We start from the raw sequence: 112,177 nt of genomic DNA on the forward strand, positions 1-112,177 counted from the left end.
AGGAGTCATGCATACTCTCCAACATTTCTCTGATGAAAATAGGGGTGTCCTATTCCCTTCTTCTTCTTCTTCCCTGCCCATCTTAACAGCCTGAGCAGCTTCCAACATAACAAAACATTAAACATTAAAAAGAAACTTCCCTATACAGGGCTGCCTTCAGAAATCTTCTAAATGCTGTATAGTTACTTATCTCCTTGGCTTGGGGATCGCATAGCTCCATGGCTTGCAACATTTCTCCAATAAAAATAGGAACATCTTAAGGAAAAGTGGGACATGCTGGGATCAAATCAGAAACTGGGGCGAATACTGTAAATCCGGGACTGTCCCTGGAAAATAGGGGCGCTTGGAGGGCCTGGTCTTGGTGCATCAGATCAAAGGCCCATACAGTTGCAGCATTTTCTCCGCAATAGTTATGGATATCAAGAGAATGCTTTGCAAAGCACATATATGTTGAGAATCCAATACAGTGACAGCAAACTCAGAATATGGATTCTTAGGTAGCCAAAGCAGCATGCAGAAGGACCAGTGGTGTAGTAAGGTCAGGTGGTACCCGATGCAGAAAATTTATTGTCACTGCCCCCCAACATTAAAATCTAGTTGGACTCCCAAGAGATTGCAATCTACCGTATTTTTCGCTCTATAAGACGCACCAGACCACAAGACACACCTAGTTTTTGGAGGAGGAAAACAAGGGGAAAAAATATTCTGAATCTCAGAAGCCAGAACAGCAAGAGGGATCGCTGCGCAGCGAAAGCAGCGATCCCTCTTGCTATTCTGGCTTCTGGGATAGCTGCGCAGCCTGCATTCACTCCATAAGACGCACACACATTTCTCCTTACTTTTTAGGAGGGAGAAAGTGAGTCTTATAGAGCAAAAAATACGGTACTCACAGTTTAAAAAGACTGGCTGTGATCTACCCATTGTCATTGCCAGGAATTGTTCATCTTTTTAAAGGGAAGGTTTGACCAAAGTTGTTGAGCTTTTTGGGGGGTTACAGGGTTTGGATCCTGAGTTGAGGGAGCTTCGGCTTCTCTCCTTCCCTCTACCCTCTGCTTCTCTGCTTACCTGCCTCCTTCCTGTCCTCTCCCTGCCTGCCGACATGCCTCCTCCAGCATCCCGGGAGCACGGGGCTGTGAAAACAAAGTGGGGAGGGGAGGAAGGCCTCCAGTAAAGCAGCACAGCTCTGTCCCTTTCCCCTGATGGATGGGGTAGACAGGAGTCGCAGGTGGGCAGTGCGCCAAATGAGATGACCCCCCTCAGAGATGACACCCAGGGCGGTCCACACCCACCTTGCTCTGCCCCAGTTTAGGACAAACTTGTTAAGTAGTGGAAGAACAAATTAGCATACAAAAATGTCTCTATTGGGAGAAATGCTCACTAAAATACTGGGAATTCTAATGTCAACTTTTTCTTTAAAAATAACAAATTGATGTGAAGAACTACAGATTGGAAAAACGGCGTAGAAACTGAAATTGACAGGTTCCTTCATCCCTATATAGAGGCTTTTTAAAATCATATTGGTTTTGCACATGTGTTCCCCTGCCCGCTCTTGTTGCGAAGTTCCTGCATCAATCGCAGAAATCCTAATCCACCATGGCAGACCTGAAGATCATTGCCATGTTATTACCATAGGGGGGAAAGTCACAGAATCAATTTTCTTTTATCACACAACAGCCTTTGTTTCCAGAGCAACAAGGTGGCAAGTCATACAGCACAAGAGACATAAAAACTGACAGTTCAATTGGTTTCAAAATTTGTTGCACTCACAGAGACATGTTTTTTAAAAAAAGAAGTAGTAAAAAGGGGGGAAGGAACCCTCTGCGGCTGAATGCTTTCAGGAACCTTTCCAAACCGATGACGCCTTCTCTAACAAACAGCTGTAGCATGAAACAAGCTGTCTCCCTACCAGATGCCCTGCAGATGTTTTGGACGATGAATTCCACCAGCCAAGGATGTATTCCTCCACCAACACTGGAGGGCACCATGTTGGGGGAAGGCTGGTGTGGACCGCGCGACTTTGTACTGCGAGTGAGGGGCTGGGTGCCTTCCTTCTTGCAGAAACAAGAAATGAAATGTACAAATCTATGTTGCGATGGAAGTGAGAGCTGGACCATAAAGAAGGCTGATCGCCAAAGATTGGATGCTTTTGAATTATGGTGCTGGAGGAGACTCTTGAGAGTCCCATGGACTGCAAGAAGATCAAACCTCTCCATACTGAAGGAAATCAACCCTGAGTGCTCACTGGAAGGACAGATTGTGAAGCTGAGGCTCCAGTACTTTGGCCGCCTCATGAGAAGAGAAGACTCCGTGGAGAAGACCCTGATGCTGGGAAAGATGGAGGGCACAAGGAGAAGGGGGCGACAGAGGAAGAGATGGTTGGATAGTGTTTTCGAGGTTACCAGCATGAGTTTGACCAAACTGCGGGAGGCAGTGGAGGACAGAGGTGCCTGGCGTTCTCTGGTCCATGAGGTCACAAAGAGTCGGACACGACTAAACGACTAAACAACAACAACAATGTTGCGACTGCACTTGGAATACAGTGGCACCTCGCAAGACGAATGCCTCGTAAGACGAAAACGTTCAATGCATTCCTATGGGAATCCGTGCTTCGCAAGACGAAAAATTTGCAAGACGAAAAAACTCGCAGAACGAATTAATTTCATCTTGCGAGGTACCACTGTATTCAGTGCAAGTCTGGTTACGTCACCTGAAGAAAGATACTGTAGAGCTAGAAAAGGTTCAGAAAAGGACAACCAAAATGAGCAGTGGGATGGAGCAACTTCCAAATGAGCAACGGTTGCAACATTTGGGACTTTGAAATATACTCGGAGTCGAGAGTGGATTTCATGCTCTTTATTCAGCTCATAGTGGTGAGGAGGAATGGAAGTTCCCCCAAAATATCTGCTTTATATACATTATTTATACAGTGGGCCCCACGTGGATTGGCTAATTCTGGGATTCTCCTATAGGCCAATCAGGTTGTGGATTCACTTCCACCTGGAGCTGGATTGGGTGGCTCCTGCGGACCAATCATACTGCTGCATTGTTCTAGGACCAATCAGACTGCTGCATTTTGGATCCTATTCAACTCAGTACACAACAGACATCCTTAGAGAAAAGACAAGAACAAGGAGACATGATAGAGGCGAGTGGTGTGGGGAAAGAAGAGTTTTTCTCGAACTCTAGGACAACCAAGGGAATTTTTTTTGAAGGTTTAGGAGAGATGAAAGAAAGCACATCTTTGCACAGTGCCTATGGAACTCACTTCCACAAGAGGAAGCAATGGCCACCAACTTGGACGGCTTTAAAAGAGGAATCAAACAAATTCATGGAGATAAGGCTGTCAATGGCTACGAAAAGGTTGCTTTTCATCTGACCAAAGAGCTTTTGTTAAAGTCCAACGTGCTTTACAAACTGAACCTATATGGGGAACCACTCCTAGAAAAGCAACATGCAAAATTGTATGTTATGTAAAACATGTTATGGCCCTATAAGGGGGTGGGGAGTATTATTATGTACTGTTGTGCCATGTATAGATATGTGACTGGGGCAGCTGTCATGATGAGCTCCTGCACTTCCAGATTCACCAATCCACCACTGCAGAATTCCTGCACCCTTTGAAGAAATTTGCTCCCCGAACCCTTTTCTCCAGGAATAGTTTGGAACGCACTGTCTGCTAAAGGTCTGCCAATTAGGCAGGTATTTCAGGAGCCCAAATAAAAAAGCAGAAAGAATATAACAGCTATCAACCCTGTTAACAGGTGATGTACAAAGCAGGGGATGGGATCTTGCACGGAGAATGTACATAGAATGACAGAAAGGTAGAGCTGGAAGGGACCCCCATTGCTGGCCCAACCCCTGCAATGCAAGAATCAGAGCTAAATAACCCCTGAAAGATGGCCATCAAAGCTCTGCTTAAAAACCTTCAACGAAGGAGAGTCCACCTCCTTCTGAGGGAGTCTGTCTCCCTGTCAAGCAGCTCTTACTGTCAGAAAGTTCTTCCTGATGTTGAGTTGGAATTTCCTTTCTTGAATCCATAGTTTCAGGTGCTGCACTCTGGAACACGAGAAAACAAGCTTGCTCCATCTTCTATGTGATATTTGAAGATGGCTCTCATATTTCCTCTCAGTCTCCTCTTTTCCAGGCTAAGCATTTCCAGCTCCTTCAACCGTTCCTCATAAGCCTTGGTTTTCAGACCCTTAATCATCTTGGTTGCCCTCCTCTGCACAAGTTCCACCTTGTCAACATCCTTCTTAAATTGTGATGCCCAGAACAGGACACAGTTCTGGTCTAGGTGTGATCTGTCCAAGGCATAATAGAGCACGGCTATTCCTTCCCCTGACTTGGACACTACACAATCTACTGCTGTGTGATTTCATAGCTCAGTCCTTGTCCGCAGCCTCCTTCCCTGGCACAGCCTGATGCCAAGGCTGCAGCTGAATGCCTTGGCAAATGCCACCCACCCTGCTAGTCTGGAGCATGAGGAAGTCTCACATGAATGGGGAGCAAGCAAGAAATCCTGCCCACAAAGAGTTCAGCTAAAGCAGGGATCAGCAAGCCATGGGCTGGATCACTCCCGCAGAGATCCTCCGTGGGCCCGCCAGCACAGCGTGACGCTGAAAATTGCTTCTGCGCATGCCCAGACGCTGAAAATCGTGCCTGCACAGATGTGATTTCTGGCATCTGGGCATGTGCAGAAGCGATTTCCGGAGCCGTGGAAGAGAGTCCCCATGCTGCGCTGTGCCAGTTTAGCACAGTGTGTGGGGACTTGCCAAATGGGCGGCTTGGTTCAGGGGCAGCTCGGGGGCTGGTTAAAAGGCCTCCGTGGGCCGCTTCTGGCCCATGGGCCTTAGATTGCTGACCCCTGCATCTAAAGCATGAACAAAATCATTTTTCTCGCCAGCCAAGCAACCTCCCTCCTTTGTGACTCTCTTCCTTTTCGCCACTAGAGGGAGGCAAAACCCAGCACATCTCAGAGGGGAGACGCAGCCCCAGGCTGTAAAGGATTTTGGGTGTGTGTTAGAATCTTCCAGTGATTCCTCTGAATTCTGTACATTCCAAGGGTGCCACGTATGTGCAACAACATGTATCCCTGAACCTGCACCACCTTGCTCATGACCACCCTTCCCTTCCAACTTCAAAGCACCTCTAGGATGTTCCTGAGAGCATGCAATTAATCTGCACAATTTCAACCGCATAAGTTTGACATTGCATGAGTCAGCTCTGCAGCAGAGCGCCGTCGTCCTGGGGCAGCAGGTGTTTCCAATGCTGCCTGCCAGTGCCTGCTCAGGGTCCTGCTTCCCGCCCTGCTTGCACAACTGCCGACAAATCCAGGTCTGGAGATCTGGTGGAGGCCACAGCAGGAGATGGAGGTCTCCTGGGGTAGCAGCGGCTGCAGGCAGGTCCTGGTCTTGACCCCACGGCAGGCAGGCTTTATATCTCCTAACACATCTCTCTTCTTGTGAAATTTTGCCAAAAATACCTTCGCAAAAGGTGCCAGGTTCAAATTGCTTGCATTTCAAAATAGGGCTGGGAATGTCTTCCCTCTGAAACCCTGGTGATCAGCTGCCAGTCAACCGGTCAACCGAGAGCCAGAGTGACCAGCAGTTTCCTCTGCTCCTAATTGCACATGGGAGATCCGGGATCAGCTCCCTTTCATGCTTAAAAGGAGAGGAAGGAAGAAGGCGGTGGGGTTGCCGTGGCATGCATTTCTAATCTTCAACAAGAACAAAATCTTCAAAGTGAAGCCCATCTGGGTGGCTGCTGGGCTTGGCATAATAATTCTTATCGCAGTCATTAATGGGTGCTTTATATAGCAGGGTAAATTTACATTGCAATTTCCAAACACTCATCGTATCATGCTTGGCTTGAGTCAGCGGACGAGCAGAGGTTGCAGAGAGGCCTCTGGCGTGTTCTGGAGACCAGGGGTCTTGCTAAGGAGGCAGGATTTGCAGGCAAGGGTTTTTATTGCGCATTCATGGTGATTTGCCTCACGGTGGTATTGGGGCAGTTATACACCATCCCTCTGTTGGCCCGATGCTGTTTGCGCCTGCAAAATGTTTTGGAAAAGACATGCGTCTTTGTTTCCAATCAGTTCATGTGCTGTTGTTGTTGTTTAGTCATTTAGTCGTATCCGACTTTTCGTGACCCCATGGACCAGAGCACGCCAGGCTCTCCTGTCTTCCGCTGCCTCCCGCAGCTTGGTCAAACTCATGCTGGTAGCTTCGAGAACACTGTCCAACCATCTCGTCCTCTGTCATCCCCTTCTCCTTCTGCCCTCAATCTTTCCCAACATCAGGGTCTTTTCCAGGGAGTCTTCTCTTCTCATGAGGTGGCTAAAGTATTGGAGCCTCAGCTTCAGGATCTGTCCTTCCAGTGAGCACTCTGGGCTGATTTCCTTCAGAATGGAGAGGTTTGATCTTCTTGCAGTCCATGGGACTCTCAAGAGTTTCCTCCAACACCATAATTCAAAAGCATCAGTTCTTTGGCGATCAGCCTGTGCTGTAGCTTCCTGCTAAAATCCTGTAGCTTCTCACATCCCTAATATTCCAGTTTCTTTCTTTCTGTTGTCCTGCTGTGGTTGCACTGCAGCACACAAGTGGTCCTCCAGGTGGCAATAAGGCAGTTATGCCAGGAAAGCATTGCGGAAGCCAAATGATGTGTGGACGGCCCAGTATGAATCCACCACCGATGCCCTATTATTTCATCAATGGCACATGGCAGGAAACTAGTCTTGTACGCCTCCTTCCGGCAACTCCTGCAGCCCAGCTGGTGCCAAACACATTGCTCTGATTTCTTTGGACCCCATCAGCGAGGACCAGAAGGAGGTATTGTCATCTAGGAAGCCCGGGACCTCCATGCCCAAAGGCTCATGCCCCAAGGAGGTCACTGATGCAGCGGTTTGACTTCACCCTCGGAGGCGCACTCCATTGTCCCTCAAGACAGATAGCTGCCATCAGAGATGTGGAGAAATTATGCAAGCAATGCTTTTCCTTGAGACTGGGCCAAGGCAGGGAAAGCCTCCGCTGGTAGATTTCTTCATCTCAGGCTGCTCTCCAAGGCATACAAGACGAGACAGCGAAGACCTGCCGCGGAAGCTGGGAAGCTCAGCATCTTCACACTGTTGCCAGCCACTTGGTTCACTGACAGGGATAGATGCCCCAGGAAAGTCGGGGCTGTGCTTTGTTAAGGCTGCTGGGAGTTCATAGCTCTGTGATGGGGAGACGGGGGACCACAGCTCCCAGGATTCTTAAGATGTGCACTGGATGTGTTTTAAATGTATGGTGAGGATCTGCTCTGTGTTGGCTATTTAGCAAGCATTTATTCTGGTTTGTCTGCAGGGAAATTTGATTATATTGATTCGAGCAAGCGCTACATTCCCAGTGAATTGTCCCATCACCGTCCTTCTAGAAAAATGGGTTTCGTTTGGGGCAATCAACTTTAAATGCACAACCCGAATTGAGCAGTTTGTGACTGAATCCCAGCTGAAAACAGGGACAGTCAGGAAGTGCCTTAAGGCTCAGCCCTGACAGGGGCCTCTTGGGTGCTTCCAGACATGGGATGGGTACTGCATGTAAATTTTCCCATGAGTGCATTTCGGACATTGAAATGCCATTCCATACCCCTCACCCCATTTTATTCACCATTTCAATGAAAAACCGGATCATCTATTTTTTTTTTTACCTGTTGCCAATGAGAGGTTTCCATTTGCGATACCTAAATGGCCCATTAGCAGTATTAAGCCCCTGGATGCACCTATTATTCGTTGTACAACGTGTACTTTTGCCCGTGCCAATCTGATCTCCTTGGCACCAGGCTGCCACCTGCAATTCTGGCAGAGAAATGACTACACTTTCTAAGTTACAGGGAACCGGCTTTTGCATTCAAAACACATGAGGTCATCAAGCCCACCTCTTGCTTCCTTTCATCCTACGTACTTCATTAGGTGCTGATTGCTTGCATGATGGGGATTAATTATTCCAATTAGCTTGGTGGGGGGGGGGTGCAAACATCCACCCACACATCTCCTTCCCTTTCATCTCTCACGACTGCATGCATCTGAGAGTTACGTCTTAGAGCACACCCCATGCATGAGTTTCTCTTCCTCCTCTTGTGTGGTCCAAATGGTGGTGCCTTTTAGGGAGATGAGCAATTCAGAGAGACTGACAGCTGTCTTCATGACAGGCCAATTCAAATGATGCCTCTCAGCTAATCCGACCTCAGTGCAAGTTTGGAGCAAGAATGTTGTTCCTGAACTGATTCCCACCACACCTATGCAGGCCATTAAGAACACATAAACTTAACGCTGGCAGCATAAATTCAACAGTGTAAAGGAGTTTTGATGGATGCAATAATAGAATACTGAATGGTATAGTTTTTGTAAAATACGCAAGAATTTATGATATGTAAAATGAACCATGGAAAGAGAAGAAGGGAAGTCACAGATATCTTAAGGATGTAAAATGAGTATTTTAAATTGTAAAACAGAAAATTTAATAAAAATCATATTTAAAAAAGAACACATAGTATTTCCACAATGGTTAATTGGTTACTGTTTTTGACATTTTAATGCGGTTTCTACTGCATGGTTTTATGTATTTCTGCTTTAAGCCCTTTGATATTTTTAATGAATTTGCGGTCTATAAACATTTTTCTATCAATAAAATTGGTGAAGAAAACAAAATGCCTTAACTGTCACAGATGAGGGTAAGAACATAAGGAGGGATTCCTGGATCATAGAATCATAGAATCATAGAGTTGGAAGAGACCACAAGGGCCATCGAGTCCAACCCCCTGCCAAGCAGGAAACACCATCAGAGCACTCCTGACATATGGTTGTCAAGCCTCTGCTTAAAGACCTCCAAAGAAGGAGACTCCACCACACTCCTTGGCAGCAAATTCCACTGTCAAACAGCTCTTACTGTCAGGAAGTTCTTCCTAATGTTTAGGTGGAATCTTCTTTCTTGTAGTTTGGATCCATTGCTCCGTGTCCGCTTCTCTGGAGCAGCAGAAAACAACCTTTTTCCCTCCTCTATGTGACATCCTTTTATATATTTGAACATGGCTATCATATCACCCTTTAACCTCCTCTTCTCCTCTTCTTCCAGGTGAACCCCCTTGATTGGTTTTCACACTGGTGGGCAGGAAGGGAAATGACCATTTGCTGAACCTTCACTCTGATTTGTCTGCAGGTCATATGATATTGCATCCAGAACTATCCAGTGCATTTTCTGCCCCTTACTGCAAAAAAAGAAGATGTCCAGTTTGGGGAGGAAATGAGTTTCTTGCAAGAGTTTTAATTATGCAACCTGAATTTGCCAGTATGTGACTCAATCACATCAGAAAATGATGCTTATCTGGGAATGCCATCAACCTGCTTATTGAAGACTCTGGTTTATTTGCAGAGGGATTAGATGACGTGGGCTATTTAATGAGTGCTTATTGTGATTTGTTTGCGGAGATTTTAGAATCTTCTTTCTTGTAGTTTGGAACCATTGCTCCGTGTCCGCTTCTCTGGAGCAGCAGAAAACAACCTTTCTCCCTCCTCTATGTGACATCCTTTTATATATTTGAACATGGCTATCATATCACCCCTTAACCTCCTCTTCTCCAGGCTAAACATGCCCAGCTCCCTTAGCCGTTCCTCATAAGGCATCATTTCCAGGCCTTTGACCATTTTGGTTGCCCTCCTCTGGACACGTTCCAGTTTGTCAGTGTCCTTCTTGAACTGTGGTGCCCAGAACTGGACACAGTACTCCAGGTGAGGTCTGACCTGAGCAGAATACAGTGGCATTATTACTTCCCTTGATCTAGATGCTATACTCCTATTGATGCAGCCCAGATTTGCATTGGCTTTTTTAGCTGCCGTGTCACACTCTTGGCTCATGTCAAGTTTGTGGTCAACCAAGACTCCTAGATCCTTTTCACATGTACTGCTCTCAAGCCAGGTGTCACCCATCTTGTATTTGTGCCTCTCATTTTTTTTGCCCAAGTGCAATACTTTACATTTCTCCCTGTTAAAATTCACTTTGTTTGTTTGTTTTGGCCCAGTTCTCTAATCTGTCAAGGTCATTTTGAAGTGTGATCCTGTCCTCTGGGGTGTTAGCCACCCCTCCCAGTTTGGTGTCATCTGCAAATTTGATCAGGATGCCCTTGAGTCCATCATCCAAGTCTTTGATAAAGATGTTGAATAAGACCGGGCCCAAGACAGAACCCTGTGGCACCCCACTAGTCACTCTTCTCCAGGATGAAGAGGAACCATTGATGAGCACCCTTTGGGTTCGGTCAGTCAGCCAGTTACAAATCCACTGAGTGGTAGCATAGTCAAGTCCGCATTTTACCAGCTTCTTTACAAGAATATCATGGGGCACCTTGTCAAATGCCTTGCTGAAATCAAGGTAGGCTACATCCATTGTGTTCCCTTCATCTACCAGGCTTGTAATTCTGTCAAAAAACGAGATCAGGTTAGTCTGACGTGACTTATTTTTCAGAAATCCATGCTGACTATTGGTGATCACAGCATTCCTTTCTAGGTGCTCACAGACTGTTTGCTTAATGATCTGCTCCAGAATCTTCCCTGGTATTGATGTCAGACTGACTGGGCGGTAATTATTTGGGTCCTCTCTTTTCCCCTTTTTGAAAATAGGGACAACATTTGCCCTCCTCCAGTCTGCCGGGACTTCGCCTGTTCTCCAGGAATTCTCGAAGATGACTGCCAGTGGCTCTGAGATCACATCTGCCAGTTCTTTTAATACTCTTGGATGCAGTTCATCTGGCCCTGGAGACTTGAATACATCTAAACTAGCCAAGTATTCTTGTACTATCTCCTTAGTTATTCTGGGCTGTGTTTCTTCTGCTGAATCATTTGCTCCAAATTCTTCAGGTCGGGCATTGTTTTCTTTATCGGAGAAGACTGAGGCAAAGAAGGCATTGAGGAGTTCAGCCCTTTCTGTGTCCCCTGTTTGCATTTCACCATCTTCTCCTCTGAGTGACCCCATTGTTTCTTTGTTCTTCCTTTTGCTACGAACATACCCATAAAAGCCTTTTTTGTTGCTTTTAACCTCTCTAGCAAGCCTGAGTTCATTCTGTGCTTTAGCTTTTCTGACTTTGTGTCTACACGTGCTGGCTATTTGTTTGAATTCCTCTTTGGTGGTTTCCCCCCTTTTCCATTTTTTGTACACATCCTTTTTTAATCTTCTCAGTTAAAAGTTCTTTAGATAGCCACCCTGGCTTCTTTAGGCACCTTCCATGTTTCCGTCTCATTGGTATTGCCTGAAGTTGTGCTTTTACTATCTCCCTCTTAACAAACTCCCAGCCATCATGAACTCCCTTTCCTTTTAGTATTACTGTCCATGGGATCTCACCCAGCACTTCCTTAAGTTTTATGAAGTCGGCTTTCTTAAAGTCAAGAAATTGAGTCCTAGTATGCTTGGCTGCTCCTTTCCGCTGTATAGTAAACTTCAGAAGAGCATGATCACTCGCGCCTAATGATCCTTCCACTTCTACCCCACTAACCAGGTCATCAACATTGGTTAGGACCAGATCTAAAATGGCTGTTCCTCTTGTTGCTTCTCCCACTTTCTGGACAACGAAGTTGTCTGCAAGGCCAGTGAGGAATCTGTTTGACCTTATGCTCTTGGCTGAGTTTGACATCCAGCAAATATCCGGGTAATTGAAGTCCCCCATTACTACTATCTCCCTTCCTTTTGCATGCTTGGCCATCTGTTCCAGGAAGGCATCATCTATGTCCTCCGTTTGGCTTGGGGATCTATAGTAAACTCCCACAATGAGGTCCCTGTTATTCTTCTCTCCCTTAATTTTGACCCAAATGCTCTCACTTTGGCTTTGAGGTTCTAAATCTTGGATCTCTTCACAGGTATACACATCCCTGACATATAACGCCACTCCTCCTCCTTTTTTGTCTGGTCTGTTTCTCTGAAATAGATTGTATCCCTCCATTATTACATTCCATTCATGGGACTTATCCCACCAGGTTTCACTGATGCCTATTATGTCATATTTAGTTTGCTGTCCCACCCAATCCGGCATCCTGTTCTCACAGTGGCCAACCAGATGTTAGGATATACAGTGGTACCTCATGTTAAGTACTTAATTCGTTCCGGAGGTCCGTACTTAACCTGAAAGTGTTCTTACCTGAAGCACCACTTTAGCTAATGGGGCCTCCCGCTGCTGCCGTGCCGCCAGTAGCATGATTTCTGTTCTCATCCTGAAGCAAAGTTCTTAACCTGAAGCACTATTTCTGGGTTAGCGGAGTCTATAACCTGAAACGTATGTAACCTGAGGTACCACTGTAGTTCTGTTCCACAATTAGAACAGGCATGTGGAGTTGTTGTATGTCACATATCTGTTTACTTCCAGCGCAGTCTGCTGGGAACTTCCGTTGTATATAGCTTTTGCTTATGCTGTTTTGCTTGGACATGAAGGGAAGCAGACATGTTTTTCCTTTGTTCCTGATGCTGAATAAATGCTTGTAAATATGCTTACATATGCCTCTGTCCGCCACTTCTGTTGCAAAGAGGTCTTCTCTCTGCTGGCTTACGTGCTCAGTCTCTAAAGGTCTCTGAGGCTTGAGTGGCAGTTTTGATGCTGTTTCAAGAACCGGAGTTCACCCGGCTGCCAGTGGTGGGCTGGAGCCAGCAGGGGGCCTGCCAGATGCCTCCGTCTCGCCAGACTCATCCCAACACCAGTCGCCCATGGGAACCCAAGCACAACAACACTCTCCCCTCCTGTAGTTTTCAGAAACTCCTATTCAGAAGTATTGCTGCCTCCAGCTGTAGAGGTAGATTATAGTCATCATGACTAGTTGTAGCCATCACCAGCCCTCTCCTCTGCGATGGTAGAGAGATAGACCTGTACAGCTGGAAGGGACCGTAAGGATAATCTAATCCAACCCCCTGAAAAGCAGGAATCGTTTGCCCCACGTGGGAATTGAACCCACGACCCTGAGTTTAATAGTCTCATGCTTTACCGACTGAGCTATCCCAGGCTTCTAATTGAATTTCTCTAGTTCTATTTTAAAGCTACCTAGGGCCATCACTGCCTCCTGTGGGGGCGAGTCCCATAGCTCAACGAAATGCTGCATGAAGAGGGACTGTTTTGTCTGCCCCGAATCTCCCCATATTCAGCTTCCTTGGACGCCCACGACTTCTAGTGTTATGAGAGAGGGAGATAAAAGTTTTCTCCACCCGCTTTCTCCATGCTGTGCATTGTTTCATAAACTTCCCTCCTGTCCCCTCTTGGTCGCCTTTCCTCTAAACTGAAAATTCCAAAATGCTGCAACTTCCCCTCAAACGGGAGTCACTATGTGTCATCATCATACAGCGAAAGGATTCCTTTTTATTTAACCATTTTTATTTGATTGTACAAATATAAATTAATTACAATACCAGTTACATACCCATAAAGTGAGACTCCTCTGAATCTCAAGACTTCCCCCCATCCCCTCCGTGAATCCTATTGTCAACATTTCCAACTGCATATTGTTTCATAGTCTATGTTTTGCATCTATCCATATTATCCATGGTATTTGTTACATTACAAGTGAGATTAAAATCCTGCTCATGTTTTCATCTGTTTACAGTGGTCTCCTAAATAAATTATAATCTATTCCCATTCTTTCTTGAATTTCTTGTCTACTTGGTCTCTGAGTTTCCCGGTCAATTTTGCCCAGTGCTTTTTTCCCCTGGGGTACGCATACCCCTAAACATTTTGTGAATCTTTGTACTTTTGTCCATTTACTGTATTTATTTTTCCCGGTTTTAACTATAAAATGGTGATTTTCCTGAGTCAAAATGAGAGTACCCCTAAACATTTTTAGGGTAAAAGCACCAGTTTTGCCATTTCAGCATAGTCTAACAGCTTAATTTGCCATTCCTCTCTGGTAGGCACTCTTTCTTCTTTCCATCTCTGGGCTAGTAGCATACAAAACAACTTTTGTAAAAGAAAAGAAAAGAAAGACAGAAGCCTTTTTATTAGGAATTATACGTACCAACATTCCTTTTTTATTTTTTTATTAGTTTTTAACATATCATTTTCAACAATTATTAAACATACTTTTATATCTTATACAATTTTTTTTTACTTCCATCAATCACATCTTAAAATTTTCCAATCTTTTCAATTAATATACATTTCTTATTTTCACTATTACATTTAAATCTCATAACTAATATCTCTCTTCTTTCTCTTCTTTGCAATACTTCATATATTTCTCCTTACGAAACTTCTTGTAATCCTACTAGCGTAATTTGTTGATTACAGTTGCTCTTCAAATAGTTCGTATATTTCTTCCAATCTTCTGTAAATCTCTGGTCCCGCAGGTTTCGAATCCTTCCTGTCATTTTATCGAATTCTGCGTAGTCCATGGTACCGACATTCCAAAGGAACTGAAAAAACCTTTTATGTATGTGACAACAGCAGCACGGATGCTACTAGCCAAGCGAAAGGATTCTTGATAGGCAGGGTTGCCTGCCAAACAGACAGGATGGTTGGAAGTGGAAGGGTTGATGCTCAACCATCCCCCATCCATAGCTGTCAACTTTTCCCTTTTCTTGTGAGGAATCCTATTCGGAATAAGGGAATTCCCATTTTAAAAAGGGAAATGTTGGCAGCTATGCCCCCATCCCATTCCCCTGCTTACCATGGAAGTTGCCATTAGCCCCTCGGGAAAGGGTATGCTTCTGTGTCTGGGAAAACCCAAGAGTACATGTAAGAGATTGTTGTTTCTTGTTATTTCTTACTTATTAAATTTCTATACCACCCACCCCTTTGCCTCCAGCATTTGCCAGGATGCCTTGACCTTGACCGGCGTTCTCTGTGATGCAAGCATGACTGGTGATTGCCTTTGATGCCTGAATCACAAGCCCCCTCTTTGTAGGGTGCTGAGCTGTGGAGCGCTGTGGATGAGAGATGCTCCCAGAGATAAGCGCCATGAACACAGAGGCTGTTTGTGCACAGGGAGGGAGATGCAGAGGTGGCAGCAGGAACGGGCCAAGGCAGGACTGTGGAGGAGTCAGGAAAAAATTCCAGGCTCCTGTGGGAGGCCATTTGGATTCTGCTGGCCTCAACTGCTTCCAGGGGTGGAGGGGAGGGTGCAGGGAGAACAACAACAACAACAACAAAGCTCCAGTGGGGGAGGCGAAGTTGCCAGCAGGGTGGGGGCACAGCTGGGATGGCCATCTGTCATGGATGATTTAGCTGAGATTCCTGCATTGCAGGGGGTTGGACTAGATGACCCTGGGGTCCCTTCCAACTCTACAACTCTGAGAGCATTCACCCATCTAGCTCAGTATTGGCAACACTGACTAGCAGCTGCCCTCCAGCGTTTCAGACAGGAAATCTCTCCCAGCTCTGGAGGTGGCTGGGATCAAACCTGGGACTTTCCGAGTTACAATCCTTCATCTGCTCTGGGTCCAGCTCAGTGCTCTTTTTTTTCCTTAAAAAAATGTTAGGGGTACTCTCATTTTGACTCAAGAAAACCACAATTTTATAGTTCAAATTGGGGAAAATAAATACAGTAGGACAAAAGGCTGCCATCAGGGGTAGTGACGATTCACCGTGCTAGAGAAGAAACTAAAAAAATTAAAATGTTAAGTTTCTTCTCCTATTAGATTCACAAAATAGAGATAGACTTGTAACCATTCAAACAACAAACATACTAAGGTGCCATGTGCAAGACAAAGCCTGGAAATACTGTAAACATGGAGTGGATAACTGTACATCTGTTTTGTAAGACTGGCTTTTCAGACTGATGAAGCGTGTAGCGAAACCTGTAATATATCCGGAGAACAGGTCTCCTTTTGCCCACTTGTGTTATTCTCACCAAGGTGGTGGCTTTGATTTGCCTTCCCGTGATTGATCCATGCATATGGCTTTGTGTTTCCAACTCAAGACCCATTGAAGAACATCTCATCCAGTTCAATCTTTGAAAAACAGCTTTGAAAAACTTTTCCATATTCTCCATTGTGCTACCCTTGCCATTGTGGCGGCATGGGGTTGCCGTTCTGTGATTGGACTTACGCTACTTGTTGAACAATTCATTTATCCAGTCTGTATAACATTTACTGCACATGTAACTTGTTAAGATAGAGTTGTACATTTATCCACTCCATGTTTACAGTATCTCCAGGCTTTGTCTTGCACATGGCACCTTAGTACATTTATTGCTTGAATGGTTACAAGTCTATCTCTATTCTAGCGATTATTCTAGTAAATTTGGTTTTATACAGTACTTATAAGCCAGTTTGTGGCGGTGTTGTTTTGTTGTATCAATAAAACGGAAGCCTGAAGAAGCCCACTCTGATGGTGAAAACTTTGGAACTAATGCCAGTTGGGTGGATATTAAAGACATAGGAAGGCTTCCAGAAGAAAACTTGGCCATCCTTATCCTGATTCTAAAATTCCAGTATCAAACAGCAATTAGTTTATTTATCCAGTTTACGTCAGGTAGAGATACCCACATGCTTGGCCAGAATGAGTGGAGAGAAAAGAGGACTAATGGGGTGGAAAGGACTGTAGCTCAGTGGGTACAGCATCAGCTTTGCATGCCAAAGGTCCCCGGTTCAATCCCTGGCAACTCCAGAAAGAGTTGGGGATGTCCCTTCTGAAACCCTGAAATGGTTTCAGCATTGACGATTTTACACTAGGTGGACCAATGGTCTTTCTTTATCTAAGGCAACTTCCTGTGTTCCTGTGATTGAGAGGGGAGGGGACAGGTCCTGTCAAACTCCACCCACAAGTGCAGACAACAAGCAGTGGAATAGCAATGAACACCCATGGGTGGAAAAACAGGAATGTGTGGACGCTTAACATGCCAAACCCACACACAGAAAAGCTGGATCTGTGTGGCCTGTTTCAGATCTAATGTCCCTGTCCGGAAGCACCCAAGGTTAATTTTTTTATATGCTGCCCTGGGCTTTCTCTCGACTTTTGTCAAGGATGCTTCCCAGTCAATTGAATGCACATGGCAGAGAGTTAAAGCTTCATTGTCTTAGGTGACACAGTTGCTTCAACACAGTGCTTTTTTTCTGGAAAAAGAGGTGCCAGAACTCACCAGGAGTGCCTCCCTTGTTCGCTTATAATTGCAATGGCGTCCACCTGAGAGGTCCCGGAACTGAGTAGTTCTGGTGAGTTCAGACTGAAAAAAAAGCCCTGCTTCTCCAACTCTGGAGACCTATGCACACAAATTGAATGTCTAGGCCAGGGGTAGGCAAACTAAGGCCCGGGGGCTGGATGTGGCCCAATCGCCTTCTAAATCCGGCTCACAGACGGTCTGGGAATCAGCGCGTTTTTACATGAGTAGAATGTGTGCTTTTATTTAAAATGCGTCTCTGGGTTATTTGTGGGGCATAGGAATTTGTTCATTTTTCCCTTCAAAATATAGTCCAGCCCACCACATGGTCTGAGGGACGGTGGACCAGCCCATGGCTGAAAAAGGTTGCTGACCCCTGGCCTAGGCATCTATTCCTAGGTCTGAGCTATATGGAGTAGTTGCAGCAAGTGGGCACCCCCCCCCCAGGGGGTTTAGCTTCCTATGTATTCCACACCAGTGCTAGAGACTTTGCCATCCTTGTAATATTGGCTTTATGTACAAATAAACAAGCAGGACAATAGCTGAGGCCAACCAGCAGCATATTTCCTGTCCCCTGCATCAGATTGCCAGGGAGCCATTTGTGCAGCTCCTTCCTGCGAGGCTGCACCCCAGTTTACAACAAATGATGGCCACCAAGTTGAATGGTATTTAAAAGGAGTTTAGACAAATCCACCAGTGATAATGGCACAGGTAAAGGTAAAGGGACTCCTGACCATTAGGTCCAGTCGTGACCTGGGGTTGCGGCGCTCATCTCGCTTTATTGGCCGAGGGAGCTGACGTACAGCTTCCGGGTCATGTGGCCAGCATGACTAAGCCGCTTCTGGCGAACCAGAGCAGCACACAGAAACGTCGTTTACCTTCCCGTTTACCTATTTATCTACTTGCACTTTGACGTGCTTTCGAACTACTAGGTTGGCAGGAGCAGGGACTGAGCAACAGGAGTTCACCCCGTAGAGGGGATTTGAACCGCCGACCTTCTGATCGGCAAGTCCTAGGCACTGTGGTTTAACCCACATACTATGCCTCTGAATACCAGTTGCTGCAGGGTGAGAGGACTGCTGTGCTCAAATCCTGCTTTCAGAGTGTCCATAGGCATCGGTTAACTACTGTGAGAACAGAATGTCAGGCTAGATAGGACATTGACCAGTGTGGTGTAGTGGTTAGAGTGTTGGGCTAGGGCCTGGGAGACCAGAGCTCACGGGGTGACCTTGGGCCAGTCGCTGCCTCTCAACCTAAACTTCCACACAGCTGCTGTGAGGGTGAAAGGAGGAAAGGGGAAGAATGTACACCACCTTGAGCTCCTTGGAGTGTAAATGCAACCAGTGTTTTTTTTTTCTTAAAAAATATATGTTTAGGAGTACTCTCATTTTGACTCGAGAAAATCACCATTTTATACTTGAAATAAATAAAGGGGGAGGAAATAAATACAGTAAATGAACAAAAGTACAAAGATTCACAAAATGTTTAGGGGTATGCATACCCCTGCGTTCCCCCAGAAAAGCACTGAATGCAACGATGATGATGATGGTGATGATGATGATGCTCATCTGACTGGGTTGCTCCACTCTGGGTGGCTCCCAACAAAAATAGTAAAAATACAATACAACATCAAACACTAAAATCTTCCCTAATCAATTAACTCTGCCTGGAAGAACTCAACATTCAGTCTGCCTTTCCCTTTGCCAATCTCCAAGGGGGTGGGTTGTGGGGGGTGTTGTCAGTTCCACTTTGCCTCCTCCCTTTCAGCTGGAAATGCATCTTCTCCAAATTCTGGTGGGCATCTCTCAAAACATTCAGGCGATATCCCCAGCTATCACAAGGCCATCTCTTGGTATTTAGCTCCTGTTGATGAAGCATCAGCCACCCACTCGCTCCTATTAGCCTACAATCAGCCCTGACAAAGGCATATTTGGGAGGTCCTGCTGTTCTCTCAGATATATCTAGCTATCTCCACCAGTTAATGCCAGGTCCATTGAGAGCAGAGGTGTCCATGACGCATGAATGAAGGTGTCGCTTTACACATCCAGGTCCCCGGGAGAGCAATCTAGGGAACTGGCCCATTCACAAAAGCAGCAGGAGGCCTTCACACTCCCTCTCCCTTCCTCATGCCACAAGCTGTGCCAAGAATGCAAGTTCTTCAGCAGCATTTATCCTTGTGTGTATTGACATGGATGGGCCTGGCAGTTGTGTAAGATCTTAGAAGGGCAGAAGAAAGCTCTGCAAGTAGAACACCCTGTTCACAGGATCTGGGCATGTTAGGTTAAGAAAGATCTCGATAAAAATTGATCCAGAGGAGGCAAGAAAAAGGACAAGCCTTGGGCTTTGGATCACATGCTGAACAGATCTGGCCTGGTCAAACAATAGCTGGGAGTTGGGAGTGTCCACAGTTGGCAAGTCAAAGAAGGGGGCCTTTTCAAACAGCTGCAGTTCAGGAATCCTTACTGTTTGTGGTGGAAACAAAACTAAGAAATTTTAAAGGCTAACCCCTTCTAAATCTGCAGATGTTTAAAGTACTACAACGCTCTGGCTGCATACACATGAGATTTTATTCCAGAATCAACAGAGCCCTCAGTTCTTGTTCTTTCTACAGAGTCCTCACACAAGCTAGATCTACTGTGTAATTTATTTTTTGGCCCCCATAACAGCTTCTTGAGCAATTGGCTTCATTGGGGGGGGGGCTCATTGCGGATTGATTATGCATTGCCTCTCGGTGTGCCCATTTGAAAACAGATAGAAACAGGCATAGGCAGTCCCAGCAATGTTGTGTAACCACACCTGTACAATGACATTGATCACAATTATCACTTCCTATTTCATTCGCCTGAGGCATGTGCAGAGAGGAAAAGAATGGATAGCCTGACCAAGGGGAGAGTTTTCAAATGCTTATCAAGTAACTAGTTTAAGTGTGCTTGTTAAGTGCTTGTTAAGTTGTTAAGTGTGCTGGGAACAGGTGGTTCTGTGATGGAAATAGAGACCTCCTAATAACTCTCTTGCCGACATCTTGTCACCTTGCCTACAAAGGTCCATATAATTAAGGCTATGGTTTTCCCAGTAGTGATGTATGGAAGTGAGAGCTGGACCATAAAGAAGGCTGATCACCGAAGAATTGATGCTTTTGAATTATGGTGCTGGAGGAGACTCTTGAGAGTCCCATGGACTGCAAGAAGATCAAACCTATCCATTCTTAAGGAAATCAGTGCCCACTGGAAGGACAGATCCTGAAGCTGAGACTCCAATATTTTGGCCACAAGAGAAGACTCCCTGGAAAAGACCCTGATGTTGGGAAAGATTGAGGGCACAAGGAGAAGGGGACGACAGAGGACCAGATGGTTGGACAGTGTTCTCAAAGCTACCAGCATGAGTTTGACCAAGGTGCGGGAGGCAGTGGAGGACAGGAGTGCCTGGCGTGCTCTGGTCCATGGGGTCACGAAGAGGCGGACACGACTAAACGACTAAACGAATGACTCTCTTCTTTTCCCTCTTGAATTCCACAAGGACAATGGTGGGATGGAGCCGTGTTAAAGTTATAAATTTAATATACATAAAATGATGTGCTCAAATGCATTGTCTTAAAAAAGTTGTAATGGAAAGTTTGCCTTGGGTAAAAAGGTTCCACTCTGGCAAAAGCGTCAGAGAAGGCTGGAATTTTCCCATTAGATTGAGATCAGCTACTTTTGATGACTCATTTCTGGAAACACAAGCTGCAGAGTTCTCACAGCAGGGAGGTGAAACTTGAGAAGGCAGCTTGTGCCTTTTGTAGATGGCTGGTGGCTGCAAGTTCTGCAACAATGAACAAGCTTAGGCTCTACTTCTGGGACCAGAGAGAGGAAAGTTTATTGAACTGCATAAAGGACTGAAACTTATTGCTTGTTTGCTATGTGTTACTTTGCAACATTTATCTTATTGTAGCTAGTATTTAAGAAAAGCTTTGAAGCACATTCTTGTGGTGGAGAGAATTCCTTTTTATACAAAGGTCCAGATCAGGGATTGTGCTGAAATACTCTGACAAGGAGGAGGGATTACTGAAGCAGTATATTTGATGCACTTTAGAGCATGTAAAAGTGCTATAAAAATTTAGCCTTATTCTCAGCCCTGAGATCGTGGGTTTCTGGCTGTACTGGTGTATTCGGTCTGCAAATTCCCTTTCTTCCTTGGTGAACCTCAAGGTGGCATATATGGGCTTCTCAAGCTGCCTTGCATCCAGGAGGACCTGAATTCCAGGTGCTGTCCAGGCTCAGATCTGCTTAGCTTCAGAGAGGTGTGTATGTCTTGCACCTTTGAGACGCATTCTTTGTCCCAGTTGAGAAACCACCGAGTATCATTAAAGGGAAGGGGGAGAGGAAGGTTACCAAGGTGGGTCAAGGTTTGTAGGAAAGAGACAAGAACCAGATTCAGCAAGTCGGATACAGGCTGGATGTTGCTTCTCTACCATAAATCCATTATATTTGTGATGCTATAGTGGGAAGAGGTAAAGTCCACATGAAGAATGGGGTGCATTTGAGGTCCCAGCCAGCAGCAGGCAGGACACAGGTCCACTCTGTGAGTGTGTGTGAGAGAGGGGGGGGGGAGGGAGGGAGGGAGGAAAAGTAAGACAGGCTTGAAATTCAAGGCATCCACATGCACTAAGCTACCTCTTTACAACTGGGCCAAATGGTTCACATTTAAAAAAAAATAAAAATAAAACTTTATATTTGGATGGACAACAGGAAAACTTTTCTCTCTAAAGAGCTTTTTACATGCATGTTAGCTGCAGCTAAGATTTCAATAGCCCAGCAATGGAAAACCTTGAAAAACATACATTTGTCTTTGTGGTATAGGAACTTATGGACTAGGGCTATGGTGGAAAAAACAACAACACATAAATTGCATGTTTCAAGGTGGAGGATCCAGGTCACTCGTCTGTCATCTGATGGGATTTACATTTCATTTTGAACTGGTGCAAAAGAAGAAGAAGTAGCCATAATAAGAACATAACTTTAAAACAAACAACTTATATCCCGGCCTCTAGAGTGAGATGAGCACACAACCCTAGAGTCTGTGAAGACTGGCCCGTACGGGCAGGGGTACCTTTACCTTTAATAAAATCAAATACCAGCAAACAGCAATTAAAGAGAAATTCACTCTTAACAATAGCAGCATATGATTGCTAAACTATAATAAATAAAAATGACAGCAAGACACAATGCATAAAATACCACTGGATGTACAAAACCATGTAAAAGAATCAAATTGAGAAACAAAGGCAGGTTTGCTTGGTATAAGTTATAATGTAATACCCTGCTACTGCACTTTTGGGTTGTTCATAAAAGCAGTAAAGGAAATTTCAAAAGCCCCAATTTTGTTTTTCAGTGACAACCCGCCTTCCTTTCCACCAAATGCTACAAGCTTTCTCCTTCTTTCCAAATTGCCATTTGTTTTGTTTCGAGGCACCAGCCTCAGGAGCAACAGTTGAGGGGCTGCTACTGCTGCCCCTCGCAATCTGCAGCCTGAAGTTGTTGCTTCACGCTGCCTAATGGTAGGGATGGTTCCACCTATGTTCACAGGGAGAAATTCAAGAGGCAGGAAGCTATCTACGTCAAGGCCAGCTTTTGCAAAATATCCTGGTATTTCATAATTCAGATTACACAGCTCAAGTACATATGCCTTTCCCTGGTTGTAGGATCCCAAGCTCCGCAGCTGCAGTCAGAGTGATGACTTCCTTATCGATGGAAGAAAAAGGGGACAGTTAGAACCCAGCCCCACCCTTTCGTACCAACCAAGACGGCCGCCATGACCTTGGCTCGAGATGGAAATCCATGGAAACAGACACACTAGATGTGTCATAAAGCAGAGCTTATTTACAAAGAAAACAGGAACTGGCAAGACCTGAATTTAAGTAAGAAGCTGTTAAGACATACTGCGTAGGTTTCATCTAGAAACAAAAGCTGGAAAAACAAACAAATCTCTTTAAACTTCTGCTTTATTGATGTGGGCTTGAAAAGTCTAGTCTAGTCTATCCATGGGGTTTATTTTGCCTCTCCCCAAAGACTCTCAAGGCCCAAATGTGTCCTTTCTCCAGGGATTAGCCTGCGTCTCATTGTCACCTGGGGTAAGAGGGTAAAGCACATCCCATAACTGCATCTGCCCTGCCCATCTTCCCCCCTCCCTCCCTTCACTTGCCTACGTTGGACTAGGGATGGGCAAGAATGTCAATCGCAGTTTCTCATTTTTGCAACTCTTACATTCAGTTCTCCACATTTCCTCATGCTTGGTTTTGTTATGCTTATGATGGTGACTATTTCATAACTTCTCATGAAAGTTCACCAGCGTTTTGATGTGAATCTCTCCCACCAAGCACATCTTCACACAAACACTTTGCCTCCTATACAAATGTCTAATGTCTTTTTTGGGTATGTTACTTTCAGCAAGATGTGTGCTATGTTTATTTATTGCGTTCCTATCCCAACTTTTTCTCTAAGAGCCCCAAAGTTCTCCCCCTCCCTCGCACAACAGCCCTGTGATAGAATTGTAGAGCTGGAACGGACACAAAGGAATCTCAGGTCAAGCATCCTTGACAGATGTCTCCTGGGATTTTGTGGGACTCCAAATCCCATCAGCTCCAGCCAGGATGGCCAATGGTCAGGAATGATGGTGTCTGGAGGGTCAACTGTTCTAGAGAAAAAGAATTAAATGCTGCCTCTGTGGTTCTCCTCCTCCTCTAGGAATGCTGCCCGGCTTCTCCATATCAGTGACACAAGAGTGGAGTACCTGTAGGTCTCAGGGACACTAAGCCGAGGAGGCGCCATCTCAAAGCCAGGTAAGCAAGGCACTGGACTCTGGAAAGGAGACGTTAGACTCTGACAGGGTCCTAGAGACTGCCTGTGTGCTGGGCCCGGGGGTAACCCGAGAACCGCGGTCCAGGTCCAGTCCAGAATCCGAAGGTTCCACTAGGAGCCAGTCTGACAGGGTCAAGGCAGGAAGCCAGGCAAGGACAGGGACAGGATCTCAGACAGGATCTGGCATACAGCAATGTTGCTCCCACAACATGGGGCGGGGTCCAGCAGTCTTTTATCTTTGTCGGGGTAACGGCCTGTCCTGATCCCCCGGCGACTCACTCCCCTGTTTCGCCTGAAGGCGAGCACTCCCCCTGCGAGTACTCAGGTCTCTCCTTCTCTCAGACCTCAGTCTCTGCAGCTCGGGAGACATCGGTGGGTTACTAGACCCAGGGGCCACCTCAGCCTCCCCTGACCAAACCAGTAGTGGAGCAGCTGTAAGTGATGGCCCAGCTGAAGGCAACGAGGTAATCCCCACATCTGGAGCCAGGGTTCAGGCCCCTGCCTCGGCCCAGCTGGTGTTTGTGGCAGGTGAACCTGTGCAGACTGGGACTCTTCAGGATCAGGCCCCAGACTTGGTTCAGATGATGCCTGAGGCAAAGGATCCAGTGCAGACTGAGACTCATCTGGTTCCGAGTCTGAGCCCAAGTCCCAGGCCATCACACCCTGAATCTTCCCCAAAGCCTACTTAGTGCTTTCCCAGCTTTGCGTAGGAGGTGAGGGGGCTATAGGACCCTGCCCGAGGCCCCCCCACCTCCTTCCCAAAGCTTGGGGCCTCCTTAGCCACCTTTGTGAAGGCTGCACAAGGGCTGGAGGCAGGCAAATTGTGGCCTCGCACAGGGCGGCATAGTACCAAAGTCTGCCACTGCCCTGCAGCCCTCCCCCAAGCTGCTCCCACCTGTCTCACCCCAGATGCCATGTTTGATGCCAAGTGTGGGGCAGGTAAAGATGTAGCTCCCACCAGGTTTGCAGCCACTTGGTGAAACCCAGCGCATATGCAGGTGGATGGTGCTGGTGAAAGGTTGTGCTTGAGATCAGGTGATTGGTGCCGCCTGCAAACTTGGGGCTCAGCTACATTAGTTAAAAATTTGTTATAAACATGCAGCACCACATGGCGCCAGAGAGCAAACAAATTCTCTATGTGATTTTTACGTAGCGTTTTTCCTCTCCTTTTGTTATAACGATTTAATTTCTGACTTATTTATAGCAGTTTCCCCCCTGTGTGTAGATCCACCCTCGGTCAAATAAGAAGGGAGGGGAGAGGTAAGGATTCCACAAACGAAACCATAACAAAGATGTGTGTGTTAATTACATCCACCCCATTAATATCAGTTTGGCCCATGGTCTTGAGTAGCTGACTAGGCTAGGCTCCAGCCTCAGGGCCAAAGTACATGTGGAGCTATTACGGATCTGTGTGACCCTGAAGAGCTGGCTCTTATCAGGGGAAGAGGCTGGCAAGAGGCTGACTGACTTGCTGCTGAAACACACATCTCTGTGTTATCCAGGAAGTGGTAATTGCCTCCCTGGAAGCCATAGCAGCTAAGATGAGGAGGAAGAGACTAAGGCTGTGTTCTCACACTCCTGTTTCCTGTGCCCTCTTTGCACTTCCAGTGCTGGGTTTTTAAACCCGTGTTCCCACGACACTTTCCCAAATGCGCATGTATCTTGTACTTTCTTTTGTAATAAAATAGCACTGCTTGATGCGTCGTTTCTCAAACCGTCCTCACATGGGTTGTGCTGTTCTCACGTCACCTCTAGACCAAGGTAGCATTCAACCACACATTAAAAACACACGGTTCGGGATCCCCAGCACTCTTAACAAGCCACAGTTCCCGAGATTCTCCCATGTGCTTTAAATGTTCTTTTAAAGATATACGGTGTGGGTGAGACCAAAAGTATGGATGCCTTTGCATGGGGTAAATACATTCCTGGCCATCAATAACTCCCTCCCCCCATTAGTACACAGAAACAAATCAGAGACAACTGAAGGTGAAATCCTAATCCTGTCTACTCAGAAGTAAGGGGGTTAGGACTGGAGCAGCTTTAATCCTGTAGAGAGGGGGGAGAAGAGATATAAACGCATCCATGCTCTCTGTTCAGCTATACCAGCACTTGCTTTGGGCTTGGCTCCTATTGCTGTTGTCAGGTTTCTCCTGCAAATATTCATATGGTTTTAATTGAGGAAACGCAATAAAGCAGATTTCTTGAGTGCAATTTCTGGTTCAGTTATGACTCCAATGTAACTTCAGGCCATCAGCCACAGCATCTCCTGACACCTTACTTTCTTTTTCTTTTTTAAAGACAGCTATTGCCTTTCTCCACACTATTTCCTCAATGGAAATTTACCCTCTCTTTTCCCTTTCTTTATTTTTCATTCATGATAGGGATATGAGGCTCACGTTGCAAGGCGGGCATAATTTTACACCACCTGGTACCACCAGACCTGTAGCCAAGCAGGAAGGCAGTATAAGAATGAATGAATCTTTATTTGCGTCAGCCATCGGCCATAGCAATAAAACAACAATACAATATACAAAGAGTAGAAATAAAAAGTGAATTACCTGTATATAAAATACATTCTAGGGTTTTGAATCAATAGGAGGGCAGAGTAAAAAGCTCATGAGTCTGGGGTTTCTCTGGGTCTCGAGGCTGCAAGCAAAGGCACACACCCCTTTCCATTCTGCTTGCTCAGATGAGCCATAACCAACCTGCATGTACAATGGACACCTCTCAAGTAGGCCATGGTTCACGGCCAGGCTCCTGCAACAGAACATTTTGTTTCTTTATGTTATTGTTCTCAATTGTCCCACCTACAACCATACTTTGTTAGCTTTGTGAATTGCATGCCATTCACAGGGCAGATATGGGCTGTTTTCTCGCCAAAGGATCAGCTTTCACCTTCCTTCTGAGTTGCTGCATTAGCAACCTCCCTGGGATGTGAGCCTGGGCAGTGCGTGTGGAAGTCCTGGGCTGCCCAGACAATAAGATCTCCCTGTCAACCACACTGATGGGGTCCAAAGGAAAGCAGAGCAATACATTTGGCACCAGCTTGGCTGCAGGAGTTGCTGGAAGGAGGTGACAAGGCGCCACCTTAAGAGACTCCAAACCAGATTGGCGTAGGAATGCCCCAAGTGTCAATACTTGTCATGTTAATGGTGGATCTCCTTACTCTCTTAAGAACATAAGAAGATCCTACTGTATCAGGCCAATGACCCATCAAGTCCAGCATCCTGTTCCCACAATGACCAACCAGATACCTCTGAGAAACACCCACAAGCAGGATCTGAGAGCAAGAGCCCTCTCCTCTCCTGTGGTTTCCAACAACTGGCATTCAGAAGGCAGCCCTGTTCAGGGAAGTTTTTAATGTGTGACATTTTAATGTATTTTTAATCTTTGTTGGAAGCTGCCCAGAGTGGCTGGGGAAACTCAGCCAGATGGGCAGGGTACAAATAAAAAATTATTATTATTATTATTATTATTATTAGTAGTAGTAGTAGTAGTAGTAGTAGTAGTAGTAGTATTCAGAAGCACTGCTGCCTCTGACTATGGAGGGAGAATCACCATCATGGATAGCTAATACCCCTGCTTTTTTTAAATTTAGCTTTTACTTATGATTTTTTCTGTGACACAAAACAAACAAATAAACAAGGAGAAGTACATCTAGTGTCTCCACTTTCAGTTCATGGAGTCTTTTTTCACCGTTCGTTTACATTTGGCATCTTCTTCTTCTTTGGCGATAACTCATAGCTGATTAAGATTGTCTTCCATAAACACGGTTTTAACAGTGAACCCATAAGTGACTGTGGAGGCCAATTCTGGATCCACGTCCTTCCACAGTGGGGACATAGGTTTCCGGGTGGGAGATGATCAGGGTGAGGCTTTGCATGTTTCTCCCTTTTGTCCTGAGTTCGAGTGTCTTCAAAGCCCATGACACCTTTGGCATAGGCTGTTCTCCAACTGGAACGCTCGCAGGCCAGTGTTTCCCAGTTGTTGGTGTTTATACTACATTTTTTTAGATTTGCCTTGAGAGAGTCTTTAAAAATCTTTTGTTGACCACCAGCATAACGCTTTCCATTCTTAAGTTGGAAATAGAGTAGCTGCTTTGGAAGACAATAATCAGGCATCCACACAACATGACCAAGTCCAACAAAGTTGAGGTTGAAGAACCATTGCTTTGACACTGGTGATCTTTGCTTCTTCCAATACACTGTCATTAGTTTGCCTGTCTTCCCAAGTGATGTGTAAAACTTTTCAGAGACACCATTGATGGAATCTTTCAAGGAGTTGGAGATGGCGTTTATAAGTGGTCCATGTTCCACAAGCATACAGTAAGGTTGGTAGTACAATTTGGTAGGAGACACTATTGTCATAAATTTTGTGGGGAGAGAGGAGAGAGAGGGAGAGGGTTGGGGGCATGGAGGTGATGAACTTTTCATTCTCTTGCATAGTGTTTCAGCAGAGTTTTTTGTCAGAATCTCATTGGTAGGTCCTTTATTTATATGGTCCTTTGTTTTTATTGGCGTTGTGAGAGATTGGAGTGTCCAATCCCTTTTAAAGCCCTCTAGGTTGGAGGCCATTGCTGCCTTCTATGGGAGTGAGTGTCATAGTTTTAACTATCCACTATGTGAGGAAGTAGGGATGCAGGTGGTGCTGTGGGTTAAACCACAGAGCCTAGGACTAGCCAATCAGAAGGTCGGCGGTTCGAATCCCCGCGATGGGGTGAGCTCCCATTGCTTGGTCCCTGCTCCTGCCTACCTAGCAGTTCGAAAGCACGTCAAAGTGCAGGTAAATAGGTACCGCTCCAGCAGGAAGTTTCCATGTGCTGCTCTGGTTCGCCAGAAGTGGCTTAGTCATGCTGGCCACATGACCCGGAAGCTGTACGCCGGCTCCCTCAGCCAATAAAACGAGACGAGCGCTGCAACCCCAGAGTCAGCCACAACTGGACCTAATGGTCAGGGGTCCCTTTACCTTTACCTTATGTGAGGAAGTACTTTTATTTAGGCTCTTCTAGCCTTTGGACATAGTCGTCTTTCTGTTTCAATGAGCAGTCTAGCCTTTGGACATAGTCGTCTTTCTGTTTCAATGAGCAGGTGGTCCGAGCTGCATCTTCTGGTGTGCTTTTATTGACAATTGCTCCTGCGTTACAGGCTACGGCTGAAATTGCCTTGACTGGCTTTGCGTTTTGAAGTTTATGGTTTTACTGTGTTCTCGGGAAGAGCAAGCAGCACCCTTAAGGAGTCAGGCAGGCGATTAGTCAAGGAAACAAATTCGGGGAGTTTCTCGGAATGCCATCAGACCTGCCTTCCCCCTTTTACACATTAACAGCTCAGCCATCTGTCTGCCACCAGTGCAAAGGGCTGACAAAATCGTTTCCAAAATACTGGAGCAGTGTGTGGAAGCAGAGTCAAGTAAGGCAGAGATAGAAGGTGAAACCTAGTGGGATGGGCAGAATCCGGAACATGCTGAATTGTCAGAAACCTACAACGTGGCAGATTCCCTGAAACCATGGGTGTAGCCAAAGGTGATGCCCGTGTCTGAAGCCCCTCCAAATATGACCCTCATCACAATTTGTTTTGGTTTGCTGTATTTTATTTTATTTTATTTCATGCACTGAATATGTTAGTGGCAAAGTGGGACATTAGTAAGGTCAAAAAACATAACATGGCTGGTTGCAAGGTGTTATGTACTGAGTTGAATAGGATCCAAAATGCAGCAGTCTGATTGGTCCTAGAACAATAGGATTCAGAATGCAGCAGTCTGATTGGCCCTAGAACAATAGGATCCAGAATGCAGCAGTCTGATTGGTCCACTGGAGCCACCCAATCCAGCTCCAGGTAGAAGTGAATCTGCAACCTGATTGGCCTACAGGTGAATCCCGGAAACAGCCAATCACGTGGGACCCATTGTGTAAATAATGTATTTAAAGCAGACATTCTGGGGGAACCTCCATTCCTCCTCACCACTATGAGCTGAATAAAGAGCATGAAATCCACTCTCAACTCCAAGTATATTTCAGAAACAATGCAGGGAAGGATAAATTATTTCAAATTTTTGTTTTGTAAAGAGTCAAGAAATAAGCAGCCATTTGAAAAAAACAAAATTCCAAAAGGGGGCAGTGCCTATTCTATTACAGAGCTGACCATTCTCCAGTTCCTGTACCACTGCCTGAATCCCAGAATTCAGAATTTGACCATTCCTGGCCTAGAAGAGCTTGAAGGTTCAACAACTTTTGAAGGGAGGGGAAACATTCCCAGGGCATCAATTTGCAGCTCTCCCCCTAAACCTCCATGTAGAAAAGGACAGGAGATGAACCTGCAGGAACAGGCCAATGGCACCCTATTCTCACAGCAGCCAGCCAGCCAGATGCCTGTGGGAAACTTGCATGCAGCCTCTGAGCACAAGAGCTCTCTCCCCTCCCATGATTTTCAGCAACTGGGATTTGGAAGCATTTCTGCCCCCAACTTTCCTTTCTCTGTTCCCAAATCTTCCAACATTCAGCTTCACTGGATGTCTATGAGTTCCAGTGTTGTGATGGAGAAAAACTTTTATTTATTCACTTTCTCTGGCTGTACATAATGCTATAAACTTATGACTTGCTTTTTCTCTATAATAATCTCCAGGGAATTCACCACAGTTCAAGAAGGACACTGACAAACTGGAACGTGTCCAGAGGAGGGCAACCAAAATGGTCAAAGGCCTGGACACGATGCCTTATGAGGAACGGCTAAGGGAGCTGGGCATGTTTAGCCTGGAGAAGAGGAGGTTAAGGGGTGATATGATAGCCATGTTCAAATATATAAAAGGATGTCACATAGAGGAGGGAGAAAGGTTGTTTTCTGCTGCTCCAGAGAAGCGGACACGGAGCAATGGATCCAAACTACAAGAAAGAAGATTCCACCTAAACATTAGGAAGAACTTCCTGACAGTAAGAGCTGTTTGAGAGTGGAATTTGCTGCCAAGGAGTGTGGTGGAGTCTCCTTCTTTGGAGGTCTTTAAGCAGAGGCTTGACAACCATATGTCAGGAGTGCTCTGATGGTGTTTCCTGCTTGGCAGGGGGTTGGACTCGATGGCCCTTGCGGTCTCTTCTAACTCTATGATTCTATATTTAAGAGATCCAAACACTGCAACATTTTTCACAGGGGGTAGGAAATGACCTTGGTCATTTCCCCAGAGTGGCTGGGGAAACCCAACAACAACAATAATAATCTCCAGGGAATTGTGCGACAATAGAAAGCTGCAATTTACCAAGCCTACCTCACTGAACTAAGGAGTTCCACCAAAGACAGGTCACATTCCAGGAGCAACTTGGTAGACCTGCTTCTGAAATAGTTTCTGGTGATTAAGATCAGATTAAAGCAGGCATGTGGCATCTCCTTAGAGATCCATCATGCTTCCACCCAGTGGCACATGCAAGAATACAGCTCTCCGAGGGCTGCCACCCCCTCTCCGCACTGCCCTCTGCTTCTGTAATGTAGTCTGTAACTGGGAAAGGCTGTGAATAAGGAAGACACATCCTTGCTTGTTCTGCAGGGCACCTCCTGCCAAGCAGCTGTGCCCATTTCCAGGAATTACGCCTCTTGCAAAGGCTGGCAGCCATTGTTGACATTTCCACTTTACCCAAGCGGCTCCAAACCGGTGCCACGATGTGCTGCGTCCCAGTAAGCAAGAGCAGAGGAGGGAGACGGCATGGGTGCACCAACCCAGTGCAAGGGACCTACTGCTGCCCTCCCTAATTTGCCCGCGCAGTTAAGCTATGGAACTTGCTCTCACAAGAGGCAGCGCCAGCTATAAGCTTAGATGGCTTTGATGGAGCGTTGGAAATATTCATGGGGGAGATGGGTGCCGATGGCTACTAGACCATAATAGCTATGAATCCAGAATTCAGAATGTGGCAGCTAGACTGGTGATGGGGAGTGGCCGCCAAGACCATATAACAACGGTCCTGAAAGATGTTCATTGGCTCCCTGTACGTTTCTGAGCACAATTCAAAGTGTTGGTGCTGACCTTGAAAGCCCCAAATGGCCTCAATCCAGTATACCTGAAGGAGTGTCTCCACCCCCATCATTCTGCCTGGACACGAGCTCCAGTGCCAAGGGCCTTCTGGCGGTTCCCTCGCTGCGAGAAGCCAAGTTACAGGGAACCAGGCAGAGGGCCTTCTCGATAGTGGCACCCGCCTTGTGGAATGCCCTCCCGCCAGATGTCGAAGAGAAGAACTACCAGACTTTTAGAAGACATCTGAAGGCGGCCCTGTTTAGGGAAGCTTTTCATGTTTAACAGATTACTGTATTTTAATACTTTGTTGGAAGCCGCCCAGAGTGGCTGGGGAAACCCAGCCAGATGATGGGCGGGGTATAAATAATAAAATATTATTATTACTACTACTACTATTACTACTACTACTACGGAAATAAATCACATTTCTTAAAGCTACGACAGTCTCTGCCGTGTCTCAGTTCTCCAAAGGACCACAGACCTTGGGTGAGTGCCTGGGACCCCATGGGTTCTTGCCACCACTCGGCAGAGGGAGGCAGGGGGGCACCCAAGTTTTGAAACAATATTTTCAACAATATGGGTTAGGAAGGGGCAACCCATTCACAATGTACACCACATGTGCAGAAGATGGAGAGGCGCAATATGCAAATTATAATTTTTTTTTAAAAGGGGGAGGGCCTTTTTTCCAACCCAAGGGCATTCGCTTGCAAGCAACCTTCCAGGGGCCACAGGCAGACAGGCCAGAAGTAAAAGTGTGTGTGAACTCAACAGTGCTTAGCCGGGTTTCGGTTGCTAGTTGCCAACATTGTTGCTAATAATTGTTTCGTTGCTAATATTGTTTTGTGGATTATGAGCACTGTGAAGCTTTGTGAATCTTATAAAATGACTTTTGTTGCGGCTGTGCCTAATTTTTTTAGTTGCTTTGTTAGTGTTTTATATGAGGAGGTAATTTTACTGATAATTTGCAATTGTTTTACTGATGACGCCTTAAACCATCCTGTATGATTTATCTTGCAGTTGTGATATTCTATTCTGTTATTGTTATTTATTGTTTGTAACCAGCTCCGTGACTCGTGTGAGTGAAAAGCGGCATAGAAATAAAATAAACGACTCTCCCAGCGACCCCCCTTTATGCAATTAACCTCAGCTCCTTCCGGAATCGGCTGGGAGGGGTGGGGGCACGAAAGGCCAGAGAAAAGTGATCACTGCAGGAAGCCACTGGATCCTGCTGCAACAGGATCGGGTGCGCGCGTGGGGAGGAGGGTCAGCTTGGTCCTCCCACCCCCCGCAGCGTTATACTGAGAATAAAGACGACATGGTGCGTGGGGGGAGAGAGAGGATAGGGTCCCACTTCTCAATCCTCCCCGCTGCGACCTCGATGGCTGCGCAGTCCTCTGCGCTTTTCCTTGGGAGGTAAACTCTGCTGATTCAAAGTGGCTTCCTCGCGAGTAATACCGCCCGGCTACGAACTTCCGCGCGCCTAACCCGAGAGGAAGTACCATATCGGACCTCCAGGGAGACTTTCTCCCGTGTAAACGAGCCCGGGATGGGACCGTCCCACCTACGCGCGCCCCCGGTTTGCAGATCTTCGCCCCTTCGCTCCATCCCGGGCCGGTGGGCGTCGGGTTGCCCCGCCACGACGCGCTTCTTGCGGCCCCTCCCCAAGCGTCCCACCGGTTCGCCTCCTCCTCTCCTCCTCTTCCTCCGCAGCGACAGCGCCTTTCCCGATGGAGGCGGAGCGGCTGCCCCGGGACCTCCCTCGGGCCTGCCCCTGCCAGCCAGTCCGGTCCCGCCCCGTGCTGGGGGCGTGGGGAGAAGCGAGGAGAGGAGCCAGGCGTCCGGGCGCAGGGCGCAGCGAGTGCTGCCGGGGCTGCTCGTAGGAGCCTGCTGGCGGGAGAGGGGCGCCCGGAGCCGGCCACGATGGCGGCGGACAGCGGCCTGGAGCAGCGGGCGCTGCAGTACGAGCAGACCTTGGTGAGTGGGGCGGGCTCCGGGCGGGGGGCTCTGCCTCGGCGCTCAGCCCCGGGGTTTCTTTGCACCGCAGGAGAGGGGAGAGAGTGCCTTTGAGCGCGTGCAGAGCGCCGTTCGCCGCGCGCTGGTTCCAAGGCTGCCTTCAAGCCAGGACCTTTTCACGGTCAAGTCCTGGGAATTTGGGGGAAGAGGCGGAGGAAAACAGGGCTGCTGCATTCAGAGGAGGGGAATCGCGGGACCGGTTTGCAAAAAAGAAGAAGAAGAGTGCTTCTGAGCATGCGAGGAGTGTCGCGTGGCACCTCAAAAGACCACCACATTAGTGCCGCTTGGCGGAGCGGGCGCTAAGAAGCTTGCGCTCTTGTGCGCTGTTCCCTGGGAGCAAGTCCCATTGAACTCAGCCAGACTTGCTTGCTCCAAAGATACGCTTAGGTTTGCACCTTGGAGTTAGCGGCAGGAGTGAGCTGTCTTGTGGAAAGCCAGGCCACTAGCCCATTCCTGTTCAGTGATGTCTGCACTGACAGGCAGCTGCTCTTCAAAGAGATCGTCCCCAGTTCTACCTGCGCGTTGAACCCGGGACGTTCTGCATGCAGAGCATGTGTTCTGCCACTTAGTTGTTGCCCTCTCTCTCCGAGTTCCCATCCCTGTTGCTCCAAGCCCATTCCTATGCACATGGGTTTATGGGGCATGGCTCACAGGCAGTCATTGAGCTGCAAATCACCCCCACCCTCAAAAGACCCGAAGAGGAATGGCATGGTTGTGGGGCTGTTGGTTAATGCCCTTGGCTTCCTTCTCAACGGGATGCTAAATGTGGGAAGAAAGCCATTTTCCAAGGGATTTTAAGGTAGTGGGCACCACCAGGGGTTGGTGCAGATCAGGGTGGCAAGAGGGACACAGAAGGCGATGCTTTGGGTGTGTGTGTGTGTGTGTGTGTGAATAAGGCCACTTGTGGGTCCCTGGCTAGAGGCGGGTAGCAGGGCATCTTGAACGGGCATTGCCAAAGGGGATCTAAAAAGGTAAAGGGACCCCTGACCATTAGGTCCCGTTGTGGATGACTCTGGGGTTGCGGCGCTCATCTCGCTTTATTGGCCGAGGGCTTCCAGGTCATGTGGCCAGCATGAATAAGCTGCTTCTAGCGAACCAGAGCAGCACACAGAAACACCGTTTACCTTCCTGCCAGAGCAGTACCTATTTATCTACTTGCACTTTGACGTGCTTTCGAACTGCTAGGTTGGCAGGAGCAGGGACCGAGCAACGGGAGCTCCCCCCATCGCAGGGATTCAAACCGCTGACCTTCTGATCGGCCAGAGCGCCACCTTAAAGGGGATCTAGCAATGTACATTCAAGCCGCCTCAAGATTGTTGACCAGGACTTGTGTTTAGGGAGGGAGCATATGAATCCTGTTTGGGATTAAATATATTAAACAAAATAAGCAATAAGATGGATATCTCAGTTGGGGAGGAGGCTGGCGTCTTTCTCCTAATATCACAGGTGTTGTATGGGGTTTGGAAAGAGTTCGTTTCAAATTTGGTCTTGCTGTGTCATTGCAAACTTTTTTTTTATTAAAAAAAACACCTGCTGCCTGCCTGCCTGAGTTTGGCTTTAGTTTCCTTCTCAGAAAAGAATCCTTGCGGTAGAAGGACATGTGAGACAGGTTAAAAATAATAATTCTGTTTTTTTGTATACGGTCTTGTTTTTGTACATTTTTCATTATTATGAAAACGATTTTGTTTTGAAAGAAAAAAAAAGATGGGCATCACAGGAGCATGGCAGGACAAACAGGCAGGGGGATTTCTCATCCTGGAAGGATCAGTTGCAGCCGGCAGGACTTTCTGCAAGAGAGGAGCAGTGTGGTGTAGTGGTTAAGAGAGCCATGTGGTGTAGTCGTTAAGAGCGGTAGACTAGTATTCTGGGGAATCGGGTTGGCTTCCCAGCTCCTCCACATGCAGCTGCTGGGTGACCTTGGGCTAGTCACACATCTTTGAAGTCTCTCAGCCCCACTCACCTCACAGAGTGTTTGTTGTGGGGGAGGAAGGGAAAGGAGAATGTTAGCCGCTTTGAGACTCCTTCGGGTAGTGATAAAGCGGGATATCAAATCCAAACTCTTCTTCTTCTTCTTCTTGGGAACTGGTTTCACATTGGCAGGGGAAAAATTGCCCGGAGTAAAGCGTGGTTTTGCCACAGGGAACTGAGGAAGGCAAAGCTGTTGTTGAGTGTATTGGGGGACAATTCCTGAGGCAGGGGTGTCCGTGAGAGCTCCCTGTCAGGGACCTGGACATTTGTTAGTGACAGTTTGGAAAGAGTCAAGACTGTCTGACGCTGGCAGGGGAGGTGGCAGCGCAGTCATGCAAAGAAAGCCTCACTTTCTGTCTCAAGGGAAGGGAGTCTTACTTGAATACGTGCTATGAAGATGACTTGTGCTTGTTTCTTATTTTAAGGGGGGGGGGTGGAAATAGAGCACTTAAAAAACCCAAAGGAATCTACCTCAAACAATATAAAACCAATAACGAATAAAAACCAGCAAATAGTAAAAACAATGGTTCGTTTCTAAATTATGTGTTTGGATAGGCTTGCTATCAGGTTAGCTTCTTCTTGAAGCTGTGGGGAAGACAAATGCCTATGCATGTTCTGCTTTCACATCTGTAGCCCTCCAGATGTTGGACTCCAACTCCCATCAGCCCCAGCCAGCTAGCCAATGATCCGGGAAGATGGGAGATGTAGTCCAGTAAGATCTGGAGTCTTCGTAGCTTTATGTACAAAATGGCTAATAATAATAATAATAATAATAATAATAATAATAATAATAATAATTTATTTATACCCCGCCCTTCCCGGTTCAGAAAACTGGGCTCAGGGTGGCTAACAACAAATTTAAAACACTTAATGGTGATACAACAAAAAATAGCATAAAATACAGTATAAAAGCGCAAATAACCATAAATTCAAAGCTCTAAAATCAATTTAGGGGAAAATCCATCCAATAAACATTAGGTGATTACCAGGACTAGCTGGCTAAATTAGTCCTATTTGGGCCAGCAAGGAGGCCAGGGGAGAATTAGCTGTGGGATCCCAGAGCAGGTAATCTTCATAAAAGGGGGGGGGGGGAGGAAGGGGAATAAAAGATCAGGATAAGTTCAAATTGAAAGCCAGGCGGAATAGCTCTGTCTTACAGGCCCTACGGAAGGAAGTTAAAAACTGCAGGGCCCTGGTCTCATGGGACAGAGCATTCCAGCAGGTCGGAGCCAGAGTTGAAAAGGCCCTGGCTCTGGTTGAAGCTAATCTAACTTCCTTAGGGCCCGGGACCTCTAAACTATGGTTATTCATGGACCTTAAGGTCCTCTGCGGGGCATACTAGGAGAGGCGGTCCCGTAAATCGAGGGCCCTAAGCAGCTTGTTCTAGAGGCAGCTTGTGAGGAAGGAGACAGCTGAATTTTCAAGGAAGGTATCTGGGATATTGCTGGAAAAGATGGGCTCCCAACAACCTTTAGATGACCTATCCAGGACAGTAGTGAAATACTACTCCACCTCTGAGACGAAAACTAAAACACACAAAAAAGATTTATTAAAGTGGCCAAACACTTAGGTTATTCAAATAACTTCTGCATAAGTTGAGTGGTCCAGAAAAAATGATATACATCAATAGGCTTTCCAGAAGAAGGCCTTCTCTGTGGCGTCCCCTAAGTTGTGGAATTCCCTCCCTATAGAGTGCACCTAGCAAATGCTGAATATTTGCCTCTTTGCTCTGGCCTTTGACCCCTGTTTTCAGGACTCACCCTATTCCTGCAACTGTAATCTGTTTTAACTGTTTTCAATCCTGCACTGGCTTTTCCAGGGGGTTGGACTAGATGACCCTTGGGACCCATCCAACTCTACAATTCTGTGATTCTACAACTGAATTTTCAGTTGTCGTAACCCACCCTGGGACCTGCTGGTGAAGAGCAAATTGCTGCTGTTGTTGATGTGGGGAATATTAAAAAAGTTAGTGATGGGTAGACATTCATACTTTCAACTGAACGTCACACTGCCCCAAATTCTACCACCTCATTATGCCTCCTTCACAGAGCGGCTGTTGAATCCATCTTTCCGCTGGGACCAAAAGAGATTCCTGGCATCTTTTTACATGGGCCTTGATCCTCCAGCTGGGGTTCCTCCTTCTGCCGCTGCATCTGACATGCTGTTGACCACAAACGAAACTTTCCAAATTGCTTACTGATCTGCCCCCCCCCGCCCCCTTTCTACTTTCTGCTCCTATCGCCTTTCTGCCTAATCTCATGTTAACACCACTCAAATGCTTGCCACTGGCACCGGCCCCTGGCTAGACATATTTAGCTCCTTTAATCTTCCCTTGTAGTCGGCTCTCCCAGCTCCGTAATTGTGTAGCTGTGGGCATGTCCAATTTCTTGCTGTCATGCCTTCATCCTCTGTTCTTCCATGTATCACACACACAGCCTCAGCAGGGCATGACGACCACTGATTTTGGCTTTTGCATCTCTGCTCATTTCCTGGCTTCCACTACTTATTGCCTAATCATCATTGCCATCAAGTCATTGCAGCCAGTTTTCTATGGGTCCCTTTGAATAGGTTGTAAAGCTGCCCTTACTTCAGGGCTGCATGGGGAGCCTGCATGGTATACCACAAGGGTGGGGAACCAGTGGCCCACCACATGTTCGGGGAGAGGCCTTAGCTCAGTTGCAGAAGGTCACAGGTTCAGTTGCCGGCATCTCCAGGTGAGGCTGGGAAAGGAATCCTGCCTTGAAGTCCTGAAGTGATACTGCCAGTCAGTACTTAGCTACCTAGACACGGGTGGTCTAAACCACTGAGCTTCTTGGGCTTGCCAACTGGAAGGTCGCCAGTTCGAATCCCCGCAACAGAGTGAGCTCCCGTTGCTCTGTCCCAGCTCCTGCCAACCTAGCAGTTTGAGAGCAAACCAGTGCAAGTAGATAAATAGGTATCGCTGTGGTGGGAAGGTAAACGGCATTTCCATACGCTCTGGTTTCCGTCATGGTGTTCTTTGCGCCGGAAGTGATTTAGTCCTGCTGGCCACATGACCCAGAAACCTGTCTGTGGACAAACGTCGGCTCCCTTGGCCTGAAAGCAAGATGAGCGCCGCAACCCCATAGTCGCCTTTGACCGGACTTAACCATCCAGGGGTCATTTACCTTTACACATAGACCAATGGTCTGACTTGGTATCAATGTTAGAAACTCAGATATATAACCTAGGTGCCAAATGGCTCCTTAAACCAAGGTTACAGTCGCCAAAACGGAATGTGTAGTTGCAAGACTTATTTTTCAAACAATAGACAGACTATGATTGATTCTTAGTTAAACATTGGACTGGTTCACATGACAACCTTGAGCTAGGTTGAGTTTTGAGAACTTGAAGAAGAAAAGTCACTTGATCCAAGGACAGTCCACATATATACTGGCCTATCCTGACCTCTTTTTCTTAACGGTGACTGCTGCTGCTCAGGCTGCACAGAAAAAGCATTTTGGTTCCTGAAATGCATTCTGATTGGGCAGATAAAATGCAACTGATAGAATAATACAGGATAGGGTATTGGTGTGTTAAAACAGTCAGGATCCAATGATCCCCAGGCATGTACCTCCTGATGTCACCTAGGCATCTTCACTTTGTCGCAAAATGCACCTGGCTAATTTCAAACACAGTTTGGTATAAGGGATCATCCTCTGCGCTGTCCCAAATGGCTGGACTACAGTTCCCCTCACCCCTGGCCATTGGGCATGTTTGCTATGGCTGGTGGGAGTTGGAGTTCAGCATCTGTAGACTTGCAGGTTTCCCATACCTGGTGTAGTGGTGAGAGTGTTGCACCAGGGCTGGGGAGGCCCAGGTTCAAAGCTCCAGTCACCCATGAAACGCACTGGGTGACTTTGAGCCAGTCAACAACTCTGAGCCTGGTCCGCATCACAGGATTTTGGGGAGAGTTGAATCATGATACAGTATACGCAGCCTTGGATTTCTGGTTAAATGCAGCCAATGATTGCGAGTCTTGCAGAAGACTGCATGTTCAAAACTTGGATTCTGGGAGGAAGGTTAGGCTGAGCACTTGAGTCCATTCGCAGATGCAAGCTGTTGCTTGACTGGGTGAATCGGCCTTAGATACTGGGAAAAGGAGACTTCAGGAACAGAAACAGTTCCTTGATGCATCTCATTTTCTGAACACTTAAGTTTGGTTCACCCTATGAATAGTCGTTGTTTGATGACTACATCACCATCAGGCAACAAACCTGCCAGTGTGTCAAAGCTACATACGTCTTCCCACGCCACCTGAAATTCAAGACTTTTCAACCATCCATTCAGCTGCCAGAGCCTCATTCATAATCCTTCAGTTACCCTGCACGCTGCAACTTGCAACCAAATTGACTTCCCTGGGAAGTGTTGCGTATGAAACATCACACGCAGTTGAGTGCTCTGTGGGTGTTGCATTCTCTGTGATGACCCTGTCCCATGGGGAAATTAATCACCGGCCTTGTTAGCCTGTTCAGTCATCTGTCCCTGGTCACAATGGCCTTTGTCATAAGGTGTATGTATGTAAAAATGGTAAAGGTAAATGCATGTATAATAATAATAATAATAATAATAATAATAATAATAATAATAATAATTTATATCCCGCCCTCCGCAGCTGAAGCCGGGCTCAGAGCAGCTAACAACAATAAAAGTAACACAGCATTCTAAAATCAATTCATTCTAAAATCAATTCAAAATCAAATTAATGGCAGCCATTGGGCTAGAGTTCTGTGAGGATTACCAAAGGAAGGGGTCAGACTGTGCCTTGGCCAAAGGCCTGGTGGAACAGCTCTGTCTTGCAGGCCCTGTGGAAAGATGTCAAGTCCCGCAGGGCCCTAGTCTCTTGTGACAGAGCGTTCCACCAGATCAGGGCCATGGCCGAAAAAGCCCTGGCTCTGGTTGAGGCCAGCCTAACCTCCCTGTGGCCCAGGACCTCCAATATGTTTTTGTTTGAGGACTGTAAGGTCCTCCATGGGACATACCAGGAGAGGCGGTCCCGTAGGTACGAGGGTCCTAGGCTGTATAGGGCTTTAAAGGTTAAAACCAGCACCTTAAACCTGATCCTGTACTCCACCAGGAGCCAGTTCAGTTGGCATAGCACTGGGTGAATGTGATCCCATGGCAAGGACCCCATAAGGAGTCTTGCCACGGCATTCTGCACCCGCTGGAGTTTCTGGGTCAGTCTCAAGGGCAGCCCCATGTAGAGAGAGTTACAAGAGTATGCATCCAGAGCCAAGTATAGATGCTGTAGACTGCTTTTGCAATCTTTCTGTTGGCTACCTGAAAGTCTAGATATGCATGTGGAGGAAGTGGGCAGGAAGACATGGGCATCCAATGACTCTGAATTTTGGCATCTTAGGACTGGCAAAAGAAAGCATACCACACAAAACATACACTATGCAGTTTGTTTTTGGATTATATGCATCAAGAAGATTGTGTCTATAACCCCTGAGATTTCATGGTACTATCGTAGAGTTGGAGGGGACCCCGAGAGTCATCTAGCCCAACCCCCTGCAATGTAGGAATCTCAGCTAAAGACATCCGTGACAGACGGCCATTCCAAACTCTGCTTATGCCTAAAGGTTTTTCGGAGTCCCCAGAGAGAATTTGAATTGATATCTTTAAGCAAAGTGGTTGATGTGTTGTGAGTTGTGCTTTTTTTAATGCATGGCGTGAACAATGAAAATGAATAAAAATATTTAAAGAAGACAAAACTATTCCGTTTGCTCCCCCGAGAGTCAGCAGTGGTCACCAGCTTGGATGGCTCCAGAAAGAGGATTAGGCAAGTTTGTGGACTGTCATGGGCTTCTAGCCCTGCTGGCAATGTCGTGCCTCCACTGTCAGAGGAAATGTGCCTCTGAATGCCAGTTCCTGGGAGTCACAAGTTGGGATACTGCTGTGGCGCCCAGATTCTGCCTGCGGGTTCCCACAGGCATCTGGTTGGCCACTGTGAGAGGAGAATGCTTGACTAATGGTCATTTGGCCTGATCTAGCAGATCTCTTCTTATGAAACCTTGTTTAACTGAAACTTCTGGGACCGAGGAGCTGCAGAAGGGAGGCAAAAGTCCGGGGTCCTGATCCAGGTCTGCGAAAATCTCTCTTTAAACTTGTTGCATAGTCTCTGTTTGCTGTTCCTGAAGGTCTAAAGCTAGGGAAGTGTTTCAGATTCTTAGAATCTGCAGAGGTACTTACTGATAAAAAAATGTACCTGTCTAGGCCAAAGTCTGTGGTGGAGAAGAAAAAGTTCAGCCTGCGTCTGTCGGCTTTTCCTAGGAAAGATGGTCAGAAACAATGGCGGAACTGCTGCTTCAGAAACATAGGAATATTCCTTATACATTGCTCCATCGAGCACATTGTTTTCCAAACTTGGGTTTCTAGCTGTTTTTTGGACTACAACTCCCATCATCCTTAGCTAGCAGGACCAGTGGTCAGGGATGATGGGAATTGTAGTTCCAAAACAGCTGGAGCCCAGGTTTGGGAAACGCTGATCTAGCTCAATAATGCCTGCACTAACTGACAGCAGCTCTCCGAAGGTTTCAGATGGGAACACTCCCAGGGACCTTCTGCAGCCAAGGCAGATGCTCTGCTACTGAATTCAAGCCCTTCCCTAAATATTCTTTCTCTCTTCCCTCTGGCCTTGCTTGTGTTCCTCTTGCATTTCTTACAAAGTTGTGCGCTGACAACGGTGCCACTTCCAGCCTTCTGGGGAAAACAGTCTCCGGCAATATCACACTTGCACCATTCAGGATTGTGTAACTGGAGAGGAGTCATAGCTCAGGGGTAGAGCATCTGATCTGAGTTCATTTCCTGGCATCTCCAGGTGAAGAGCAGAGGCAGTGGCTTGCATTGGGGTAGGGGGTTGTGGGGGGAGAATCCCCCTTGAGACTGCAGAGAGTCACTGCCAGCCGCAGCCCCAGGTTGGATGAACAAATGGTTTGTCTCTGTGTAGGACAGCTTCATCTGTTTATGTTCCTTGGCCTCTGCAGTTATGTTCCCAAAAACCCAGGGCATTTGTTGTTGGGCACCCGATTTCACATTAGGTGGATCTCAGCCAGGGATGAAACTGGAGTCTCTCTTTTGCCAGAACTCTTGCAGTGCTGTCACAGAAGCAAGAAGGAATCTCAGGGCAGATTAAAGACTTAACAGATTGATTGTGGCATAGGTTTTTGTGGGACCAGTTGTTTGATGGGTTGTACACACATCTCTGTACGTTTGCAAGCCAATCTCAACCCATCAGCCATTCCCACCACCCTTCTGAGTAATACCCCTCCCCTCCCTCTCACTATATATAAGGGTCTGGTGACTTCTGTTTCAGTGTATCTGAAGAAGTGTGCATGCACACGAAAGCTCATACCAATAACAAACTTAGTTGGTTTCTAAGGTGCTACTGGAAGGAATCTTTTTATTTTGTTTTATCTACTACAGATCACCTTGAGATGTGCCAGAACAGATCTTGATTTCCGTTTTGCCCATCCCTGTTATAAATATATTCCTTATGAAACACTCCATCTTTCCAAGAATTTCCATTGCCCTTTTGCAATATCTCCTATCTGTCTATCTGTCTTGTATCTGCTTGTAATATGATGGAACCACCTTTCCTGTCTGGGGTTCTTGGCAGACAAAGATATTGGGAAATGGAACTGTTGCTTAGATGGCTTCGGGCGACACATTTTGCCAGCTGTTGTGAAACTTCTTTCTCTCTCCCTCTCTGATCTGCCCCTGCTGCCCAGTTTCTGGATTTGCAACCTCTGCAGTTGCCTCTCTCCTGTCCATCAGTCATGGTGTCTGGCTTTGGAAAACTTCAAAGGGGACTAGCGGATAGACATTTGTGATGGTTATCTAGACAGGGCTGGGGAAAGGAGACCACATACTGCCCAATGTGTTCCCTGTCCCACACTAGTCTGTCTTGCAGAGATGATGCCTTGATGGAGCTTGATCAAGCTGGTTTGAGCAGAGAGCCAGTGGGAACTGATCTCCCTGCCCCTCGCCCCACTTCCTTGCTCCTTTGTAGTCAATTGGATGCATCCTATTTTCCCAGGGGGGTGGCTGGTGGACAAATAGCTCAGTGTGAGAACAGGCTTATTTGATTCTTTGAACATTTATGATTATGCACGTGCATGCGATAAATCAAGGCAGCTCACATCATAAAATACAACAAAATCAATTTGTAAATATCTATAAAGCATAATTGAAAACAGCAAACAAACAGCAATAAGTCCTGGTTGGCTAAAAGGAGATATCCATATTGTGAAGGCAATATGTATTGTCTAAAAAGTACAGCTTTCAAGAAGCACCCGAAAGAAGGCAGGGACAGTTCCTGCTGAATCTCCAAAGGTAGGATTGAGGTTGAATCCTGGCAAGGCAGAGGTACTGTTTGGGCGGACAGGGGGAGGGCAGGTGTGGGGGATTCCCTGTTCCCGAATGGGGCAACTGTGCCCCTGAAGGACCAGGTGAACAGCCTGGGAGTTATTCTGGGCTCACAGCTATCCATGGAGGTGCAGGTCACGACAGCTGAGACCCTACCTGCCTGCAAAATGTCTCACCTGAGTGGTCCATGCAATGGTCATCTCCCACTTGGACTACTGTAATGCCCTCTATGAAGGTGACTCGGAAATGACAACTGATCCAGAATGCGGCTGCCAGACTGGTGACTGGGAGTGGCTGCCGGGACCATATTACACCAGCCATAAAGGATCTTCACTGGCTCCCAAAACATTTCTGAGCATAATTCAAAGTGTTGGTGCTGACCTTTAAAGCCCTAAATGGCATCTCCACCACCATCATTTATCCCAGACATTGAGATACTGCTCCGAGGGCCTTCTGGCGGTTCCCTCCCTGCGAGAAGTGAGGTTACAGGGAACCAGGCAGAGGGCCTTCTCGGTAGTAGCACCCTGCCTGTGGAACGCCCTCCCATCAGATGTCAAGGAAATAAACAACTATCTGACTTCCGGAAGACATCTGAAAGCAGCCCTATATAGAGAAGTTCTTAATGTTTGATTTTTTATATTGTGCTGGTAGCCGCCCAGAGTGGCTGGGGCAACTCAGTCAGATGGGCAGCATATAAATAATAAAATTATTATTATTATTATTATTATTATTAGTAGTAGTAGTAGTAGTAGTATTAATAGAGAGTTAATTCACAGGGCAGAGCCTGCAACGCTGATATGTATCTAAATCCTGGAGGGCTCCTATGTTCAGAGGCCTCTGAATTCTCCTTGCTGGAAATTGCAGGAGGAGAGAGGGCGCTTTCACAAAAGTCTTAATTGTCCAGGATGCTGGACTACATGGGGCCTAGGGCTCATCCAGCAGCATCCTCTTATGTCCTTAAGATTTCTTGTTTATTCACGCCTTAAGAGATGCCCTTCCCTTCCTTTAGAGGCACAGTTTCGAAAAGCGTATTTACACTCTCACTGAGTAACTAGCTATTAAAAAGCCAGGCATTTAATCAATTAGAAATTTGTCGAGTGGCAGATAGCCCTGATATTTACAAGTAAGTTTGTTTTTTAAACCATTGTAACCTGACCTTTGGATGGGCTGGAACACATTGGAAGACATCAACGCGCTCTTTGCAAGCTCCAGATGGGGACTGTGTTGCTGTCGTCGCCGTGGGGAGCAGCTTAAAAGAAGTTTTGGCCCATATCTGGATGTAGCAGGGGGGGGGGGAGAAGACGATAAGTGGACGACGTGTTCAATACTAGGAACGTCCTTGGAAGTTGGGGCTCAGTTTGGAAGCCCCCCTGCCCTTACTCTCCTGGCCCTCCTGTAGCATGAAAGTATATACTTCATATATTTCCAGTGATAATCTTTTGTTCGAGTCCTTGCGCTAATGGGACAGCTTGGTTGGAGTCAATCCTAAATAAAGAAATGCACGTGCTGCCTTTTTTTGTTGAGAAGGATAAAGAAAACCCTAATCGACAGGCCCTCTCTCCCTTTCTAACCACAAGCTTCAGTTCCCTTGTTTTGTACAGTGTTTGCTTTTCTGAGCTGGGGGCTCTCCTCTCTCCTTCTTTCTCCCCTCCCCGCTTCCTTCACCCACCCCGCAAAAGTCTGCCCGACTCTCTTTGGCCATTCCAGTTTTGCCTCTAGCTGACCTTGATCTTTCCCCTGGTGGCTGCCTTATCGCCAGCGAGCTATCTGCCGCCTAATCCCATTTTATGACGGGCTTTTATGCTCTCCCTAGTCAATACACTTGCCCCAATTGCCAGCGCAAACGTTGCACAACTTTTTCCAGGGAATGGTGATACGGAGTTCTCTTCCTCTCTCTCCTCTGTCCCTGCAGCTCAACTTCTCCTGCCTTGCTTCCTGTCCACAGAGTTAGAGCTGGAAGTCATGGGTGTAGTCAAGGTGGACATCTGCCCCCCCACCAGTAAAACAATAGAAATACTTAACTAACTGACCAGTCACATCGGTTGATGGATCCGTGGTCTGGCTCAGTGTAAAGGCAGGATCCCCTTTTCCTGTGAGGCAGAGTGGCAAAACAGTGGCTATCTAACACTGAGTGCAGGGCATCTTGCAACACCTGCCCTCATTTCAAGGGTTGTGTGCTGCTCAACACTCCCTTTCCCCAGTCTGGTGCCTTCCAGATGTTCATAGAATCATAGAGTAGCGTCGTCTAGTTCAAGCCCTCGCAATGCAGGAATCTTTTGCCCAACGTGGGGCTTGAACCCGTGAACCTGAGTCTCACCCTCTGCTGGCTGAGCCCTGCCAGCAGTAATTGGGGCGAATGGGAATCATATCACAAAATGTCGGGAGGGAAGCAGGTTTGGGAAGGCTGCCTTAAGGTTTTGCTCTGCCCTGACTTTTGCCATAGCGTACCTTCCTACATTCATTCCTTCTCTCTCTCTCTCTCTCTCTCTCTCTCTCTCTCTCTCTCTCTCTCTCCGTCCCTCCCCTCCCCCAACAGTGTTTAATATAGAGTGGTACCTTGGGTTAAGTACTTAATTCGTTCCAGAGGTCCGTTCTTAACCTGAAACTGTTCTTAACCTGAAGCACCACTTTAGCTAATGGGGCCTCCTGCTGCTGCCGTTCCGCCGGAGCACGATTTCTGTTCTCATCCTGAAGCAAAGTTCTTAACCCGAGGTACTACTTCTGGGTTAGCGGAGTCTGTAACCTGAAGCATCTGTAACCTGAAGCATATGTAACGCGAGGTACCGTTATACTGATTTATCTCCCAGTGCAGCCAGCTGTGCTTACTGCAGAATAGCTGCAACTCCAACCATACTCCGCAGTACGGTGGTACCTCGGGTTACATACGCTTCAGGTTGCATACGCTTCAGGTTACAGACTCCGCTAACCCAGAAATACTACCTCGGGTTAAGAACTTTGCTTCAGGATGAGAACAGAAATTGTGCTCCAGCAGCATGGCGGCAGCCGGAGGCCCCATTAGCTAAAGTGGTGCTTCAGGTTAAGAACAGTTTCAGGTTAAGAACGGACCTCCAGAACGAATTAAGTTCTTAACTTGAGGTACCACTGTACTTATTTGCTAACTGGATTGGATGTTTTTCTGGGGGGTAGAGGGGAATGGAATAGAAGCAGGGATCTATTTTATTCTTTTGTTGTTCTTCATATGCATGCTTAGGCACAAGAGGGTCAGGAAGCACTTTACATCAGCATTCTCAAATGCATAGGGTGGGGTGGGGGGAATGCAATATAAATGATGATGATGGTGATTATTTTATTTATTTGTATAGCGTCCTTCGTCCGAAGAGCTCAGGGAAGATGACAGCATAAAAATACAACATAAAAACACGAGATACATAATAAAAAGAGGAACAAAAACAAAACAAAGCAATAACTCCCCTCTTCTTTCTGCACCTGTGTACACATACAAACTATTTTTTGCAAAGGCAACTGGATAGTTCTCCCTATAATGTAGGGCTGTGTAAACTGGGGCCCTCCAAATGTTTCTGAACTCCAACTCCCATCACCCCAGGCCTTTGGCTGTGCTTGCTGAGGCTGATGGGAATTGTAGTCCAATAAACCTGGAGGATGCCGTGTTGGCTATCCCAGGGAGAGTGAGTTAGAAAACAGGCATTCCCTCTGCCAAATAGGGATTGTTGGTGTGTATGGCCATCAAAGCACTAAGCAGCCCGATCCTGGGCATGTTTGGGGGTTTCTGCCTTCAGTTTGCAAAGCCTGTGTGGCTGTGATCAGCTTTCATGGCAACCTACATTCAAGGGAGACAAACGGATCCGTTCTTTTAGCTGCTGTTCATTTTGTTAAGAAGAGAACAAGGGACGGATAGTCTGACAGCAACTTGGGGTCAAAGTAGGCTTGACCCTTACTTACGTGGGTGCCATTAGCATATCTGTTTTTACCGTTTCTGTAAGCAAAAGCTCTTGTTGTCATTGTCTAAAGCAGTTCCAGTAAGTGGGACCTGCAACAAACGCGGCGTAGACAGCTCCTGTTCACTGTTCCAGCCGCACAGCCCATGCCCGCCTCCAGGAAACTCCATTTCATCCCTCCTCCCTCCCATCTGGTTTTCCATTCCCTGCCCGAACAGCCAGTGTCTGCATTCCTCAGAACACTGAGCATGCTCATATATTTATTTATTGTACTTCTGCAAGTCTTGGGGTTCCCTTCCCCGCAAAGTGCTGACATCTCCCTCTTGTATTGCTGCTTTGGATCCACAAGTGTTGCTGCTTGCAGCAGAAAGGAAAGAGAGCAATTACGCTGTGCCATCGATGCACCTTAGATTTTGCAGCGTGTGAACAGGTCCCTTCTCCTAAAGAGGTAGAATCAATCCTAGAATTGTAGAGTTGGAAGGGACCATGAGGGTCATCTAGTCAAACCCGCTGCAATGCAGGAATCTTTCCCCTAACGTGGGGCTCAAACCCATGACCCCAAGATTGAGAATCTTATGCTCCACCAACTAAGCTGCCATCAGATCTTGCAGTCTATGGCAGAGGAAGGGGAGGTGGGGTTGTGGGAGCAAATAGGGAAAGAAAATGAGTATTTCAGTTGCCAAAGGCTTTATGGAAAAAGTGAGGGGGATTTTTTGGGGGGTGGAGGAAGGATCTGTAGGAATGAGAGTGAAACCCACGGGTTTGCACATTTTGCAGCATAATAATAATAATAATAATAATAATAATAATACCCCACCCATCTGACTGGGTTTCCCCAGTCACTCTGGGCGGCTCCCAGCAGAATAATAATAATAATAATAATAATAATAATAAAGCAATAAAACATCAAACATTAAAATCTTCCCTAAGCAGGGCTGCCTTCAGATGTCTTCTAAAAGTCAAATAGTTGTTTATTTCCTTGACATCTGATGGTTTGTGGGTCTTGCTGCCTTCCCATTAGCCATAGCCAGCTGGAGTCCAAAGTGTCTGGAGGGCACTGGGGGAGGGCAGGGGGCAAGGGCTGAAATCTTTTTTTGTCCACAAACGCACTTGGTGGCCATAGGCAAGGCGCTATCTCTCAGCCTTGGCTTTTCCTTCCCTCCCCCCCAATTCCCCGGCAACAAGGGATTGATAATAATCCTGAATGGTTGCAAAGATTACTGAGATAAAATATGTGTGAATCACTTTGAACCTTCTAAAGCATAATATGAGAATGATTGGTGCTATCTATCCAGGACGTTTCATGCCAATTCCTTTGCCAGCAATTTTTACACGGTGCAGATAAAGAAGTCTGTGTTGGATGTTCTGAGAATCAAACGCTGCCTGTGGTGTAGTGGACTGTGGCCAGCAATGCAGTGCCTTTGCAGTTTCCTTCTGACTTGCCTGCTTATTTGGGGTTCCAATCCACAGGTTCATCACTGATGGCTGGCCCAGCTAAAAATCGTGGTTGCCAGGCCCCTGTAGTGGTCTCTGACCTGTTAGCACCTCCTCATACTGAATTCAAGGTACAAGAATGGAGATTCTGACCCAACATCAGGAAGAACCTCCAGACACTGGAGAGCTGTTTGACAGTGGAACAGACTCCCAGTAGAGGCGGTGGACTCTCCTTCCTTTTAGATTTGCAAGCAGAGTCTGGATGACCATCCGCAGTGGATGCTTTAGTTGAGTTTCCTGCATTGCAGGGGGCTGGACTAGATGACCCTTGGCGGTCCCTTCCAACTCTACAAGTCCATGATTCTGTGACTGCCAGCCTCTGAACCTGGAGGTTCCATTCCATTCCATTCCATTCCATTCCATTCCATTCCATTCCATTCCATACATTCATTTATTACATTTCTGGCCTGCCATTCTTCCAGAGAGCAAATGAATGTGTGCAAGGTCTTTGAACCTTCTCCTTTTCTTTATCACAACAACCCTGTGGGGTTGGCCAGGTTGAAGATTGATGACTACTGGCCTAAGGCAGATTTTTGAGCTTCATGGCCCGGCAGGGTGGATTTTGAACCTGTGTCTCCCCAGTCTGACACGACTAGTGGCCATTGAGAGACCTCTTCCATCCATTTGTCTAACCTCGTTTCAAAACTTTCTGAGCTACTGGCACATCACCATAATTTAGGGAAGTGAATTACATAAAACAGTTGGGAAGAATTCTCAACGATGGATATAGAGAAACACAGAGGGGCCTCCTCTTGGGTGGGGGGTACAAGCTTTAACATTTGGAAGAGTTTGCATTTATAACAGCAGCAGACAGACTTCAGGCTTGTAGGATCTCCAACCGGATCCAGGTGTAAAAGACACATTTTGAACTAAAAAATAAATAAAAATCTCTGAGCAGCTGCTGAGCCCGGGGGGGGGGGGGGCTCATCCACACTGTCACAATTTGGGCATGACATTCAATCACATGCCGAAAAATTCAGGTTTGCAGAACTGAAGTTGGTTAGCGCTCTTATGCAACAATTGGACTTCTTGCTATAAGAGAAAATGCACTGAAAAGCGTGGGAAAAGAATGGCTTGGCACAACGCTGTATAATCTGCCCGCAAAGAAATCAGGACGAATGTTCAGTAAATAGCCAATGTGGTTTAAGCTCTCTGCAAACTTTGCGCAAAAAAATAAATAAAAATCTGTGTGAAAGCTCGAGCGATGGGTTATCTGGAAGCCGAGAGGGGTTTGTTTAGTGTGCCAGAGTGGAGCTGAGCTCAGAATCCTTCCACACATAGATCCTATGTCTGGTCACCCTCAAGGGTTATTCCTTTTATCAGCTTAATTCTGGAGTGGGGAAGAGTCCTATTGTTGTTAATACTGTACCGTTAAACAGAGGGAATGTGGAAAGCCATGCTGATCTACTGCAAAATCACCCACAGTCTACCAGCTGATTCCATTCTGTCTTCTGCCCACCCCTGATTTGGAACATTCAAAGCTGATGGCCAAACCATGGCAGAAGATCTGCATCGTGGGTCTCCTGGTTTTCTGTTTCTGTGATAGTGGTAACATCTCTGCTGCCATTTTCCCAGTCTAAATGCCTTCTTTCCCCAACCCCAGGGCAACTGCTTGCCCTGAATCTGTTGTCTGGTATCTTCCTGAAGCAGTGCCTATGAATCCACTTATCAAAATTTAGCACATGCTGTCCTCCAGTGCAGGAATGTTGCTTCCTTTTCCTTGGTGACCAAGGTTTGTTACGAATCAAGTTGGCTCCCAGTGCATAGCCTAGCCTTGGGCCTTTCTTTGCCCCGGGGTCTGTTTCTTGGTCACTCCAGAGGTCCCTGTGGAATGCTGGCAATGGGCTTTCCTTGTACTACTCAGGTGAAGGGGCAATGATGGCCGGCTCTCCTGGCATCACTGTATGCCAAGCAACCGTTGAGCATGGACATTCATATCCTTCCACACTTTATTGAGCCATCTGCACTTGAGGGTCCAGAGGGGCCCTGTTTGCTGGGGCTGACGGGAGTTGTTGCTGGCACCCGTCTCTCTTGGGAGACAATGGAGAAGTGCGCCTTTTGCAGGTGAAGTCAAACTGTTGGTGGTTACAGTGCCTGCTGTGGCTGTAGAGACCGATACAGGAGAGACATGTTTTGTTGCAGCTGGAGCAGAGGAAGGTACTTCAGATTGTACTACTGCAGATGCACCATGGCGTTTCGTTCTGACACAGCGCATGTGGAAGGCATTGAGCCGTCCCTCCTGGCAGTTGCCCATGACTCACTTCCATAAAGCAGTAGTAGTTTGCAACATCTGGAAGAGCAGAGTTCCGCAGATCTGGTCTACACTGGCTAGGGGTTGTTCTTCAGATTTCAGAGAAGGACCACACCCAGCCCCACCTGGTCATGATGAGGATTGACCTTACAAAGCTGGTGGTCTGTGTCTGAGCTGCCCTCCTTCCTTCTGTGTGTGTGATAGCCATCTTCACATATCTTAAGGACTGTTACATGGGAAAGGGAGCATGCTTGTTTTCTCCTGCTCTGGAGGATCGGACTTGAGGCAATGGCTTCATGCTACAAGAAAGGCGATTCCAACTAAACCTCAGAAAAAACTTTCTGACAGTAAAAGCTGTTTAACAGTGGAGCGGATTCCCACAAGCGGTGGTGGACACTCGTTCCTTAGAGGTTTTTAAGCAGAGGTTGGATGGCCATCTGCCATGGATGCTGTAGCTGATATTCCTGCATTGCAGGGGGTTGAACGAGATGATTCTATATGTCAGCTTCCCTCTAGCAGATGTACAATGTTAGGAACAGTGTTAGTGGAGTGGTCCCACAGCTCTGTCAGTAAATGGAACGCCTCTCCATTGAATAAGTAAGATGATTAGAGTCTGCTGGATCAGGCCAGCTGTCCATCAGTCCAGCATCCTGTTCTCACAGTGGCCAGCAGGATGCCTTTGGGAAACCCACAACCTGGACCCAGGGGCAGGAGCACTCTCCCCTCCTGCCTCCAGCTAGTAGCCATTGATAACCTTACCATCTATGAATTTGCCCAGTCCTCTTTTAAAGCCATCCAAGTTGGTGGCCGTCACAGTCTCCTGCGGCAGCGAGTTCCACAGATAAACTATGTGCTGTGTGAACCAATGCAAGAATTCCATAATGGGGAATTAATATTATTATTCCTGTGTAGCAGATGGCTAGTTTGTGGGTGGGTGCCCGCACACTGAGTTTGAACACTTATCTTGCCACCTAGAAAGTTTGTGTCGCAGGAGAGATTCAAACCAAAGATGTGCTTCTTTGTACTGTTCCTTCTCTGGACGTCTCGTCCTGTTCCAGCGTCTACCCGAGACTCTATGAGTGAAGCCTTTGTGTGATGGCCCACAAAAATGGGGCCAAATGCTAAAGCGACATAAAACCATGCTGTATCTAAAGACAGCTTAATTCTTGGCAGAGTTGGAAACATGAAAAAGCCCCAGTTATTTTAAGATGTGTCAAGAATTGGATTTGCATATTGTCTCCCTGAATCTGACTGATGCGAAGATGCAATTGATGGACACTGTGGTGGCTGCTTAGCATTCGTTTAGCGCTGTTTGCTTGGGGACAGAGGCCTCGCTCTGGGCTCCTGTTTGGAAATTAATGATTATTTTTTGGTTAACTTTTTATTCTGCTCTTCCTCTAGTCAAGGTAGCATGCTTAGTGTCTCTGTGTGTTTTCACCACAGCCCTAGTGATAGGAAAGATTGATCAATCGATAGATAGATAGGAAAAGAGGTTTGGTTAAGGGTGCTGGGAACTGTATCTTTCCAAAGGAATGAAACGGGTGCATTGAATGCATTTGCGGCCTTGACATGACTCTGCAGCCCAGTCCTGAGTTGTACACCTTAGGAAACCTCCCAGAGTCCTTTGCAGTGTGCCAGGGCTCCATAGCTGGCAGGCAGGTTCGCCGGCAAGTCACTTTGGCACGGGAACTCCGCCACGAGAAGCAAAAGTTGTTTGCGTCGGGGGAAACCGCCGGCTTCTATGCGGAGAAAATGCTTCCGAGCAAGAATTGCCTCCACTTTAGCCGTCCCTGGGCCCAGCAGGGCAGAGGGTCCTTTGGGATTAAACTTCACAAGCTCCCGTTGTTCCGCGTGCAGCCGATCGGGACTGATTAGAGCGGCCTGGGAGAGATTTGCTGAATAAATTCAGCATGACACAGATTTTCAGCCGCTGTTCCCTTTGTATCCAGCGCTCTTGGCACTCTGTGGCAGGGGCAGACCAGGAAATTGTGCCAGAGAGAATAAAGGCTGGCAGGTTTTCTCTTCTTTCTTTCTTTCTTTCTTTCTTTCTTTCTTTCTTTCTTTCTTTCTTTCTTTCTTTCTTTCTTGTGAGTGGTTGAATCTAGCGACATGGAAAGAGGGCAGCCACCTTCCCCTCAACGTTCCTGAACATTATATCTTTTTGAAACTGAGCTTGCTGGTGATTCAGTCCACAATTGAGCCTCTTCAACTCTGCCCTCCTCCGGGGCTGGAATTGTCCCTGGAGTATTCTGAATCTTCCTTCTTAGCATTAGAGTTCCTTTACTTAAGTGTCACGTTGTGGGGTGGCAGGGGGAGAGGAGAGGAAGTTTTCCTCCATCTCACAACATTAGACCTCACGGACAGAAGCTGAACATTAAAATAAGATTGAGTGCAGACAAAAGAATGTACTTTTTTCCACCCAAATTTTTAAAATTGGTTTTCACAATATTATAAACAAACACATAAGACAGACAAACAAACATAAATCATAGCCTTATTGAAAATTACATTTATTAACTTTGTTAAGTGACTTCCTCGCTTCAAAAGAATGTACTTTTTTGCACAGTGCATAGCTGAACTGTGGAATTCGCACCCAGAAGACGTAATGACGACCACCAAGTTGAATAGGTTTTGTTTTTGTTTTATTTTAAAGGATTTGTTTTGGGGGGGGGGGGGAGGCACTCCTGTGGCTTCGGTGGCTTGCCTGTCCTGGGCACTGGCAACCCGCGCTACACTTCTGCCATGTTCGGTGCATTTGAGATACTTGCAGAGGTTCTGTGCAGCATTAAACGCCCACAGCCACCCATTTTCCGACAGAGGGAGTAAGGGTGCACCAGGATTCCTTGTCTCAGACTGGGCTGCAGCCCATAAAAGTGGAGGGATCCTGGAAGCATTGCAGTTTCCCAGAAATCACTGGACAATTTGATGGGACACAAAGAAATTACTCACCTCATTTTACTGACAGTGTTTCTTCACCACCCGTTCTTAACAGCAGCGCAAATTTCTTGGCAGTCCACAGACAACTGTGAAAGCAGAATGTCAAATCATAACACAACAATTAAAACAGGTGATCCACAATCAGAATAAAACCAGCGGCAGGGAAAATAGCCATGGGTGGCGCTCAGCTAAACAGTTCTGCTAGTACAAGAACTTTTAGCTATGAAGTGGAAATTCATCGCCCTGTCCTCTCTCTGCATGCCCCCCGACACGTGTCCTAAATGTGCTCCAGAGGGTGGAAGGAACTGCGCAGCTAAAAGTTATTGTGCTAGCAGAGCTGTTTTATATGCATGCTGCCCAGGAATGGTAACTGATCTTGTGAGTCTGGGAAGACGAAAAGGTCTTTACCTGGCAGCCAATATAGGTGCAAGAAATGCAAGAGAAATGGACATAATATTGACTAAGTATGCTTTCAGTCTTAAATCTAGAACAAACTTTACCATTGTTACCTAAACAATGAGCAGGCAGGAATTCCAAAAATGCGGAGCACGGCCTCTCTATGTACCCTTGAAGCTTTTGAGTTCTATGGATGTAGCTGTTTTCAGGGTGTGTCATGATCTCGCCATTAATTTTTGTGCAGTGTTCCGAAGGCAAAGGGAGCCCCAGGGTGATTTCAGTTGGTTTCCTCCCCCCCAGGTGGATTTCCATCATACGCTGGCAAATTCAGATTGTGTTGTTATAGTCGGTCTGGGGGTCTTGTACAACAAACCTGCTTCCACAGAAGATAAAGAAGGGTGCAGAGGAAAGTGTGGCATAACACTTGCTTTGATGCAATGTCATCTAAAATATCCGCAAACAAATCACAATAAGCACTCATTAAATAGCCCACGTCATCTAATCCCTCTGCAAATAAACCAGAGTCTTCAATAAGCAGGTTGATGGCATTCCCAGATAAGCATCATTTTCTGATGTGATTGAGTCACATACTGGCAAATTCAGGTTGCATAATTAAAACTCTTGCAAGAAACTCATTTCCTCCCCAAACTGGACATCTTCTTTTTTTGCAGTAAGGGGCAGAAAATGCACTGGATAGTTCTGGATGCAATATCATATGACCTGCAGACAAATCAGAGTGAAGGTTCAGCAAATGGTCATTTCCCTTCCTGCCCACCAGTGTGAAAACCAATCAAGGGGGTTGCTCAGCAAAGAGGGTCACCTGGAAGAAGAGGAGAAGAGGAGGTTAAGGGGTGATATGATAGCCATGTTCAAATATATAAAAGGATGTCACATAGAGGAGGGGAAAAGGTTGTTTTCTGCTGCTCCAGAGAAGCGGACACGGAGCAATGGATCCAAACTACAAGAAAGAAGATTCCACCTAAACATTAGGAAGAACTTCCTGACAGTAAGAGCTGTTCGACAGTGGAATTTGCTGCCAAGGAGTGTGGTGGAGTCTCCTTCTTTGGAGGTCTTTAAGCAGAGGCTTGACAACCATATGTCAGGAGTGCTCTGATGGTGTTTCCTGCTTGGCAGGGGGTTGGACTCGATGGCCCTTGTGGTCTCTTCCAACTCTAGGATTCTATGATTCTGTGGAAGTAACTCCAGAAAAACAATCTTTTCATTAGAGGGTGTTTGATTACAAATCAGTACACAGGTAGTGAAGCAGTATATATAATTCCTGTAGAAATTGCATGCATGCAGGAGATGTTTTAGCAAGTAGTAGTTGGAAGCAGTCCTTTTTTAGGGACGGTGGATGGCAGGACAGAATCCCAAAGCAATTAATGTATGTCAAGACAGGGAGATCAGGGCACAGCCAGCCTTGCCTGGGGCTGCTGGTCCTCTGTGGGGCTGCTGTACAGGGAGCAATGACTTGTTCGCAAGGGACAGGGAAGAGCCCAGTGGGTGCGGGGAGAAACACCAGTCTGGAAGGACCCAGTTCTATCACTTCCTCCAGGGTTCCCCTCCTCAACATTTGTAACGATGCCCACATGATGGATGTGCTCACAACTCTGCAATCCGTTAACGTGAGTCAGCAGTGTGATGCAGCAGGTAAAAAAGCTAACTCTATTCTAGGCTGCATCAACAGAATTTTAATGTCCCAGTCAAGGGAAGTCATGGTACCACTCTGTTCTGCCTTGGTCAGACCACACCTGGAATGCTGTGTTCAACTCTGGGTGCCACAATTTAAGAAGGATGCTGACAAGCTGAAGGTGTGGCCAAAATGTTCAAGGGCCTGGAAACCAAGCCTTATGAGGAACGGTTGAAGGAGCTGGATATGTTTAGCTTGGAAAAGAGGGGAGAGAGAGGAGGTAGGATAGCCATCTTCAAATATCTCCAGGGTTGTCACATGGAAGATGGAGCAAGCTTGTTCTCTCTTGCTCTGGAGGGTAAGACCCCAACCAATGCCTTCAATTTATGAGAAAGGAGATTCCAGCTAAACACCAGGAAAAAAACTTTCTGACAGTAAGAGCTGTTCGGCAGTAGAACAGACTCCCACGAGAGGTGGTGGACTCTCCTTCCTTGGAGGTTTTTACGCAGAGGTTGGATGGCCATCTGTCATGGATGCTTTAGTTGAGAACCCTGCATTGCAGGGGGTTGGACTAGATGACCCTCGGGTCCCTTCCAACTCTGCAATTCTGTGATTCACGATGTGCAAAATTCTGCAAGTCTAAGCATGTTTTATTTGAAGAAGCAAAGTCGTGTTGAAAGTGGGCTTGTGTGTAACTGCCCTTGTGTGCACCAATAATCAGGGAGTGTGCAATAAAAATGACTTTTTGGAAGGGCCCTACATATCTCTCTCTTCTAGCTGAAGCAGTCATCCACCCTGCCTGCCCTGCTAACTTCTCCTGGCTCTTTGGTATTCCTGGCTTAGGGCAGTTGGGAGGGAAGCCAGGCAGTTAAATCTTTGGCAGGGCCTGAACGGACAGGCTGAATGCAACCACTGACCCCTCAATGATAATTTCCTGGTTGGAAGACTCCTGCTGGGTGATCCTAGAAGCTGGGAAGGGACTTCTAGAGCTCAGCAGAGCCACCCCCTGTCCGTGAATGGTTTCTCTGTACACAACCATATTTCCACGCCCATTTTACAGGTGGCAGAGCTGAGGCCGAGAGAGCAGGGGGCTTCCTTCAGGCTACCTAGATAGGGTTGTAGCTACCTCTTTGCCGGTGCTCAGTCTGGCCTGGCCTGACCTCCACCGCCCTTGCCCAGGCCCACGTGGCTATTCGTGAAATCGGGCTGGCTGGGTGGTGCTGTTCGCCAGTGCCAGCTGGGAACGCCAGCCCGTTTCCGGCCTCAGTGCTGGGAGTAGCATTGCACTGGGGAACAATGGCTATTGATCCACAGGGCAGCCTCCTTATCTGCCTGCCATTGTTCTGGAAGCGGCCTCCTTGGAGAGGGAAGAGGCCTCTGTGTTTGCATTGCCTAGACCCTTCTCTTTCTCTGCCTGGTCCGCACCATTGGCAGAACTGCCGGACTTCCAGCGAGCCAAGAGGATGGGAAACGTGGAGAGAGAGAGAGAGAGAGGAAGGCGAAGCACCATAGGTCAGGGGTAGAAGCAGCATATGTTTTGCATGCAGAAGGCTGGCTCCATCTGAAAACCTTGGAGAGCTGCTGCCAGCCAGTGTTGGTGGACCTTCCTGTGTTCCAGTGAGATGCAAACCTGCAGCTAGGAAGGGGCTGTTCATGGCCTTTTCTGCAGAACACTGTTTGTTTTATTTTCTATATCAAAGCTGGAAGCTTCTATTGCTTCTATTTATGCTGAGATAAGGGGAAATGCGCAAGCAAGAGTCCACCCCACTGAGCGAGAAGGAGGTTTGTTCCCACCTTCTGATGTCTCCCCAGCAAGCGAAAAACCACTAGAAATGCCAAACAACTTTTGAATAACTTTCCACCTCGCAGGCTGCTACTTTGGAGCAGTGGTGGTGAATTACTATTTTCCTGGTCATTGATTGCATGATAGCAAACATGCTCACACACATAGGGGCGTAGGAAGGCGCCTTATACTGAACCAGGCCATTGGTGCATCTGGTTCAGTATTGTCTACACTGACTGGCAGCAGCTTCCCAGGGTTTCAGGCAGGATGCTCTCCCAGCCCTAGCTGGAGATGATGGTAATGGTGATTTGTTTTAAAAAGAGCCAGAGGTGCTGGGGATTGAACCAGGGACCTGCCACATGCAAGGCAGATGTTTTACCCTGGGAGCCATGCCCCCCCCCAGCAGGATGTTAAGGGATTCTGCTCCTACCATCCTCACAAGACTTTTGGCTCTAGTACCAAAGGGTAGGGACGCGGGTGGCGCTGTGGGTTAAACCACAGAGCCTAAGACTTGCCGATCAGAAGGTCGGCGGTTCGAATTCTCGCGACAGGATGAGCTCCCGTTGCTCGTGCTCCTGCCAACCTGGCAGTTTGAAAGCACACAGTACAAGTAGATAAATAGGTACCGCTCTGGCGGGAAGGTAAACGGTGTTTCCATGCGCTGCTCTGGTTCGCCAGAAGCGGCTTAGTCATGCTGGCCACATGACCCGGAAGCTGTATGCCGGCTCCCTCAGCCAATAAAGCAAGATGAGCACCGCAACCCCAGAGTCGGCCACGACTGGACCTAATGGTCAAGGGTCCCTTTACCTTTACCAAAGGGTAGTGATGTCAGCTTTTTGTTTCTGGGTCTCTAGGCTAGACAGGAGAGGCACAGAGAGCCTGGCCAGCTTTGCTCAGAGCAAAGGACTTTGTGTATGTTGTGTCAGCAGAGAGAGTGGGCCTGAGTCTATTCTAGGCTCCTAGGACGAGGTGAAGGAGCTGCACCTGGAAGTGTAGGGTCTGTAAGAGGTGATGTTATCAAGTGGCCACAGTGCCAGCTCAACTCCTAGGACATAAGAGCATGGAATCATAGAAAACAGGGTCATCTCATCCAACCCCCAGCAGTGCAGGAATCTTGACCAAAGCATCCATGACAGATGACTATCTAGCCCAGTTTTGTCTAGGCTGAAAGGCAGAAGCCCTCTGAGCTTTCACACAGCCTTGCCTGGAGCTGGCTCCACCACTGAGCTACAGCCCTACACCTGGAGTAAGAGTCAGGGGATGCAGGTCAGAGAGACGGGATGGAGTCCGGACACCTCTCTTTAGAAACAAGTTAAGGGTTGCTTGAGGGCTTAACCTTGGGATTTGTTTTTCGTTCCAAGATCTCCTCAACCCTGGAACATTTTAGACGAGATAAGCTAGTGCTTCGCACAGTGCATAGCTAACTTGAGGAATTTACTGCTGTGGGAGGGAAGACAAGGCCGGGCAGCAGCTTCTGGACATCATTATGGCTATATGCTGCCTCCAGGATCCGAACTCCAGTCCCTGAGACACAACAGGCAGGGAGTGCTGCTGCATTAATACCCTGCATGTGTGTCTGTGGGAACAAAATGCAGAATTTGATCGATGTTATGGCCTGATTCAGGAGGACTCTTCTTACATTCTCAAGGAAAGGAGGAGAGCACCACCGAACATGTGCTGAGTGCATTTTGTGTACCTCCAAATAACTGCGGACCTCTGGGATAAAGGGGGAAATTCCATAGTTTCCAGTCTCTCTCCTGCCCCTTGCATTATGCGTTATTCTCCTGAACATTGCAGGGTCAGTACTTTGGGCAACTTGTATGCATATCAGGAAGGCCTCCTCCATCCATGGGAGATTGAGCCTTGACCTCCAAGGACAGAGAGGTGCCTTCTTCCTGACCACCCGAGTTGCTCCATCTCCTCCTTCATGTGCCCTTGACCCTTTGCTGTGTGTTCCGTCCCCAGATGTATGGCCGCTACACGCAGGACCTGGGAGCCTACGCCAAGGATGAAGCTGCCCGCATCCGCCTGCAGCAAGAGCGCTGGAAGCCATCCCCAAAGGACCGCCTGCGCCCCTCTGAGCTGCTGGAGTATGACCAGAGCCGATGCGCCCGCTGCCGCAGTAAGGAGCCTACCATGTCTTGGGGAGCGGGGAGAGATCTGGGGGTGGAAATGCGTCTTTATAAGTGCTTGCAGCCTCTGGTGGGGGGAGAGGAAGGGGAGGGGCATCCTGGGCCTGCCATTCAGCTCGTCAAAAATGTGACACCAGACACTCTCAATCACATTGAGAGGTATATAACTTTTTTTATAGCGTTTTTACAGATCAGTGTAGATCCAGCCCCTGTCAGAGCTGGTGTACATAGTCCAAAACCTATGTTCAGAGACTCGCTTGGCTTTGCACAATTGTGCTCTCGGCCTTCCATGCTCCCTTGGAGGTCACTAGCTAGTGTTTTTTGTTACATGCTGATAAAACTTCTGCCTTGCTGTGCTTTTACGTATTATTTCATTCTGTAAATGCAAGCAGGCCACATCAGATTTTGGGAGGCCTTGGGACGCATTGTTCTTTTCTCGCTTTGCAGTTGTCTCTGTCCGAAGATGGAGAACGTCTCAGCAGTATGAAATTGTCTGGGAACAGTGTAAACTCTGCTTCTGCCTCCAGGCATTCACCTGGGGGTTGAGGGTGGTGGTCCTGGGAAAAGATGTATTGGCCTTTCCCCAGGTCAGTCCCCATGCTCCCCCTTCATTTCCCATGCTCCCACTTATTTACCACAGCACTGAACCAGTAGTAGAGGGTTCATCTCTTGGACAACCCCTTACTGCAGTCACTTGGTGCATCCTGAGCCCTTTCTCATGCCTGTGCATAAATGGTACATGCATACTTTTTTAAGAATTGGCATGCAACTTTGCTTTCAGTCTTTGTTTCATGTGAACCAGGCTAGACTTTACCTGTTGCATACATCACTCTCTGTATTCATGAATCGCTGTATCGCTGTATACTTAACAGTTCTAGTACACCTGCTCCTGTGCACAGTTTCTTGGGCTGCAGGAAAGTTGTACTTATGCATCTATGCATGCGTCTCCACCCCATCGTTCTACCCGGACACTGAGGTCCAGTGCCAAGGGCCTTCTGGCGGTTCCCTCACTGCGAGAAGCCAAGTTACAGGGAACCAGGCAGAGGGCCTTCTCGGTAGTGGCGCCCTCCCTGTGGAATGCCCTCCCACCAGATGTCAAAGAGAACAACAACTACCAGACTTTTAGAAGACATCTGAAGGCAGCCCTGTTTAGGGAAGCTTTTAATGTTTGATGTATCACAGTATTTTAATATTCTTTTGGAAGCCGCCCAGAGTGGCTAGGGAAACCCAGCCAGATGGGCAGGGTATAAATAATAAATTATTATTATTATTATTATTATTATTATTATTATTATTATTTGCACATGCAACTGTGCAGGGAGTCCTCTTTGCTTCTGACTGACTTCTCCTTTCAGTCGCTTTTCTTGCTTCCGCCTTCCTTTCTTGCTCAGCCTGTCTCTGTCTGTCTTCTCGGACCAAGCGCTCTCAACATCCTCCAACAATAGGCAGAGTATTCATGACCTCAGCCTGACAGGCCTCCGGCTGAATCCTTGGCATAAACTGGGCATGCGAGTGCACTGAGCCAGCGGGAGATACAATTTCGCACGACTATTTGTTGGGCTCTCGGAGGAACAGGGTTAGAGAGCTTTTGCAACATCTCTTGTGTTGGAAGCTTCCCCAGCAAAATTGCCAGAGGTCCTGGGCGCCCTTGCTTGAAGGGCTGCTTCCCCCCATCTCCTGCAAGGTCACCCAGCAAGTTTGTGGCCGAGTGGGGATTTGAACCCTGGTCCCTTGCGGGATCTTAGTCCAACACTCTCTTTGATACCAGGTTCACAAAAGCTTAGAGCGAGGGGATGGAGGACAAAGACAGAGAACATTCTTTCAACTAAATAAATAAGTGGCACTTTTGATGTCCCTGCTCCTGCCAACCTAGCAGTTCGAAAGTACATCAAAAGTGCAAGTAGATAAATTGGTACTGCTCTGGTGGGAAGGTAAACGGCGTTTCCGTGCACTGCTTTGGTTTGCCAGAAGCGGTTTAGTCATGCTGGCCACATGACCTGGAAGCTGTATACCAGCTCCCTCGGCCAATAAAGCGAGATGAGCCCCACAACCCCAGAGTCGTCCGCGACTGGACCTAATGGTCAGGGGTCCCTTTACCTTTACCTATTGCTCTATTGGGCAAACTAAGGCCCAAGGGCCAGATCCAGCCCAATCGCCTTCTAAATCTGGCCCGCGGACGGTCCGGGAATCAGCGTGTTTTTACATGAGTAAAATGTGTACTTCTATTTAAAATGCATCTCTGGGTTATTTGTGGGGCATAGGAATTTGTTCATCCCCCCAAAAAAAAATATAGTCCGGCCCTCCACAAGGTCTGAGGGACAGTGGACCCGCCCCTGCTGAAAAAGTTGCTGACCCCTGCTCTCTTCCTTTGTATCTTGACTTCAGATATATATCTATATTGCAAAGCACCAGCATATGAGGAGCAACTTTTAAACAGACTTTCTTCCAGCTTTAAAATCTTAAGACCCCTGTATAATCCAGACCCTCATTCCCTCCCTCCTTCCACCCCAGGGCCTGATACCCTGGCCAAAGCTCTCCCGTCATCATTCCCGGGATCTGCTTGTTCCTGCTGCCTTAAAATAGTTCCCTTAGCAACTGCTGAGGCTGAGGCCTGCATTGTTCTTGAGGCAAATTCTCTTGTTAAATGTCGCCGGCTCCCTGGGGCCGCAGCGGGAGCCAGAGAGCCGCTCAGAGCCGGCCTGTCCCGGCATGGCCCTGGGCGTGGCCGCCCTCTCCCCACCCCGCTCCCAGTTGCCATGTTGTGTTGACCGATGCGTTGTGTTGCTCTAGCATGACGGCATGTTTTGCTAACTCGGCTTGGGGCTCCTCCATCCTTGCCACCCTCTGGGCCCATCTGCCGGCTGCCTGTGGCTAGCATAGCAACCGAGTTGGGGGGGTGGCAGGCCCCAGGCCCCCCCCTCACAAAGCCAGAGGGGGAAGGCCGTCCCCTCTGCAAACCCCAGGTGTCATGGGCCAGGGGGCTGTGGCGCAGGCGGGGTGCGCCGGTGGGGTGGCGACAGCCTTGTTCTTACAGCTGCGTGAGTGTCACAAAACAAGCGAGCTGGCTTGTGCCTGGAAACTTCTCTCTTTTGCCCACCTCAAAACAACTCCAACTTGGAAACTCAGCGGAAATATCTTCTTGGCATGTTTTTGTGATTCCAGTGCTCGGTGGAGCAGCTCAGGCGATCCCGTTACGCAATGAAGAAATGTCCGTAGTAGAGCCACAGCGGCGGAAGCTGGCTTAAGCATGTATGAAGAGCCTGCAGGATCAGGCCAGTGGCCCATTTGGTCCAGCATCCTGTTCCCACAGCGGCCAACCAGATACCTGAGGGAAACCCACAAGCAGGATCCAAGCATAGAGCAACTCTCCCCTCCGACAGTTTCCAGAAACTAGTACCGTAGATTCTGGCGTATAAGACGACTTTTTAACCCCGGAAAATCCTCTAAAAAGTTGGGGGTCGTCTTATATGTCAGGTATGGGTTTGCTGGGCAGAGCAGTGAGCGGCGGGCTCCATGCCAGGAGGAAGCTGCCCAGCGATGCTAAGCCAGGTTTGCTGGGTGGCTTCCTCCTGGCATGGAGCGGAACCTGCCATCCACTGCTGCTGCCCAGCAAAGCTGCCGCGTATAAGACTGGGCGTATAAGTCGACCCCCCAAATTGGCAGCTGCCAATTTGGGGGGGTCATCTTATGTTAAGTTGTGGGTTGACATAACAGACGGCACAGCGATTTCTCCAAGTAGCTCTTTATTTTGTAAGCTGGAATAGAACTGAACAGCAAACAGCTCAGCCGGCCTGCTTTTATAGGCAGCCGGCTGTCAACATTGTAGCAACAACAACCCAGGGTTTCCCGCCTAAAATAACTGACGTGGACCTGAGTGAAAACTACATACACAATACTCCTGGTGGCCTGGGTGAGAACTTCAATACATAACACCCCTCCCCACCGAGATAAGGCGTTAGTTACAATCGTAATGGTTTCCTTATATACAGCACTACACGTAATGGTTCAATTAGGCACAAAAGCATATCGGTTACATTTCACATTACTTCCATTAGACCAACAGTGTTACATGTCCAACAACATAGTCCTTTAAATACGGTCTACTGGCCTTGTGGATTTCCTGGGCGGAGAGTTCAACAGCTTCTGAGGCCACGGCCTCCTCAGTGGCTTTCTGCAGCGTGAGGTCTGGCTTGGCGAGAAGATGCCGTTGCAGACGGATGTCCCGGACCCCACAGATGATTTGATCCATCAGGGCATCATCTAAGTCTCGGAACTCGCAGTGCATTGCAGCCTGTCAGAGGGTGGTGGTGTAGTTGTTGATTGACTCCCCCTCTGCCTGGTTCCGGTGGTAGAACGCATGGTGGGCAGCAATCTTGGACGGCTTTGGGGTGTAGTGGTTGCGGAGCTTCTCTTGAATCGTGTCTCAAGGTGCTGCCTGGACTGCTAGAGGCGCAACCAATGCTCGGGCCGTCGCGAACACTTCGGGGCCACAAAGGCTGAGGAGAGGCCCCGCTTCTGCTCTACAGACCCTCTTGTCAGCTCATTTGCTTGGAGGTAGCAGTCAAACCGAGCGAGGTAGGAGTCCCAGGATTCAGAGGCTGGGGCAAACGGCGGTAGAGGCACGAGTGAAGCCATGGTTCCGATGCCGATGTGGAGGCGATGGATGGTACACTGTGCTCTAGCCAGAACGGTCAGCTCTGTATTGGTTCTGCTCCGTGATTTTGCTCAGTGTTTCAGCTCCGTGATTCAGCTCATCTCAGAGGCTGGCCGCATCTGGCTGTGCTCTGATGTCCATCAATCCCATCCTCGTCGCCAGTGTTAAGTTGTGGGTTGACATAACAGACGGCACAGCGATTTCTTCAAGTAGCTCTTTATTTTGTAAGCTGGAATAGAACTGAACAGCAAACAGCTCAGCCGGCCTGCTTTTATAGGCAGCTGGCTGTCAACATTGTAGCAAGAACAACCCAGGGTTTCCCGCCTAAAATAACTGACGTGGACCTGAGTGAAAACTACATACACAATACTCCTGGTGGCCTGGGTGAGAACTTCAATACATAACATCTTATATGCCCAGTAGCCTAATGCACCAGAATCTACAGTATTCAGAAGCATGGCTGCCTCCAACCGTGGAAGGCAGAGTGTAGCCATTGTGGCTAGTAGCCGTCAATAGCCCTCTCCTCCTCCATGAATTGGCCAAATCCTCTTTCAAAGCCAACTAGGTGGGTGGCCATCATTGCCTCCCCTGGAAGAGAGTTCCATAGGTTAACAAGGCACTCTGTGAAGCATTATTTTCTTTGGGCTGTCCTGAATCTTCCAGCTTCATTGGATGCCCAGAAGTTCTAGAGTTGGTCTAGTGCATGTCAGGCTGGCTTGGCAAAATATCTTCTCTCTTTCTCTCTCTAGTCCCACGAAGTGTCTGCCATTTTTTTTGCAATATATACATTTTTGTTGGTTTTTTTAACATATCATTTCCAACAATCATATAGCATAACTTCTTATCTTATACAATGTTTTAGACTTCTGTCAACACCTCTGATGATTTTTCGTCACTTATTCTGCATTATTCACTTATTCACTTATTCTTATCACTTATTCTGCATTTCTTAATTTCTCTATTACTCTTAATTATCATTAACTAATTCTCCTCATAGTCTTTCTTGCAATATTTCAAATAGTCCTCCTTACAAAACTTCTTGCAGTCCTACTAGCGTAATCTGTTCATTACAGTTACTTTTCAAATACAGTGGTACCTCTGGTTACATACGCTTCAGGTTACATACGCTTCAGGTTACGGACTCGGCTAACCCAGAAATATTACCTTGGGTTAAGAACTTTGCTTCAGGATGAGAACAGAAATCGTGCTCCGGTGGCGCGGTGGCAGCTGGAGGCCCCATTAGTGGTGCTTCAGGTTAAGAACAGTTTCAGGTTAAGAACAGACCTCCGGGACGAATTAAGTACTTAACCCGAGGTACCACTGTAGTTCATATATTTACTCCAGTCTTCTAAGAATCTCTGGTCCTGCAGGTTTCGAATCCTTCCTGTTAATTTATCTAATTCTGCATAGTCCATCAATTTTATCTGCCATTCTTCTTTCTGTGAGCCAGTGTGGTATAGTGGTTAGGAGCGGTAGTCTCGTAATCTGGGGAACCGGGTTCGCGTCTCCGCTCCTCCAGATGCAGCTGCTGGGTGACCTTGAGCTAGTCTCTCAGCCTCACTCACCTCACAGAGTATTTGTTGTGGGGGAGGAAAGGAAAGGAGATTGTTAGCCGCTTTGAGACTCCTTCAGGTAGTGATAAAGCGGGATATCAAATCCAAACTCTTCTTCTTCTTTCGTAGGTAATTCTTCTTGCTTCCATTTTTGTGCCAATAATAGTCTTGCTGCTGTCATTGCATATAAAAACAACTTACAATCCTGTCTGTTAATATCATCTCCTACAATGCCAAGTAAAAATGCTTCTGGTATCTTAATAAATAAGAGTCTGTCATTTTAGCATGCCAATGATGGTGCTACCTCTTGCTTCTATCCCCTGATTCTCTTTCTCTCTCTTTCTGGTCCCACGGAGTGTCTGTCATTTTATACTGCTCAGCTGGGTTTAGGTCACTTACTGTGGGCTAGAGCCTGCCTGCCCTCAGTCCTTCCATGGTCTCATTGGTCCTCCATGTTGGACATCTACTGCCAAAATATTGGCTGAGGGCCAGCAGGTTATTTCTTGCCTCCAGCAGGGACCTGAGCCTAAGGAGAGAGATCAGCCAGAGGTTTGGGGTCAACTTTCATTAGCCAGCTGATAACGGCACTACCTCTCGCTTCTATCCCTTGACTGTGATACGGAAGCGATAGAGGTGGTAAATTGGTGTCGCTCACTTGGGAGAGATCCGCTGGAGCTTCTTGCACTCCTGGTGGGTGTAAGTTGCCCATGACTCACTACCATAAAGCAGCATGCCCCACACTTTATTATTATTATTATTATTATTATTATTATTAATAATAATAATAATAATAATAATAATATACCGCCCTATACCTGGGGGGTCTCAGGGCGGTTCACAGAATAAAATCAAGATATAAAACCACAAAATACATATTAAAACTAAAAACAAAAATCCAATAACATCCCCCCCCCCAAAAAAAATTTTTTTAAAAGGGCATAGGATCTAAATCAGATCAACCTAAAGCCTGATTAAAGAGGAACGTTTTTGCCTGGTGCCTAAAGGTGTATAATGAAGGCACTTGGCAGACTTCCCTGGGGAAAGCATTCCACAGGGAGCCACTGCAGAGAAGGCCCCGTTCTCGTGTTGCCACCTTCTGGACCTCTCGAGGAGGAGGCACCCAAAGGAGGGCCTCAGAAGATGATTTCAGGGTCCTGGTAAATTCATATGGAAAGAGGCAGTCCTTGCGGTATTGTGGTCCAAGCCTAAGTCTGTGCTGCAAATTACGTACCCTTGGTTTCAACCCCTTTTTTCATAGCTCTCTTCCCCCTCAACCTCTTGGTTTGAGAGCAGTGAAATCTGAATGATGCATTGAGAAACAACCTGCTCCTTTATCTGCAGATAAGACTGAAAGCAAGGGGGGGTGTTGATGGGGAGTCCTAACCATGTCCTGAAGGTACAGAATGCTTAATGGTTCTTGTCTCCTTTATCGTTCCAACAACCTTGTTGAGATGTGCTAGGCACAGAGACCAAGAGAGCCAGCACCAACTCAGTAAGTTGTTCAGTGTGAGGCTCCCCTTAATTCCCAACTGGGGAAATGTTGAATGAGTTTAAAGCCTACAGCCCTTTTACAGCAGATGGGTAAAGCAGCTGTTCCGATTAGTTTTAGTGAGCTGAGACTTATTCGGTCTTATGACTATAGTTTTTGTGTCAAAGGGAACTTCAGACATTTCCTTAATGCTTCAAAGTCTGCCCTGCTGTTAAAAGCTTGTTAGGAGCTTTTGGGGTGGGGGAGTAAAAATAATTACAATAATAATTTTATTATTTATACCCCGCCCATCTGGCTGGGGTGCCCCAGCCACTCTGGGTGGCTTCCAGCACATAATAAAACACATAATAAAACATCAAACATAAAAAAACTTCCCAATACAGAGCTGCCTTCAGGTGTCTTCTAAAAGTTGTGTAGTTATATATCTCCTTGACATCTGACAGGAGGGCGTTCCATGGGGTGAGCGCCACTGCCAAGAAGGTCCTCTGCCTGGTTCCCTGTAACTTCACTTCTCTCATTGAGGGTTGTATATGAGCTCCTTTTAACTCCTGGATCCAGCAAGTGTTAAAATAGAAGCCAGGCTAACTTCCAGTGACAAGGTGATAGCCTGGGTGATGAGCCATTAAGGGGGAACAAAGGAAAGGGGCTCTGCGTGTGATGGGCAATGGGTGGGGACTGTTGTTGTTTAGTCATTTAGTCGTATCTGACTTTTCGTGACCCCATGGACCAGAGCACGCCAGTCACTCCTGTCTTCAACTGCCTCCCACAGTTTGGTCAGACTCATGCTGGTACCTTCGAGAACACTGTCCAACCATCTCGTCCTCTATCATCCCCTTCTCTTTGTGCCCTCCATCTTTCCCAACATCAGGGTCTTTTCCAGGGAGTCTTCTCTTCTCATGAGGTGGCCAAAGTCTTGGAGCCTCAGCTTCAGGATCTGTTCTTCCAGTGAGCACTCAGGGCTTATTTCCTTAAGAATGGAGAGGTTTGATCTTCTTGCAGTCCATGGGACTCTCAAGAGTCACCTCCAGCACCATAATTCAAAAGCATCAATTCTTCGGCGATCGGGTGGAGACTAGGTCTGGGCAATTTAATGATAAATCGTTGCAAACCAGTTTGAAATCCACATTGCAATTGCCGGTTCAAAATATCTGACTTGCCAATAAACTGCACAAAGCCAACTTTTGTGTGGTGGGTGCTCTGCCCGCTCAGCTCTCCCCTTCCTCCTTCAGGGGACAGCAAAGCACCGAGCAGGGGCAGACTGGGAACTTCCTCTGGCGCTGCTGCCATAAGCTTCTCTTCCAGACAGGCTACATGGTTGCTTGGTGGTGGTGTCCGCGATTGGCAAATGGGAGCTGCGCCACGGTACTCATGGAACAGCTCCTGGTAGTTGCTGTTTGCAGGATGTGACCCTCAATGTGAGTGGGAGCTGGGGGTGGCCCAAGGTGGGCTCTGGGGAGAGACTGTGCCACAGTGTCACTGATAGCTATGGAGGGCTGGCTGGCTTGAGCCAATTCAAACCGATTTGAAGTCCTCCTTCCCACTTATTTTCAGACATTATGATGTATCTCTACATTGTGATGTTTAGCTAGCGATACATGTTGAAAGGGATGCAGGTGGCGCTGTGGGTTAAACCACAGAGCCTAGGACTTGCCAATCAGAAGGACAGCGGTTCGAATCCCCGCAACGGGGTGAGCTCCCGTTGCTCAGTCCCTGCTCCTGCCAACCTAGCAGTTTGAAAGCACGTCAAAGTGCAAGTAGATAAATAGGTACTGCTCCAGGGGGAAGGTAAACGGCGTTTCCGTGCACTGCTCTGGTTCGCTAGAAGCGGCTTAGTCATGCTGGCCAAACAATCTGGAAGCTGTACGCCGGCTCCCTTGGCCAATAAAGCGAGATGAGCGCCACAACCCCAGAGTCGGCCACGACTGGACCTAATGGTCAGGGGTCCCTTTACCTTTTTACATGTTGAAAACCTGATATTGCATAGCCCTAGTAGGTTCCCGATCATGGTTAGAGAGTTTAGAGTTGAGTTGCAGTGATGTGATCTGGAAGTAAAACAGCAAGCTGGAGAGTCAGAGCAATGTCTGAGAGCAACATTTGATTTCTGTTCGAATTCACAGCTGTGGCTATGGGGAAAAGGCCTTTTGGAGAAGTTAATGCTGTGAAGCCCTCCACCGTAGGCTCAGGTTGTATATATGTGTAAATAAACCATAAATCATATAGACACCAAAGTCTCTGCTGTAGCTGTGTTCCAAAAGGAAACATAAGTGCCTGGATCCCCTGGAATCTTGCACCACTCAGAGATTGGGGTAGTGTGCAACACCGGTGTCAGAAGTGGGATTCGTGTTTCCTGGAGGAAGGGCCTGTGAGCTGGAGGGAGGAACAGCAACATAACTGGAGCAGTTCAGGTTGATGATGCAGCAGCAAAGCCCAGCACCGGATAGAGCAGCAGAACTAGTGGTTCAGTGAAATGAAGCAGCTGCAAGCAGAATCTGTGAGAAGCCTCCTTGGAGAGAAAAGTGTGACTCCAGGCGAGGTGGAAGCCCTGCCTGATGAGATGCTACAGGGGGTTGAAAGTGACCCAGGAGCCCAGGTGGAAGGCACCCAGGTGGAAGAGGTGGCTGAAGAGATCCAGAATGTGGATGGGCAATTGAGGGGCTGGGACTGCGAAGAGATGCAGACGGTAGCTGAAGGAAAGACTCACCTCAGAGAAGGGTGAGCTGGGTGGGGCCGAGGGATTTCTCCACTCCCTGGGAGCCTGCTACAGAAGACGGGGAGCAGCTGGAAGAATTGGAGGTGCGTGTGAATGTGCAAGAAGAGGGAAGTGACGGTGGCTTCCTTACTGGAGGAGAAAACACAGGGAAGTCTTGAGACCTGCATGCATGTGCCAGAGGAGCAGCCAGCTCCTGCTGACGGTGCAGGAGGAGATGCAAGAGGCGCTCATGCGTGAGCAGGAGGAATGGAGATGCGCATGAATGTGCAGCAGAGGAAAACACACAGAAGAAGCTAGAGGCCTGTGTGCATGTGCCAGAGGAGCTCATGCTGAATTGGGTGAGATTAACCCCCCCCCCCAATGATTTCGCCCTTTGAGTTCACCAAGATGGGCTTGTGCAGTGGAGACCAGTCCCTATACTGGGTGCAGCCCTTAAGCAGGCCCCAGCAGGAAGGGACACCCAGGGTCCCGTGAGTTTGGTGGGCAAGAGCTACTGGGATGGCTACCTGCCCATGAGGAGAGGTTGGGAGTAAGCAGAGAGGGGCATTCTTGGCAACGGACTTGCATGGACTGGGCCGGCTGATCCTGAAGAAGCTGCCGCCGATAGAGACTTGTGGTAGGACTTTGATTTACAGTTTGGGCAGGAGATAAAGTGGACCAGTCCAGGGGCAGCAAATGGGAAGTTTTTAATGTTTGACATTTCACTATATTTTTTATGTGTTGTAAGCTGCCCAAAATGGCTGGGGAAACCCAGTAGCATGTGGCTACTGAAACTGTTTTGGGACTAGAGTGTGAATTTGGGGGTCTAATCCACAACCAGATGGGTGGCCAAGGAGAAATCAAGAGGCTCCAGAAGACTGAGCCTGCAATTAGAGCCCCAAATTAGCTGTTAATCTGCATGGACTGAGAAGTTTGTGAAATCCCAGAAGGATAGAACTTTCTTTATGTATGCTACAACAGCAGCAAGAATACTTATTGCAAAGTACTGGAAGACACAAGATCTACCCACCCGGGAAGAATGGCAGATGAAGGTGACAGACTATATGGAATTGGCGGAAATGACTGGCAGAATCCGAGTCCAGGGAGAAGAGTCGGTGGAGGAAGATTGGAAGAAATTTAAAGACTATCTACAGAAACATTGTAAAATTAATGAATGTTAGAAGGATGTTGTAATGAAGTTATGTGGTTTTAGCAGAAATGTTATAAAGGTTTAGGAAAAAACAGACTGTTAATTGGTGAAAGGAGGGAAGGTAAAGTTAGGGGAAATTACAGGACAAAATTGGAAAAGATGGAAAGGATTTGCTGAAATAGTTAACCGACCTAGAATACAAAAAAGGGAGGAGTGAGGAGGTCAAGGAAACAAGCAAATGAAAGATAAGTTATGGGAAGATTCGCTGTGTTTTTTTAATGGATTTTATTTTTCTGTTTTCTTCTTTTTCTTTTTCTTTCTTTTTTTTCCTTATTGTGATGGGCTGTTTTGTTTTTGTTTGATATGGTGTTTTTACTTTTTTCTTTTTGTAACCTTTAAAACCTTAATAAATATTATATATACATAAAAAAAGAGAAGTTTGTGAAATCCCAAGCCAAAGAGTCATACAGGCAACCCCATAGTGATCCTTCCTAAAATGCTTTTTGCATGTTTGCATCAATGGGAACTCTTTGAAGATTTTAAGGAATTGTTTCGATAGCTGTGTGTGCACCCAGATAACTGCTTTGCACTGCAGTGGCCCCACGGCAAAGGAGGAGCAAAGTTTTGGCGTACAGTCGTACCTTGGTTCTTGAATGGCTTAGTTGCCGAACAAATCGGCTCCTGAACGCCGCAAAACTGGAAGTGTTCCAGTTTGCAAACATTTTTCGGAAGCTGAACACCCGATGTGGTTTCCACTTGAGTGCGGGAAGCTTCAGCAGCCAATCGGAAGCCTTGCCTTGGTTTTCGAACAGTTTCAGGAGTCGAATGGACTCTCGGAACGGATTAAGTTCGAGAACCAAGGTACCACTGTACGAAGTTCTGGTACTGAGGCTTGCATCCTGGGTTCAGCATGTCAGAACTCCCTATTTGAGGCTGCCAAATGTGGGAGACTGTAAGCTGCTCTGAGATGCAGAACTGGGACTGTGCAACAAGGAGAAAGAAAAAGGCTTGAAGAGATCTTGTTGGACTGGAACTTGCCTGAAAGGAAGAAGCTGTTACCGTTCTGGTGTTGGGTTAAAATAGTAATTGTATTTTATTATCAGTTTTTGGCTATGTGTTCTCTAATGCATTTGCTAACTTGTCTGTTTTTTGGTTTTTTTTACAAGGAAGCTGTTTTTTTGCTGTTTGTTTGCACAAATGGGGGAAAATGTCTTGTTTGGGGGGGGGTAATGTTATGGGTTTTGGGTGTGGAGGAACAAGCTGTTTCTTTTAGCAAAGCAAAAAAAGAGAATATTGGCGGGGGGTGGGCAAGGAACTGCATTTAGGACAGCTCTCAAGTCTCCACTGGAGGGAGCTACCGGTCCGCACTGATGCTAATTGTGATTGCTTCTAGAGAAACAAGCACTGTGGCTGACTCCAAAAGTAATGTATTGATGAAGCTCTTTATGTGAGCGTTAGGGGACACACGGGTGCATGTTTGTGTGGTTATGTAACAAGCTTTCGCGTAGAGTTCCAAATTGGCGACAGAGTCTTGTGTTCCAGTTGGCCGAGGCAAGTTTGCCAATCATTGTTCAGGCTGACCCAAAGCTTTTATTTGCGGCTCTTAAAATGCAGCTCCTTATTCAAACTCATTCATGGATTCCACACACCCCCCCCTTGTACGGGCTGTTGGCTCTGCCGCCTCTGCTGAGAGAAGAGTTCCCTTTTCAGATCTTGAATGTGTGTTGTTACTCGAATCAAAACAATTTAGTTTCACGGAAACGTCTAAAAATATAAATGTTCCCCCTCCCTTCCCCCGCCCCCCAGCTTGAAAAGTAACCGGAGATTTTAAAAGAGTAAGGAAAGGAAAGGGAGCCAGCTTTGGGCTGCTGAGTTTGCACAACACCCCGGCAAGCTGCAATCTAAGGATTAGGAGTGAGCACCGTGCTTATTTGTGGTACACACCGTCGTGTTTGCAGAGGCTTGGCACGTCTCCGTCACTGTGTGTTCATGAATTGTACATGTGGCAAAGATCAGTAGCTGAACACGTGTGCTGGGATTAATGTTTGAAAGCCACTCAACGTGTACAGTGGATTGGTTTTACTGAGAATCTTGTTTTTAAATAAGTTTTTTATTTATACTTTTCAAATTTTTGCATTTCATTAATTTTACAATCCATTTAACATTTCAAAATTTGACTTCCTTCCCCCTCTTTCTGCAGTTCCTTAAATTCATTTTTTCATAACTTCTGCACATCCAAATTAGTTTACTCATTTAATTACCTACTGTAAATTACAGTACTCTTATAAAACTGCAGGTTATTACAACAATCCTGCTAATGTTTTAATCTGTTTATGATTTATCTGTAAATATTTAATAAACCATTCTTTTATAAAGAGTTTGTTATCTTGATTTCTTATTCTTCTGGTAAGTTTTGCTATTTCTGCATATTCCGTAAGTTTTTCCCTTTTGCTGGGGCTTCTGAGCAAGTAGCATTCTTGCTGCTGCAGTAGCATACATGAATAAATTTCTATACAAGTTAAGTAGTTCTGTCCCTATGATGCCCAAAGGAAAAGCTTCTGGGTTTTTTAAAATAAAAGTTATTTTGAACATCTTTTTCAATTCATTATATATCATTTCCCAGTAAGCTTTAACCTTACCACAAGGTAAGGTTTTACTGAGAATCAAGGTAGGGAAAGGTGCTCTCTATGCTTCATGACCAAGGGGGGAGTGCTTGGGAAGGGGTGCTCAAGGCCCCCCCCCTGCACCCGCTGACGCCATGTTGGCAACCCCAATTTATACAGAAACTATTTCATTTGTTTATTTATACATTCATGGCCCTTGATCTCCATCCCTAATACGTCCTCTTTCTCTTCCTGCAGTCTGCACTGTGCGGTGCCAAAAGTTCCTCATCTCCAAGGTGGGTGAGGACTGGATCTTCCTGATCCTCTTGGGGTTGCTTATGGCCCTGGTGAGCTGGGCCATGGATTTTGCCATCGCCACCTGCCTGCAAGGTAAGGAAAGTGTTGACACACGGTGACATCGAGAGGAAGGCTGGTGCTCCCCTCTGTCAACTGGATGGGCCGGCTGGCTGCCCCAGCCCACAGGGCTATGAATTGGCTGTTCTCTGTGGGGTCCAAGGCCCTTGGCATGAAAGGGAGGAAAGTTGGAGTCATTTTAAGGAAGGAGGAGACTAGGGGACCAGATAGCAAACGGTAGAACTGGAGGAACAAAAGTCCTGGGCAGAGAGAGGTTGGGAAACAAGGGCATAAAGATATAGAAGTTTTGCCTGCATACCCCTTTTCTACTGATGTCTGTTCTTGACTTCAGTGGAGCGTCTTTATTATCCCCTGAATATTTACCCTCATCCTTTCTCTTTTAAAAGGGTCATTTAATTCAACCTTCTGATCTCAACACGCAGTCCCCCATCCAATTTGAAAACCTACTGGCCCCAGCTTAGCTTTGCAAATATGCTAGCAGTTTTATTGCTGCACCACTAGGAAGCCAAGATATTAGGCTTGGTCCTTAGTTGATGCAGCTGGAGCAGAGAGTGAGCATCACCTGCAAAAATCCCACCTGCTTTTCCCTTTGGCCTCCTGAAAAGGGGCCCTTTTGATGCTATAGCTGCCTTCAGGAGAGAGGAAGGATTCTCACCCCGGGCTTACCAGGCGAGAATATCCCCCTTGCACACTTTACAAAAGTACCCTCTCCTTCTCTGTCTCTGTGCAGCCCAGAAGTGGATGTATGGGGGTTTGGATGCCAACATCTTCCTGCAGTACATGGCCTGGGTCACTTACCCCGTGGTCCTCATCACCTTTTCAGCCGGCTTCACTCAGATCTTGGCTCCGCAAGCTGTAGGTGAGTCCAGGGATAGCGGATTCCTGTTGGGACAAAAGGTATCATTTCCAAGGGGCTTATGAAAACAACCTTTTCTGCCAGAGTGTTCCTCGCCCCACATTTTGTGCTCAGCTCTGGAGGGGCAGCAACATTATCTCTGCAAAAAGCTTCAGTGTTCCAGACCTTGGAAATTTCCCTATTAGACTTTCATTTCCGTGTGAACTGGCTGAATCTGATTTACTTGCACACCATGTGCCCTGTCTCTGCTCCGCAGAGGTCACTTATTTTGCAGTTGCAAGAGCAGGGGGTGGGAAGCCTGTGGTTCTTCGGGCGTTTATGGGCTTCCAACTCCCATCATTCTGAGCCAACATGGCCAGTGGCCAGGGATGATGGTATTGTAGCTCACTGACACCCAGAGGACCACAGCTTTCCATTTATTTCTCTGTATAGCTCCCTCTTCTTGTCCCTTTCTCTCCCTTCATCCCTTTGTCTCTCTCTTTCTCCCCAGGCTCTGGCATCCCTGAAATGAAGACAATTCTCCGGGGCGTGGTGCTGAAGGAGTACCTTACCCTCAAGACCTTTGTGGCCAAAGTGATTGGCCTGACGTGTGCCCTGGGCAGTGGGATGCCCTTGGGCAAAGAGGTGAGGGGGGTGGAGTCCAATGGTGCTGTTGAGACACAGCCAGGTGGGGCACACAGGATGGGGGCAAGACTGACAGGATTGAGGACTTCTTGGAGAAAGAGATCTGGGGGTATGGGGCAACGGGAGATGTCCCCCTCCTTGAACGTGCTGCTGCTGCCTGCTGCTTGATTCTAAAAGGATCTGTGTGTCGTGGGGCAGGTACGGCCACCTTGCTGACTCCTCTTTCCCTTCCCCACACAGGGACCGTTTGTCCACATTGCCAGCATGTGTGCTGCCCTCCTCAGCAAGTTCCTCTCACTCTTCGGTGGCATCTATGAGGTGAGACGCATGGGGTTGCAAAATGCTAAGGTGTGAGGATCTCTGACCGCAGAGGGCCTTCTCGGTGGTAGCACCCTCCCTGTGGAATGCCTGTCAGGGACTGGGCTGAGAAAGGAATGGTGGGAGCTGCCTCCCAAGAGCAGGAGGACAGTATTGATTTAGAACAGTGGTTTGCAGAGGGATATAGTCCAAAGGGGAAAAGCTGGGAAGTCCTGGGGCTAGAAGCGCAAACACCAGGAGAGAGACAGCTGGCAGATTCACTGTCTTTGGACAGCATTCCTGACCTCCCTTCGCCTAGGACTAGACAGGCTCTGAGAGTGATAGAGCAGAAAGTGGAGCGACAGCAAGCTCAGATTATCCCCGATGTAGGAGTGACGTAGATTAATGGGGACGGATGGGGTAAACTTTTACCGGGAGCAACGCCATTTTTTAAGAGAGATATGCATTCCTTTTTCTCTTGCTGTGATTATGAAAGAAACTCTGGTATATAATAATAATAATAATTTATTATTTATACCCCGCCCATCTGGCCAGGTTTCCCCAGCCACTCTGGTAAGAACGCTCCTTTTGTTTGATCTTCTTAATCACTGTCAACGGGGGAGGGAATCCGATTTCCCAAAACCCGACAATGCTCTCCCATCAGATGTCAAGGAGATAAAGAACTACAAACTTTCAAAAAACTTTCAAAATCTTCTGTACCTGGAAGATTTTAACGTTTATTGTTTAGTATGTTTTTATATTTGCTGGAAGCCACCCAGAGTGGTTGGGGGAAACCCAGCCAGATGGGCAGGGTACAAATAATAACATTAGTATTAGTATTAGTATTAGTATTAGTATTAGTATTAGTATTAGTATTGGGGTTGCAAGGAGCTGAGGGGGTGAGAGAACCAGTTTGGAGAACCTCTGGGCAGAGGTTCTTGCTGCAAGAGTCGAGAACACAGGAGACGTATCAAGCAGGAGCTTTCAGATGGTGGGGCAAGTTTTTCATTAAAAATATGTATATATTAAGGTTTATAGAGAAAAATACAAAATGTTATATATTTTCTCTTTTCTTAATAAAAGAAAGAAAGAACTTCCAAATCGTCATCTGTCTGCTATATAAAACAATATTTTCTTCATCCAATCTAACATAACTCCCAACAAAGCCACTTTCTATAAACAAATGTTGTCTTCAACCCTCAAGTCCAGATATCATTTCTTTTTCGCGCAAAAAGTCCATGAGAGGTTTCCAAGCTTTAGCAAATGCTAACAATGGCTTTTCTCTGATGAAACATGTCAGTTTTGTAGTGCCCATTGCTTCAAGTTAACCTGGTTCTTAAAGAGCCCCTTCTCTGAAGTGGACAAGGGGAAGTCACCCATCCCTTCAGACCTCCTTCTCTTTGAGCAACTCCTCATGGATTCTGTGCCCTTTGGGCTTCTTTTGCAGAACGAATCCCGCAATATTGAGATGCTGGCAGCTGCCTGTGCTGTGGGCGTTGGCTGCTGCTTTGCTGCTCCAATTGGAGGTAAGGATACCAAAATGGACTCTGAGTATACAAAGAGTTCCAGATTCCTAGTTTTGTATATTACAATTAAATCCCACCACAAAAGGGTTGGTTTTAGAATCATAGAGTTGTAGAGGTGGAAGAGACCTTGAGGATCACCTAGTAATCTGTTAACATTCCCCCCCACCTCTTAAACATGCATCTACTCAGATTTCAAGCCAACCCCACCTAAAGTCTTATGGGAAATTCTTTAATAGGCCAAGAAGTGACTTCCTTTATGCATAAGCGGATCAAGCCAGATTGAATTACATTGTGCATTATGTTCTGAATCGCAACCCACCTTGTGATAGATCAGAAGTCACCTGGGATAGATTCCTCTGCTTGTTCCAGAATTTTTTAAGAAGGTCAATCAAGCTATTTCAAAATCACATGGTAGCTGGCCAATATAGACAAGTTTGTCGCCTGAAGGATAGCTTTATATAAGCTAGCAGTGAGAAAGTTATATATGGGCTTTGGGGGGGGGGGTTTAAACTTAAAACAGTGTGGCCAGCCAAGGGGATCCCCCCCCCCAATCTAAAATGATCTGGTGAACTTCACAATTTCAAATTTTAAGAATTTGCCAGGCTGAAAGTGATGTCTTAACTTGCACTCTGGGATTGCTTTGTTTGCTTTTTGTGATTTATGTTGTGATTTGGGGCTGGCTACAAAAAAAAACACACACCCAAAACCTGAATGAAAATGTATCCACATCGAATGGCCCTGAGAGATGTGTGGAGGTGGAGTGACCTGGAGAAAACAGTTTCCAAATCTTATTACTAATATATGCATTTTTATGCACACACATGCTAGGGAAACATGCGCATAAAAATGCACACACTCGTGAAAATAACGTGCACAAATTCATTATATGGGGGATTTTTTTGTGCAAAAATATGTGTGTGTTAGGCTAAATCGCATACAAAAATAGGTAGGAGAATTTCAGTATAGAATGCTGATTAATTGCCTGATTGCCAGCTTCCTTCTCAGTGTAATGTCACCCTGATAGAACAGCAGGGAGGAGAGCGGTGTTGAGTTGGCTCCTCTGCCTGTCATTGGCTCTGGCGCCACCTACTGTTCATCTCCTTGTATCCCATCCTACCAGGCGCAATGAACACCAGCCCGTGAGAGCTCCTGCCCAGAGCATTCACTTCCACCTGCCTAAGTGCTGTGGCCACTTGCAAATGGATTAGTGGGAGGAGTTTTCTGAGGAAGGAGTGGCCCCCAGCTGACACCCTCCACCAAGCTCTCCTGGCAGTGTGGTGTAGTGGTTAAATGTGGTAGTCTCATTATCTGGGGAACCGGGTTCGCGTCTCAGCTCCTCCACATGCAGCTGCTGGGTGACCTTGGGCCAGTCACACTTCTTTGAAGTCTCTCAGCCCCACTCACCTCACAGAGTGTTTGTTGTGGGGGAGGAAGGGAAAGGAGAATGTTAGCCGCTTTGAGACTCCTTCAGGTAGTGATAAAGCGGGATATCAAATCCAAACTCTTTGTCTTCTTCTTCTGCTTCCCATATCTCTACAGAGGGAGCAAAGAGTAGGAGCTGTTTGGGAAGGGTCTGCTTTACAGGGTCTGAGGAGTGAGAAGAGTAGGGACATCTCTCTCAGCTGGACCCCCTCTGGTTAGGGAGGTGAACCCAAAATATGTCTTTGCTTCTGCTCAGTGCAGAAATGAAGCCTAAAATTTATTGCACCCTAATCCTAGTTATGTGGGAGCTGGCTGTGCTTAAGGACTGAGAGAAATAGCACTCTGCATGCAGTGTCTTCTTTGGTAATGCCAAAAATGGAGTCTGGGGCCTAAGCAACACCCAGAGTGGCTGGGGAAACCCAGCCGGATGGGCAGGGTATAAGAAAATATTATTATTATTATTACTATTATTATTATTGAGAGCTGGGGAGCCTAGCCTCAAAATAAGCCCCCTGAACCATGAGGGTTGGAAAGGAGCAATTTGTATCCTCCTTCACTGGGCTGAGCAAAGGGTTCTCCATCATTTGATCCCTGAGTATTTTGGGTTTTCAGGTTATACGCTCAGCCAGAGCTTAAAGAGTTGGTCTTGGACCCAGGAGACTGGCGCTCAAACCTGCGGTCAGCCATGAGTCTCACTGGCTGAGCCTGGGCCAGTCCCCATCTCTCTAGGCCCAGCCCACCTCACAGAGTTGTTCTGAGGATATAAAGAGGGAGGTGAGGGAGAGCTGTTGTATAGTAGGTAAAGGTAAAGGTAAAGGTACCCCTGCCCGTACGGGCCAGTCTTGACAGACTCTGGGGTTGTGCGCCCATCTCACTTAAGAGGCCAGGGGCCAGCGCTGTCCGGAGACACTTCCGGGTCACGTGGCCAGCGTGACAAAGCTGCATCTGGCGAGCCAGAGCCGCACACGGAAACGCCGTTTACCTTCCCGCTGGTAAGCGGTCCCTATTTATCTACTTGCACCCGGAGGTGCTTTCGAACTGCTAGGTTGGCAGGCGCTGGGACCGAGCAGCGGGAGCGCACCCCGCCGCAGGGATTCGAACCGCCGACCTTTCGATCGGCAAGTCCTAGGCGCTGAGGCTTTAACCCACAGCGCCACCTGCGTCCCATAGTACCTTGTATAGTACCTTGGATAATAATAAGTGCAATAACCCAATGCCCCGTGCAGCTGATGTGAGCCTGGGGTGGGGCTTGGGGTCAGGGCGAACCCTCTCTCCAACTGCAGGCTTAACTTCATTTCCTCCTTTCCCCCCTTTTGCTGCGGGCTCCTCCCAGGCAGTCCTTCCTGTGCATCCTCTTCGCCGCTGCTTTTGCTCTTCTAGGTTGGTGACTGGTGTCTGTGTCCCCTTTCCGTGTTGGTTTCTGTTGTGAGCAAAGGCTTGGTCTGTATATCTGTGTGTGTCTTTCCCTTTCTTCCAGCTTTCCCAAAAGAAATAAGGGGAGGGAGGGAGACCCTTTCTCATTTGCCCAGATAACACCTGTCGGTGTGTGCGGACATACGAGTTCAAAAGCCAAGCGAAACAAGCAGATGGGGGGGGGGAATGCCCCACCGCAGGGAGCTTCTAAGTGACTAAGTGGCCCTCCATCCAGGCTGCCTCTTTCTTTAAGAGGAATTCAATCCGCAGCAGTTGCAGGAAGGAAGGGACTGAATTTGCTGGTGAGAGCAAATGAAGAGAGAGGCTTCCATGCAGGGCATTGCACGGCCCCGGTTAAATCTGCAAAGGCACACAGCCACTCATTGCATGAAGAGCCTGAATCAGGCCAGTGCTCCACCTCGTCCAACATCCTCTTTCACAGCAGCTAGCCAGAGTTCTCTAGCAAGGAGGACCTGAGAACAAGAGGCCTCTCCCTGCTTGCATTCCCAAGGAACCAATATTCAGAGGAAATACTGTCTCCAATATTGTGGCCAAGAACATGAGGTTTTTTCCCCTAATTCTTTTTTGAAGCAATCAAAGCTGGTGGCCACCACTCCATCTTGCAGGAGCAAATTCCAGATTCTAACACAACAAAATTAATAGTTGCAATCAAGCGCTTTTCCAGAAAGAGGGATTCTAGTGCCATGGAAGAATTCCTGCTGTGCATGAGGGTTCAGTCCCTCATACCTCAACTTTCTCCCGCCTCGTTTCATTTTGCTGACTTCTAGCAGTAGAGGCGGGGAAGAACACAGCCCAAGTTGGGTTGTATTGGCATGTTCCCAGAAAGCCAATGGAAAGAGAGACCGAGTTCTGCTAACTCCTGTCTCTTGTAACATCTCCTTCCACCCTCAGGCTGGCACCATTTTTGTGGTCTCCTGCTTCCAAGCAACAGTCGTGGTGATGCAGGACAAGGGAAGGGGGAGTGTGGTTGGGTGGGGTCCCACTAATGCGGGACAAGGGTTCAAAAATGGAGATTATTGAGGGGAGAGGAGGCACGGGACAGGAAGCGGTTTTATATATAGTGCCCCATGCGGACCACTAGAACAATGGGGGGCTGCCTCTTCTTAGCCCAAGATTCATCCTTGACCACCCCTGATTGCTGCATATCAGTTGTCCTTGGGCCACCCTGCTTGCACTCTCATGCATGTTCATGTGCACAAAATCTGCCAGATTTTCCACAGCACAGCTGCTGCCTTTGTCTATTCCCAGCTCAGTAATTCCCAACTTGAGGGAGCTGGGACTGGACCTGCCGTTGGATCAGTAGTTGTGCCAGGCTTCCAGCACCGGGTGGATGCAGCCTCTGTTTTCCATTCAGTGCTGGACGTGTACTGCATTCCCTAACTCTGTGAGTTTGGCGAACTCAGTCCTAGGAGGAGAACCCCGGTAGTGGTTTAGGGGCCTCATGTTTAGAGTTTAGAACCCTCTGGTGGCTCCCAGACTCTTCCCTCTTCTTTGTGTCCACCAGGTGTCCTCTTCAGCATCGAAGTCACGTCAACCTTCTTCGCCGTCCGCAACTATTGGCGTGGCTTCTTTGCCGCTACCTTCAGTGCTTTCATCTTCCGGGTTCTCGCTGTGTGGAACAAGGATGAAGGTACGGCCCCTGTCTTCCTTCCCAGACAGGAACATCTCCAGTGCTTGCTTCCAAACTTGTCTACTTTGGTGGTGAGGCCGGTGGAACGAGGGAGTGCTGGGGTCCATGCAGAACTGGACATCTCTGTTGACCAATCATGATGACCCCTCTGCAGAACTCTTGAATCTATGCAGCCCAAAAATCGCGAATCAGAATAACTCATTCAACTTGCTTTAAAAAGAAAAAATTAATAAGTGCTTTATGCCTGCCTGCCTACCTGCCTAAAATCAAGACATCAAACTGTCATTCTAAAAATACAGAACAAGAACTGTCAGAAGATAAACCCAGTCAAATACAACAATGTCCCGGCTTGCACATCATGAGAAGCCATGGTTTGTTTTGCATAGTTCTAGTGGCAAAATTGACAGTAAAATTAAGAGAATCTAATGATGAGTGTTTTACTGAAGAGTGGATGCCTTTTTCGGACAATTTAAGGAGCAGAAATTGAGCTATGAGCAACAGAAGTAATTAGATTATAATATTGTGGGTATGATCTGATAGATAGAAGATAGGGTGCACCAGAAAGGGGGGGGGGGACTCATTGGAAAAAAATAAGGGGAAAGATGGAATTGTCTTGACTGTATATGTTAAAAATGTTGAAACTTAATCAAATATAACTGGGGATTAAAAGAGAGAAGCCATGGTTTGTCTTAAACCATGGTTTAATTGTGGGCATGGCTCCCCTACTCCCCACCTAAAGCGTGCTGTGTCATCTGAACCCTGGCCACCGTTTTGTTCATTTCATGCAAACTGTGAGTGTTGAACCAGAAATCAGCCGAGTGCAATCCTTGGTTGATTTCTGGCTTAGGGGCCTTGGTTTGGTTTTTTAGGATGGGGAAAGCAAACTATGGTCTGGGTTCATCTGACACAACAAGCCATTGTGTGGTTTGTGTGAGCTGGGCAGCAGGCAAATAAACCATGATGTAAGGCAAACCATGGTTTATTGTGATGCATGAGGCAGACCAACATTGTCCATTCTAGGTCCGTTTGTAACAAAATCCATAATGTCTGTTTCAAAAAAACCAAAAACGTTGTGGGTTCCTAGGGCCAGGTAGAGAAGCCTAGGGGCCACATTCCCCCCCCCCCACACACACACAAACACACCTCTTGTCCTAGAGACCTGAGATTGGTCACCCCAACTCTTCTCTTTCCCTCAGAAACCATCACAGCTCTCTTCAAAACCCGCTTCCGACTGGACTTCCCTTTCGACCTGCAGGAGCTGCCAGCCTTTGCTGTCATTGGGTGAGTCTCGAAGGGTTTCTCTGGCGCCACCCCACACTTCCCTGCATCCTGGCAGGACCCCTCTTCCCCACACTGAGGCCTTCTTCTCTCCTCTTCAGGATCGCCAGCGGTTTTGGTGGGGCACTCTTCGTGTACTTCAACCGGAAGATTGTCCAGTTCATGCGCAAGCAGAAGGCCATTAACCGGTTCCTCATGAAAAAGTAAGACACGACAGCTGCTGGACATATGGGTGCCTTGTCCAGAGCATGAGTGGGGCCCCAGAGAGGGCAATGGAGGCCCAAGGATGGCTTAGTCCAGCTATGTAACAGGTGGGGGTCAGGCTGGAAATGGAGGTTAGAGGGCCTTTTGTACCTACTTCTGAGTTGATATTTGCATAACCCAGCCTTCCCCAACCTGCATGTTTTGGACTACAATTTCCATAGAGCTGGCTGGTGCTTATGGGAATTCTAGCCCAAAACCTCTGGAGGACCCAGGCTCGGAAATAGTCTGATAAACTAGGGAGGTTCCTATGTGGGTGAGTGTTGGGCGCATTTTATTTCAAGTGGTGAATGCAGCCCTGTATGAAATGCTGCAGAGAGTCGTTCGTTTAGTCGTGTCCGACTCTTCGTGACCCCCTGGACCAGAGCACGCCAGGCACTCCTGTCTTCCACTGCCTCCCGCAGTTTGGTCAAACTCATGTTCGTAGCTTCGAGAACACTGTCCAACCATCTCGTCCTCTGTCGTCCCCTTCTCCTTGTGTCCTCAATCTTTCCCAACATCAGGGTCTTTTTCCAGGGAGTTTTCTCTTCTCATGAGGTGGCCAAAGTATTGGAGCCTCAGCTTCACGATCTGTCCTTCCAGTGAGCACTCAGGGCTGATTTCCTTAAAAATGGATAGGTTTGATCTTCTTGCAGTCCATGGGACTCTCAAGAGTCTCCTCCAGCACCATAATTCAAAAGCATCAATTCTTCGGCGATCAGCCTTCTCTATGGTCCAGCTCTCACTTCCATACAGAGAGTACGCTGTTCTAATACTGCTTCCACCCAGCTGCAGGGAAATTGTGGCTCGGGAGGGGATTTCCTTGCCTGCCTCTCCCCCACTCGCATGCGCCTAATCCACTTTCTGTGCACGAACAGTCGCAGAATACTGACCTCCCTTGGTCCTTAAGACGGAAGCCTGCTAATCCTCTTAGGGGCAGCTGTTCCCCCAAGCAAGTGGTGATGACCTTCTGAGCCTCCGTGGGTTTGCCAGCCTTGGGGAGCATAGTTGTTCCTGCTGTTTGTCTGTTTATTATTATCACCTGTCACATTTACATCCTGCCTTTTCCTCCCAAGGAGCTCGAGGTGGCGTTCTTGCTTCTCCTGCTCTTCATTTTAGGCTCACAACAACCCTGTGAGGTAGAGTCGGCTGAGAGGCAGTGACTGGCTCAAGGTCACACCCAGGGAGAGCTTTGTGGCCGAGTGGGGATTTGAACCCGTCCATAGTCCAATGCTCTAACCACTACACCACGCTGCCTCTGTTGGGGGGTGACGTGCAGTGGGGCCACTCTCTTTTTTTAACCACTGCTGTCTGTGACCTTCCAGGCGCCTGCTGTTCCCCGCTCTCGTCACGCTTCTCATAGCAACGCTGACCTTCCCACCTGGCTTTGGGCAGTTCATGGCTGGGCAGGTAATTTGTAGCTCTTGAACATTTATTATTATTAGCAGTAGTAGTAGTAGTAGTAGTAGTAGTAGTAGTAGTAGTAGTATTTGTTAATTGTATATACCACATTTATCAAGAGATCCCAGGTTAGTGTACAGCATTAAGAACACTTCATGTAGCATCAATAATAAAAATATAGTCATAAAAAAATAATAATAATGGTCTCTCCCCCTCCCTTGACTCACCTAAGAAAAGTAACTTGCAATTCTGGGCTGACGGTACCCTGTTTATTTATTGCTATGATCCACTTACAGGCCACTTAACTATCTGTAAGATAGTTTAATAAGTACCAGGGAGGGGGGTGGAATAAACCTCTGCATCAAATGATGTGGGTGGCAAAATACATAAATCGTATCCATAAGCATAACGTAACATAAATAAAACCAGGGAGAAGTACTGGGCAGTATAAGGTAAGATTTCAAGCCACTCAACATACCGTACTTTTCTGTGTATAATCCACCCCCGTGTATAACACGCCCCCTATTTTGGGGGACTCAAAATTAAGAAAATGGGGGGTGGGGCAGAGATCGCCGAAGTTGTTGGGGGGGCAGAGTTCTTGAGCTTTTTTTCAGGGGAGATGCCAAAAAGCACTCACCCACCAGACTCCTCTGTCTCATCGCCAAATAAAGCAGCAAATAACCCGCCCAATTGCTGCAGCGACAGCGAATCAACAACAGCCCTTGCCGCAGCCACCAATAACAATCTCCAACTCGTGGCAGCAACCACTCCCACGGCCCCACAATGTATAAGACGACACCTAATTTTGAACATAATTTTTTAATTTAAAAAGACAGTCTTATACAGTAGAACCTCGGCTTACATTACCCTCGGGTAACGTAAAATTGGGGCTGCGAAAACGTCAAACCCGGAAGTATTTTTTCTGGGTTTGGTAGCATGCTCAGAAGCACTCGTGTTGCGCCATGCTCATGCGCAGAACAGGCACCTCTGGCTGCGGAAAACTCAGGATTTGCCCGGAACTCCAGAACACATCCTGTTCGCAACTGGAGGTACCACTGTACACGGAAACGTACGGTACATGCCATCGTTCGCCCGGTGTCACTTCGTTTCACACAACTGCTACAACCATTCCCCACTTCTAACATTACCTCTGTCCCTAAGGAAGACTGCGGTGTTAAGCCTATTCAGTTCTGTAAACACACAGCCAGAGCTTACGCTTGCAGGCAGGCATGGCTCCCTTCTCGCCCCCTGATTTCTTCCCCTTCTTCGCCTCTCAGCTCACGCAGAAGGAGACGCTCGTGACCCTGTTCGATAACCGCACGTGGGCCAAGCAGGGCCTGGCTGAAGAGTTTGAGTACGTGGGCCCCTCTGAGGCCTGGAAGCACCCACGCTCCAACGTCTTTGTCACCCTGGTGGTCTTCATCCTCATGAAGGTGCGTCGCCCTTCCCCGTCACCCCTTTCTTCCGGTCGAATCCTATGATTGTAGAGTGGAAAGGGACCCCCAAGGGCCATCCAGTCCAACCTCCAGCAATTCAGGAATCCTGCCCCTACAGCCATCCCTGGCTAGGATCGAACTGCCAACCTTCTGCTCAACTGCAAGGTGTGTTTGACCCATTGTGCCACTGAAGCAGTTGCCAGCTGCAGGGACCACGCTGTCTGTAGCATCCATGAACAAGAGCTTTGCTGGTTACCTTCCCAGGACTCAGCTGGGCTGAGTCCTCAAACAGTTGCCCCTGGGTCTTCAGGGCTGTGGTACACGAGACGCTGCTGAGAGGTCTTGAAAATGCAAGCATATCTTCTGTTTCCTGCCCACCCTCTCCTCTCCTTCCTCTCTCCCTTCCCCCTGTACTAGCTGATTGCTTGAGTGCTGGAGTCAAAACAGCCTCTTCTCCCTTTGCAGATAAAACCAACCAGTAGGGAATTCTGAGGACTTCTCCATTTCAGACTGCAGCTGGTTCCTTCAACCACGCTGCTGCAGATTAGTCCCCAGGCACTCGGGTCTCGTTTGCTGGTTCCCAAACTTCCCCCAAGAGGGACCGCTTGAAAATTGCAGAGGTTTTCCTGCCTGTTGTGGGAATTGTAATCTTCAGTCTCTTTTTCTGTCCTGGGGTTTGGGCCCTTCTCCTTTCTTCTCTCCCCCTCCCACAGCGCTTCAGCACAAAGAGGTCACTAGGGCATTCCTGGTTCTCCCCTCCTGATAATGGGCACCTGTCTCTTTGTCCTCTCCCCAGTTCTGGATGTCAGCCTTGGCCACTACCATCCCAGTGCCCTGTGGAGCCTTCATGCCTGTATTTGTCATTGGTGAGTAGGAGACCCTAGACCTTTCTCTCTGCTTCTGTGCAATGACCCTTAACTCTTCCCAGAAGAGGATCAAGCAGCCTTCCTTGGTGGCCAATGGGAACGGACAGAAATTCATGCCATTTGCATTTTAAAAGTGACCCGGCCTAATTCACACTTGCCAGACCATGGGCATGTTTAGCCTGGAGAAGAGGAGGTTAAGGGATGATATGATAGCCATGTTCAAATATATAAAAGGATGTCACATAGAGGAGGGAGAAAGGTTGTTTTCTGCTGCTCCAGAGAAGCGGACACGGAGCAATGGATCCAAACTACAAGAAAGAAGATTCCACCTAAACATTAGGAAGAACTTCCTGACAGTAAGAGCTGTTCGACAGTGGAATTTGCTGCCAAGGAGTGTGGTGGAGTCTCCTTCTTTGGAGGTCTTTAAGCAGAGGCTTGACAACCATATGTCAGGAGTGCTCTGATGGTGTTTCCTGCTTGGCAGGGGGTTGGACTCGATGGCCCTTGTGGTCTCTTCCAACTCTATGATTCTATGACCAATAAGCAAACTGAAATGCAGCCTTCCTTCGAAAGTTGCATTTCTGCAACCAATGTTTGCGTGTGAAAGGTGCATGTAGCAGTGAAAATGATTCATGTTTTGCACACAAAATTCCATATATTGGGATAAATGGCACAAAATTACATATAGACAATGCATGCAAATTTTCATATGAACTTTGTTTAAACAAAAAAATAGGCAAACTGAGTTTCCTAAGTTTGGAAAACTGATAGACTGAGAGTAACCAAAATTGACAAATATTCACCCACCCTAGTGACCACTTTTGACTAAAGCTATTTGTGGTGACGAGGTTACCCATAATTCCTTTGTGCATGCTGAATAGCCATTTCTGCTCTTGTTTGTCCTGGTCCCATGCCCTCTTGGTGCCTGGATGCCCTCTTGGCCTCTTGGTGCCTGGATTTTTGCACATTTTTTATTGTTTTCTATACATATTTTATTGTTTTCTATACATATTATATTTATATACCGCCCCCTGCCAAAAGATCTCAGGGCAGTTCACAAGATAAAAGTGCAAATAAATAGTTTAACCAAAAGCCACGTCACAATACCCGCCCCCTGCACAAATACATTTAAAAGGCCGTAGCATAGAAGATTAATCAGCCAAAGGCCTGGTTAAAGAGGAATATTTTTGCCTGGCACTTAAAGGTGTGCAATTAAGGCGCCAGCCAAACCTCCTTGGGGAGACTGTTCCCCAAATGGGGAGCCACTGCAGAAAAGGCCCTTTCTTTCTTTTTCTTTTTTTCAATATGATTTTTATTAAATTTTCTGTTTTACAATTTCAGATAAACATTTTACTTACTTAAGATATCACTGACTACCCCTCTTCTCTTTCCATGGTTCATTTTGCATATTGTATATCCCTGCATATTTCACAAAAACTATATGAATCATTTTTCCATTATTACATCCATCAGAAATTATTTACGCTGTTGAATTTATCTTAATGCTGCCAGCGTTTTCAGCTTGCACACAATTATTCCCCGTATATTCAATAAACGTTTTCCAATCTTCTTTAAACGTATGTCATTCTTGTTCTCTTATTCTGTGTTAAGTCTGCAAGTTGTGCATGTTCTGTCAACTTAACCTGCCAATCTTCTTTAGTTGGGACCTTGCTCATTTTCCATTTGGGGGCTAACGAAACACAGGCCGCGGTTGTTGCATACATAAGTAACCTTTTCTGACACCTGGGAATTTCAGTCTGAATTACCCCCAACATAAAGGACTCTGGGGGTGTGGTTTTTTTTTGGGGGGGGGGGAGAAGGCCCTTTCCTGTGCTGTGACTCTCTGGACCTGACACGGAGGAGGCACGCAAAGATAGGCCTCAGATGATGATTGCAGAGTCTGGGTGGGTTCAAAGTGTTCCTCTGCTTTTCTTCCAACTATACCTACCCAAATCCACCTTTGGACTCTGCCCCTGTCTCTCTGGGCAGGTGCGGCCTTTGGGCGGCTGGTGGGCGAGAGCATGGCAGCATGGTTCCCAGACGGCATCCACACCGACAGCAACATCTACCGCATTGTTCCCGGCGGCTACGCAGTGGTGGGTAAGAGGCAGCTTCTCTTGTACCATTTCCAAAAACTGGGATGTTCAGGTGGGGGGCACTCCCTCGTCGAAAGAGGGTCAGGGCGCAGTGACAGGATCCCAGATGGATCAGACCAAAGTCCATCTTCTTTTCCCACGTTGGCCAACCTTGTGGGCAGCCCACAAGGAGGGCTTGAGAGGAATAACCCTCTCGGGCTGTTTTTGGTTCCCTAGCAAGTGGTATTCAGAGCTGCACTGCTTCTGATCTTGGAGACAGTGCGTGTCTCCTTCTGTAATCCTCATAGAACTCTAGCCCAATGGTTGCCGTTAATTTGACTCTGAATTGATTTTAGAATCGAATTGATTTTAGAATGTATTTCAATTAACTGATTGTGATTTTATGTGAACTGTGTTATTTTTACTGTTGTTAGCCGCTCTGAGCCCGGCTTCATCTGGGGAGGGCGGGATATAAATTATTATTATTATTATTATTATTATTATTATTATTATTATTATGCCAGTCACAGCTGGGAGCTACTGATAGCCTTATCCAAGGTGAATTTTGACACTCCATTCGACTTCTGCATGACCTCTTTGGCACAGGAGCCTTTGAGAATGATAGGAGCTGAAACAGAAGGGTGGCATAGTGGTTAGGGCCTGGGCACTTCCTGGTGAAGAAGGAACGATTGTTAAGCCACTCTGGTAATGGTAGCTCTGTGAGGGGGAAGACGGCTCTCCTGACAACTCTCAGCACCCTTGGCAGAACTACCACTCCCAGAATCCTTTGGGAGAAGTCATGACTGTTTAAGGCGGCATCATCATAGTATAATGCAGGCATAGGCAAACTCGGCCCTCCAGATGTTTTGGGACTACAACTCCCATCATCCCTGACCACTCGTCATGTTAGCTAGGGATGATGGGAGTTGTAGTCCCAAAACATCTGGAGGGCCGAGTTTGCCTGTGCCTGGTATAATGTGTGTATAATGTGAATGCAGCCCACGCCTCTGCCTCTCCTTCTGTCACCATGGACCTTTCCACGAACTGCAGCAGTCCAGAAGTTGGGAGTGGGGCCTTTGAGTAGAGTGTGTGGAAGCTCAGACGCAGGGGCCAGTTGTGGCCCTCCAGGGCCCTCAGTCGCTCAAGCCTCTCTGCAGGCCATGCCCTGCATCAGCCCTGCTTCACTCTCTCCTAGAGTGTCCCCTCTCCCAGCTGAAGCTCTAATAATTCATATTGGTTGCCTGGATTAAGAACAGAGAGGAAGGTGTGTGTAAAGTAGCTTGCTGTACAAAGGCAAAATTTGCATGGGTTGCCCTGCCCACTTTTGCCCTTGGCCCCACCCACCACTGACATGTGGCCCCAGAAGAGAAGGGGGGCGTCTGTCTCCAAAAAGCTGCCTTCCCTTTCCCTCCTGGAATGCATGAGGCCTTGAAGTATGGCATTTCCGCTGGGGATGCCTCTAGGCTCCCAAGAGCCATCGTGAGAGCTGGGCTGGGCTTGGCATACTGCAACTGACTTAGCCTACCCCTGCCTGGTCTTTTGGGGTGGCTGGGTGCTTTCTCAGGCTCTTGCTTGCCTCTCTCCCCTGCTGGCTCTAAGACCTCCCTGCGTTTCTGTCAGGATGCTGTCAGCGGCTCCCAGCTGGTTGCCCAGGAAAGTATAAAGACAAGGGAAAGTTTCTTACCGTCCTTTTTTATTTCAATGTTATAGAACCCAGCCTCTTGGATAGTGTCGTTGTCCCGAGCGAATCTCCACCCCCGTCTCTCCCACTTCCTCCTTCGTCTCCTCTACGGGTGCTGCTACGTGCCCTCTGTCTTTGAGCTCTTTACTCTCCTACTTTTAAGGCTCGCCATGTTCTGGGAGATGGGGGGTCTGAAATGCTTTCTAAAGACACTGTGTCAGCCAGCTTCTGCTCCGGTTCTGCCGCCTCCTCTCCCATTATTTCCCAACTTTCCCCCTCATCTGCCTCTGAGCTGGGACCTCCCGAAAACCCCTGTTGTAAATCTAGACTGTCTTCCTCTTCCTCCACCCTGGAAGGGTCAGGATGGGGGGAGGCGGCCTCCACCATTCCTCCTCCTCCTCTGCCCAGTCCCTGACAGTTTCCAAGGCATCTGAGCAGACGGTGCCCTTCACATCTCACTCCCGTTCTTAACCCCCACCAGGTGCAGCTGCTCTGTCTGGAGCCGTCACTCACACCGTGTCCACGGCGGTCATCGTCTTTGAGCTGACAGGCCAGATCTCCCACATCCTGCCAGTCATGATCGCAGTGATCCTGGCCAACGCCGTGGCCCAGAGCTTACAGCCCTCTCTTTACGACAGCATCATCCGCATCAAGAAGTTGCCCTACTTGCCAGAGCTGGGTTGGGGACATCAGGAGTAAGTGTGCCTCTGTGTGTTGGCCTGGTGGCTGCCAGGGATGGGTTGGACCCAGAGGAATTATGGGAGGAACCAGCTGGGGAACCCCCAGAGGAAGAAGGCTCAGAGCCCGGGGAGTGGTGGTGGGTTGACGTTGAGCGGTCAGAGGGAGAAGCCTGGGAGGAGGAGGTGTTGGGAGCTGAAGAAGCAACAGGGCTTAGTGAGCTGGGAGACTCTGTGGCAGAGAGAAGTGCAGAGATGGGTCAGGCTTCCTTCAGCGCCTCTTGTGTATTGCAGGAAGTACAATGTGCGCGTGGAGGACATCATGGTGCGCGACGTGCGCTACATAACCCTGAACTGCCGCTACCGTGATCTTCAGGATGTGCTGCATGGAACCAAAATGAAGAGCTTGGCTTTGGTGGAATCAGCTGGTAAGAGAGAGGCAAGGCAGATCCTCATGAATGTCTTTCCAGAGGGGTAGCCTCTGTGTTGGTCTTTTGCGGCAAAAAATATAGTCTTCTGGCACCTTAAAGACTAACAAATAGATACAGTGGTACCTCTGGTTACGAACTTAATTCATTTTGGAGGTCTGTTCTTAACCTGAAACTGTTCTTAACCTGAGGTACTACTTTAGCTAATGGGACCTCCCGCTGCTGCCAGCGTGCGATTTCTGTTCTCAACCTTGGGCGAAGTTCTTAACCCAAGGTATTACTTCTGGGTTAGCGGAGTCTGTAACCTGAAGTGTTTGTAGCCTGAGGTACCACTGTACTTGGGTATATTTATCCTGGAAAAGAGGAGACTGAGGTGGCATGATAGCCATATTCAACTATCTGAGGAGTTATTACATGAAGAGTGGAGCAAGCTTGTTTCAGGAAATTTTTGATGTCTAATGTTTTACATTTTTTTATGTGCTGTAAGCTGCCTCGAGTGGCTGGGAAAACAAGATGGAAAGCCAGCCAGATGGGTGGGGTATAAATAACATTATTAATTCTTCTTCTTCTTCTTCTTCTTCTTCTTCTTCTTCTTCTTCTTCTTCTTCTTCTTCTTCTTCTTCTTCTTCTTCTTCTTCTTCTTCTTCCTACTACTACTATTATTACTATTTCTTCTGCTCCCGAGGGTAGAACCTCTACTACCACTGACAGTAAGAGCTGTTTAATAGTGGAACAGTCTCCCTCAGGAGGTGATGGACTCTCCTTCCCTCCTTCCTTGGAGGTTCTTAAGCAATGGTTGGATGGCCATCTGTCATGGATGTTGGGAGGGGTTCTAAGAAGTGGGTGAGATCCTTGTTTTCCCCACCCTCAGCAGGCAGGTTTGCCCACCTGTCAGCTACCTGACATAGTGATTCGCAGGCCAAATGGGGAGACCCAACAGGCCTGATTAAGTAATTGTTGGGAGATTTCCCACCATTGCATTAAATAGATGCCATTCTTCTCATTCCGGAACCTGCCAATTCCGCGTCCAATTGGAACAGAAATTCTGCTGCACGATGGGCAGGGGAGGGCACAGAGTGAGTCTCCAAGTCTCCACCTCTGCTGCAGAAGTCAGACAAGCGCAGCCAAGCCTCCCCCTTTTTTATTGGCTTTGTTGAGTTCCTCGTGCTTGTCTCTGCCTCTGCAATGCTCACATAATGCAGGCAAATAATAAGCGTTGCACATCTACAATTGAGTGTTTTCATCGATTATTTAATTGAAGGCCTCTTTCATGGTGACAAATTTAGATCCTCCAACTTCTCCTGACGCCTCTTCCAAGGCAGCTGATGTAATAGGCTATTTTCCTACACGTATCGATTTAGTGAGTCGGTGGAATAGTTACCAAGATAATTTGGCCAAAACGATAACAAAATCAGAGCATCCGGGGCCGTAGCTGAACTGGAAACATAACTGGACCAGAAACGTTTACTAATCCAATCACTGTCAGTAACACAGCGGTCTTTTCAAATCCCTCTAAAGTTTGTTTGTTTGTTTGTTTTGCTTTTGTTTTCACATGGATGAAGCTCCAGCAGGTTTTTGCACCCTCAAGCACTGCCTCCATCCATCGTACACCTTGAGCAAACAGGACTACACATACATATACACATTTTCTCCATTACTTGCTGGGCTCTTGGTACCCTGAGCTGCAGACACCTCCTTGGAGGGACTCTGGAAATGTCTGTGGCCACTTATCCTGCTATGTGGAATCACAGAATCGTAAAATGATAGAGCTGGAAGGAACCCCAGAGGTCATTTAGTCCAACCCCCTTCAGTGCACAAATCTCAGCTAAAGCATCCAGGACAAGTGGCCAACCGACCTCTGCTTCAAAACATCCAAGGAAGGAGAGCCCACCACCTCTGGACTGTCAGAAAGTTCTTCCTGATGTTTAGTCGGAATCGCCTTTCTTGCAACTTGAAGGCAATAGTTCAGGTCCTACCCTCCAGAGCAGGAGAAGACAAGCTTGCTGCATCTTCCATGGGACAGACCTTAAGATGGCTATCATATCTCCTCTCAGGCTCCTCTTTTCCAACCTACACATACCCAGTTCCTTCAAGCACTCCTCATAAGGCTTAGTTTCCAGACCTTTTATCATCTTGGGTGCCCTCCTGTTCCAGCTTGTCAATATCCTTCTTAAATTGTGGCGCCCAGAACTGGACACAGCATTCCAGGTGTGGTCTGACCAAGGCAGAATAGAGTGGTACTATTACTTCCCACGGGACGCAGGTGGCGCTGTGGGTAAAAGCCTCAGCGCCTAGGGCTTGCCGATCGAAAGGTCGGCGGTTCGAATCCCTGCGGCTGGGTGCGCTCCCGTCGTTCGGTCCCAGCGCCTGCCAACCTAGCAGTTCGAAAGCACCCCTGGGTGCAAGTAGATAAATAGGGACCGCTTACTAGCGGGAAGGTAAACGGCGTTTCCGTGTGCAGCTCTCGCTCACCAGAGCAGTGATGTCACGCTGGCCACGTGACCCGGAAGTGTCTCCGGACAGCGCTGGCCCCTGGCCTCTTGAGTGAGATGGGCGCACAACCCCAGAGTCTGGCAAGACTGGCCCGTACGGGCAGGGGTACCTTTACCTTTACCTTATTACTTCCCACGATGGAGCTCCCCTCAAGGTTGGTCCAGAGGCTGCAGCTTGTCTAGAGCCAGCCCCTAGGCTTTTTGTAAGAGGAAGCCACTGCCAGCATAGAACACTTTGTCCATGGGATCTGCACTGGCTGATCATCTGCTACTGGGCAAACTCGGAGGCAGAGCATAACCATCAGGAATTTGGTGATCATCACTGCCTCTTGTGGGAGTGAGTTTCACTCTGAGCTGTGTCAAGAGGGGCTTTCTTTTCTCTGTCCTGATTTATTTGGCCTCATGGTTGCAGTTTTTGACCGGTGTATTTTACACAAGTAGTTCTGAACCTGACTAGGATTGCAGTTTTGCGCTTGCAGAACCTCCTCTTCCAATATGTGCATTCCGGGGGCCTTTTTACAGACTTGCCTCCAAAAACCATCTTGGCGAAGTGGCTATGCAGCAGCACCATCCTCTCTCTGCCCCCCTTTCATCCCTCCTGCCTGCCACCTGCTGCTCCCTGGGAGATGCCATTGTCATCCTGCCTGCCTGGGGCTTGATCCTCTCCTCCCAGCTTCATGCCACGCAGCTCCCCTGCTGCGACATCAATATCTTCCTGCTAGCCACAGCTATCATTTACAGGGCTACCGCAGCAACAGGAACAATGCCGTGTTGTCATGGCAATTTGCAAAGTTTGATGGGGAGGGAGTCAAAGCCAACTGATTGGAGCCAGGCCCTGATAAGCAAGATAAACTGGCAGGGATTGCAGGTGTCTTCTGTCCTCCATCTAAAGACCTAGAAGTTGTGCTGACTTGCCACACCAAAAAGCAAGACCCCAGCTGTGCATGGCACCCACCTCATGGCTCACTCTCAGAATCCATTTGCAACAAGGCAGCGCACACACAAAGGCACAGTAGCAACCAGCAACTTCCAGTCAAAGCTTCTGCATCAAAATAGTTGGCTGTTTCAGAGGCATTTCTGAGGTATTGTGGTTCATCAGAAACTACCAGCGTAGCAAAGTGAGGATCATGCTTGAATACTCGCTCCTGTTACCAAGAAAACATTGCATTTGGACAGCTAGCCCCTTTCAGGAGAATGGCACTCATAAATTCTCCCGGATGACCCATACCTTTCTACACACAGGGGTGTTATTCTGTGTGTCGGTCTGAGGATTTCCCTTCAACATGGAGCACCTCCGCCCTCCCACACAAATTAGCCCTGTCGGTAGAGCATGAGACTTGATTTCAAGGTGTGAACTCGAGCCCCACATTGGGGGAAAGATTCCTGCATTGTGGGGGGTTGGGCTAGATGTCCCTCGGGATCCCTTCCAATTCTATGGTTCTATGAAATGCCTGTATTCTGAAGTGGCAATGTTCAGTGATGCCTGCATGGGGCACTTTCCCAAACATTTGGACCTGGTGTCGAGGCTTCAGGGAATCCTATCCCTCAAGAAACAGAAAAAACAAGAAGAGTTCTTACCAAGTAGTTTATTCAATATTCACAGAGAGAAACAAAGGAATGTGGTCTCTCTTAGATAATGGTGTTGCTCCAAATGAAGTCCCACCCCCTCAGTCACTCCTATTCTACGTCAGCCCTGCGTCTGTGCTTTCTGCCTCTGAGATTTCTGATCTGCTACTCTCACGGCACTCCTGGTTGTGGGAGAGGGGGGATTAGGAATGTTTTCAAGAGACACTGAGTCTGTTAGCTGTCTCCCCCTGGTGCTTCTTCTTCCTGATGCTCCCCCAATATTTCCCAGCTTTCCCCCTCTGCAGCCTCTGAACTATGCCCTTCTGCAAACCACTGTTCTAAATCTATACTGTCCTCCTCTTCTCTGGAAGGTGCGGAGAGTGGGCAGGCAGCTCCCACCATTACTCCTCAGTCCAGCCCCTGACACCTGGCTAGCATGAGCACCTTTGGAGATGAAGGTGTTGCAGATGGGAAGCACCCAATGTCACATTTCAGGTGCCTCCCCCAACACAGTCCTGTGCAAAATCTGGCCTTGCCGTTTCTCCTTGTGGAGGCATGTTGCCCGTATCTCAGGTGGAGAAGGTACCAAAGATGTGCTTCAGACAAGATGGCGGTGCCCTGGGAACAGGAAGCATTCGGGCTTAATCTTCAACTCACAACATCTCAAGCTGCCCTTGATCTCCTTCTGCCTTTACCCGGTCTTGTCCCTTATCTCTGAATTATTTTTAAAAGCTTGCCATCTTGCCATCAATGCACACACCTGTGTGGCTTCTCAGCCCAAAAATAAGCTCAGCCTGGTTTCCCTTGCCTCTACAGAGTCCATGATCCTTCTGGGCTCCATCGAGCGCACGCAGATCGTGACCCTCCTGAGCGAGCAGCTGAGCTACGCACGCCGGCTCCACTACATGCGCGAGAAGGCCCAGGCTGACCGCCGAGCCACCGAGAAGGTTCCAGAAGGCGAGGAGGAGCACCAGACGCCTGACACGGGTGTGCGCTTTCAGGTGGGCAAAGACCCTGGACAGTGTTGTTGTTGTTGTTGTTAGCATTTTGGCAAGATATGCTCATGGTTGAGGGCCTATGTTGATTTGGAGAGGCAAAAAGCAGATGTAACTGAGGAATGTGGCGTCAACAGAAGAAGCAGCCCATATTGTCTTGAGGTGGCAAAGTGATAGGGTCCAAGTCTTGATCCCTTTTGTAACGTCGTCCCTTTTTCTCCCTCGACGCTCAGATCATCACCGAAGAATCCTCGTTTGTCCCACCGCGAAGTGAGTCCCGTAAGCCCCTGAAGCCGGCACTAAAGCGAGCCTCCAGCACTTTATCCGAGAGCGTCTCGAGTGAGTCCTGTGTCCCCCTTTAGCCCTACGGCAGGGGTCAGCAAACATTTTCTGCAGGGGGCCGGTTCACTGTCCCTCAGAACTTGTGGTGGGCCGGACCGCACGCATGCGCCTGCGGTCACACGCCTTCCCTCCGGCTAGGGAGGGGGCACCCCGCCAGTGCTGGGTCTCGGTTTGCATGGAGGGGCTGCAGCCACCCCTCTGGGAAGAGCCCCTACACCAGGGTGTCCATCCTCCTCCCTCCTCCACTCCCGCCCCTTTACTTCTCCTCCCTTCTCGGAGCTAGACTTCAACAAGGCGCCCTGCCCTGTGCCCCAGTTGGAGCAGTGAGGTTCGGGAAGGGTCGCCATTGGCCGTCAGCTCACATGAAACTGGCCAGTGAAGGGGAGGCCTGAAGTTGCTAAGGCTTTGGATTGGCCAGCGTCACGGAAGTCTGAGCAACCTCGGAGCATGCTAGGAGATGTAGGCCCAGGAAAGCGCCTCTCCGCAGAGCTAAACTGGAGCTAAACTGGCACGACGACTGACTGAGTGGGTGGCAGGCGCCACGGGCTAGATTTATGACCCTCGCGGGCCTTATCCAGCCCCCAGGCCTTAGTTTGCTGACCCATGCTTTACAGTGTCCCTTTCCAGTGAGGCCCCTCTGATGTTTGACTCTGACTCACTCTCTCTCTCTCTCTCTCTCTCTCTCTCTCTCTCTCTCTGGGCAGCTGGGACTGTGGACCCCCCAGGCATCGCTCTGAGGAGCCTTTTTTGCGCTAACAACACAACAGCAGAGCCAGCTGAGGTGAGGCCTCTTTCCTCCCCACCCTCCACCCCACCATGTGCCGCGTTTGGGTCTGTTTCTGGGCAGAGGCTCTTCTCTTCCCCCGGGAATTATGTGCTAGCCGTCCCACTCCCATAATTCCTCTCTCTCTTCCTTATTTTCTCCCCCCTTGGTAAAATAAGGATGAGAATTCGGGCCTGCCTGAAAAGCGCAAGTCGAAGCGTGTCCGCATTTCCGTGGCGGTAAGTGTGGGCCACGCCACGTCCATGCAGCTCCCACCCAGACAATCACAGGGCAGGAAGCCTTTTCCTCCCCCAAATGTGTCCACCAAGGCCTGGGACTGTGCTGAAGGTTTTTTCTTTCTGTTTTGTAGTGCCAGGCCCCCCAACAACTGGGGCTTGCCCAAGATAACTGAGAATAATAAGATTCCTGTTAGATCAGGCCAGTGGCCCACCTAGTCCAGCATTCTGTTCTCACAAGAGCACTCCCCACTCCAGGCTGAAGCTGGAGGCAGAGAATACAGACAATTACTCCCTTCCATCACTGCTCCCCATGTACATGTGGGTGGGTGGGCGTTGTTCCACTAAGGTCGAACAATGATCCTGTACAATCGTCATTTGAATTAAATGTGATTTGCACAAGAAAAGTCCTGCTTCCCTATGACTTGGGACCCAATGACGCTTGGGGAGCAACAGGTCCCAAATAGACAAAATCTCCCTTCCCACCTCCCCAAAGTTCTAGCTCAGGGTTTCCCAAACTTGAGTCTCCAGCTGTTTGAGGACTACAATTGCCATCATCCCTAACCACTGGTCCGGCTAGCTAGAGATGATGGGAGTTGTGGTCCAAAAACCCAAGTTTGAGAAACCCTGATCCAGCCACTCCCTTGGGTGAGTTTTTAAAAGAAAAGGAAAAGAATCCCCCCAATTAACCACAAAAGTTTAAAAGGAGAACAAGAACTCTTCTCTGTGAATTTGCGAATCACTGCCTGGTAGTCCTAAAGTCTGAATAAAACCTCCTTGTTCAAGCACGGGATATCCGTGAATACGGTTGGAAGCAGAATGCTGGGCATGGCTGGACCTTTTGGTCTGATCCACGTGGGCGATTTGTACAAGGGAAGCAAGGTGCAGTATTGGTCTGGAGTGAACCCAGGATTGCTCCCGATGCTGTATAGGAAATGGTCCGAGGCCACTGCTCCTTCCTCGGTTGACTGACTGGTGAAATTATCTAGTGCCACAGTGTGAAAGCAGGGCAACGGCACAGCCAGAGCCTTCAGCACAGTTCGGCCTCTTGTTTTGATTCATCTTTTCTCTCTTAGTGGCGCACCCCCCCCCAAAAAAAAAAATCCATACACCCCTCCCATTTTTTTACAAACTAACTGATTTATATAGTGATCTTCTGGAACAGCCAATCAGAAATCTCCATCGCCTTCATCCTTGCTTCAGAATCACTTGTTTCCCCAGCTAATTCACGCCTCTTCCAACTCCTGTAGTGAAATCCTGCAACATTGAGATGATTTCCTCGATTCTGTGTGAGCTTCCAGAAATACCATGATTTGGTTGGGGTTCAAATTATCTTGTTGGGTTGTTGCTTTGGCCACCAGTCCCTCGGTTTTTACACCAACTCAGCTTCTGCTGCCTGTTGTCTCCCCACCCACCTTAACCGAGAAGCACCAGAAGAGAGACTGATCTGATCTATTATTGAAGAGCAGGAATCCTTTTTGCTGCCAAGATGTGTGTTAAAACCAGAAGCTGGTTCAGCAAACCACACAGCTAAGTGTGTATCTTAACACACTAAGGACTTTTGAGGTGATGGGAAGCCTCTGGCAGTGGTTTGTTCAGCTTCCCTGAATTGTCACAGAGGTCTGACAGATAGAAGGGCTGCCTCTTGGCTGAGTTATCCTGGCCCCAAGTCTGGATCCGTGCAATGCAAACTTAAAAGAGGCATTCGCTCTCCTAAGGAACTCAGGGAACTGTGGTTTCTGTTAGGTTGGGTTTGGTATTTCTTAACAGTCTCTGACTGCCATTTGAAGAAATGTCCTCCTCCTAGAGAGAGGGGGCCGGGCAGGGAGAAGGACCCCGGAAAGGAAAGAGAAAAGAAATGGGGAGCTAGGAAGCAACCCCAACGATTGACATGCTAGAGAGCTGAGAAAAGGGGGTCACAGCTACCCTCAGTGACAAACCAGGTTTCTCTGACACACAGCATTTGGGGTGTCTCTGAGGCCTATCAGTCTGCACATCAAGTATAAAAGGTAAAGGACCCCTGGACAGTTAAGTTCAGTCAAAAGCGACTATGGGGTGCAGCATTCATCTCACACTCAGGTCGAGGGAGCCGGCATTTGTCCACAGACAGCTTTCTGGGTCATGTGACCAGCAGGACTAAACCGCTTCTGGCGCAACAGAACACTGTGACGTAAGCCAGAGCACACAGAAACACCGTTTACCTTCCCGCGACAGCAGTACCTATTTATCTACTTGCACTGGTGTGCTTTCGAACTGCTAGGTTGGCAGGAGTTGGGCCAGAGCAATGGGAGTTCACCACTGTCGTGTGGATTCGAACCGCTAACCTTCCAGTTGGCAAGCCCAAGAGGATCAGTGGTTTAGACCACAGCGCCACAGGCGTCCCTGACCAAGTATACAAGAAGCATTCAGCTTGAGGGGCTTGTAAATCCTGAGCAGAAACCTATCTGTCAGACAACGCCAATCTTACATTGCTGTGGGGAGACAAGTCTCCAACTTAAAAGCGTAGGAATATTACCACATAAAAGGCTTTGCGTGGTGAGAACTGATATTTACCACACTGAAGAGTCTGTTCCAGTATAGTAAATAGCAGCTCTTTCCACAGGAGGGTGGAAATGTATTCACTATGCAATGTATTCACTATGCAAAACCAGCAGGGCAAAATTCACTTTGTGGTGGCATTGCCGCATCAGAAAGTAATGTATGACTAGGGCTCAATTTAAACTGAAATGTGCACAGAAGCCTTTGATCTCATTGCCCTCGCAAAGCTGGGATGCATAACTCTTCTTTGTCACCTGCTATCCCTGGATGCCCAGAACCTTTCACACCTTGGGCCCCGATTCTGGACTGTTAAGAGCCTCATATTCTTCTGGAGTCAAGTTCACTCCCTGCCCCGTCTCCATCTCTCTCTGTTCTTCCTTGCTCAGCTCCTCCCCAATACCTTCCCAGGGTGGCATTGACAAATGCGGCTCCTTTTCTCCCTCCTTTTAGGATGAATATGAAGTAGCTGGCGAAATGACCCCTGCAGAGGTGAGTACCCATCATTCACAGGCCTCCCTATAGTACAGAGCAGGTGGATGATGAAGGCCCCCTGTGTTGAAATTGTGCTGCACCCTGACTTTTGCCCTCTTGGAGGGCTAACTCCTTGTGCCCCTAGAGAAAATAACTGCAAAACCCCAGCATTCCAAAAGATGGCATATAGCATACAGCTTGGCTGGCTCGATTCACCTGGGTCAGTCACTGGCTCTGGTTGTCACTCCCCAGCCAAAGGAAATCAGATGGCAGATGTGATTGTTAAAAGTGGACACTTACCGTAGTTTCCATGGCTCCAGATACCCATGCACACAGGCCTAGCGTCTAGGCAGCTGTTCTCAGGTCTGAGCTCTACGGTGCAGTTGCAGCAACCGGTGTCACTCCTCCTCCAGCAGCTTACCGTATTTTTCGCTCCATAGGGTGCACCAGACCATAGGGCGCACCCACTTTTTAAGGGGGGAAATCAAGAAAAATAATCTTATTCCCCCCCCCAGCCCCAAAGAGCAGCGTACAGGATGCGTGCAACCTCTCCCTGCCGGCACAAGCCAGGGCAGCCAGCGGGATCCATCCCAGGAGATGCTGCGCAGGGCTAAAGAAGCCATAGTCACGTGCAGCCTCTCCCTGCCGGAGGGGCTGCGCGCGGCTATACCTGAAGCCTGGAGAGCGAGAGGGGTCGGTGCGCACCGACGCCTCTCGCTCTCCAGGCTTCAGCGAAAGCAACGCGAAGCCTTTGGATCATGGAGGGAGCGCTCTCTCTGCGCTTCGGGGGCTTAGCATTGCTATCGCTGAAGCCAAGGAGCCTGCATTCGCTCCATAGGACGGACACACATTTCCCCTCCATTTTTGAAGAGGAAAAAGTGCGTCCTATAGAGCGAAAAATACGGTAAGTATCTTCCCCAGATGTGCTGTGTGCATGCAGTCAGAGACTATGCCATCCTGGAAGCGTCCTCTGCTCTTCCCTCTTCGATCCCCTCCTGGTTCTGGGACACAGTGGTGTGGGAGAGGGTGGGGAAGCACCCAGCCCTTCACTTGCCTGAACTGCCTCTTCCTCGTCTTCCTCCAGTGCTCCACCCTCCAGCTCTCAAGCTTCCTTTGGCTCTGACACTTGGCTCCTGGCTGGTCCCCACAAATCACTGCCCCCCTCTCCTGAGTCAGACTCCAGCCCGCTTTCTCCTGGTGCACCCTCGTCAGCATCCTGCCAGCCCCCTGACCCGGTTGGCGTTTGGCTTTCTGCTGCTCCCCGCTGTTCAACATTGTGGTTGGGAGCTTGTGGGCTAATACCAGAACTGAGAGCCACCCAAATGAAGGTGAACAGCAGGTGATTCTTGCCAGACACAGAAGGAATTGCTTCTTCACTGTGCAGCCAGGGGGTGAGGAACCTCAGGTCCAGACCCTGAATGCTGCCCCAAGCATCTCTGCCTGGCCCCCGAGACTCTTCCCAGGCCATACCCCTTGCCAATCCTAGCCCATATCCTCCTTTGCCTGGCTGGAACGTGTCCTTAAACTGACTCTTGCTTGTCTAGATGGGGTATATATAAAATGTCATGAGCAGAATCTGGTCTGGCTTACAAGCCTGGCAGCTACAGGCTCCTCCTGGCAGACACACTAACTTGATTTGTCGCCTTTCAGATCCTGGAATGGGAGGAGCAGCAGCTAGAGCAGTTTGTCAACTTCAACAACAGCAAGATTGACCCAGCACCCTTCCAGTTGGTGGAACGCACTTCTTTGCACAAGGTGTGTGTACATTGCGTGTGTGCGCTCTGGTTCTGCAAGCATACCACACGAGTGCTGAATTCACTCTATCGAATTCAGCAAAGCCTTCCCAAGGCAGCTTGCATGCATAAATAAAACAGGTAAACCAAAGTGCATTGCTCCAATAAAACTAAACCATCAAAACAACAGTTTGAAAACATTTCGCAGCGCAGCAGAGCGCTCATGTAAAAGCAGCTGAAGCAACTGGAAACCTCTTTGAATGGCGAAACTGACATGGCAAAATGTATATCCATTGGGAGTTGCACAAACTTGGAGCCACCACTGAGAAGACACCGTTTCTTGAATTGTTCTTAAGGGCAGGGCACAAACAGGGCCTTCAAGGCCCAGGCAGGTTCATACAGATGCAGACAGGTTTTCAAATAATCTGCCCCGAAACCCAGTTTAGGCCTCTAAAGTAAACACCAATATGTAAAATTAGAAACCAAGATGAGGCAGAATTCAAGGAGGATTGGAGGAAGTTTGTCGATTATTTAAAAAAAACCTATTGTAAATATGTTAAAATGCAAGTGGCTTTTGAGTAAGAACAGCAGTAAAATATATGTTTGAAAGTACTGTGGAGAAGATAAGGTATACAATAATATGCAGTGTAATTTGGAAAATTAGGGAAACCATAGAGGGATTTTTTTTGGGGGGGGGAGTCCAAAGTTAAATGATTGTAAATCGGAAAATGTTTTAACTTTGGGTGTGGGTGTGTAAAAAGGGGGGGGGGGATAAACACCAATACTTGTAGTTGGGCCTGAAAGCGTGCAGGTAATCGCTGAAACTTACCGGAAGAGTAAGAAATCAAGATAACAAACTTTTTATAAAAGAATGGAAATGGTTTATTGAATATTTACAGATAAATTGTAAACAGATAAGAACATTGGCAGGATTATTGTTGTAATCTGCAGTTTCATAAGAGTATATATTTAAAGAAGATGAATAAATGAGCAAATTAAGTTAACTTGAATATGCAGAAGATATTAAAAATAAATTTAAGGAACTGCAGAAAGGGGAAGGAAGTCAAACTTTGAAATGTCAAAATGATTGTAAAATTAGTGAGATGTATAAACTTCAAATAAATAGAGAGAGAGAGAGAGAGAGAGAGAGAGAGATGATAGATAGATAGATAGATAGATAGATAGATAGATAGATAGATAGATAGAAGAAGAAACAACATGCAGGTAACCAATGCGACTGGTTCAACTATAGTTGTGTATAAGAAGAACATGGGTTCTGGATCAAGCCAAAGGTCCATTTAGTGCAACATCCTGTCCTCACAGTGACCAACTGGATGCAAATTCTGCAAGCAGGACCCAAGTGCTACAGAAGTAGAATGTAATGTCTTCTGAGAGAATCACCTCCATGCGCTTTCAGGTGGCTATGTTCTGTACCAGTTGAAGTTTCTTCAAGGGCTGTCTCATGTAGAGCGCATTGCAGTAGTCTAGTCTGGGTGGTTTGTCAGGGCAGGAGTCACAGAATCTTAGTTCAATCCTAGATACTGAGATGGTGGAGCAAAGGTGTATGTGAGTGATTGCTGCTGATTTTGCTTTTGGCTCTTCCAGACACACACTATATTCTCTCTCCTGGGGGTGGACCACGCCTATGTCACCAGCATCGGGCGCCTCATTGGCATGGTGTCCCTCAAGGAGGTGAGTACTTGGTCTGGGGGTGGGAAAGCTTAAGAGGGCTTCCTTTCAGTCCTAGCATGCATGGGCCCCCTCCAACACACACACAGTGGAAGGGGGTCTGCCGTCTCACCCACCCCAGATGCCTGAGGGTAGCTTCACCCCAGTGGGTTGTTGGCAATAACTGGGATGGAGCAAAAGGTGGTTGTGGCACGGCAGGGACTTTCAGTCTCAGCAGCCGATCGATCCATGAAGCCAAACCTGGCAGATACAAGTTGCTGTGCCCATTAGGCCTGACACGCCTGTGCAAATCCTGGTTCTGCTAATAAAGAGGTAACACCAGCTTGCTCAGTGTGATTTATTGCTGGCTCGCTCCTATTACCTGGTTGAAGAAAAAATGTGGGATATAAATGTCGTAAATAAATAGTAAACAAATCAATCCCTCCCTTTCCCTCTTCTTTCTCTCTTTCTCCAGTTGCGAAAAGCCATTGAAGGCTCGGTAACCGCCAAGGGGGTGAAGGTGCGGCCACCATTGGCCAGCTTCCGGGACAGCACAACTAGCAGCAGTGAGACAGAGGCCACAGAGATCCACCAGCTGTGGGACCGGCGAAACAGGCACTCCATCCCCCGCGAGTCCAGCCCTTCGGAGAGTGACGAGAAATGCCAGTGACGGCGGAAGGAGTCTTGCTAACCGGTTGGCGGAGAAGCCAGCATCGCCACTCCACGGCCGTTTAGTTCCGGCCAGAGTCTTCCCAGGGTCCTTCGCTTAGCGTTCCAGCCCGGGGACCCACTACTGCCCCGAGAGACTTGTGAAAAGGCCTCTCGGCCAGATAACCAGAGCAGCTTCAAGGCCTCACCGGGCACGAAGCCACAAGCCCGTCCCTGCCCCGTTCTTGCTCTGGAGGAGAGGAGGTGGCAGAACAAATTCGGGGCCGAGTGAGAGGATCCTGCTCCTCTCATCAGCCCACACCTCAGTGGGACCTAGATGTCTGAGAACGGCAAGGAAGTCCTTCATCCTGCGCCTTGCCTGATGTTGAAGTCACACCTGTGCCACTGTTGGGGTCCTGTTTTCGCTCGTACACCCCTGCAGTCCCTCCCATGCTGCCATTAGTCTCAGGGCTTCCTCAAGATGTTTGTGGGTAAGAGGGCACCGGTTTTACAAATGCACACACACAAAATAAGTAAACACACCCCCTCCTACCTTTCCATTGGCCTCGCCTCTACCTTAAAATGGGATCCCATCAGATAGGACCAAGGAAATTGTGAGCTGAGGTGTTCAAACCCCACCTGGTCCACCTCTGCTTCTTTGCACAGGTCACTCTTAAGCTGAGGAGTGGGGGCATAAGACACCTGAAGGAGCCACTCCTGCAAGTAGGACTAGGCCCAAAATCCAGTTGTCCAGGCCATTATCACCTGCCTTTTCCTTTTTTGCTTACCTCTGCTCTCTCACTGCCACTCCACACCCATTTGCAGTCCAGTCGGTGAGTCCTGGGTCTCCAGCTTAGGGATGTCCAAATGTGAAAACAATGCAAGAGTGGGGGAGCCTGTGTCCCCCCCTCCCCGAAGTTGCTGGACTACAACTGCCACCACCCCTGACCATTGGCCACACTGCCTGGGGCTGCTGGAGAGTTCTCCATCCCTGATGCAACGGATAGGCTTTCCCCCGCTTTTATTAGTGATTTTTACATGGGTGAACACACTGGATATCTTGAGCTACTGAGCCTTGGGGAGCCTCTTTCCGTTCCTCTCTTCCCCACTGCCCCCCAATAAGGACTCTGAACTGCTTCACTTTCCCCACCCCCCTCTCTGGCGCCCACCCTATTCTTGAATCCAGAGGTGAGGAGCGGCGAGTGGGGTTGGTACCTGACATGTAAATACAGAGGGTTTTTTATATTAATTTAATAAAAAGAAGAAGAGAGATTGCAAATAGAGCTATGAAATAAAACGAACTAATGAGTGTCTATTGTCTTGTGTAAGCCACGTGGTACTGCTGGAGCGTATGGGGTGTTAGGGGAGGGGTAGTACCTCTGGTGAGGGGCATGTCGTGCTTCTTCTGGAGCACTTTGCCCACCTTTGGTCCCCACACTGCACTCAGCTGTCAGCATGCAGCAGTGGCCCCGCCCTAGGAATGGCTTTGACTGGCTAGCTAAACCAGGTGAAGACAGGCAATGGGTCTCAAGCCCTCGGTGAGTTAGGGACTTCCCCTTGTAGGGATGTGTATAGAAACTAGGAGGATATATTTCTTAGATATTAGCCCTCCTTGCGTTCAGCAGGATACATCCCTTTGTCAGCAAAAACAAGGAAGCTTTAGCCTTTTCATTTAAGTAATCCAGGATGCTTTACTGCAGACTGGATTTCCTGTTATTTCCCCTGTTCCTCTCCCTTAAAACAATAAACACGCAAAACACTCTTCTTGTTAAGTAAAGATCAGTTTACTCACTCGGTTTCACAGTAGCAGTCTTGAGGCAGGCTTAAAACGGAACCACTTAATCTGTTCTGGGAGTCCGTCTGACTCCCGTAACGGTTTGAAAACCAAGGCGCAGCTTCCGATTGGCTGCAGGAGCTTCCTGCACTCAATCGGAAGCTACATCGGATGTTCGGCTTCTGAAAAACTCATGCAAACCAGAACACTCACTTCCAGGTTTGTGGCGTTCGGGAGCCAAAACGTCCGAGTACCAAGGCGTTCAACAACCAGGGTACGACTGTACAGACATAGTTTAGATTAGGATTGGAGTCTGAGCTGTGACTCAGCACACGTCCTGCATCCCTAGTCAATGATGAAGCATCGAAGAGAAGAGACCACATAGCAGGGATCAGAGAGAGAGAGTGCGGGCTGGGGACGTGCACAGCTTCTATAGGTTGTGCCCCTTTACCTGGCTGGGCACAGTGGGAGTGGCGCTCTCAGAGTATTTCCTGTAGACCCTGGGAGATCCAGCTTCCTCCATGTGTGTGCTTCTCTAGCAATCAGAAGTAGTCTGTTTTGATTGCCTTATTTTAGATATAGCACACCATTGCATGAGAATACAGGCTCTGGCAGATTGTGTGGGGGTGTCACATGCCAGCGCTTCACGCCCCAAACTTGCCCTATGTGGAAATCCCTGTGTCCTCAACTCTATTTTGGCAATAAATGCCCCCCTTTGAATTTAACCTGCAGGTTTTTAGAAATGCACATGGCACGAGAGGTTGGGGGAAGAAAGAAGGGACTGATGGTGAATTGCGACCACAACAGGGGTGGAGTGTGTGTGTTTGTGCGGGGGGGGGGGGGGTGCGGTTTAAACCTTTGCTCCCCTGCTGCAGGTCCTGAGGAAAACCCGCTTCCAGACCAAGGGAGCTTGACCGCCTGTTTTAACCCTTTCCCGCCCATTTACCCTCCCTCCTCCTCCTCCAACAAGCCCACCCTGGCCTCTCCGGAGAGCCTCATTAACCCCAAAATTTTGGGTCCCCTCCAAACCTGTGCCAAAGTTTTGTAGTCGTTTCGATTACTCAGTTTTGGGGTGCCTGGCAGAACAAAACGACGACGAATCCTTGGCGCCAGTTTGGAGGGGATTCGAAATTTCGGGGTTCCTAGTTCATTGAAGTTTCGCTGCAGCCTCCGCCTTGCATCGGCCTGCCCTTCCACCGCCTCTCCCACCCCGCCACCAGCGCCGCCTCCTGGCTCCAGCTGCTGCCCGCCGCTTGTCCTCCTCCCGGCCGCCTCTCTCCGCTGACACCGAAGGAGAAGCTCTCCCTGGGGCTGCAGCCGCGCTCGTCAGGACGCGCGGCGGCGGCGGCGCGCCAGAGCGGCCGTATGGCTGCTGCAGCGGGCCGAGCCTGCTGCAAGACCCGCGACCCTCCGAGCTCTTTGCCCGCCGGCGGCAGCTGGCGCGCTCCGCAGCTGTTGCGCAGGGCTCGCCTCGGCCCCCGGAAAAGCCTTTTCCGCCGCGTGATGAGTGCCGCGTTGCAGGAGGAGGAAAAACGAGGGAGGCAGAGGGATGGAGGCGCCTGGACCAGTACGCGGGTGCCCGGAGCTGCTGCACTAAGGGGAGAGGCTTCTACAGGCAAAAGCAAACAAACAGACCAGACTACCCAGGAAGGGGATAGAATCTCCTTCAAGGAGAGGTTGGATAGCCAGCTGTCAGCGATTCTTTAACTGGGGTTTCTGCGTTGCAAAGTTAGGACTACTCTAGATGACCCTTTGCAACGCTACAATTCTGCGATGCTTTGAGAAGGCAGGGAGGGGCTATCCTTCATGGTTTGCATGCAGAGTTCAGTCCCAACTGAGGTCATTCACAGAAGCCCAGCAGAGAAATGGTAACCCTGCTTGAACTGCGGAACTCCCTGCCACATGGGTCACAGTGGCTGCCAAGCTGGCTAGGTTTAGAAGGGGATAGAACAAATTCAGCTGTCAAAGGTTATTGGCCACTGCTGCCTGAGGCAGCCGCCTCCGTTTGTCTAACAATAGGGCCGGCCCTATGTGGGCCAAAGTACTGACTTAAAATCATAGAATTGGAGAGCTGGAAGGTACCCGCAAGGATCATTTAGTTCAACCCCTTGCAATGCAGAAATCTTTTTGGCCAAAGCAGGGCTTGAACCCATGACCCTGAGATTAAGAATCACATGCTCTACCGAGTGAGCTATCCCAGCTTAGTAGAAGGCAGCTGCATGCGAGACAGAGCTAAGTAGCACACACGGAAGTCTTCACCCCATCCCTTGGCACACTTTTAACATTTTCTTATGGGCTGCTGTCTGCCTGGATTTTTCTTACAAGGTGAAAGCACAACCTCATTGCTGCCACCATCTCTATTGCCCCTGGCAGCTGGATTCTGTGCTAGAGAACCAGGCCTGTGTTTTCCACCGGGAAGTGTGCCACATAGGAATTGGCCTGCATTCGTCACTGAAGGATTCTGGGAAGTTAGGATTCTGCCCTCGAGCTCAGATCTTGCAGAACTCATCTCCTCCTGCCAACTCCAGCAGCTCTCTCTCTCTCCCCCTCTGCCTTTATTTTATTTTATTGCCAGAAACACACACACACACACACACACACACACACACACACACACACTGCCTAGTCAATAAAGAGTCTGAGCTGGCCTTCCGGGAGCCGCACAAAAGAATGCTGAGCCAGGGATCCTGGAGCTTGGAATAGAGAGGGAAACGGAAATAAAACTACTGTGCTATAGAGATGTAATGAGCAGCTGGCATCTCCTCCGGAAAAAAAAAGAGGGAGAGAAAAAAACGAGGCAGTCAGCGAGCGCCAGCAGCTCCTCCTCTGCCAAAGTTGTGCTGGTCCTTTCAAAAGAGCTTTCGGTGGGGTGGAGGCGGCGGGCTGGTCAGCTGCGGAGAAATAAAACTATTTCGGGTTTGTTGGCGTGGGTTTAGACTGGGGCTAGTGGGAGGAGGGGCAGCAATGCTGCCTGCCCCTGTGGGAAGCAAGTATGTGGGGGCAGCAAGGTCAGAACTGGGCAATTCTTTTGGAGCTGGGCAAGCACTGAAAAGCCCCGCGCAGAGGTCAAGTGGCTCTTTCTTTAGCTAGCCTCTCTGAGCTCTCCTGCTTTCTACTTGGAGCTCTTGGGGAAAGGCCTGGCTTAGCTTTAGAGCATTTGCTTTGGGTGCACAAGGTCCCGGGTTCAATTTCTTGCATCCCCAGGTAGGTCTGGGAAGGACTTCTGTCTGAAAACTCTTTCACAGCCTTGGAGGGCCAAGCAGTGCAGATAATAATGAGCCTGGTGGACCAATGGTCTGACTCAGTATACAACTCCTATGTGATGATGTTACAGATAGGTAGCCGTGCTGGTCTGCCATAGTCAAAACAAAAAAAATTCCTTCCAGTAGCACCTTAAAGACCAACTAAGTTAGTTCTTGGTATGAGCTTTCGTGTGCATGCACACTTCTTCAGATACTGAGACTTCAGATCTGAAGAAGTGTACATGCACACTTCAGATCTGAAGAAGTGTGCATGCACACGAAAGCTCATACCAAGAACTAACTTAGTTGGTCTTTAAGGTGCTACTGGAAGGAATTTTTTTTGTTTTGACTATGTGATGATGGTTTTGGCACAGAGGGGTCTTCAGCTTTAACCCTTTCCTGCACCCTTTCCTTCCTTCCTTTCTCTTTCTCTTACACACCCAAAGCAACACCTTGAACTAGGGATGGGCAGCTGTTGGACAACAGCATCAGCAGGCAGAGTGGT

At 47.9% G+C, this 112,177-nt stretch overlaps 1 protein-coding gene across 2 annotated transcripts; it reads left to right on the forward strand.

The window, feature by feature from the left end:
- Positions 1-33,637: 33,637 nt before the first annotated feature.
- On the forward strand, positions 33,638-107,965 carry CLCN2 (chloride voltage-gated channel 2). 2 transcript variants are annotated; one of them, XM_083739339.1, is made up of 24 exons: positions 33,638-33,888; positions 60,654-60,810; positions 75,217-75,348; positions 76,064-76,192; positions 76,680-76,813; positions 77,054-77,131; positions 78,558-78,636; positions 82,997-83,122; positions 84,319-84,403; positions 84,502-84,603; positions 85,966-86,050; positions 87,319-87,474; positions 88,274-88,343; positions 90,333-90,443; positions 92,581-92,794; positions 93,071-93,204; positions 98,079-98,263; positions 98,491-98,596; positions 99,304-99,380; positions 99,542-99,601; positions 102,587-102,625; positions 104,258-104,362; positions 105,946-106,032; positions 106,484-107,965. In XM_083739339.1, exons 1-24 carry the CDS (start codon positions 33,835-33,837, stop codon positions 106,676-106,678), a joined length of 2,700 nt encoding a protein of 899 aa, XP_083595465.1. In that variant the 5' UTR covers positions 33,638-33,834; the 3' UTR covers positions 106,679-107,965. The 2 variants fall into 2 exon arrangements, with proteins under 2 accessions (XP_083595465.1, XP_083595466.1); XM_083739340.1 differs by lacking the exon at positions 99,542-99,601 and having other exon boundaries at positions 33,726-33,888.
- The last annotated feature ends 4,212 nt before the right edge of the window (positions 107,966-112,177 follow it).

The sequence above is a fragment of the Podarcis gaigeae genome (assembly GCF_964106915.1).
Source record: "Podarcis gaigeae genome assembly, chromosome: 5".
Taxonomy (NCBI): domain Eukaryota; kingdom Metazoa; phylum Chordata; class Lepidosauria; order Squamata; family Lacertidae; genus Podarcis; species Podarcis gaigeae.

What these genes read in the sequence shown, in the direction of transcription:
- CLCN2 (XM_083739339.1), top strand. Translation starts at nt 33,835, where the DNA reads ATGGCGGCGGACAGCGGCCTGGAGCAGCGGGCGCTGCAGTACGAGCAG. An exon ending in CGGCGGCTACGCAGTGGTGG is followed by an intron (nt 90,444 to 92,580) that starts GTAAGAGGCAGC and finishes AACCCCCACCAG; the next exon opens with GTGCAGCTGCTCTGTCTGGA. An exon ending in TTTATCCGAGAGCGTCTCGA is followed by an intron (nt 98,597 to 99,303) that starts GTGAGTCCTGTG and finishes CTCTCTGGGCAG; the next exon opens with CTGGGACTGTGGACCCCCCA.